Source organism: Antedon bifida, chromosome 6 (assembly GCF_963402885.1).
Source record: "Antedon bifida chromosome 6, ecAntBifi1.1, whole genome shotgun sequence".
Taxonomy (NCBI): Eukaryota; Metazoa; Echinodermata; class Crinoidea; order Comatulida; family Antedonidae; genus Antedon; species Antedon bifida.
In genome coordinates, this window is record NC_136231.1 from 6245136 (window position 1) to 6355457 (window position 110322).

Genomic DNA, 110322 nt, shown 5'->3' on the forward strand with positions numbered 1-110322 from the left:
TTCCGCTCCCGTAAGGCAAACTAATGGCGTTAAAGACATAATTCCTCGAGTGACAAACAAATATTGCCGTACGGACACACAAACACATTGCCATATGAACAAATTGCCGTATGGTTAAATTGGCGTAAGGACAAACATTGGCGTAAGGACAAAAATTGGCGTAAGGAAAAAAATTGCCGAAAGGACAAAATTGCCGAAAGGACAAAAATTGGCGTACAGTCTAACTAAATATAAACGTTGAGGGCAGCATAGTAATTTAAAACCACGTGACTGAAACCAATCTGTGTGTCCGGTCCTGATGGGGAATAAAAACATAATCATGGAAGGCCAACAATATAGGCCAGCCGACAATAAGCCTTCCCACTTTTATTTTTTCCAGCCACAACAATAACTATGAAACACCGTTTGTGTATTTTTTACATTTTCAGTGTTACTTATGGTTTTTATGGTATTAGAAATTAAATATTTGTGAGAAAACGGCGGATTGCTCCTGGGAGTCACTTGGTGGGATTATACTAGGGTACCCTTAGTCGTCCAGTATAAGTTAGAGTAGGACCGCTGTAGTGTTCCCGTTTACTCAGCCTTCATCTTTTAAATCTGAGTGTAACTCAATTATGATTTTTAATATTATAGTGAAATTTGATACTGTATTTGTGAGAAAACGGCGGAATGCTCATGGGAGTTACTTGATGGGATTATACTAGGGTACCTCCTTGGTCGTCCAGTATAAGTTAAAGTAGGACCGCTGGTCCCGTTTACTCAGCATTTATCTTTTAAAAATCTGAGTGTAACTCAATTACGATTTTTAATATTATAGTGAAATTGGATACTGTATTTGTGAGAAAACGGCAGATTGCTCCTGGGAGTTACTTGGTGGGATTATACTAGGGTACCTCCTTAGTCGTCCAGTATAAATTAGAGTATGACCACTGGTCCCGTTTACTCAGCATTTATCTTTTAAAAATCTGAGTGTAACTCAATTACGATTTTTTATATATAGTGAAATTTTATACTGTAGGCTATTTGTGAGAAAACGGCGGATTGCTCCTGGGAGTCACTTGGTGGGATTATACTAGGGTACCTCCTTAGTCGTCCAGTGAAAGTTAGAGTATGACCACTGGTCCCGTTTACTCAGCCTTCACCTTTTAAATCCGCCGTTTTCTTACAAATACAGTATAAAATTCAAAAGATAAATGCTGAGTAAACTTCACTATAATATTAAAAATCGTAATTTTACACTCAGATTTAAAAGATAAATGCTGAGTAAACGGGACCAGCGGTCCTACTTTAACTTATACTGGACGACTAAGGAGGTACCCTAGTATAATCCCACCAAGTAACTCCCAGGAGCAATCCGCCGTTTTCTCACAAATACAGTATCAAATTTCACTATAATATTAAAAATCGTAATTGAGTTACACTCAGATTTAAAAGATGAGGGCTGAGTAAACGGGACCAGCGGTCATAGGCCTACTCCAACTTTTACTGGACGACTAAAGAGGTACCCTAGTATAATCCCACCAAGTGACTCCCAGGAGCAATACACCGTTTTCTCACAAATATTTCATTTCTAATACCATACATTACAATTTGTTTTATGTATCCAAAAATCCGGGCGATTTCCGCTAAACGGCACGAAATCACCGAAAAACAGCAATTTTTTAAAGGTTTTTTCAATGTAACTTTGTTATTAATTGACCGATTTTTATGGCTGTTTCGACATTGTAATGCCTAATTAAGTACCTACGATGTCATGTTATTTTTAATTTAAAAAAACTTAAAACGTCGTCGGCATTGATTTTTAAAGTTAGACGATTTGAAAATTGCCCTGTGTTAAAGAATAGGCTTGTTTTGCCAATTTGTTGAGATCTTTACAAAAACGTTCATAACGTTTGACCTAGTTATCCAATGATATTGGCTGTTCCACCATGCAAAAGCTAATCAATCAAGCTTTCTAATGACCTAAAGTAAAATGTGATTGGTTCAGACACTTCGTCGGCACAGCCCCTTTTTTGAAGCAGTGTTTTGGTTTGTCAGTGACCGGCTAGTGTTAAAGGATAGGCGAAAATTTTCGAAGTCGTCCAAGCTTTCCTGAGCAGTCAGAACGTAACGTTAAAACTAAAATTACAGTTGCTGAAAAACTACTTATCCAAAACGCTTTATTTTTTCACGAAAGTTAAGAGTTATTATTCCTTATTTGTAATATGTAAATGTATTTAAGATAAGGCAACAGGATTTTTTATATAAGTAGTTTTAAAACACTTGGTTTATTTGAAAACCACCAGCGTGGTTTTGCCGAATTGGCGGACTCGTCCATTTTACTAATAGGAAAAGGATTGTAGCACAAAACGTTGAATTTGACCTATATGGTTTCCATTTCTGTTTTCTAATGTCAAATTAATATTATATTATTAGTATCTCTATGTAATATATAATATATTCATATTGTACTAGTTAGCATCTACATACCGTTATACTGCACTTTAAATTTGTTTTGGTGATTTTTCAATGAATTGTATACACAGGGAGTTGGTATACCATACCATTGGTTCTACTAAAATTATTATTACTTTTATTTGTTTGTGCAATATTTGAAGATTGCTACAAAAATAGAAATAATTTAAATAATAATATATTTAACAGATTAAGTGTACGCACTATGCCTATGGAACAGATTACCTATCGGGCGTAGTTCAGTATGATATTCTATTATTACCTTCTGTATCAGCCTCCGCCCTTTTGGGCTTTTTTTCTACACAATACTTATTGTTAATGTACCATAGTTATTTTAAATGGAGTAGTCTCCTGATAAATAGTTCTTAGCACTCTAACATTGTTCTTTTGTACCTATTGTATTTTTTTGTTTTCTTTTATTAAAAACTTTTGTTAACTGTCTGAAAGTTACCTCCTAGTAAAGTGGAACGACCCAACATGGTTAATTAAACACCACTGTGTTAGGGAGCAGATTGAGATCAACTGATAAGAGCCCGACGCACTAAAATTAAATAGGCCCAAAAAACAAAACAAATTGTAATGAAAACCATAAGTAACACTGAAAATGTAAAAAATACACAAACGGTGTTTCATAGTTATTGTTGGCTGGAAAAAATAAAAGTGGGCTGGCTTATTGTCGGCTGGCCTATATTGTTGGCTAGCTTAACACAAGCCTTCCATGATTATGTTTTTATTCCCCATCAGGACTGGACACACAACAGAGTGGTTTCAGTCACGTGGTTTTAAATTACTATGCTGCCCTCAACGTTTATATTTAGTTAGACCGTACGCCAATTTTTGTCCTTACGCCAATTTTTGTCCTTTCGGCAATTTTGTCCTTTCGGCAATTTTTGTCCTTACGCCAATTTCTGTCCTTACGCCAATGTTTGTCCTTACGCCAATTTACCATACGGCAATTTGTTCATATGGCAATGTGTTTGTGTGTCCGTACGGCAATATTTGTTTGTCACTCGAGGAATTGTGTCTTTAACGCCATTAGTTTGCCTTACGGGAGCGGAATTGTTCGTACGGCAACGTTTGTCTATTTTGGCCCTAATGGCCGCCCATACTAAGTCAACTCGGCCTCAAGTCAACTCGGCCTCACGTCAACTCGGCCACAATAAAGTATGGAACGCAAAAAGTGCTTAATATTCTTATGATTAAATTACTATCCACGCTTTAAAAAAAATGAAGAAATAAGAAAAATACTCATATAAAAAATGATCTCATTGCCGATATGAATAGAAGTACCCGCGTGTTACAAAAACACGTGCAAGTACCACATTTTAGTAAATCGAAGACGTAGGTCTACGTTCCCCCATTTGGCCATAGAAAAAATGATCGTACATATCGTTTTTGTCCATGATTTGCGTTTAAAAAAAATGGGAATTCCCCGGTCAGCGGAAACACGTAACAGTTGTAGATATCGAAATAGCTGCCAAAGGCGCAGGGAGGCGCAGCTACGAATTGGTTTCAGATATTGTCGCCTAAACAAATGCATACACTGAAGAAATCTACGCGTGATTCAACAATGGAGTCAACATTATTTTATACCTCAAATGATTCAACCAAACAATCTTATTACACCTAATGAATGTCCTCGCATATCGGACAGGTTTATTGAATTTTGACGCACGAACGAACATACGCGCCCACGTACGTGCATCATCATTATTGGGCCTACAATTTGTTCCTATTTATTATCCAATTATGAATGCTTATCAATCAATTGTTTGTTATGCGCAATTTGAACAATTTTCGCAATTTGAAATTTTATTAAACGTAAATAAAGGAAAGTTGGTGAAATCATTCTTATTTTTTTTTGCTAAACGTATTGTCTAAATATTAATATTCATTAAAAGTCAGAATTATTCATAGGTAATAAAATGTGAAGAAATATTATTTTATTAATCCCTTCCTTTACACTTTTTGCGTTCCATACTTTAACGGGGCCGAGTTGACCGATTATTTTTTAGCCGAGTTGACGTGAGGCCGAGTTGACTTGAGGCCGAGTTGACTTGAGGCCGAGTTGACTTGGGGCCGACTTGACTTGGGGCCGACTTGACTTGGGGCCGACTTGACTTCGGCCGAGACGGTCTAGGGCCGACTTGGATCGAAATCCAATAATAGACCACGAAGCCTTAATGAATAGACATTGTTTCAACATCCTGCCTCACTTTTGTCTGGTTATTGACTATTGTTGACCTGGGCTGAGCCTGGGCTGAGCCTGGGCTTAGGTGGTGCATAATCAATTTGGCCAAAAATATGAGGAAATTTGAAAATGCGGTGGAAAAATCAAAATGCGGTAGAAAACGTCGAGATAGCGGTAGCCCGGTAGATGGATGGGTACTAAAAGAGTAGCGGTAGACTTGGGACCCCTGCCTTCTTCTGCTCGTCTAATTTCGGCATACCACCTTCCGCCATCATACTTTTTTATCTTAGACCTACACTACACACCCGTAACAACGTAGGTAGTACAGTCCGTACAGTAGTAGGCCTGATAGAGAGCCTGGGATCTTCTGGAAAATCCCCAATATCTCGTATATCGAGGATCTCCGAAAACAGAGCCATATATATATATAAAATCTTGTGTATCGCCCTCTATAATTAAGTTTATTAAAAATTTATTTCAAAATACAGTACTATACTATTATTACTAACTATACGATTAGTGGGCCTATAACTCAGTAGGTAGGTTGTTACGTAATTAAATAATACGTAGGCGAACATAATACAAACCACAAAACAAGTAGTAGGCCTACTGTATTAGCAATTACCAAATAATTAATTCCCATTCACCATTGCCATTTATAATATATGTCACAATATTTTAGATCTTTCAACATAGGACAACGCCAGCAATGTAGTCCTTGCAAATATTATCAAAACAAATATAAAAAAATGATATCATCCTAACTGATGATTTTGACAGCGAACACAATACACAATATCGATAGACATCCTCGAGCTCCAAAGCGACAAACAAAACACCGAAGAGAAGGTAGATGGAAAAGAAATATACCTGTATGTAAAAATAACCTAAATATATGTTTTAGTCGTGTGCAACGCGACTCTACAGCTCACTATGTCGGTCGGTTGGTCGGTCGGTAAACACTAACTTGAGCACGCGACTGCAGCCATGTATATGGCCTTGTTATTTTATATTAAATGCTTAAGCAAATGTAGGATTTATAACTTGTTGGGAAAGACTGTAAAGGAAAGAAGAGGGTGGTATTGGTTTATTCCTATCAGACAAAGACGATGATTTAAAAAGATAATGGGTAAAAGTAAGAGTAGGATGTAAGGTACCATTATATTTGTGTTGCATTTTCCGGTCCAGGGAGTAAACAATGATTTGATTGACGATCTATACATGCAATTAAAAAATAATTATAATTGAAGAGAAGGAAATAAATCCTCTTATTCTACATCTAGATGATTTTAACGCACAGATTTGTGACTCCATAGACCTATATAACGAAGACCCCGTAATAAATTCAAATTGAGAAAGGCCAGTACAATATTACTAAAAATGCTAATTTAACTAACCTTAATAACACTATTTTTGTGAAGGTAAAATAACATGGCAAAGAAATAATCAACAAAGCACGATAGACTACATGTTATGCTCAAAATCCTGAACAAATTATAAATAAACTAATTATTGATGAGCATAGACAATTTAGTTAGTTAGAGTTAAATTTCACTCTTCCCTGGTTATATTAAATTGATTTCATCAAATGTTGGAACAAGGTACTGTAATTGGATTTAACAATATCCACTACAACATCAGGGAACATTATCCTAGTATGCATAGTAACATATACACAAGAAGCTTTTATATTGTACTACATGAAGTGTGTTAAAAAATAATATTTCAATACGATTGTATTTTTGACATGAAAGAAAGAAAACACCAGTTTTTAGTCGCGTGTAATGCGACTCTACAGCTCGGTCAGTCGGTAAACACTAACTTGAGCACGCGACTGCAGCCATGTATATGGCCTTGTTCAAATGAATACACATAATAACCAACCATCTCAAACTGAAGGCTCACAATGTGTGTTGGAGTGTAGTTAAACAAATAACAAAACAAGAAGGTTATAGCTGGTTTTGTAACTAATTTATTTTACAGTTATTAAAGTTTTTTCCAACTTTAGTAGTAAACATAACGGTAAATTACTGGAACTAAAGTATTTAACAATTGAACCAAAAGGACGCAAGTTCACAAAGAAAACACATTTTAAATAACAGATCAACCCAAGCGTTTTTAAATGCATCTATACATGAAATATTATACAAGTAACAAGTATCAATAAACTTGAATTAAACGAACTACAAAATGATTTACTGTCACTACACAAATGTGTGGATCTCTACTTTTGTAAAGTTATGTATATTCTGTTGGAAAAACCTAGTATTTTCATGCCATTAATTCAGACGGGTAAGTTGGTGTTTTACTATTGATCACATAACACATTTTTTTTTTTTGTACTTTAGAGCTTGTGCAACATAGTGGTAAATGATGTATTGTAATTGTAGATTGTGATTAAATTTTTTTCTGGTAAAGCTTCCCTAGTTTTCGCTTTCTTAATTTAAAGTAAGCATTATAATAATATTAAATAAATCAATGTTAACTTTTTGGTTAAACCAGTTGACAAGTACTTACTTGCTACGTTTCAGCTACTTTCAGTAGCCTTGATCACGCAAATGACGTTGACATGATGTTCTGTCATTCGTCATAGTAGCTGAAACGTAGCAAGTAAGTACTTGTCAACTGGTTTAACCAAAAAGTTAACATTGATTTATTTAATATATATTTGAAACCAGATGAAATTTTTTGAGAATTATAATAATAGTAACTTATCTAAAATATAATTATAGTACTTTATCTAATTTTGATACTGATATTTTATTGTATATATGTTTTATTAATTGATCTTCAGCTTGTGTTCATTATTTTTTAATCATATTTGTTATAATTATAATCAATATCATCCTAAACAATAGTTCAGTGTAGTCCGCTAGCTATTGTTTACACTCACATTCCCCATCATGAATGTGGGAAAAGGGTATTGATTAACAAGGTGTGCTTTAATTTAATGGAGTGGATTGAAAGATACCAGGTGACTTGCTACTTGCAGTGAGTTTTTGGTTGTTTTTGAAACTAAATAACACTGCTGAACTATTAGCAAAAGGCAACTCAGGTGGAGGATGTAAACCATCATCATATCCTACGTATCCATCATATCCATATTCATCACATTCATATCCATATTCATCACATTCATATTCAAGTCCATATCCCTGTGTATGTCTATATAGATTTTGTTGTTGTCTATATAGATGTGGTTGTTGTGCATATCTGTCTGGATACATTGGACCTTGGTTTTTTCCAATCATTTTGTTAGCCTCATCCAAGATTTTACTGGCATCAAATAAGGCTGCACTAGGCTGAGGAGCTTTGACTAATGTGTCTATGAACAATGATGTATTCTGCAGTTGCTCTATTTTCTCTTCTTTAACTTTTTTTTCTTTCTGTTGCTCATCTAAGCAATTTTTAGATTTTTTGTCCAGGTAATTCAGCAATGCCCGTTCAGCCTTATCAATATTTTGACGGATAATTTGAGTATACCTTTTCACTTCGTCTGAACATAGCTTGAATGATTTCTTTTGTTTCTCAGTATTTCCAATATGTTTTTTTAATTCAGCCTTCATTTCCTTCTCTTTAGTGTTACAATAATTCAGGGTTTCATTAGCTTCATCTTTAAATCTTTCAAATGCTGTATCAAGCTCTTGTAAATTATGTCCTTTATGAGTGACAACAGTGCATTTCATACAGACTGGTTGGTTGCTGGTGCCACAGTAAAACTCAACAGCAACACTTGTGTGTTTTGGACACATAACAGGCTTTGCTGCAGTACGTTCCTTTGCATCCATGGACATATACTGGTTCAATGACATCACAGTATGATCACGACAAGGAAGAATTTTGCAATGATTTTCACCACACTGCTTACAAAGATATGCTGAACACTCCATACAGTGTGCAGTGGCTGCTTTATTACACATAACACAACTTTACACTTACATTTTCTTTTGCTTCTTTAGTGTACTCAAGTAGTTGGTTGATGAAATAACTTGATGGTAGGCCACCCACACCATTAATTGGAACCCGAAACTGTTGACGGCACATTGGGCACGACAGATAACCACGACATCTCTCTACCCAATTTTGAATACACTTCAAGCAAAATGAGTGCTGACAGCCTAGTGTTTTAGGAGTTTGAAATACCTCATGGCATACGGAACACAGAAGAACTTTTTCGTTGATATCGTTGATTACTTTAGCAGCCATTGTTGTCTTTCTGTGTCTTCTATAGAAGAAAGGAACAACAAAAAATTAGTTATCTCAATTTTAATAAATTAGGAAGCAGCTTATTGGAACAAATACATGTACGGTTTGGTCTAATGTTTAGACCATCTTCTCTTTGTTGGCCTTTTGTCGTCAATAGAATTTTTCCCCCTTAAATCACAATCTGTAATTTTGATAAATGATTTATTATTTTTTTTATCATGTACATGTGTTGAATGTTATTATCATTAGTACAATGTAAATTGTTTATAAAACTTTTTTTTTAAAATAATTATATTCATAAATTTCTTATTTATCACTTAAGATAAAAAACTTTATTTTATAACTCGACTACGGAAATGTTACTGAATAGATTTTATTGTGAATCTTTTTAGTGAGCTTGTTTTAAGTATATTTTATAGTCCCTAATATTATCAATATTCTTAAAATATCATTTTTGTATTATTATCTTTTGAAAATCTATAATTAAATTGATCATGATTAACATATTCACAATTAATGTGAAGAGTACATGCATTGGTTTCTGGATTAAAAATCGAAAGACTAAAATCAAAATATGTTTATAGATTCTGTAAGTAAATGCAGTGTTATCATTGATTGTCTGATTTTTAGTTGTATTTTGTGCACCCTACCATTTCGTAGTGACTTCCTTCCTTGGATTTTGTGCACGCGGTATTCTAGTCAGGCAGCATTTGTCACTATATTAACTTTACTTCATATATTTAGCCAAGTTTGATTTTTCACTTTTAAGTGATCAAGGACATCACAACGAACAACTTCCAACTTGTTGTCCAAATTCTAAACGCGTTTTTCATTCGCTGGGGGCGCTTTTTCAAAATGGCCACCTATGCTATCAAGTACTTATATCTCGGCAACCACTAATCGTAGAGACTTGGTTTTAGTCTTAAAATGTCCGTAAGGTACATAATTCTATTCACTATAATGGAACATTTTGCCCTAAAATGACCGGAAATACTATTTCTGACCATTTGACCTTTGACCTGATCTTATCATATCTCGGTAACTAATGGTCACACAGACTTGAAATTTGTTTCAAATTGTTCGCAGTATGCCTTTTTATATTTACTGTAATTAAATGTTTTGTTTTAAAGCAAACAGAAATGCCATATCTGACCTCTTGCCCTAATGCATGTAATATCCACAACTGAGAGACTATAGATTTGTCTAGTATTGTTTATAACTTGTACCGGTACTTGTGGTTTTTTTGATGATATCCCTTGTTCCAAAATCAATATTTCAAATCACCAATGGAACTGTTATAATAAATAAATACATACCATAAATATTGATGACAGTCAGATTACCCTCTCCAGTCAATAAAGTTCATCGATATCGTCTACTAGCTCTACATTCGAGTCCTTTGTATTCTCACATCCATCACCACACTCACATGCATCAGTACAGAGCAAGTTGTTTTTCTTACAACTGCAGCGATTTGTTGAGCATGAACCATTGCAGGTACATCGACGAATTTCTAGAAGAGCTTCTGGTGCTGGTGGATTGTTGCAAAATACCGGCTTCAAGTGACCATCTTCTAGTTGCCAGGAGTAGTCAGTTGCTGGTGGAATAGATGGAGTTGGCTTGCATGATGAATTCAATACAATAGACATGTAGTATGCTCTTTCCACGTTAGGTCTAAGAGTTCCCATGGTTGGAGGTATTTGTTGTCCTTCCTTGCCTTTCTGTGAAAATAACATCCATCTCAAGTCTGTGACATAATCTGCCTTGATCTTAGAAGTACTGTATAATATGCAAACATATCTTTCCATTTGCCTGAAAATCCAATTTGGTATTTCAGAGGTCAGTCCATATACAGCAAATGCATCTAGTATTTCATCGTCACATTTCATAAGTGCTTTGAAATGGGCGGACACTCCTTTTCCAGCAAATGTACCTGTGTTATCTGTACCTTTAAATGCGTACCATCCAATCAGTGCTGCTGATATTTGTTTTCCAAGTCGGTAATAGCATTCCCATATAGGTATTTTTCCCCTCTTTTCCTACAAAATGTGGTCATTGGAGGAAGTAGAGGATAGCTTCCTGTTAAAAGGATAAAGACATCAGTATCTGCAGAAAATGTCAACATTGGCACTTGGATATTTGTTCATACAATTAAAGGCATTCAATAAGACTAGTTGGTCCCCTTCTTCCAATGTGTGTTGTCTGTGTGTCATCTCTGGCATCATGATAATTTCTGAGAGATTGCAGTTTGCCATCATGGACGTGTGATGTACTACTAGGACCTTCTTCGTGTTGACCCAAGTGCCAATGTTGACATATTGCACTTATGAAATGTGACGATGAAATACTAGACGCATTTGCTGTATATGGACTGACCTCTGAAATACCAAATTGGATTTTCAAGCAAATGGAAAGATAAGTTTGCATATTATACAGTACTTCTAAGATCAAGGCAGATTATGTCACAGACTTGAGATGGATGTTATTTGCACAGAAAGGCAAGGAAGGACAACAATTACCTCCAACCATGGGAACTTTTAGACCTAACGTGGAAAGAGCATACTACATGTCTATTGTATTGAATTCATCATGCAAGCCAACTCTATCTATTCCACCAGCAACTGACTACTCCTGGCAACTAGAATATGGTCACTTGAAGCCGGTATTTTGCAACAATCCACCAGCACCAGAAGCTCTTCTAGAAATTCGTTGATGTACCTGCAATGGTTCATGCTCAACAAATCGCTGTAGTTGTAAGAAAAACAACTTGCTCTGTACTGATGCATGTGAGTGTGGTGATGGATGTGAGAATACAAAGGACTCGAATGTAGAGCTAGTAGACGATATCGATGAACTTTATTGACTGGAGAGGGTAATCTGACTGTCATCAATATTTATGGTATGTATTTATTTATTATAACAGTTCCATTGGTGATTTGAAATATAGATTTTGGAACAAGGGATATCATCAACAAAACCACAAGTACCGGTACAAGTTATAAACAATACTAGACAAATCTATAGTCTCTCAGTTGTGGATATTACATGCATTAGGACAAGAGGTCAGATATGGCATTTCTGTTTGCTTTAAAACAAAACATTTAATTACAGTAAATATAAAAAGGCATACTGCGAACAATTTGAAACAGATTTCAAGTCTGTGTGACCATTAGTTACCGAGATATGATGATAGAAGGTCAAAGGTCAAATGGTCAGAAATGGCATTTCCAGTCATTTTTGGTCAAAATGTTTCATTAGAGTAAATAGAAATATGTACCTTACGAACATTTTAAGATTAAAACCAAGTCTCTACGATTAGTGGTTGCCGAGATATAAGTACTTGATAGCATAAGCGGCCATTTTTAAAAAGCGCCCCCAGCGAATGAAAAACGCGTTTAGAATTTGGACAACAAGTTGGAAGTTGTTCGTTGTGATGTCCTTGATCACTTAAAAGTGAAAAATCAAACTTGGCTAAATATATGAAGTAAAATACAAATGCTGCCTGACTATTCTCTCTGTCACTGTCTTAGCTTTAGAAACACCCATCAGTAGAGGGCGACATAAAAAAAAATGATACAAATTTGTTTTCTGTATATAGATTTTCACGCTGCTGCTTTAGCCAGCTACGTCCCAAGAGGACTACTCATTCAGAAGCTATAAGCAAGCAGCAGTTATAGTACTAGAGGCCGACGTTTTTGATAATTTGTAAACTAGGATGGGTCATGCTAAAATTACAAACCCCAAAGCACGTCTGGGAGAAGAGAGTCTATGAAAAAATTTGCTGATAAATACACTATTATGATGCATAGACAGTAATCTGTAAAATCTTGTTCAATAAATAATGACTTTGTTCTTGCTGTCAACCTAGGCCAGTATTATAATAATTCACTATCAAATAATCAAAACATTATTTCTGGTATTTACAATGAGTCCCATTTGACTGTAAATCTAGACCGATATTATAATACTGTAATTCGCTGTCAGATAATCATTGAATTATTATCAAAACAGTCCATATAATAGTAAAGTTTTTGTTTGTAATAGGATACAATTTGTTCACACTTGAAGAATCTAGGCTTGATGAAGTGACCTCTAGACTTGACCTTAGCAATAAAATAAACTAAAGTGACAGAAATTGATAATAATAAGAATAATATTATTTAGACATCATTTTTAAATTATTTAATAAGCACATCATCTTTTACTGATTCAGTATTTTTTATTTTTCAATTGCACAATTATGACATGTCAAAGTATGAATTCTTGTTGTATTTTACTTCAAATACAAAAGTTATTCACTTCTGTAACAAAAAAATAATATTTATTCACGTATAAAAAGAGAAAAGAAACGTTTAATTATAACCCAAAAAACCATTGTCTGACACAATTTAAGTATTTTTTGCTTTAAATTACATTTTTTTCAGGTAAATAACTGTTTGGTTAACATGAATAACTATTATGTGACAATTGTCGTATTCGAGTGTACCGTTGAGTTGTTTTTCCGTTGAGTACTTCTTTAACGGAGTATTTTGAGCGTTGAGATTGTTCTTAACGAAAAAGCTTTCGTTGTCAACGTTTTCTATTCGAATGACTTTCTGTTGAGCACAAATTTACAATTCGAATACAAAAAGTACTCAACGAATCTTTACGTTGACAACGAAAGTTCCCAATCGAATACGACAAATAAAATGACACATTCAAAAACAAATTTGAAATAAAAAATATTTTTCAGGGGGAACATGTATCTAATTAAAACTGCTACGTCAACAAGCGAACAGCGTTTTTTGTAAGAAATATTTTTTGTTTATTTTGTTTTCGGTTTTTTTCGGTTGTTTATGGTTGTTCCAGCCTACTCGTTACTATCAGTCCTCCTACACCAAGAATAGAGGTAGGCTAGGTAGGCCTATAGCTAGACATCAGAAGTTGGAGAGCGGGAGATGGCCTAACTTACTACTAGGCTAGGACTAGGCCTAGGTAGAGAAGGCCTAAAAACCAAAGGTTTTAGTAGTGGGCTTAAATAGCACATTAGGTAGGCTATCGTGTAATTAAACAATACGTAGGAGAACATAATACGGATCAGGTGCCGTTTTCGGCCACCTCGACTTGTATGGACTATACCATTATAAAAAGATGGGAAAATAGGGGTGTCCCATTTATTAATTGAGTTGGTTAATGTGTTAAAATACTGCTGCTTTTGTTCTTTTGTTTAGTGCATTATGTTTCACCAACAAAGGGAAACAACTACGCCCTGCATGCTGTAGAATTAATTTCAGTTTTCAAGTTAATAGGCCTACAGTATATTATGGCTCTTTATTTCTATATAATTTTTAGGCATCCTTCCTTAATATATTAGGTGGATTCCCTAAGGTGGATATTGAATATTTTTTACGGATTTATAGATACAGAAAGTATATAAAGAAAGTTTTTATTCCAGTTACAAATAAAAAATATAATTTACCTAACGATAACACAGTAGTACATTTAATAAAATGACAGTAGTACATTTAATAAGATCTATCACATACTGATTATTAGGTAATCAGTAAAACAAATAAACATTATAATTTTGTCAATGAATCTGTACCATTTTGTTCCCAGAAAACACAGTGTTTGACATTGCGTGTTTTTAGGTTTGGTTTTTCTAAAACGTTTTAAACACGTTTTTAAACGTTTCTGTGTAGAAATACATGTTCTAATTGAACAACGTTTGCATCAAAACGTTATAATAGCGAATGCAAAACGGAGCTGATAATGTCGCCATGAAGAGGATGATTGGTGTCTTCCAATATAATCGGCAAGCCGTTCGCTGTAGAACGAGTCAAGCATTTGCATAGACAAATCAATTACTTACGATATTTTAATATCGATTGTACTGTAGTATTTAGGATGTTTTGATTCCGATTGTACTGTAGTATTTAGTTGTATTGTAGTTTAACATGTTTTAATTCCGATTGTATTGTAGTACTTAAGATTTTCTAATTTCGAATCCGATTGTAAATTCTAAAATTTAAAGTGTTTAAATCCAGATAGGAATAACATAGGCCTAGTATTTAATATGCATTAATTTTGATTATACTGTAGTGTTTAGTTTAGTTTTTATATATAATAAGTAAGTATACCTACTTATATAGTTTTTATTTATTTATTCAAAGGAATCACCTTTATATCGGTGTCACACATTTATCAGTTAATGGTGCATCCAATTTACAAATAACATAAGCCACAAAGTTCTAAATACTAATACATAACATCAAAACAAAATGTAAACTAATTAATTAATTAGATCTGTATGAAAATACATAATACGTAAATTGTACAATATATAACTACAAAAATAAAAACAGAACAACAAAAATACAGGATAGGCCTAATAAATAAATAAAACTTACAGATATCAGGAAAGAAATAGGTGCTGCATAGGCAGGATCATGTATAAAAATAATAATCAGGTACCTGATGATGACCTATGGTCGAAAGTACTAGTATAATAAATATTTTATTTTGAGGCAGAAACAAGAAATTTGTCTGTTAAACTTACAGATACATCCTCATAGAGATGTCTGTAGCTTGTTTACTATATTAATAAATTAGTTGAGAGAGGTAATGCTGATAAAATTGTAGATCTAGTAACCCATGCTTTCATTAAATATTTTTTACAATAAAAATCAAAGATTTTTCCTAATGTTTCATTTTCAGTGAATAAATAATTGTCTAGCATAAAATGGTGTTTTAATTCCTGAGATCCAACAAAAATTATCCCAGTACATACTTAATTATTGTCTAACAGGGTTTAATGAAGGACATTTAAATAAAAAATGATTTACTGTTTCTTTTTCGTTAGTACTACACATCTTACATAATCCTGTGTTATGATTTGACGACCCTCAAGATCTAGAGAGTTTGATCTTGCTTTAAATTTTAAATTGATACTCTTAAAATTAGTTTTATCTAACAAATATTGTTCAAGGTTTGGAGTTCCTTTATACATAGTATATTCCGTTAACGTTGTTTTGCATTGGGCCTTTGAAAACCACTCGTTATGATCAACTTGTTTATTATTTTTCCTAAATGGCTTTATCCAGTTAGTAGATGGTTCTTCATTAAATTTGTCTATAACATTTGTTTTATTTAAAATATCTTTAGTTAATATAGTAATATTGTTACAAATCTTGGCATTCCCTAACACAGTACCTAATAATAACATGCCTTATAAAAAGTACATGCATTGCTAGTTTTTGATGTTTTGTATGGTTCCTTGTAGTTTGTACTGTAGGTTACATAACAGAACAGTTGTATTGTCTTCCCATTCAATAGACACCCTTCTCTACATAAAACATAATACACCACACCCCTATCATAATAATGGTATAGTCCATATAAGTCAAGGTGGCCGAAAACGGCACCTGATCCCATAATACAAACCACAAAACAAGTAGTATTAGTAATTACCAAAAAAATAACCAAGAAAAGTTTTGTTTTTAAAACTCACTTTTACAAAAGGTCTGATGACGGACGGGCACATCACAAAAAAGTGTAAGCTGGAAGATCCCCCCACACATTCTTGTGTTGTGTACCGCCCTCTATAATTAAGTTGATTAAAAACTTTTTTTTATCCATAATGCGAACATATTTGTGCGACGGTTTTTCATAATAATACCAATTCAGAAAAATGCCACGATTTTTATCATTAGATTATTTATCTGAGGTAGTTAGGCCTAACTATTGTATATTATTTGGTATGCCCACCAACCTGGCCTAGGCCTAGGCCCTAGTAGGCCTAGCATGCCATTCACTAGGGGTAGGCTAGGCCTAGCTAGGCCTATAGGCCTAGCTAGAGTAGTAGTAGTAGGGGCCTAAAGTAGCTAGGCCTAGCTAGGTAGGCTAAGCCCAGCCTAGGCTAATCAGCACTGCTGGCCTTTAGCCCTAGCCTTCTACTAAACTTTTAGGCCGAGGCTAGGCCTACTAGTAGTAGGCTAGTAGTAGTACTGCTATGCGCAATTTAACATATACTACTAGTCTACTGTACTACTAGCCTGGCCCTAGTAGAGGTCCTAATACTACTACTAGGCCCCAGACAGGGCGTTTATTCAAATAAATGTCACTGTCACTGAGTAACACACTTACACTATTTAATATATAACACATTCTCTCTCACATTTCTGAAACAATTGTGGTACTTTTATAGGTTCAGAATCTCAAGCATTCCGTACTCAGTCGGTGTTTGATGACATTTCAAACAAGACTGGGATGTAATGATGCATACTCTCACGATGGGACACTGGATGACTATGCTTATAGAACACCTTGGCGAAAGGGTAATTATGTGTTTGTTTTTTATACATACTCCAATTATTATAGTACACCTTGTCAAAAGTATTATTTTGTTTTTATAGGAAATTGATTTTAGAGGTACATTATTACGCTAATTTTAGCGCTAAAAAACACTTTTTTCGCGTGATTTATGTTTTTTCTGCTTTTTCTAGTAATTTTACCAACTTTCAAACAATTTCGACTTAAGATCACGTCATACGAGCGTGTCGAATTGGACAATTTGCACGCGTTTTTGATGAAAAAGTTAAAAAATTCGTCAAAATTATGCCTTTTTTTAAACAGTCATAGTTTCTAAACTACATGGTGAAGTTTATTGTTATTACATATCATGAAGTAGATGATTTGTTAATATCGGAATAAGGCATCAATATGGCTAACCGGACATTGTGACGTCATCGTATGGCCACTCGAATATAAAATATAGGATTTTTGTCTCTTTCGTCATAGCTCATCACATTTAATAGAGCGCATCTCCACTTATCCGTATTCCATTTTGTTTATATTGTCTAGGTCAATCAATTATCTTTCGCATGATTAACCATTTTAAATATTGTTATGACGTCATCATGTGCAAAAGCGTCAATAACTTTGGTGACTTAGTTTCACCTATTCTGCACTGTATGTAGTACGTATACAGTATATAGTGTATACTGTATAGACGTCACACAAAATAGAGAGCACACTAACATTTTTTCAATGGTATAATCGTTTTTCTGAGCGTAATATTCTAACGTAAAACGTGCACATGGCGTTTGCGCTGCGGATAACCTAACTCGTCCGTAGTGACGAGTTCAAATCTAGTTTAATTAGATATCACATTTTTTTAAGCAAACACAAATTGAAAATATCTCAAGGTAAACAATACAGAGATCATTATCACAATAAAAGAAACACTTTATTCCAGCAATTATTTTATATCGGACATTATATACTATATTTTTAATTTAGCATATGTATATTATGTGGTAAATTATAACAGACAATATATGTTGCATTTTAACTTCATAGCTACTTTGCTAGACAATGATGGTACTGAATTAGCTAAACAAATCAAGTCACTGGACAAGAAAAATACTGCTACTCTTGAAACTATCACATTGAGGTTTGTAACAGCAGTTTTTAGGGTTTAAAATGGGCGATGTTGATAGAGGTATCAAAGCCATTATATTATAATGGTGTTGTCATGGAACTGAATGAAATCATGGATGAAGTATTTTCTTAATAGATGGAATGGAATTAAGCAGAGTCAATCAATGCGTATTAATATATTAATATTCTGGTAATTTTATTTCATACGAGTCACTCGCCAATTACAGGATTGATAAACTATTTTATAATTTATCGTGCTTATAAACTAATTCTCATTTGAGGGTTAGGGAATGGAGTTGAAAGAGTTGTGAGTTACCACCCTGGCACAGATCAGGATTGAACCCTGGACCATGGGATTGGAAGGCAAGCATGATAACCACCAAGCTACAACTTCACTAATAAAATCCACTAATAAACTGTATCATAACTTGATTTAATATTAATAATCTTAAACTAATTCTGTTACACACTTCTTATCTTGTCTCTTCGGATATTTATTAGAGAATGTGATGATATTGATGATCCCAACCCTGAGATCGTTCCTAGTTCTAACCCAGACTCGCCACCAATCTCCAATGATGATGTGTTACATATAAAAGAAAGAATCAAGGAAGGAACAGAAAAACATCAAAAAATCAAAACAAATATAGGTAGGAATTGGTATATATGCATAATATGCTGTTTAAACTATATTGCTGATACAACATTTTTAAATGTTCCCACTTTTATGTTCCCATTTGATTTTTTTTACTTTACTTTTTTAATGCTAAATATTTGCATATACTGTATATACAGTATTTAATATATATCTTTATCATCTTTTTTTTTGTCTTTTTATTTTCACTTTTTTCGTTTTTGTATCGTTCCCCGTTTTTTAAATGTTGAGGGCTACATGCATGTCAGCCTCGGCTGTTTTGACAATCCTTATACAAAGTTTAATAAAAAAAAAACCTCTCATATGACTATCTTGCCAATTAAAGATTGAAAACTAAACCTATGCATATAAAAACTAGTAAGGTTAGGCCTTTCCCAGAAGATGGTTATAGAATAATAATAACATTCTCAACCATACTTGATTCCATTTGAAAACACCGCAAACCAACTTTATAATTAAAGCCATGCTGTTAGCAGATAACCCTAGTTGCAATTTACGTAATTAGTATTATTTCAAAATAAGATCTGGCTACACTATCAAACTAGTTTAACAAAAAAAAGTGTGATGTGCCCAAATATGGTAGTGATATGCCCAAATTTGTTAGTGATATGACATCATCATGTCCATATATGGGCACATTACATTGTTTTGCAACATAAAGTTTGATAGTGTGGACAGAGCTTTACAAGCATTTTTGTTGACTTGATATTTAGACCAGCAGTTGTCTTTGGAAACTCCAGTGGTGTTATTATTGAAAAAGTCACTACCTAAAACTGAACATCTCTTACGACATTTAACATCTACCATTGTTCAGGATCCATTCACACAAGAGGATGGTAAAGCCATTACAGAGCAAAGCATATTAAGGCAAGTTTTTCATGGCAAAATTCTAGATTTGCTAAACATTTAAGACTCAAAGTCTTGAAAACAAAAACAGCAGAAGACTGAAGCACCTGAATGAGTAGTATTATGTGTGAGAGTTAAGTTAAGTTTAGAGAGAAGCTTTAACATGTTTTTCTCGTTGTACGATGATTTCTGAGTTGGCCTTTAGTGTAAGTAGACTATTCACTGTTGATTGTCTTCTTTTGTATTTTTATTGAATAGAAATGACAGACTGTACAGCCAGAAAAACACAGAGATTATTCAGCCTAGTAATTTATACTATGAACAATTTGAATTAAAAGAACTAGAAAAACAGGTAAGAATGATAAAAACATATTTGTGGAAATACACAACTTGCTTTCCACTCAAAAGTGTTGGCAGCCAATGGGCATGCATATTCATATTTCCATCTACTTTTTGGGACACAACAACATTTTCAACCAATCAGATCTCAGAAAATGTTTTATTTATTTATACCGATAATATACTTTAATTTTTGTGTTTATATAATTGTCAGGACCAGTGTTTGGAGGAAGTTGAAGTGAGCAGTGTAGTTGATACAAACATGCTGTACAATGTCAATGACAACCTGTCTACAGAGAATGTCCTGGGCTCAATAAATGATGGTAAGAACTTTCTACCTTCAATTAGGGACAAATTCATAAAGAAATCATTCTTTAAAGTACACTTTAATCTATCATTTTTCGGTAACTACATTTATTGTCATATGGCGATATAAATATAAATGCATTGTTATCCTTAACAGTAGGCCTATAAATGTTGTTTATTTTAGTCTACTACTTACAGAATAGAATAGCATTTCTGAACACTATTGGAAACAGTCTTAATTTGGAGTTAGTATGCTACAAAAATTAGCCTATGTACCCTATGATACTTTTTTGAATAATAACAATGTGCTTAGATATTGAAAAACTTGGAGGCTTGAAACTGGCCCAGAATGAACCATATGACTCAAATCAACCAATCACAGTTAAGAAGTCACCAGAGGAGGCATTTATCGAGATCAACAAGAGTGCCAATGAGATATGTCAGCATCAGGATGATGGCATTCTAGAGTCTCCGTCAAAGACTGACATCAGCTTGCTGCCAATTTTTCTTCAGAACCTCATGGAATCATTGTCGAAAGAGTTGATACCAACATTTGAATTTCCGTAAGAAACAGATGATTCCTTATTAACTATATATTTTTAATATTTTAATATTTAAATGCTATTTTAATTTTGATAATTACTACTGTTTTATTTGTTATACAAGCATTATTTGAATTTTTAAAATTTTTAAAAATTTTTAAAAATTTTTTAAATTTTTTTACTACAGGCCTATATCTATATTCTGATGTTTTCAGTTTAACTTGTTTCTTACATTTTGAATTTATATATATAGTTTTTATGATCATTTTTATTTAATTGAAATTTTGTTTTAATTTGTTGATTGTATGTACTTTCTTTCTAAATGTTTTTTATATTTGTATATTGCATTTTATGTTTCTGAGTAAAACGCTTTTGTTAAACTTCAATCTTTCTTTGATTGCAATAAAGTTCTATTCGTAATTATATAAGTACTTACTTTGTTTATACCATAATAATACCTAATACCACTTATAATAATATTTTATTATTCTACATTTCTAAGAGTATTGATATCAGCAGAAGAAAAAGAAAAACTGATGCAAGCATTGATCACGAATGAGAGGTTCTTTAAGGATATTTCAACACTAATATTAAAAGGTACATTTTATTCAAAAATTTTCTACAAAATTTTCATCTAGATCTTTTTATACAAAGAAATTTGATTTCTATTTTTGAACGTAGAAATTTAAAAAAAAAAAATTAATTTGTTATTGTTTATGAAAAAATGTAAAGCTTTAATACTATTGAAAATGAAAGTCAATGCTTTCAAGAATAATATTTAAAAATAGAATAAATTAAATTTTATAAAATTGTATTTCAAGTTCCTGTCAGCCCAACCAAAGTGCTTCTTGATAACCTCATTCAAGAAGCTCAGATGCTGTTGAATGCCAAACCAGAGCACTGTAGTGGAGAGCTAGAATTAAATCTGACATGGGATCCTGTAGCTGCATCAAAGCCTGATGTATATAGAGCTACAGAGCCACTGGACATGGTAGCGAGCACAGAGGCTAAAGTTGTACCAACTGCGGTTGAGGAATTCTTTCCATTGGAATATAATGAAGGTACAGTAATATGTATAATATATATTTTACAGACATCAGTTGTGCTACAAATATTGTTAAAAGTGTGAATACACCATGGTTATTTTTTATGTTCAAAACTGTGAAATAAGTGTTGTGAAATAAATGTGTTATTACAACTAAAGCTCTGTCTACACTATCAAACAAAAAGTGTGATGTAGTGCCCACATATGATAGTGATATGCCCAAATATGGTAGGGCATAAAATATGACGTCATCGTGTCCATATATAGGCACATCACATTTTCTTGACATGGTATATATTTACATTTGTGATAATCTTAAAATATAATACATATCAATATAATACTATAATGTCAAAATAAAAAGTTACTATGGGAGAACAGGATTATCAACATTTAAATTTATACAGCAGCACACATTTATAGCATGCTATCAGTATTGCTTTACATCAATTATAAAATTATGATTTTAATATGTATACCTGAAACAAAAATATAACATGTATAGATTTGAAGAAAAACATTTATAAAACATTTTTACTTACTAAGCTTTGACAATGGCAGAAGACAGAATGGACCTGACCCTGTCAGAGTTTTCTTGTGTTCCTTCAGTAGTTGTGGACCTGACTCTGTCAGAAGTTAATCTTGGTGTTCCTTCAGAATCAGAAGAGAAGACCGCTGATCAGCTTGAAGGCACGGTTAATGGACAAAGTAGTATTCAAACTAAAACAATGGATCAAAATAAGCAAGAAAACCAACAACATCATATGAATAATGAGCAATGTGAAGAAATCAGTGTGGAGAAAGATTGTATGGAAATTGAAGAAAACATCTTGAAATCACAAACACAAGAAAAAAAGTCCTCTTATGCAGAAAAGGATAAGGGGAATGATAATAGAATAGATATTGGAATACAACAACATAAATCACAAATAGATATCAGTGATAAAAAGAAACAAAAGGACTTGAAAAAAGCAACTTCTGATAAAGCAGAAAAATATGGAGGAATCTTTAAGGTGAAGAAAAATATGAATCAAACACAAGACGGAATAAAAAGACGAAAACTAAAACATGATGAATCAAGTAGAATATCATTGCCTCTTACTGGGAACCCGGTTGATGATTTCTTCATGTTAAGAATTTCTTCATGTAAAAGAAATACAAAAATGGGTGAAGATACTACAAAAATGACAGGAAGTGTAGAGAATGCACAGACATTTGTTAAAAGAAATCAAAAAATGGGTGAAGATACTACAAAGATGACAGGAAGTGTAGAGAATGCACAGACATTTGGTAAAAGAAATCAAAAAATGGGTGAAGATACTACAAAAATGACAGGAAGTGTAGAGAATGCGGAGAAATTTGGTAAAAGAAGTATAAAAATGGTTGAAAATGTTGCGGAAATAAAAACTGCGATGGTTGAAAATACATCTGATGATATGAAAACAAGAAATACAAACACAATTGGTCAGAAACTTACTGGTGAGTATATTATAACATACTGTATCTGTGAATTATAATGAATTGCAATTACTATATATACAAATACAATTAAAATTGTTTAACTGCTGCGAAATAGCTTTTTTCCACAGTGCTAAGTTAATTGGTCAGATGTTTACCCTCTTGGGTGGGAGAGAATTACTTTGTTTTCAACAAGTTGTCTAAATGTACTGAGTGTACAGTACAATTACATCAGAGTAGGGAAAATATATCTGACGAATTATAAAAAAATAATAATAAACAGCGAACACAAATGTTTACAAAACCAAATAATTAAACTATTTTTTTCTTAGAAACATTGACAGTTAATGAAAAATCACGAGCATATAATAAGAATATGGAAGAAGAAATAAGGCCTACAAAAGAAAAACAAAGGAAAAGGACAAAATCCAAAATCATAGAAATCAACCTCTCAGGCAAGGATGCAGTTATTAAATACTATTTTTATTTATTTAAAGAGCAAAAAATGATTCTTATACAATCGATTAGAAAATGTAGAAAATAGATACTGTAAACAAATTTCTTGTTTATTTAGAGTCCTACCAAAAAATACTAAATATTTTGGAAGATTGTGCAAAGCCTGCCTTACGATTCTTATTGTCAGTTGGACGTCTTCAACAGACAGCTACATTCTACTCCCTAAAGCCATGTGCTACACGATTTATGATGAAACAACAACACCTTCAGCAAATGAACAATAATAATGGTAAGGACTGGTGACAATACTTTTCTTTGTGTACACTCTTTCAGATCTGTAGGACCAGAACACTGATACCAGGCCCTACAGTATAAATTGCACATACTGGAGATATATAAATAGGCCCTATAAATGTCATTATATGTTAAACCTTGAAAGAAACCCATCTCAAAAACAATGCCACTCTTCTTTGGTTTGCAATAGTCATTTGGAAAAGAAGGCCATATAGCAAAGAAGTACACAAGATTCGGTATTAGTGTAGCCCTGGCTAGGTCAGTCCTGCTGCATAGCACGATTAGAGTTTCATCCTAATTTTTTTTAAACAATCCTTTAAAAGACTTCATTTATCATTGTATAGAGTACAAGTTTACCATTATTCTTCATGCTATGGTGTCTTCTGCTGACCTCTTGTGCAGATGTGACCTCACTACAGTATACATTCGTATCAGAGCTTTTCAGCAAAAGTACAGGAACATTCTTAATGGTAAGAAAGTTTAGTTAAAACATGTAGTTCTTGTTTTCGTAATTATAAAGATACATTACATATTTCAAGAGATTGTGGGAGATTGTAATTGCATCAGTGCAACTTGTACATGCTTTGGAAAACTGAAGAATTTTATGTGTTGTTATGTGTTATGATTTTACAGATGAACTGCAAAATGTGATAGACAAAATGTTTGATAAGTTACAGATACTTGATAAGGAGCAAGTTCAGTCACCAAAAATTATAGAGCTTATTGAGCAGCTTCAGAGCTGGTACACTCGTAAGATAACGAAGGAAGGAAGTGATCACCAGCCTAAGGTTTCATATCAACTCATTTCTATCCTTATTATGAATGTAAAGAAATAAGATAAAATGGATATAAAAGATAAGGATAATTTAATTGTGGTGTGGTGTTATTATTATCATCATCATCAGTACTATAATCTACAATGATGTCAATTGCCTTTACTCCTTCTCAACATCATGTATCATTGGTAGATACCATTAACTCCAAAAAAAATAAATCCTCCACAAAATATTTTTCATTTTTTTCCATGTCTAATATATTAAATTATATATTCAATTCTCAGATTCTAATTATTGTATCATTTGATGTTCCTAGTTTAGTGAACTCAATCTGCAAATCTATTGGTCAATTACCTTGTAAGTATTCAATTCAACTTGTCTGACAAGTGTATAACACAAAAGTCTTTGAGAGAAGATGTATTTTTATCCAGATTAATGCTAGTTTAGACTAAATAGGCTTGTATAGATGTTGTACACTGCTAACTAGTTTAATATACCACTGCTTGACAAAGGCCTCTGATATCAAATCAGACAACTTTCTCTATCTTTGGCATTCCATGTCCATACTAGTGAGTCTCTGCTAAACTTACTATTTCGTACTAAATTGAAAGTAATGCATATAATAAGAAACTCTAAACTGTCTATATCAATAATATAGAAAACAAATTATATGTGAATGATATGTATTAATAAAAATGAGAAAACATGCAAGTGAAAACATTTCCCAACCAAGACTTTTTTTCCTAAAATTTTCATTTGTATCATGTTTAATAAATACAATTTTTATTTTTCCCTTATATAGATTTTATATGCAAAGACTTTGCTGGTAGTGGCTATAGAGATATATCATCCCAACTGGACCACTGTAACTGCCTGGTCCTTAAGGAAAGCCAGATTGGTGAGGACTTTCCCTGGGCTCATTTCTCCCTGGTGGTAGGGTATGCACACCGGATAGAATCACCATGGGAAGAAATGTGTAATAGGCAGAATATAAGGTATTTTGCACTCAAGACTGTCTGGCCACCGCACAATGACAAGAATCATCTGGGTAAGAGTGTATAGGTATATACAAATAATGAATGTTTAGTGGAATGGAAAAAATGAATTTCTGAATTGAAAGATGGACTGGTCTATTCAACATGGCCTTCTTAATGTTTTTTTTCTAATCTAAAGCCCTGTCTATACTATCAAACTAATTTAACAGAAAAAGGTGTGATATGCCCAAATAAGGTAGTGATATGACCATGGGCACATCACATAAAGTTTGATAGTTAGACAGAGCTTTAGGCTCTTTAAACAAATATGGTGCTTGGAATTTGGCCACTGAGTGCACTCTACATATTAGTTTTTGATTGGGCATTATTCATAACCCTACCACTTTGCACACAATTCATGTATTTACTCCAGTAAATTTCTTTTTTATTTCGTAGAATTACCATACTGTTTTAAAAGCAGACTTTATATTATTTTAGAGGAATGGAACAAATTATTAAATCATTTTGTTTTCTTAAATACTGTAGAAACATCCAAAGCAGGTGAGACTGAACCGATTGTGAATGCTGTTATAGGCTCATCAGCAGTCACTTCCAATCATCATCTTTTGCAACTGTTAGAAGCAAGGTTAGTCTAAGTTTGTAGGCAGAAATTCCACTTTAAAATTATATACATTAACATGTTGTGTTATACTTGAGCTCTACCATAACTTGGGGAAAGTCTAATCAAATGCAATATAAAAAGATTGAAAGAAATTGATTAGATTAGAACATGGAGCTTATTCCTCCATGGTTAGAACTAGGTTTAATAATAATGTGAAATATTTTAATAGATTTAGTAAATATAACAATTTTTTTTTGTGTGTTAATATTTATATTAATATATTTATTGGAGTGGTAGTGGCGTAATGCAGAAGCCCAGGGCCCCTGGTTTAGGGACCCTAAGTGACTTTGCTTTGTTCAACATATTTTAATGACTATTTTTCCCTCTGGTCTGGGCCCTGCTCTGGGCCCTGGGTTTAGCCAGTAAACTCATAGCTGCTACACCACTGTGGGGTGGGTCAAACCTATATAACAGTATTTCTATATTACACACAATGTTGCTATGTATGTTTGTTAAAATAAATTAAAATGCATTGACATAAATATGCTTCTCAATTGAATTACTGTACTACTATTACTTACTGAATTACTGTATTATTAAAGATTTAATTTCCAAGTGCTTGAAAGAGATTACCTTACCGACCAGTCTCCCTCAACTTGCCAGTCGTTTCCAGACATTGTGATCGATGAGAGGACCTGCATAATTCTACTGCCTTCAAAGCAACTGACAGAGGAAAACACTGTTGATTTTGTTATTAACAGGATAGTTGGGTTAAGTCTTCAATGCTGTTACTGCGCTGTCTTCATATGTAATGACGATGCATCTGCAAGGTAACATATTTTGATGTGTTCATTCATTCATTCATTCATTCATTCATACACATTTATTCAGTTGTTTGACAATATAACTGGGGCCCGCACTAGAAGCAATAGCTTGTCTCATGAGGGGCCCTACAATACAAATATGCATAATACATAAAAAGAAATACTGTATAAATCAGTAAACAATAAAATAAGTCAAAAAAAGAAAGAGATAAAATATTGAGCATAACAAAAGTAAGTTGTTTAAATGGCTAATAGGTAATGTTTTACAGATTTTATACATAAGATTTAGATGACAAAACAGTTGCCGTATTCACCATTCACACTTAGGCTAAGGGAAATACCCTTAAAATTAAAAAAAGCGCCTATCTAATACAATTTAAGGGAAATACTTAAATACTTACTGAGATAAGTAAAATACTCAATATTTAAGGGAAATATCTCACTAATTGTGATTGGTGAATAAGACCACAGAGTCTCAAGGATGTTACATGTACGTCAGACGCAATAATACAAAAATATATAAATAAAGGTAAATAAAAAGATTGAAGCCACTTATCCCTTTTCCCACAGATAGAAACTACGCATTTAAGTTCAAACTTAATGGATATGTGCACTATGTACATTATTGATTTATTTATCAATTTTAATGTTTTTCCTCACAGCTACACATATTCAGGGCAGATGATAAATAACCTAGCAAGATTACATGCAGTAGCTGCACAATATTCTCCTTCCACCAATGATTTTGAAATAAAGGTATAATAATAGAAATAATAATAAAAATGTGTGAATAATTATGATAAAAATAATAACATAAAAATGAGCACAATATAAACAGATTACACTAAACTTATGTGACAAAAAATGTAATGTGCCCATATATGGACATGATGATGTCATATCACTGCTATATTTGGGAACTAGTTTGATAGTGTAGACAAAGCTTTACTTTCTTCATTAACAGATACTGTATTGTTACAGTCAGGAGCAAACAGCACAGCTTGTGAGATCTGTAGCGGATGCTTCGTTGGAAAGAAATCCTGAATGCAAAACTAGATATAAATTGTCTGAAACAATAAGCAAGGTACAGTAGTTAAAATATTCTAATACTCTTTTCACATCTACAAAATTGTTGCATGCTATTTGATTACTATGATTGGTCAGTTTAATACCAAGGCAATACACGCATGCGCAGTAAGAACTGGGAACATTTCGGAACAAAAACAGGCCTCTCATCCTGAAATTTTCCACAAAATTGTATTCACACTACGCAAACCTGGTGACAACTTATTACAAGTTCTTACATTTTGCAGATGTGAAAAGAATATTAGTCTTTAAATTCAGTAGCGCCCTTTAGCTTTCCTTTGGTGGGTTTTGGATCAACAGTTATACCATTCAATATCCCTTGTTATTAATTCATTTTAATATAAGATAAATAATATATAATAATATCTATATTTTTGTATTTTCATTGTATCAATGTGTTTTGCTGTTGTTCCTTTGAAAACAAGCCTCTGGGCTTAAAGGGTTATCCTCTGCTTTCCATGTTTTTTTTCTAAAGTCTTTGTTGTATTATATGATATGTATTTATTTTCATTCATATTTTATGCTGTTTTATAAATTGTACTGTTCTTGGAAAGCAATATATATTACTTACTTACTACACATTGCTTAACAAAAACCAGTTTACACACACCATACAATACAAAATACAGATGTTGTGTGTTGTTAAACTCCAGAGATAGCTAGGTGAAAGAGCTTCAAGATTCTAACAGACACAAGATCCTTTTGCAAGAGAAAAAAGAAATATAAACTTACGTTTTCTTGCAGCAAGAGAAGTTTCTTCTGTCCTTGCCATGTTTCAACTCCATCAGTGCTCAGCAGGTTCTTTCCACTCACGGACTTAGAAGTATCTTCCAAATGTCCTTACCAAAAATGATGGAAACATTTGCATGGTTACCAAATAAAGTATTGGAGGTACTACTGTATAATAATAATTCCAAAGTTAAAGATGTATTGTCCCTCAAAAACATGAAAAATGAAGATTAATAAAATCAGACGTTGAATAGGCTATTTTGTAGTTTTAACAAAGTTAATCACTTCCATAGAAAAAAAACGGAAAAAATGTTTTTAGTTATGAAGTGATAAACGGTTAAATTCAACCAAAAACCCATTGGCTGGCAACCAATTTGACTATTTTTGCTTTAAATTACAGTTTTTTTCAACTTTATAATATAAAAAATATTTTTTCAGGGGGACAATATATCTTTAAATAAAATATATATAATATAAGTAAAAGCAAATCTGTTATTGAAGATCTTCCAAAAGCTTCAATTGATTCAATTGTTATATCCTTTTTTAGGGGTTGTATTCAATCATGCATCGTAACGAAGATATAAAACCAAAACTTGATCTACCTTTTACTGAGAACATTCCATTAGATTGTAGAGAGGAAGGGAAAGCTAAAAGCATGGCATCATATCACCTTCACCCAAAGCCGAGTGAAATTAAAGTGGAACCATTTGAATTTCCCAGTTTAGATTTTAAAAAGAATGAATTCCATGACTTCGGTACCAAGGATTCAATTGAACATTCTGTCTCTAGAAACTTATTCCCCGACAAATACAAAGAAATTGATCAACAATATGAACACGCTATGAAAGGTTGCCCAAAATTTCAAGATTCTAACAGATTCTGTAGTGATAATCGCATTATGAATCAACCGGCAACATTTGAACATTTACCATGGGATAGCCATGGTATACAATCCAATATGTCAGGTGTTTCAAATAGTATGTCACACCATGAACACTTAGCAGGTGATATTTTTGGTAATGCAGTACCTAATGCATTTCAATCGCAACAGATGAATCATTGTCATACTTCACCAATGCAACAATTCTCAACAGATCTATGGAATAATACTAGAATGAAAATTCCAGGAAATTTGGAAACACAAAATAAATATTCCACGTCTGATGATTACAAGTCTAGCAATACTTTTGGCAATCGTCTGTCAGAACAAAGTATTATGTCTGGTGATTACAAGCCTAGGAATACATTTGACAATTCCCAATCAGAACCAAGTGTTAAGTCTGGTGCATACAAGACTAACAATACTCTTAACAATCATCTGTTAGAAGAAAGTATTATGTCTGTTGCATACAAGCCTAGGAATACATTTGACAATTCCCAATCAGAACCAAGTGTTAAGTCTGGTGCATACAAGACTAACAATACTCTTAACAATCATCTGTTAGAAGAAAGTATTATGTCTGTTGCATACAAGCCTAGGAATACATTTGACAATTCCCAATCAGAACCAAGTGTTAAGTCTGGTGCATACAAGACTAACAATACTCTTAACAATCATCTGTTAGAAGAAAGTATTATGTCTGGTGCATACAAGCCTAGGAATACATTTGGTAATTCCCAATCAGAACCAAGTGTTAAGTCTGGAGCATATAAGACTAACAATACTTTTGGCAATCACCTGTTAGAAGAAAGTATTATGTCTGGTGCATACAAGCCTAGGAATATTTTTAACAATCCCCAATCAGAACAAAGAGCATTTCGTAGAGACGGTTTTGGTTATGTAGGAATAAATGAAATGCCTTTTGATAGAGTAACAGCAAATACCCAGCAGGAACAGAAAGACTGTCGATTCCCCAATAGATTTATTAGCAGTGTTCAAGAGGATGACTTATTTAATTGTGCTATGTCTAGACGTGCTGAGAATACTACCGTGCCTCCAAATAGAAAGGCATATCCTCTACCTTGGGAAACACTTGATGCATGGAAGGATCCATAATCAATTGGCTAGAGAGCAGTTTAGAGACCTTAATTTGCCTTCAGGTCAGGACACATGCAATGTCTGGAAAATAAAAATGACAACAGATAAACATAAAATATATTGTACATCCCTGTAAAGAATTAGTTATACCGTTAATGATTTTTAAATGTATAAACAGAATATAAAAATGTATTTGCAATTGAATTATATGCAAATTTAATCTTCCATTTTGTATTAGCATATTGGTCATATGCTGGCACATTCATTATATAGTGTACAGTACTGAACATCTCGAGTATCCTTGGTTGGTTTATTTCATATCACACAATTTTGTTTTTTTTATCCATTTTAATGGTCAAGGCACTAATGTATTTTTGTAATACAATAGGTAGTTGAATAAAGGGCAACAGTTTACTTTAGAAAGAACAGTTTAGAGGTAGGCCTAGATGTAAAAATGTTTTATATTTATTGACAACCTGACTGGCTCTGCCTCATTGAATGGAACAGTCAATTATTCTAACCCATTAAACATTGCATATTTCAGATCCTATCTTTCAGTCGAATCAACAATTTGATAATATGTAGACCTGTGCTGTAAAACATGTTACATTAAACGAGTTGTATTATCTCAATCTAAAATAGCATTTATTGGAGTCTTTCAATTTCATTATGAACACAAAAATACAATTGTCATTAACATCAATCTACATTCAACAAATATGGAAGTAAGCGTCATTAAAACTGTCAAAAGTTGTAAATATTGCAATATCTATGCATTAATGATAATTGGAGATATGTAATATTTGTTTATCATCAATATCAATTTGCAATAGTTTATCCTGAAACCAAGTTTTAACTGGTATATTTGTAATGTTCATAAGATACAAACATGTTACAATTTGTTTGTCAAGGAATGGCAACTCAATTTTGACACATACAATACATATCCCCATTATTAAAATAATTTTGCAATATTTATAAAAAAATATCTGAACATGAAATATTGGGAAACATTTAACTATCATTATACAATCACTTTACTTTATAAAAATTCAATTTGTGCGTTTCAATATAACATTTAATCAACAATAAAAATATTTCTACAAATCTTCAATGATAAATTTTCAAACATTACAACCTTCACTTTATAGTTACACTCAAATCAAACAACAAAGATGTTTTTATTTAGACAATATGGTTTATTGCAGATAGCTTGATATCTCTAGAATGCATTGTTGCACAACGCATGGTGGGAAGGAATGAACCAATCAAATAGCGAACGATTCGCCATTTCCTTCCCATCATGCAAGCTTTTTATCGCTATCCGAGATAAACCTAATAATTGCTACAAATACAGATACTGGCAACGTTGACAATTCTAACAATGAAATATTCCTTTTCTCAATACTGGAAGGAATGATACTTTTAAAGACACTAAAGTATGATTTGATCAATTAACATTAAAATGCTTGTTATATAAGCCTATTAAGTACAGCACACGCATTGATTTGCTTTGCATTGTTTTATACATTCTTTTACTCCCAATTTGCATGCTACACAACAATGAATCCAAACAATATTATTCTAACATGAATTCCTCAATGAGTTGTAAATATGTTAACACAATACATTAATATCTTGAATGTTTTATGTACAAAACTTTGTCCCCACACAACTAAATTACAATCTGTTTGACAGTTGTGTTAATTCATCAAGTATTTTTATCCTATAGATAATACGATCCTAAAATTTAATCAAGTTTGTGTTGTTAGGGTAGTAAAGTTAAGAGTCTACTAATTTTGCATGCAAAATGCTATGTACAATTTTAAATTTAATAACTACAGCTAAAAATGTAAAACAATCTAATATTACAAGGTTAGTTTATGGTACAATAAAGTGCAAATCTCCATTAAAATTGTACATCTTGCACGTGTGTTAGTAAATGCCAATATTGAAAATAATTATACAATATAAAAATTAAATACTTGCAAGATATAAAAAAAGAAGCTAAAACGCATGCATAATTGAGGTGATACCGTTGCTAGTGAGTTACTACCTGTATTACACATTCAAATAAAATTTAAGTAAAAATAATTTTGAGGTCAATTTTTGTCGGACTTGCATTTCAGCGAGTTTAAATATACCTATTGTATTGAGGTATTTGATTAAATATTGACTATTTTTTAGGTTTTTAAAATTCATTTCCTTGAATATGAATATGTTCAAATAAAACATTCATTTAATACTATCAATAATGATCAAGTCATGACACAAACTGATTTGGAAAATTATTAAATCTACGAGATATCACATCAGCACTGTATCACATAAACAATCAACTATGTTATAGTACACTTTAACGGCCATTTTCATACCCTGGGAATAGCTCCCTTAAAATGGTAGCAAGAACTTTGCTCTGCGCCATACTGTAACCTTTTCCCAGGTCATGTCGACAGGAAGGGCAGTTGTACACCTGTGCACGGAACGAGCGCTGCAAACATGCCTGAAATGAAAAAGTATTTTAAATGGTAAAAAAATGAAAGATAAAATAAACAATTATTTTAAATTATTTTAGTTACGCACTGTCTACACTATCAAACTTTATGTGACAAAAAAATGTGATGTGTCCATATATGGATATGATGATGTCATAACACTACTATATTTGGGCATATCACTACCATAAATGGGCACATCACATTTTTTTTGTCAAACTAGTTTAATAGTGTAGACAGAGCTTAAAGATAAAAAAAAAGCTATGAAATAGATTTCCTTCTAAATTTACAATACGTGTATTGTAATTGCTTGTAATTACTGTGGAGTACCCTTTGCAAAAAAGCCGTATACGAACGTATACGATTTACATACGTTTCGTATATGTTTCGTATAGGAAGTCCATTTCGTATACGAAACGTATACGCCAATTCGGAAGTTCCTGCCCGCATAATAAACATATACGAACCGTATACGATCATTTATAAACAATTTCCTAATTATACGATCCGTATACAATCCGTATACGATACGACGCGTGTACGTATACAAACTGCATCATATTACCAAGCGAAAAGGGACTGTCCCTCTTTTTACAAGACGACGATAGCATACGTTACGATGGCAGGAGCATCTTGACTGCAGTAATTCGTGTACAATTTGTTTGTTTTTTTTTCAGTCGGTATATGTACATTAAATTCCCTATGATGATTTAGTTCATATTTTTCGCTAATGAAAAAAATTGGTGCTGTATTTTACAAGACGTTATTTTTCTATCAAGCATAAAAACCCACCCAGGCTGTTCCGTCTTGTTTATCCCCTCTGCTATTTCTTTACCTTTGGTACGTTCCATTAATAAGTGAATCATACAAAATGTGCTGTTATTAATTTGAAAGTGCTTTAATTAATTATAATGTACTTGGAAATAAATAAATAAATTTTAAATTGGGCCCGCAGTATATTAAATTTAAAACGAGTAAGTAAATTACGATGTAACAAAAATGTAGAATACATGTGGCTCCCTATTATATATATGGAATGATCCAAATAAATTCGCCCAAAACGTGCCTGTGTTGTGTGTGCTGCATGCATACATGCATCACATGGATGGATCAGATTTCATTCATTTTCAATCATGTGTTGTTGTCCAACAGGATTTTTTTGCTACGGGTTTTAACTCGCCATAAAAAAAAAAATGGGATGTAGGCCTAGTTACAGTGGGCCAAAGTAGATAGTAAATTCGATGACTTCTAGCTAGCTAGGCTATAGGCATATTGTAATTGTATAGATCGAACATGCAGTAACTAGCTACTGCAGCAGCTCTAGTAAACTAAGAGTAACTAGGCCTGGGAAAAATACGCCAAGGAAAAGAGTCTGTGGTACACTCATTGTGAAAATAAGCTAGCTAGCTTTCCCCTATATATTAGATTTGGTTATATTGTATTATTTTAATAACCTACTCTAGCTAGTAGTAAATCAACAACGGTGAAATGGAAATACGATGCATTATGGATATCATCGTTGCAAAGTTAGGGGGTGCCAACAAAACATTCAACAGCCAAAAATACGAAAAAAGAAGCTCCGACGTTTTAAAGCATTTTACTATTTTAGGCATCAGAACTAATTGCTGTAAATTTCCTAGAGTTGTCACTGATGAATACAATTTAACATAACCTACTTTGGTACGTTCCATTAATAAGTGAATCATACAAAATGTGCTGTTATTAATTTGAAAGTGCTTTAATTAATAATAATGTACTTGGAAATATATAAATAACTTTTAAATTGGGCCCGCAGTATATTAAATATACTGTAACTTAAAAAATCCAAATGATAAATTGTACGCGAACGTAGTAAAACCAGATAAATGTTAAATACTTATTTTACATCTCCCTGGTAAACGCTGATAGGCCAAGCGGTATTTAATTATATTTTTATTTATTTAATTCGTAAATTAACAAAAAATCGTTAATATAAATATGTGAACCTTTGTAACTTTTTGTTGTATATGCGCGGGCGCGAGATACTTAATAAGATAGGCTTTATTCATATCATATGTTGGAGTGGTAAACAACTATGAGCCTAGTTGCGAGGATACCGCTTCGTAACTACGTATTGACGTATAGACGTTTTACTATTGTATGTAATAAATTGTGTACAATATTAGTAGCTAATAGTTTTGTTGTGCCCCTCTGTACACACGGCTGCTGGATATTTGTTTATCATTTTAATGAATGTAGTACGTGTCTAACTCCAAATAAAGATATAACTAGAACACGTTTTTGATCTTTTTCAAGAATCTGATAAACATGACTCATCTTTTTACATAATATACAGCATCAGCATGTACAATCTAATTTAATTATCACACAATTGAAAAGAAAGGACAAGGATTTCAAATAAACTGTTACAAATAAACAATTATGAATGAAATAGTTGGGGTATTGTTGGGTCCATGGGAAATCAACAATGTTTAGTAGACTTATTTAATTTGTTATTTACAGTTGAGGGTGGTTATTTTTTAAAGACATGTTTTATGATTTCTTAATCACCAAGCAGAAATACCGCTGAGATAAATGAAAGCAATTCAATCTGTTCGCTTAACCGGGAAAAAATTGAAAGAAATTCGATATACTGTATTTACTATAACCACTAATTTTGTTTTTTAATTTTTTTCTACGGAAGTGATCAACTTCATATTCAAAATCCGATTGTATTCATCGTTAAATAATAATTATTATATAATGTTAATGTACATATCAACACATCCCACTTCTGTTTTGGATCATGGTTTTCCTCTTCCGCATTATTTGCCAAAGTATTGTTACTCCATCTCCACTATACTACAACACATGTCGCGGAATAATATCGCTTAACATAAACGATGTAATTTGACCACCCAAAGCTCGCACGTGGTGTGACGAATTGAGAAGATCGAACGACGCGACGTACCCACATTCAATTCACCAGGGAAAAAAAGTAGTGAGCCCTCTATCGGCAGTGAATCGTTTTTGCACACGAGACAGCGTGAATAATTACCCGGAAGCAACTTTGTTTTTAAAAATAAATATTAAGTTTTTGCAAACTGGCCAATTGGAACTTTTGGTTTTATTTACTAATGAATAATTCATGAAAACCTTTGACACAGCATCTACGAACCACGTGATATTGTTTTTTTAGCGACAAAGCCATTATATCTGTGTCAAACAAGGGTGAATGACACCGATGTTTTTTAAACAATTTTAGGGTATTCGAATGTTAAAATTTCGTCTAATTTGTTGAAGCTGTAATAAAACAACCTAACTTTTTGAGAAGGTGGGTTTTATATTTTCTGGATATTTAATTTTTCAATAGTAGTTAATAAAAAAATCTCGTTGGTGTTATTTTTTATTTTTTTTTAATGGCTGCTTAAACATGTGCCTTTTTGGTTATTTTACTGCTGAAAATGGAACACATGGTTGTAGCTAAAATCATTTTTTTACACCATAAGATTAAAAATGTTGCTTTTTAAAATAATAAGAACATTATATAATATATAGGAAAGCTGTTTTTAATCATAAAACTTTACAAAGCCTCTTTTATTTTATTTAAAAATCAATATAGTCTAGGCCTAGTTTACAGTTAGGAGAGCTAGGCTTTAGCCTGTTATTATAGTGGAGTAGTGCGTGTATTGTTGGCGCGTGTTCATTGTCGGGCGCGCGTATTTATAGGCCTAGGCCTAAGGAAATAAAAATAAATGATTACAAATATAACTAAATAATGATTATTATTAATTTAATGTTGTTTTTTTTTACAGATCACAGAGGGATGTTCTTAAGCTGTCTGCATACTTCAATACAATAGAAATAGCATTAATCAACAACAATTTCTCATTAATTTACCGGCATGTGAAACAACACATACAGTAATTATGGATATCTACAGATTTTTATTGCCAAAGGACATTTAATTTTTAAAAACTTGATATTTTCCTAATTTACTTATTTAAAGGTTCAAGCGGAGGTTGGTTGTTGTGCGGTAATTGTTATAAAGTTTAAATGTGATTTCTAAATCGGCAATAATAATCATTATAAATATAAATAGAAAAAGGCCTAGTACAAAAGATGTTAATTTATGTACAAAACTTGTTGTCTAATGTGTGATAATATTAAAAGTTTTATGTTAAATGGTGTGTATTTCATTTATTGCTCCATTATTATAATAAAAAGAAGGGAATCGTGAAATTTCATTAATTATTTAGCCCCAAGAATGTATTGATTTTATAGTATTTTACCAATTAAAACAGTCCAGGCCTAGCTTGCAGACAGTCCCCCCACCCACTTCTTAATAATTTTAAGAAAATTCAAAGTTCAACACTTTATTTCAAAATTTATAAGCCCTTTGTCCTCATATTTTAAGATTATGAATCAGCCACTTAACAAGAATAACAATCGAGGGGCCAATGATGAAGCGCATCTTCCCTCATTCTCTTCGCCTAAGAAAACGATTATTCCAGCCCTGTCGCGTCTCCCTAGGCCTACGCGCACCGTGCTTTCGCTTAAAACAGACCTATATTCAACTCCTTATAGAATTTGTTTGAAAAATAACACCAAGCTTATTTTTGGAAATCTTAGAAAATACATATAAGACTATATTATACCGTTTTCAGAATTTCATTTAAAAGTTCCAAATTAATGTTAACTATTTTAACAAACTAGTTAGTTTTCACTTTCTTGTTTTCGTCGCATGACTCGCTTTGTTTACGCTTACACTTGGCTTAGACGTTTATCTTAGAATTCGAATAAATGAATCCATAATCAACAAAAATTGGTACTGTTGTGGTTTTTGTTTAATATAAATGTTCCTAATACACAGAAATCAATTAAATAGCAATATAATTTAATATAAACGAGTTAAAAAGGAAATTTAGACAGCCTATAAAATACGGAAGTCAGAACTTGCGTCGCTCGAAATGTTCGGTAACTTTCTATTTATAGCCTATCAAAAAAGGCTCTGGCTAACTTTTAAATTAAAACGGCTCTCGGAACACTTAATTTCCCATTATCACTATTTGACGTGGATGTGTACCCGATGATATGCATGATTGGCCACCAGAGAGCCGAGTCGACCACGAGTTGCAACTGAAGGCAACCGAGCGACGATCGGTCGTCGTCGGCGGCTGAACTTACTGACCTCTGTCATATTTTATAAAGGAAAACTGCAAACAACATCGTGAAAATGGCCCCTTGTCTTGTCCTTTCTAGGCCTACCTAGTAGTAGTATACCTGTTTAGCGTATTTTATTGACTTGCGAAAAACGTTGTTTGAATTTTATCGGTAGCCTAGGCCTAGGCTATCTAATAAATAGAAATAAATATGGTCTTATGTCCTAGCTCCTACTACTACTACTATACTAATAATACTACTAGACTAGTAGTGGCTGGTGCTAGCTAGGCCAGAGAGCCAGCCTACGTACGTATTTGTTGTAATGACAATTTAAATGTTTTATTTAGCTCTATTCTACTCATTACTACTATTATAATTTATAAAATGGCCTAGTTTGTTCGTATATGATTCGTATACGTCCCGTATACGATATTCTTATCATGAATAAACAACGTATACGTTACGTATGCTAAACGTATACGACGCCAACTCTTTGTGGAGCAACAGAGTGGAAATAATGTAAACAGTGAAATCGTATACGATCCGTATACGTCGTATACGTTTTCAGCGTATACGGATCGTATACGGCTTTTTTGCAAAGGGTAGCTTTGCATAAGGGTATCGAGTAATGGTCAGATGTTTTGCCCTACTCTGACGTAATTTTGATTCGCAGATGCTCAGACTGACGTGTCATGGAATCAACTTCCATAAGGAATCATAACAATTAGCTGTCCTCATTGCATCTGAAGTCTTGTTTATTGTTAAGCTCTGTCAATCAAACTTTATGCGACAAAAATGTGATGTGCCCATATATGGACATGATGTTGTCATACCACTACCATATTTGGCTATATCACTATCATATTTGAGCACATCACACTTTTTTTTTGCCAATCAAGTTTGTGTAGTGTAGACAGAGCTTTAAAACAGAAAGGGCATTGTTGTGGATCTATGCAACCAATTGTCAACAGATTATGAAGCTATGCCAACAGCTACCGACAAGCGCACACACATGTATTGTTTCAGTTTTCCTTCCCTATAATGGATACACCCACCACCCATTTAATGCTCTTACCTTACAGACATTGTGTTTGCAAGGCGTTGTGATAGGTTGATAAACCAACTCCTGACAACAAATACACATGAAAACCTCTTCAACAGTTGACAGGAAACTCTGAAATGCAAAAAAAAAAAGGTTTAAAATAAGTAGAAATTACAATTTAAAAAATTAGGACTCTCCCAAAACTGGACAATCTTGGGCTGGCCCACCATGTCTGGTTGGCAGGATGCATGTCACTAGTCTCCAAGCCAATCTTGGGCTGGCCCACCATGTCTGGTTGGCAGGATGCATGTCACTAGTCTCCATGCCAATCTTGGGCTGGCCCACCATGTCTGGTTGGCAGGATGCATGTCACTAGTCTCCATGCCAATCTTGGGCTGGCCCACCATGTCTGGTTGGCAGGATGCATGTCACTAGTCTCCAAGCCATTATACAAACCTTTCCTTTTTTCATCTCTTCCATGACATCATTCCAGGCCTTTGTATTCTCTTCATCTTCCTTTATTTTTTTCTTCATCTCTGCAGGAATTTCTGCCTTCTCTATTTTCTTCTTTTTGGCCGGTGTACCAGATGTGGACTCTAAATACAAGATAAATTGGTTAATACAATTTATTTACTGCAATCAACATCAGACACAGATTTGCTGCCAGTTAGGAGTCTCAAACTACCGATGCATGCAGTACCAAACTACCTTTGGTATTAAATCTAAATTCTATACCAGTTTTTTTTCTTTTGCCTTTCGACGTTCCCTCTGCTTTCTCCTCATCATCACCATCTTTTGATTTTCCCTTTTTCTTCAACTCTTTTTCTTTCTCCTTCGCAGCCATTGCCTCTAAGTATCCATCAGGGTACTGAAAAATATATCACAACTTAAGTCAAGTAAACTACATGTTTTTCTAAACAATTTCTTTTGCTGAAATTCATATTCATAAATGTATTTCTCAAATATGATGCCACTATTGGCACAGCACTAGTGTTCAGACATAAAAACAAAATGTTATATTTAAATATTAATTTTTTCCCCTTTCAAACATGATCTTGTGAAACAAAAACACATCATCGAAAAAGTATACCTGTACGGTAAGACCGTGTTCTTTAATCAGTTTCTTTCCCATCTTCGTCCACGGAGCTGGAGATTCATCATCACGACGAAGCATAAATCGCCAAACCCTGAAACCACTCTTACCCTTCTCTGGCCAATATTGCACAATCTAAAAATAGATTTAGTTTGTAATATTGGAACCTTTTTTAACCCCCTCATTCTTTTTAAACATTACCTCTTAAAATCCTGAAATGCTCAGACTGACGTGTCTTTGAATCAGTTTCAAGTAAGAATCATAGCATTAGCTGTCCTCATTGCATTCAGGTTGATTTTCTAACTCAATTTAGTAATAGTAGTCTTATGACAATTAAAAATCATTCCAGGCAAGAAATCCACATTATTTTGTAACAGGTGGGCTAGTAAAAACTAGAATCATTGAAATTTCAATAGGGTGTTGAGTTGGTGCGTTAAGAATACGGACTCCATCAAGATTAGAACCCAGAATTCTGGTAAACTATTCAACCATACCTTGTATATTCCATCATATCTGCAACCATCCTCTGGTGCATATTTTGAATGTTTTCTTCCCTTACAGCTACGCACAACGCGTACTGATTTACCTGCTTTCCAATCCTTAGCCTCACCCCCATTCTTTTTGTCCAATGGGCAGTTGCAGTTTCTTGCAAGTGCTCTAACAAGAAACAAAAGAAAATGTTCTTTTAGCTCTTTTTTAGACTTAATTTATTCTCTAATTATTTCACCTTAATAAATTACTTACTGATTCATCTTTGTCAATTCTTGATCACATGATTGTTCAGCGGTTCGTTTGTTTCCAGAGAGGTCACGACCTCCACTTCCTGTGTATGTAAACTCTTCACCATTATCCTGTAAATATTATAAACAGAGTGCAATTAATACAATAAATAACCAATTAACATGGTAATATATGGCGGCATTTCCTTTCTATATCATGCCATCAGGTCACTAATCTATTTTTACTATTATTAATAGGAATAAATTCTTTTATATAACGTCTAAATAAATTCCTGTCATTTGATCGGACGATTGTGGGTCACATGGCGTGCAATAGTACGCACTACTAAACGATAATTTAAGAGTACCTCTTTTGTGTACGGAAAAAAAATATCTGTTCGTTCTGAATGAAGAAGTGTTATAATCTTTCATCATTCACCTCATGCCATTATTTGTACCATTACACTCATAAACATTCATTATTTGTATAATAGCCTACCTCATCATCTTCATAGCCACCTGCCAGAACAATTGAATAAGCACCTTCTATTTCACGGCCATGAATTCCTGCCACGTGAGGGCGGTGTATACCTACTTCGCTGACTTGAACCCTGAACTTCCACTGTGTTCCGACGTGTATTCCAGGTATTTCTCCAAAGTGATTGGGTGGAACAATGGTACAAATTTTTGACCGACCAACACATGCCATACCCTATAAAAAAAACACACATATTTAAGCAAAACTTAAGAACCTCTTTGAATGGAACATCACTTTTAAGTAGATACTATCCTCTGAAACGAATGAGGTGTCTAAATGCCAATTTACACAGATGAGCGGTAACCACAATATAGAATCTGTTATTTTTTTATGAGCCTTCAAGACATGGAACGGAAGTGCGGTTGAGCAGAAACCTGCCCAGGATAGATAAAGATTCTACATGGGACAAACACAGTTTTCCACTCACCGCTCGTCTGTGTAAATTGGCCTTTATGGCGCTGCACTGTTCAAACACACACCATATAACATGCATTGGAAGTAAATCAAATATAAAATGTGTTCATTCTACCTTTCCCCAATCACGTTTACAAGATGATTTCGACGACGCCATTTTGGCCTTCTTCTTGCTCTCCTTCAGTTTTTGACCAGCTTGCACCACTTCACTTGCATCATTTTTACATAGAGGACAATACCTTTAAAAACAATATTATTGCTCGGGTCCAATACAATCAACTTTGCAAGGTAAATTTGACCTTTCAGTCTAAACTAAATATCTAGCACATATTTCTAACGTCTGTCTACACTATCAAACTAGTTTGACAAAAAAGTGTGACCAAACCAAATATGGTTATGATATGCCCTCATCATCATGTCCATATATGGGCACATCACATTTTTTGTCACATAAAGTTTGATAGTGTAGACAAGGCTTAATAGATGGCGGTATAACAAGCAGTTGTCAACACAATAAAACTGTGAGGATAATTTCCAAACTAATCATCTGTTTGTGTAATTACAAAACATTTTGATAATAACCATAGACTTACCACTCGTCAACATCTGGGATTGACGCAAGGGGCGGGTCCAGGCAGTACAGATGGTAGGCCATATCGCACTCGTCGCACATCAGCTGTTTATCAGGGTCTTCTTTACCGCCACATTTATGACAGGCGCATTGCTTGCATTTCTTGTCTGGGTTATCCTTACAAACATTACAATCTGGCTGGTTAGTTCCTGCAAAAAATAAATAATAATATATAATATTATCTGTCAGCTGGGTGCAGTAGTGTTAAGGTTCTATAGGAAGGAGTTATGCTTATCCGAATAAAATAGGTCTATTTTTTGTGCTGTTGGGTACAAATACTTTTTACATTTATTATTTATAAAGTACTTACTTCTAACCGAGGATGGGTCTTCAAGATCAATGCTAGTTTCTCCGTATTTCTCAATTTTGTAAATTTCATCTGTGAACTTTATTTTGCAATCTTTTAGTGAATCACCAGCTGGGCCCAAAATAACATTGCCTATCAACTCATTTGACGTTCGACGAGATTTCTGAAGAAAATAAACAAACTATTTTGAGGTGGGCCTCGTATGAACGGAATATAGTAACAAACTATTATATAACAACTAAATAAATTCCTGTTATTTGATTGGATGAGTTTGGGTCACATGGTAAAAAGTGCCTGTTGCTGACAGCACGTTCTTTTAATGACAGCATAACAACAATGTTTTGCGCATGCTCCAGCGGCTTTGCGCATGCTCTATCTGTGTGTAATTTGGAGAATAACTATTAAAGACAAAACCCAGACAATGCATGTACAGTATTTAAATATTATTTTCAAAGGATCCAGTTCTATAAATGACAAATTTGTATCAATATGGATAAAAAATATCTATCAATCAAATTTACCATGCTTGTGATTTCTAAATCATACCAAAAGCCTCGGTCAGAAGGATCATCAGAATTGTAGTTTGCCATCACCAAATCGCCAACTTTCATCTCGTTCCATTTCAAAACTGTACGTGCTCGCGGCCTCATGTATTTGCTGTTTAGATTCGCAACTTCATTATCATCATACCTAACAAAATTTAAAGCAGAAAAATATTATTTTTTCGAATATGAAACAGATTCTATCTTAATTTGTTAAATAAGTCAATATTATTATTTTTAAGTCACAGAAAATACCAAGAAAATAGACTTTTGGTCCATCACCTCTTGTACAAGTAGATTCCGTAATAGTTTTTACCCATCTGCCATTAGAGCATTGAATGTTACAGAATGATCTGTCATGGCTTCTGTTTTTTTGTATTGTCTCAGAGAAACACAATTTTCTATGTATTTTATGCAAATGATATAATAAATGGAATTGAAAATTGGCAATATGTTTTAAATAATCACATATGAATAAACAAATTTTTACTTGGTTAACTAACACTCATCAAGTGTAAGTTTAAAATATTTATCTAAGCTATATATAAATCAAAAGGCAAATTACTAAAAAAATTGACAATGCTGTGGGTATCAGTGGCTGGATCTCAATGGAGATACAAAAAAAAAGCTAAATCAAAATGATAAAGTAAAACAGCCAGGAAAATTAGCAGAGCTTTCTGGCAAGACTAACCCTTCATCAGTGCAAGTAAGCTATACATAATACATACCCCTCAAATTTTACATGATATACTAAAGATCCCTCTTCTGGTAACTCTATTTCATCCACTTTTGGTTCAGTTTCCATGTCTTCACATTTTTCTTCTTTCTTTTCCTTTTGTTCAGTAATTTTCTCAACCGTCTCATTCTGATTTTGGTCTACAATTTGTTCATTTGATTCTTCAGTTGTTTTAGGAGACTTAATTGTAATGCTTGTGATGCTTGCCTCAAACCAAGCACCCATACTTATATCCATGGCATCTACAATATCTCCAACCTGAAATAAACAGTTAGAGATTGCAAGTAAAGTGCTACAAACAGATTGTTGTTTGGACATACAAATGTTGTCATTTTTCATAACAATAGTAAAAGACGTATACTTAGCCTAGGCTCTCTTATGCTTCCATGGTATGACCTTTGTGATATCCTTACAAAAAATGAAACTTTTAATGATATCTGACAAACAATGGCCAAACAATCATAGCAAAAAGCAGATAAGTTTCTCTTGTTTTTTCCTTTTGATATTACTTTTTGGGACCTTCCCACTTTCAAAACTCAAAGAAATATATTATCATTTTTTAAGACAATTCTTTCTTTTCATAAAATATTTGTAAATTGAAAGAAATGTTCTTTTTTATTGTTATTTTGTTTTGAAAGAAATAAATGTTACCTTGAACTTTAGGCCTACTTATCATAACAAACCAGTAGAGCCGCTTTAGGGGACCCAAATATGTCTGTCCCCTTAATGTATGGACAAAAGTGATATAATATATTTTGTCTCATTTGTTTCATGAGAAAGTGTCTTTTTAACTGGATAGAGGCGTCCCAAAGGACTGTATAAGAATTGATATTGATAAAGAGAATTTGATTTTTACAATAAAGAATAGTTACCAAGTATGTACATAACTATTAAACAATGTAACAATGAATTATATAATTTAAATAATTTGACTATTGTACAACTACTACATTATTCCATTATAACAATACAATTATATAGTGTATAAAAGTAGAAACATTGTTATAATGGTTAAATGTACTCAACCGTTTAACAATTCATTTTTCATATTGCTTTGTTCCTTTATCTACAGTTATACAAAAGTTCAATGTTTTCCAGGACAATTACTAAGAAAGAAACACCAACTGGGATACATTTATATTTTATTTCAATAACCACAAAATATTTCAAATTGTTTAATCACTTACCTTGTAATGACCTCTAAGTTTATTGACCTCGCTACTGCTGGAGGGGCCATCTTCTGTTGCTATGGCTGCGTCGCCACTGTAGCTTCCGCTACCTGACTGTTCGGAGTCGCTAACCTCGGAGCAGAAACCACTCTCTGGTTTACCCTCCTCAGATTTTTCTTCATCGAGTTGAGGAGGCGGCTTTTGCACCATAATCTGTACGATTTCATTGAGACCAACTTTATAGTCGAACAGTGAGTGACCATCAACAAGCTGAAAAATAAAAATGAAGAAAGAAATGTTTATATTTTATTATTATAATCCAAAAGCACAATATATTACAACAAAACATCACACCACATGTATGTAAACATGAGGGATAGTTTACTTTAAGAGTAGTTGACCTCATGACCTTGCAGCTGCAAAATAGGGAATTTTTGTGATCATAAGGATAAAAACACAAAAACATAATGTTTAACAAATTTTTTTTGTTTAAATGCTATACAGTACATTAATTAGAAAGAATGCAACTATTATGCCGCACTACTAAAGTTTTCCTTAAACTTATATTCAAGGCCTGTATAGCAATTAAAACTCAACACAAAGGTTTGTTTCTGGTTAAGACATTACAAATCATGTGGGCATATAAATAGGTCAGAAGGCCACAATGGTAAAGTTACTACATACAGAGATCAGATTCACACATAACATTTCGCATGAAATTCAGTACATTTGGCAATTATCCCAAAAAATACGTTTTTTGCAGTGATCAGGTAAAGATGACATTCTCGATAGACTTTAAATATTATGAATATCATTGGGAAAAAAGAGAATATAAAGGTTGATATTTGATACAAATTCAATGCTTGTTTTTCAAATGGCTATTATAACATTAGGCAATAATGTAAATTGAAAATAGAAGAGTATTTTGGCAAAGAGGATTGATAAAAACCCAGCTGGTTTAGACTAGTGGTTAAACATTGGGTCAAGGTTCAAGGGTAATACTAATAGATGATTGGGAACACAGCCCAATTGTTAAGGGCCCACCTGCCCCCTCAAATCGGTCAACAATTTTTTAGAGATTATTCAGATGATTACACTAGGTTAATAATAATTTAGGAATAAGATTCAGTTTGTAATTTAGTTAATGGCCAGATCGTTTTATTCCATACTACATGCCAACATTTCTGTATTGATGGCCGTCTTTTTGCCTACCAACATGCTCTCAGCTTTCAACTTTTTTTCTAGGATTAGAAAAATAACTGAATTTTTATGTATATGTTTTTTGCAATATAACAAAAATTCTCAAACACAAATTTACGATATTTATCCCACTGTACGGACCATCTGCAGCCATTATTATTATTATTAACCGAGAAAGGGTTTCCCCTCAAACAGCCACTAAACTAGACTGCTTTGTCACACTTGTCACTCCCCTCACCTCCTGGTTGTCTATAATAAATGGAGGGCGGTGTTTAGATAAAAAATTACCACCTCCAAATTTTTGTAGGCATGTATGTTGTTTGCTGATTTTGTTTTAAGAGTGGAAGAGATTATTTAGTGGGTTAGGCCGGTGGAAATACATTACATGGTTCTCGTCAGCACTTACCAAAAAATTGGTGCGGGATTTTTGTCAACGTTCATCTTTCATCACAGTATTTTAATTAAGTGAAATAAACCTTGAATGCAATAATGCCATAGGCAGAGAGGTAGCTAGTCGCGACGATCGATCGCGAAATGTACGAAAGCAGCAGACCAAAAAAAAAACGCGATAGACCTCGTTCAATTCTGATGCAAGGTATGGATATCGCGTGTGAATACTTGGTTTCAGAATGAGACTCAAAATACGGATTGTTGGCGGTCCACGACGATTAATATACACACTTATGTTCGTGCGATCACATACACAATGGTTTGAGCGTTCACGATCGACGGGAGGTGAGTCGGATTTTCATGAAAATATAACAAAATTTGTACTTTTCCCTAATACACAAAGATGAAAGATGAACTTTTTGGGTGCGGGGCCTAAAATCGCGAGCGGGCGCTGACGAGAACCATGTAATGTATTTCCAGCAGCCTTAGGCCCCCAACTTTCTGTGGTCACGACAGTTGCAATTACATAATCTTAATCCATCTATCAAACTCTTGATTCAGTGATTTGATTGGTCTGTCCCAAATCCTAGTCTAGTACTTTACCATTCGATATATTAAAAAAATCTATGACAGCAATTATTTTTTTGCAGACCCAGGTTCCATGGATATGAAGCGACAGATGAAATTGGTCAAGTTTTATTTTGGACGTGATAATTGTCTTACTAAAAGCAGAGCACTAAATAAGAAAGAAATCCTCCGCAGTCTTGGTTATGGGGAACGAGCATAGCAAGAAAACCAGAAAATATTGGTTCCACTGAAAAAAAAGACCTCATCTGTCTGAAAAACAAAATACTGTAAGACGGTATATTACACAAAATTAACATGTCAAACATCATAAATGATTATCATTAATAAACATTACAGAATAATATATGGTCCTAAAGAAATTGAACATAATAAAATTTGAAAAACAAACCTGTTTGCCTCTAAAAAACAGGCGTTGATGTTCGGGCGGTGCATTGAATTCCTCAACGAGTTTTTCACGAAGTTCTTCAATTTTCGTAAGCTTCGAGAGGCCATCCACTCGAATAGACTTTTTACCATCAACAAAACCTCTCACTTGGATCCACATCCTGATTTATTTCGTTAAAACTCTCTTTCGTAAAATGGATGTGTACTTGATCCTCAAGTTGTTAATCAGACATGAACTATTCTTCAAGAATGTTTCAACGTTCTATATTGCCACTTTTTTTCCAGATAATCACAACACAACGCTAGCTATAAAAACGTAACAACAACTGAGACCTCGCACAGATTACACATGTAGCAAGTGGCGCGAAAGGTCTTAAATGACCTTATTATAATTATGGTATCCAGACGTTGTTTAGAGACATTTACATTAATAAGTCATATTTTTTTTTTCCGTATTGTTTATTATAATAATCAATCATAATTTCAATTATATTTTAGATATTCCTTTTACATATACTAACGTAGTCAATATTAGTATCATAATTTTCAAATAGATAATCATCAATGATTATTTTATTCATTATTTCTATGCTCCTACTCCACAATTTGCCTAGGCCCTAGAGCCTGGGGAATATTTTTGATAAAATCCAATAGATTTAAACGATTTTTGTACTCTAGTTCTTTTATTATTCTTTTATTTGACATGCGTCTGTAAATTTAAAGAAAATATCATCAATGAAAATATCAAATATGAAAAATAGCAAAGTTTGTTTAGTGATTCCGTACATACCCACATAACGGCTGTTTATAGAGTCTATTAAAACGACCCCTGGATGTTGTCGATGTTGCGGAGGGTTGTTTACAAAGCTGTGCAGGATAAACTGTTGGTTTCACATTTCGGTACTGCTAATTTCGTTGGTTTATTTCAACAATAATATGTTGCACCTAATACTCAAATAGTTAAATTACTTATATAAATATTAATCAACAAATTTTTGTTTTATTATGGCTAAATAAATAAAGCCCATGTTAGTTCTAAGTTAGGACCTAGCAGCTAGCTAGACTAGGCCTTGCATTCTATGCCATTTTATTTTTAATAGAAAGTAAGCCTACATTCCTTCCTTTTTAGCCTTCTGTAGATAGCTAGTGTAGTAGACTAGGGAGGCTAGCCTATGCAGGTTCTGGCACCTGAACCCTTTATTGAAATACATGGCTAGCTAGCAGTATATAGTAGCAGTGGAATTAACATGGTCTATATGGTCTCATAATGTACTTCCTGATAATAATGTAATGTCAATGATGACGTACTAACATAATGTACAGTACTAGCTAATCTACAGATGCACGGGTTGACCATGCCTAAATAAAACTTTTAATTACTATTTATTTATTTAAATTTTATTTTAACTATATTTATTGAGGGTGATCCATCCAGCATTTGATCATGCCAACAGCGTCATCCCTCTACTTGAAGTAAGTAAAGCTGTAAAATATATTAATAACTTATATTTTATACTTTTTGTCCAAGCTCAAGCAATGTCAACTGGGAAAAGAAAAAAACCTAATACGGCAGATTCAACAGGCAACCAAACAGACACTCGTAAAAAATCTAAAAAAGGCGGGAAGGTTTCACAGGATGATGTCGACCATGATAGTGCACATTGGACAGACCTAGGCCAGCCATCTGATAAAGGTTTGACACCGGTTTTAATGTACAATGGACCAGGTATTTCTGGATCGAGTAAAATTGCGGGATTTGATCTTGATTACACGTTAATACATCCAAAAAGTGGTCGCAAATGGCCTACAGGTAATTTGACTACAAAAGGGTATATTGTTATTTTAATTGTTATTTCCTAATTTAACATATAATTCAGTACATTAAAGTCTCTATACAACATTGTCAAAATAAAAAACACAGCTATTTCCCCATACATTATTAAAAATAATTGTACTGTGTACCTTACCTCTGCGTAGATCGATTGAAAAACTACAGTCTAACTCCTTTGGGACACCCCTATTCAGGGGATACTTTTTTATGAGCAAGGGAAGATATGGGCCACCCTCTATTCAGTTAATAGGGCTTCTACTGTATATTGACATTTTCTGACAAATTTTTCCTACTTTTTAGGTCCAAAAGACTGGCAATTTATGAATGATGAAATTATACCAAAGTTACAAAATATTCATCATGATGGTTACAAAGTTGTGATCTTTACTAATCAACGTGGGATTGAAAAACAACACACCAATATTAAGCATTTTAAGACAAAATGTGAAGATATCATTTCAGCCATTGACATTCCTATTCAGGTAATGTAGTTCCTTATGCTTATGTTTCATTAACTTGTTAACATTTTTTCAGATTTCTAATTTATAAAAACATCAGAGTAAGAATTCTCGAAGATGGTGGTTAACGGAGAGACCTGGAAAAAATATCAAATTTGTGTATACAGCAAGTAAAAAATAGCAAAGTTAGCTACAAAATCTAGCTGGAAAACCCTTAAAATGACCAAGGAAACATAACTAACTGTTTGTAGGGTTAACTACAGAATCAATTATTGGTACATTTTATCAATGGTACATTTTAATTCTGTATCATTGTGTACTGGGACCTTTAAGAAGACAGTATAAAGTATGAATAAATAAGTATATATATTTATTTCAGGTTTTTGTATCAACCAGCGAAAGCCACTATAGAAAACCAAGCACAGTGCTCTGGGAAACCATGACCGAAAATAATGAAAACATCTTAGTAGATTTAAATGAATCCTTCTACATCGGTGACGCAGCAGGAAGACCCAAGGCGTGGTCTCCTGGTAAACCTAAAGACTTTTCCGCAAGTGATCGAATGTTTGCTGCAAATGTAGGGATCAAATTTCAAACTCCTGAAGAATATTTTCTAGATGAGAGTCCGACTGAATTTGAGTGGCGGTCAATTGATCCAAAAAAGCATCTTGATGTTAAGAAAATAGATGCTGTTGAACCAAAGGTAAATATAATATTATATTATATATTTATTATATGTTTATTGTTACTTCAATCATTTCATCATCTGGTCATTATTAATAATAATTATCACATTTCTATAGTGCCCTTTTCGTGAATAATCATGCTCAAAGGCGATTTACATAGCACATTATTACCCCGGTCATTTTTTGGATCAAACCTGTACCATACTCCCATAATGCAGCTAGTGATCAACGCAAAGTTGTGTCTTGATCTAACCGGTGCCCATTTTATACACCTGGGTGGTGAGAGGCAAATGTAAATAGAGTGTCTTGCCTAAGGATACAAGCAATATGGCAAGAGTTGGATTCGAACCACAATCTCACGATCACAACACACTGCACCACACGCCCTCATATTAGATCACTATAGAACTGAGTGAACAGCTTGAGCAACAGATTTAGGATGTTGGGAAAGAGGGTCTTTCCCCCTCTCCAAAAACTTTTCCTAAAAGCCCCTTTTTTAGCTTAAAAGTTGTGGGGCGGGGAAAAGAGAAGATCAATTGGTGTGGAGAGTATAGTGAGATATTCCGAAAAATTTCCACCTGGCCAACTCACATGCTAGGAAATCGGCATTGCAATTAAATAGCATTCTACACAAATTATGAAAAATTGGGCAGTTGCAAAAGTGTTGATAAGATGTTGGTTATTAATGTGTGTATGTGGTTATAAATAATTAATTGTTAGGTGTATAGTAATTATAAACTTCTTATTTTTGAAGGATAAAGACTTAATCATTATGGTAGGACCACCAGCTTGTGGGAAAAGTGCCTTTTATAGAAACTACCTTGAGAAACATGGCTATGTACGAGTAAACCAAGACACGCTGAAGACCCAAGCCAAATGCCTCGCCCTTGCCTCTGATTCAATTAAAGAGGGCAAAAGTGTTGTTATTGACAATACCAATCCATCATCAGTGACCAGGGAGGCTTACATTCAAGTTGCTAAGAAAAATGGTTAGTTTATTTCATGTGACGATGGTTTGATAATAATATATCAACTAACTAATATGTTAAAAGCGGCGTTTGAATGCAAGGCCCCTATAACTAGCTAGGAAGGGTAGGCCTATGCTGTATCACCAGAGACAAGCGATTCAGAAGGTCCCCACGCCGCGAGACAGGGGAGGGAGGAGAGAGATATTTTAGATTCGTGTGTAACTAATAAAACAGCTATGTTGACTGTATATGATTTTACGCTCTAGCAAAGACAGGATATTTGTTGTCCTCCCCTAACCGTCATGCTTCGTAAAGTCCCTAATGTCTGTGATCTGTGCTTGTATTTCTAGACATCATGTTATCACCATATCGTTTAAAAAAAAATGATTTACCTTTTGGTCAATCAGAAACCCCATTGCCTCTGGAAGTCAATGGGTTTATGGTTAAATGTAACTGTTTATTTCATCTTTTTTATAATATAAACGAAATAATTATTTTCAAATTTTGATTTTTTTCATGTTTTGTGGGACAGTCCATCTTTAAATTATAGTCATACCTTTCACTCTACATCGCAATACAACTTTCATTTCAGGTTATGGAGTAAGATGCGTTGTCATGGATGTGCCCGTGGAACTAGCCAAGCATCTAAACTACGTCAGACAAAACTATACTAAAAGTGCAGTGCGTCGAATTCCTAACGTGGCGTATAACATGTATAAGAAAAAATTTGACGAACCAAAGAAATCAGAGGGTATAGACGAGATTTTTCGCTTAACTTTTTTGCCTCATTTTCAAGATGAGTATCATAAAAAGTTATTTCTGCAATGGACAGATTATTAAATTGGGTTTTTTTGTTTTTTTGGCATTTATTATTAGGCAACAGTACTTCCAACTTTTCTGAGGTCGCACTCAAAGTGTGTTTTTAAAGGATATAAAAAAAATGATTATGATTTTATGAAAGTCTTAATTATAAGTATTCAGGTTTTGGGATTTATACTTAATTATGTATTATTTATGTATGGTATGATAGTAGTAGTTTTTCTTTTGTATACTTAGCTACTGTCTCAATCATTCTGGAACTAGATGGTGGTGGGTGGGGGGAGGTGGAGGGACAGGTACCTGGTGTGGGTATTTCTTTTACTGTGTATATATCATTGTGAAGGGTAACTGATATGGATTTAAAATTATCTGAAATAAAGGTAGAACAGAAAGTTTTTAAAATATATACATTTTCTGGCTGGATTCTAACATGTGAAGTCAGTGAAATAGTAGAAATGTTTTTGCAATTAACTATTGTGATGAATTTTAAATAATGCTATATTATATAGTTTAATTTAATATACTAGTATATATTGAGGGTTTTTATTAAATGTTTCATTAATGTGTAATTGTATAGAACAATTGTCTTTCAGCTTTTAATAAATATTAGATATTTTTAAATATTTATTTCATTGCAATTATTTGACTTTTAGTTTTTAAGCAACAAAACTACTACACTACTACAAATTTGATGTAATTGAAAAAGGGATAAGAATTCAAAATTATCAAACTTTATGTGACAAAAAAAATATGATGTGCCTATATATGGTGGTTCATATCAGTACTATATTCAGGCATATCACTACCATATTTGGGCACACCACACTTTTTTGTCAAATAGTTTGATAGCGTAGACAGAGATAACATGAAATGTTCCCTATGGCTGCCACAAATCAGCTAATCGTATAAAGCCAGTTTAAAGCTGTGCCATCTATTCATTGTATTAATGGAAAGGTGGCATAATGGCAAGGGATATCATGCTAGCATGCCAGAAGCATTGGTTCGGGACTTGTCAAACTTGCTTGTATCCCGAGGCATGATACACCATAGTTTAAGTTTATTCTCATTGCCCGATCCTTCTGATGAGAAGTAAAGCTGTTGGTCCTGTATATATACATTGTACATGTCCACAATAAAGAGCTTACCATATTAAAAAAGAGTAGGGCAATGTCTACTGATGGCCATCAAGGTCATCCTGTACTGGGCCCTCTGGAAGGGTGTATCCTCCTGTTCTGAAGTAGAAAAGTTGTGTCTCTTGAAAGCAAAATTTAACCCCTATTTCTGTTTTCTTAGTTTCAAAACAAGTGAACACAAAACCTGATTTCTGTCCATACACTTTGGCATTGCAGATATGGTATCTGTTCAAATGTTCTCAACTTTAGTTCCACCTTCTTAGTGCCCCTCCCTAATATGTGCCCCTCCCCACGTCAAAATCAGTACACCCTTATTTTGTAACTACATAATCTTCAAACAAAAATATACAGCAAGACAAATTTGAAATGTCCTTTTAATTATTTACATTCAACATATATTTACATACGAATGTACTGTACTTAAATATTTGATTTAGATACATATAGTAATATTTAATATAGTACATTTAACAATATTGAGAAGCGGAACAATTTAAACATCATAATATGGTATTAATATTTTCTTTAAAAAATGACATAATTCTATTAATAAAAGCAACTAGTAAAATTATCATCAATGAAAGAAATTACTTCATTTTCGTTTTGAAATAAGCATTTTATTTTAATTTTAGAATTAAAACCCAACTTCATGATTTAACATTGTAAATAAAATTTATTCTAAAGTGACAGTACAATGTACAAATACCACTAATACAACCAAGGTACAGTAAAAACAAATACATCTTTTTAAAATGGAATTTTGAAGGAACAACAGGCCTGTTAAGTCAAACTCTTTCTGAACTAGACATTCTTAGGCTGGCGGCTCAAAATGTGTATTTGTTGATATTATAGAATTTAATTAAAGGATACAGTACTGTATTTATGATGATTATTCTTAATCTTAAAGGGACAGTACAATGTACTTAATGTGTACTGTATGTAATTAATAAACAATCAACGTATAAACAAATAATACAAACTTTTTAAAATTGAATTTTAAGGAACAATATTCTTGAGCTGGTTGAATATGTCTGTTGTTTTTAAATTTGTAGATATAAAAGAATTTCAGGATATTATGATTGTTTTTAGAAAGTCTGGTTTCAAGAGAGTTGATTGTAAATTGTCATCATATTACATTATCAATAATCTTCAAGAATAGTCTTGTTATTCGTATTTTAAGCTCTGTCTACACTATCAAACTTTATGACAAAAAAAAAGTGTGATATGGACAATGGACATGATGATGTCATATCACTACCATATTTGGGTATATCACTACTAGTTTGATGGTGTAGACGGAGCTTAAGACATAGTGTATGGAATAATCAATTTGAATACCCAAGGTATCAACAACTTGAATAATGAATAGCCTATGGTATCTGGCAATATAAATAGAATACCGTGTATGTGAATCGTACTAATTTTATAACGGAAAGTACCTTGTCAATGGCTCTAAAGCCCAGTTTCAATAGAATTGCTACCATGCTACATAAAAATCAGTCCAAAGCAAACTTCTCACACAATGGAGCAATAGGCCTATACATAGTGATGCTATGGAAACCAGTTTTAACTTGATTATTTAACTACTGCAAATTTTCTTGACATCAGGAAAAAAGTTAATTTGTCAGATATTTTGCACTACTATCTTTACATATTAATGTTTGTACTGGATACTTAGTAAAATTGAGAACGCTAGCGAAAAGTCCAACCAGAGAATTACTTTTTTTTGCTGAATGTGCTGAATGTCCAGTATAATTTCAGGGAACCATCTGACCAATCCATCAGGCATTGTCTTTTAAGGCGAGCGAGTGCGATCACTCACCTAACACACTCTTAAAATGCCCTTGAGGAGTGCGATTTACAACACGCTTAAATTTGGTAAACTTCTACACACCAACGTACAAACAGCACACCTACAGCACCCCTGAATGTATTGAGGAGTGCAATTTGTAGCACACCTATAATTTTCAAAAGACAAGGCCTGAATCCATGATTCTTATATAGTACTATTGAGGTATACAACTGTAAACCATAAAGGTATGCCTTAATTCAGTAATGCTGAAATTCTATAAAAACCCTGAAAATGCCTTCAAAAATAAAAAAAAAGTTACCCAAAATTATCCAATAAGTATCTCAAACAAATTGAATATTAGTTGATTAATGGACAACCTAATACATAAATAACATTTTACATAACAACCATCTTCATACAAAATAATTTTTTTAAAGATTCTTTTCAAAACACACACTGTTGTTAAAAAACAAAGTATTTTTCTTTCTTTTAAAAAACAGGATTACAAATTTAAATAAACATCATTATCCAGATGTAAGCCTATGAAAATTAAAACTTATTTTGAAATATTAAAACATAAGAGAATATTGTTCGTGTTCACCTCTTTTTTTGTACACATCTGTGATATGAAATAGTTAACAATTATGCTAATTGATATGAAATAGTTAACAATTATGCTAATTTAATTCTTAATTCTCAACATTTTGCATGTATTTGCATGTAATTACAACCTTTTAAACCCTTGAAACAACCTTTTATGTTTACACAGACAACAAAAAATGATACATAATATGAACATTACTTCAATTTAAAAACTTAAAATGAAATTTAAAAATGTTTTTATTTACAAAATTTTAATAAGCACCGTTAATATTATTATGTAATTCATTCAAATAACAATGTTGTTTTGTTTTTATTTATCATTGCAGCATATGCTTCAGTACATGATAACAAGAGTACACCATTCCCTTACAAAGTTGAAGTTAATTATGAGTTACATCTTAAAGTTTTCGCAATGTTCCATACACGCCTAAAATTCAATATTGTACAGACTAATGTACAATCACTGAGATGGACATAGCTAATATGTAACTCATCGACAGTGGCATTGAGAAAGGGGTGCCCAAGTATCGACAATTTTGTTCAATAGTTTGGTGCAATAATTCCAACTCATGTGTTGACCATATTCTGACGTGAAAGCCAGATCATAAATGTACACCTTAGCCGCAATCATGAATGCAGTCATTTGAAAACCCTGGATACACAACAATATACAATTTTAAGCGATAATATTGAGGTTCAGCCTCTACATATAGGGGTGGGTGTTGTAATCAAATATTTCCTAATAATCTGTTATACTGAGTGTACATTTAGCCACCATGATATATTCTGTTATCAAGTAATTTTTAAAAAAATATTTGGCATAAGCTAAACGTATAACAATACAGGTTCGAAAGAAATAATTTACTTTTCTTACTATTAGGCAAATTTAAATAATTTAGAAAGTATAATGAATATTAGAATATAATAATGGTACTTTATCTTAGCTATAGCAACCCGTTTACCAAGTGCCAGTTGCAAGATTTTGAAATAGCGAAGGTCCAGTGGCTGTATATCATTTAAACTAACGAACCCCAACCCCTATCTAAGTATATACCACTTAAGGGATATTCTTAAAAATGTTTTTGCTTAAGTGAAATACTTATTTCTGGTAATATCCCACATTTTTGTAGATTGGTGAATGCAGACTCTGGGCCTAATAAAAAGTGCTGAGCTCCTAATGTATTTTATAGATATAGATTCTCCTTTACCACCAGTTGGTTTAAAATTGCAATAAAAAAGATTGGTCATTCTAGCATACTTAGTACTGGCAGCCATATCAAGTGAATACAATCTACAGTACTCATATATTTCAATATCTCAGATTAGTTGACTTCAGATCAGTTAAAAAAAGTGTGCAAAAAGATCATAATAGTTACACGGATAAAAAATATTGCAAATATAAAAATCATATTTACAGGACCATAAAAAGATGACATGATTTTAAAAAATAATGTCAATGTAATTAAAGACTTTTGTGACCAGAATATTGTTATTTTCGGAGTTTTGTTCTCATATTGGAATCCCTTTACCTAAATAATAGCTATATTTTGTAATCATTTGGCAAAAGTAAGCGGTCTCTAATCGGAGGTTACCATTGACATTAAAACCAATTTAAATTTACCAGATATAATATATTGTTTGGTAAAAAAAATATATATTTCTAAATTTCTTTCCATCTTGCAATCCTCTCTCAAATTAAAACACCAAAAAATATATTAGTAATTTCAATGTTTTCAATAAGAGCACCAAAGTATACTGGCTATAATTGTTGAGCTAATTGATATAATCAATCAGACAAAGAGGACGCCAAGGCGCCCATTTATGGTGATATCATTTCAAAAATTATTATAATATAATATAATATTTGATAGTAAAGTGAACGAAAGTTATCACAATTACTTAAAAAAAATTTCTTTCCTTGTCTTTGCTTATCTGACATTGACAATCAATAGTTCTTAAATGCACCTCCAAACTTAAGCTCGGTTCCCAACGCAACACAACGACTTATGCAAGCAAGTTGACCAATCATAAGCGGCAGTTCAGATGATCAACTTACTGGCAGGGCGATTTATGTCTTTGAGTTGGGTCCACATGGGAACCAAGCTTTAAAAGGAAAAAAATGTAAAATACTTTTAAAATAAAAACTGTTGCTTGAAAAATTGCACCATAAATACAATAATAAATTACAGGATAGAATACTACTGTAATTTCTTAATTAGTAGTAGTACCAATCACATAAGAAATTCAATTAGAGATGACTCACTAAAATGTATATTTACATTAAAATAAATATGAAAAATATATATAGTTTTCAAAATGAAAAAAGATGGAAATGTTTTATCAAAGGACAATGCAATATAGTATAAAATTGCATTGATGATATGGATGATGAAAATTTATATTCATTTTTTTTCTAAATATTTTGCATTGATTTTGGCCACTTTCATTATTAAGCTCTGTCTAGAATATCAAAACCAGGGAGCATCTCCCTGATCAAACTAGTTTGACAAAAAATGTGTTATGTGCCTTATGGTAGTGATATGTTTAAATATGGTAGTGATATGTTTAAATATGGTAGTGATATGTTTAAATATGGTAGTGATATGTATAAATATGGTAGTGATATGTTTAAATATGGTAGTGATATGTTTAAATATGGTAGTGATATGTTTAAATATGGTAGTGATATGTTTAAATATGGTAGTGATATGTTTAAATATGGTAGTGATATGTTTAAATATGGTAGTGATATGTATAAATATGGTAGTGATATGTTTAAATATGGTAGTGATATGTTTAAATATGGTAGTGATATGTTTAAATATGGTAGTGATATGTTTAAATATGGTAGTGATATGTTTAAATATGGTAGTGATATGATGTCATCATGTCCATATATAGGCACATCACAATCACATAATCACATAAAGTTTGATAGTGTAGAAAGAGCCAATAGATTGATTTAAAAAACAAAGGAACCTAGAGGTATATATGTTCCTACTAATCTGGACACTATTGGACTGGCCCAGGAAGGTTAGTTTCTGTATTGTTTAATTTCATTGTGTATACAGTGTAAATGCGAAAGAATTTGGCACCGTTTAAACTGTAAGAAAATATTGGTTTTGGGAAGAATTATGGATTTTTTTAATTACAGAGAGTTGACTGTATCACTAAACAATATTTTGCAATTCCTAAAAATACAACATTTTATGCACAATATTGGATAAACGTTGGTCAAAATGTCACATTATTTTTTATATTTCATATTTAGATTTCAATTTTAGATTGCCTTGTTTCACAGGCATGCAAATAAAAAATCTAAAAGAAAGCTAAAAAATGCATTTTGTGAACCTCTCTACTTCCTTGAAACACATGTTTCAATGGTTAGTGTCACCTCGTGGATCACTAACAAATTATTTGTTTCTTAGCTTACATTTTCCTTTCATTTTTCGTATCTTAATACTCAACTTAGAAAGTCTAAACATTTAAATTCAATTTTATACAGAAGATTGTTTTTGTTTTAAAATAATTTGCTAAAATAATATTTATACCATAAATAAGCTTAAACAAACAGTAATGAATAAATAAATTTCAAGCATACCTTGTAGCAAAAATTAAAATTGATAAAACTATTTGTTTACTTAAAGGAAATATGCATATGCAACAACATTTTCTATTGTGTCACATTACCACATGAATTAGCTACCAAAAAATGAGCTAAATACGTTTGCTTTTGTTACATATCCAGGCCTGTCAAAGTTCTAACAAACCCCTTTTTCCAAAAGTGCCCTTTTTAAGCTAGAGACTAGCAGTAAAATTAATGATAAATATAATAATAATAGTTAATTCTTATATAGCGCATATAAGCAAGCTCTCAATGCGCTGAACATTATTACCCCAATTATTTTTTGGATCAAACACGTATGGAAACATACTCCTATAATAATGCAGCTAGTAATCAGTGCAAAGTTGTGTCTTGATCTAACCGGTAGGCATTTTATACACCTGAGTGGAGAGAGGCAAATGTAACTAAAGTGTTTTGCCTAAAGGATACAAGCAATATGATGAGAGTTGGATTCGAACCACGATCTCACGATCAGTAGTTCAACGTCCAATACACTGAGCCACACGCCTTCACATGCTTACTAACTTACAGTAACTTCTGATGATTTTTGTCCCTTTTGTGGAAAAAAGGGGCCTGTAAAAAATTGGTATACTGACCCAATTGTAGATTTCATGGGTGGGAAGGTACTCTGGTTTGAACTCGAAGATGTGTAAAACCTGTATAACCGTGACACCATATTTAAACGTTACTTATGACAATTTCTGCCGCTTTTTGTGGAAAAAAAGTGCCCTGTAAAAATCCTTCCTACAGACTTGATATACTGACCCAATCGCTTGTGTGGGAAGGTACACTTGCTTGAACTTGAAGATGTATAAAACCTGTATAACCGTGGCACAATGTTTAAACTTAACATTACTGGTTAAAACCAAGGACGTGGAATAACATCCTTGACCAACAAACGATTATAACGTTATTTCTGCCATTCTTGAGGTTCCTTCTTCGTCCTCGTCATCTGCTTGCATTTCTGCTAATAACGGCCTATTGAAAAAATAAAATGGTTTAATAATAGCACCATAACAAATACAAAAATAAGGAAACAAAAGTCAAAACAAGTTTACTAATCTCTGTCTACACTATCAAACTATTTTGACAAAAAAAGTATGATGCACCCAAATTAATATGGTAGTGATATACCCAAATATGGTAGTGATATGACATCATCATGTCCATATATGGGCACATTATATTTTTTGTCACATAAAGTTTGATAGTGTAGACAGAGCTTAAAGATGTATTGTCCCTTTGTCAAATTCCAAAAAAATAAAAAATAAAAGATTTCGAAAAAAAGTGGGTCATTTTGAAGTATCATAATAGTTATTAACTTTCACCAAAAATTAGTTGAAAAAAAAATCATTTAACTGAAATACAGACGTGTTTTGGTTCAAAAAATAACTTTGACTTCCAGTCAAAGTTTTCAATCAAAACATACCCCATAATGCAACGCGCTTATTTGGCTACTCTGTATGCATACTCATAAAACTTCCTCGCGACCTGTGTGAAAACACCTTCTCAACCGTGAAGAGTTGTAAACAATCCTAATTAGCATCATGCATAATGTATACTCGTGGTTTGAAATCTTTGTTTACTTTCGCTCGCGACGATTTTCCAGACGAAATGTAATTAATTAATATTTAGCTTTTAATTACGTAAAATTGTTGTTTTTGACTCGAATTTTCGACTTAAAGTGAATAACTTTAATATTACTTTGATATGGCCAATTTAAATTTAGAATATTTTGACCTTCATTTTTTTGTGTTTCAAGGGACAATACATCTTTGAAGTGGTTCTTTGATATTTTTTGATCCATGATCTGGAATAAAATCAGATTATCTCCAAATTTGAGGAAAAGAAAGGCAGTTAAAAATGTACTAAAGATGTCAAGCTGACAATCTCATAAACTAAGCGAAAGACGTTTAGCTCATTTTCCCTAGCTGGATCAAGAATCTGGAACAATTTGACGAGTAACATTTAGATGACTATAATTAGTTTAAAAAACAATAACACTTTTTATTTCAACCAATGCTATGACTGATTATGAGCTTACCGTCTTTATTCGAATAAATGCTTCGAATAAATGCCATGCTTTGAATAAACATCTCCCTTAAATAAACGCCCCAAATAGAACATCATTTTGAATAAATGCTGCTCCCCTTGAATAAATGCCCCTCCCCTTGAATAAATGCCCTGGGGCCTTCATTTATTTTCTCGAATAAATGCCCCGCCACATATATATACACAATATTGTATTACAATACATTTCTATTTGTAGTAGAATTCATTGATAGACATGATCTACAATTTACCAAGAATTTGTATTTTATCACTTCTCCCGAATAAACGCCTCCCACGTATAAATCCCCTCCCTAAAAAAGTAAAAACACTCCTTATTCAAATAAATACGGTATTATAGAAATGAGCGCCATATATGTTAATAGTACAATTGCTGTTTCCTTGGAAGAAGAATTAAAAACACTAAAACTGCCTTTCAATTTTCAGCCATAATAATAATTACATAGCATAGCATTCTTACCTATCTGCTCGACGTGCCCGACGTATGTGCATATATCTATATTGTTTATATCCTATCAAAATTAGCAGAAATACTAGTACTAAAAAGGCAGTGGCCATGAATATGGCTGCAGCTACTTCGTTTAAACCATTCTTAGCTGGTTCATCATTTTTAACATCATCAATTCTGTTCCTTGTAGTTAAATTTTGAGAGTTGTCCACCATACCAGAGCACACATCGGTAGTGATATCTAAAACAAGTAAAATATATTTTTTTAAAGATTGAAATAATTTTTAAAATTGTTTATTAAATTAAAAGGGAAAGCACCTCATAACAGCAATCCTATAGGACCCAAGATGTAATGGAAATACATAATCTGAACCCATATTTAGGAAACACCACCTCTATTAAGGGGACATTCTCATATGAAATGAAATAGGGGAAATATGTTTTTTATGGTCCTATTCAGGAGACGCCTATATAGGGAAAATTTTGTTGGGTAACAAAGGAGTCCCTTAATAGGAGTTTTACTCAGGGCGTCAGACCGAATCAGAATCCGGACGTGATGTGAAAGCAGCCTTAGTAGAAACAGCTGTATTTGTGGCCGAGGAAGGCAAATGTTAAATCAATGCTACAAGTTTTTAAAAATTATCTCATTACCTGGATAAACTGTTAGCATAGACACAAAGGTACGATTTGTTCTGCTACGACACTCAAGATATACTGACAAGGTTAATTCTTTAAAGGGCACCATAAAGTAACCAGAACGATTGACACGCTTTTCTTGCTCTTTTCCATCATAATACTGATAAGTAATGCTACAGTTGACATTTTTTATAAATATCTGCCATTCGATTAAGGTGAAGTGATCTACGTTAACTACTGCACATAATTGCAAATAGATGAAATCTGTGAAAATGAAAAGTAAGAAATGTTAATATTTTATCTTTGCCAAACAAGACAATTTTCATATGGTATATGTTTTATAAAATTATAACAAATAAAGTAAGTTAATTTATGTCAATAGAGAGGTTTCGCAACGCTATGAATACGATAACGATAATGAAAACGGATACGTCACACACACGTATTCGTTTTCCTAAGCCAGTAAAAATCTGATTCGCATGGCAACAATATTGAGGTCGCTGTCCAAAATAAAGACTGCGGTGAATTTGAGCGAAGCGCAGGTACGTGTTGCTTGGCTGTCTAGGCCTAGCGTAACATCAAAGCAAGTGAGGACTGCTATTTATCAAAATTAACCTAGCATTTTAGTAAATTACTTTTAGTAAATTACTTTCAATAAATATATAATAATCATGAATCATTCCCGATTCAAATGCAAAATGTGCAAAAATAGATCAAGAACTATACTCGTTTTGTAGTTACGAATATGGCTGGTGATATTCGTCAACACGAATACGCTTTACGAATATGATATGAAGTGGGGATCAGTTCAAAAGTTTCACAAATGTGTGACATACAGTATCTGTTTTCGTTATCGTTATCGTAAGGTTGCGAAACCTCCCCACAGTCATTACGAATAAAGGTAACAGTTTAAAGTAGTAGTAAAGTAGTTTAGATAAATAATCAAAGCAATTATACCTGATTCAACAATAAAATGTGTATAACCATTAGTGCACACAATCTCATCACTACTTGAAGAGCCTACAAAAATGGAAGAGTGGTTAAGAATTAATTCAAAATGATACTGTTAAACTTTGCAAAGAAGTTCATGGGCTTCTTTTTTAGGACTCTTGGGTGGGCTTTTTTATTTTGTAAATTTCTAGTACAATAACAGGATTTTACAATAAAATTTAATGATAAAAAACAAGAAGATCGACGTTTCGGAACCATCATGGAACCATTTTCATGATGGTTCCGAAACGTCAATCTTCTTGTTTTTTGTCATTAAATTTTATTGTAAAGTTATATAGTAAAGCGTCTATTAATTCGTAATAACAGGATTTTTAGAGATTCCCTGCCAATTTTACATATTTGCCAAAGAAGCAGACAAGAAGAAGATACAAGATGCAATCAAATCAATCAAATTGGAAAACAATAGACATATGAGGCTTGATTATTGAGTTAATTGAGAATTGTAAGGTAATTAATATATTGATGATAAACACGACAATTGATTCAAAACAGTTTATCTTGAAAAGAAGCTCATACTATCTCGAAAAAAAAAGCTCAGATTTCGAGATGAGCTTCATTCTGAGATTACTTTTCCAAACCAAAGAGGAGGCTTCTTTTTGAGATGGTCTTCTTTTCGAAAAGAAACTAAGGGGTTTAGTGCCACTGGCACTGTTGACTGCACCAATAGACGCTTCCGAAAATGTCATTTTAACACTGGACAGCCAAGATTTAAGAAATTATATTGGTCCACAAAAAATATCAACATTTGTATTCGTCTGTATTGAGTATGAGCCCAAAAACATGAGAAATTAAAATTTTAAGAAAATAGGATGCTTAAAAAAATGTTTTTATACACGAACAAATGTCAACCGTGTTTACTATACTGTACCATGCATACCTTGTCGAAATTCCAAGATGTTTGACCTCATACTATTATTGCATTTACTTCCATTGACGAACCATGGACAACAATCCAAACTGATATGATACTGGGCATTCGCCATTAAATCATCCTTTCTGAATGTGTTAATTGACTTTGGAAGAGTTTCCAGATCTGTTAAATTAGTATCTAAGTTGCTGATAATAAAATCACATGGATGCTTATCACTGGATTCAAATATCCACTGAACTTCTATACTTGTATTACGAACAGCAACGAGACAAACATCTACTCCATAATCTATTGGCTCTTTAAAAAGAAAATTAATTTTTGTAGTTTAATGATTATAGGAATTATTCAAATATTATTATTAATCAATAGAGTTGTACATTTTTATTTTATTTTATTTCATCATCACCCTACAGTGACCAAACGTCACCATTAACAGGGTTGAAAGTCATAAAATATAATATAATATAAGCAAAAATCAACAGATAACAAGACAACATTTAGATATTACTGACATTAGACAAAACCTTGTGAATCAAAAAAAATATCAACAGATCCATCAACTTTACAGAGTGAGTGGTATAACTTAGGCAAACGATTAACAAAACCATTTTTAGTAATATTAGTATATTCAAGATGTATTGTCCCTTGAATACAAAAAAATGAAGGTCAAAATATTCTAAATTTAAATTGGCCATACCAAAGTAATATTAAAGTTATTCACTTTAAGTTGAAAATTTGAGCCAGAAACAAACATTTTACGTAATTAACAGCTAAATTAATTTGATTACATTTCGTCTGGAAAATCGTCTGGAGCGAAAGTAAACAAAGATTTCAAACCTTGAGTATACATTATGCATGATGCTAATTAGGATTGTTTACAACTTGTCACGGTTGAGAAGGTGTTTTCACACAGATCGCGAGGAAGTTTTATGATTATGCATACAGAGTAGCCAAATAAGCGTGTTGCATTATGAGATATGTTTTGATCGAGTTATTTTTTGAACCAAAAAACGTCTGTATTTCAGTTAAATGATTTTTTTTCCTACTAATTTTTGGTGAAAGTTAATAAATATTATGATACTTCAAAATGACCCACTTTTTTCGAAATCTTTTTTTTTTTTTTTTTTGGAATTTGACAAAGGGACAATATAACTTTAATAAAAAAGTATAATATTCATTTTTCATACAGTAAATACAGAATGAAAAATATAAATCAATTAAATATAAGTTGTAATAAGGAAGACTATATAACAGAGTTGAAAACAATACTGAAAATTAGGTGTATGTAAAATGTGATATTTAAAACAATTTAATGATTAAAAAAAAAATTATCTGAGACCTTGTTTCAGAGCGCCTAATAAATTGTGAACACAATATGTATTTGGTACATAATTATAACTTAAACATTTTTTATTTTATTAAACATTTTTGTTTGTTTAATTTTCATAAATAAGCAATTATATTTTCATCAATATTATAAAGTATTTTATTGCAAATTTAATAATTTAACTAGCCCTATACGTATTATTCATTTGTACTTTTTTTAATTTATATATAAAATATTACTAGGCCTACTCCAGAAGTACACCTTTCTTATTTTTACTGTATAATTAAAATTAATAATAATATGGCCCTAAAACTAGGCTATATATAGTAAAATATTTTTCAAAAATGTATTTTTAGTTGACAACAAAAACAAATCATTTTTGTTTCATGAATGGAGATATAGATTCGTATGTATTGGCACTGCACTGCAATTTGTTACCTACCTAGTCTAATGCTAGGCCTACCCACTTCTAAACGGGATCCTTCTAAACCAACCTAGGCCTAGCCTACAAACAAGCAAGGGTAGAAAGGTATTCACTCAGCAGGGAAAGTATCCACGAGCCGCCTTCGTGTTAGTAGCTAGCTTAATGAATGTATAACGCCTGCCTTTTTGGGCTGCACTTACCTTCGGGTCTGCATGCTAAAATGTAATATTCTATTGCACCTAACATCAGAATAACATGTGATGTATACATATTTGAAGGTCTACATTAAAATCAACTGTCAACAATGATTTATCTTTACAAACTAATTAAAAAGGCATTCCATTGTCTAAAAAAACTTGTTTTTTAATCATTCGGATCGCCATCTGACGGCGGCTGACCTTACATTACATATCATTACCCTTTGACATTTGTGCAACCAACCGTAACAAGAAAGGTCCCTGGAATTTTTTAGCCAGCCGTATTGTTTTTTACTTTCCACTCCACATTTTATTGCTTGATTTTATCTTGACCGCAGGCTAGGCTTTACGGTTTTATATTTTGTTGCCAGAGAGTAGGTTTTTAATTTGTGTAATTATTTTAATAACCTATTACTAAGATTCTTTAATTATCTAGCAGCAGTATTAAAGGTTATCTCTTAGTAATAAAATAGGCTAGGCCTAGGCCTAGGCTAGTGTTATTATAGTTTGGCCTAGCTAGGCCCTACCTACTACTACTATAGTCTACTTCTAGAGCCTAGAGTAGTAGGCTTTAGACTATACTAATAGTAGCTAGGCCTATTCCTACTAGCTAGTACTACTAGCTAGGAAGTAGGCCTAGGCTAGATAGAGGGCCTAGCCTAGCAAGCTACCGTAGGTAGGGAAATCCGGAAAAGCCTAGAGTGGGATAGGGCCATGCTTATTCATTCTAGTTTCTAGGCTAGGCTAAACTTAAAATTAATATTAATATTAGTCTTTAATGTTGGGTGACAATAACATTAGCTAACTTGCTCTCATAAAAAAAAATTAATCATCTGGATATGAATCTTTATTTAAACAATACAAATACAATTTTCTATTTGGCCTTAATTATTATTAATTTAAAATTAAAGTCATCTAGACTAGGCCTCCTCTAGGTAAATTTATATATTAAATTACAGAGTTATACAAGTAATACGTTTTCACCATGGGGTCAATGATGGGAAAAGTTATGGAAGAAAATCTGAAAAAGAGTCAAGCATTTATGCTGGAAACTCAAAAGATGCAGGTAAGGTTCGGACATAATCATGTGCTGTTTTATATTAATTATATAACAGTTAACACACCTATCGTTTTCTTGCTTTTTGATTGATTGATTTTGTATCACATGTCATGCATTATTTTTTCCATCATAATACAATGGTAATTTTTTTGTTGCTATAATTATAGAGAGAATTTTAAAATATGTACCAAAAAAACTTGATTTACTTGGTGCTAAAATAAAAAAATAAACTATAAATGTAAAAATATTAAATACTGTATTTTACATAGATGGAAAGACAATTACAGATGCAAAATTTGATGCGGGAACGACAAATGGCAATGCAAATAGCTGGATCACGAGAAATGTTTAACTGGATGGCGAGTTTTTACAGCATTGCTATGTTAGGAATGGTTGCTGGGTAAAGTTATAGATTGTTGTTATTGTTTAATGTTAAGAAAAAGCTAATTAATAATTAAATAACTTAATGCAGTATAAGTGGAGTGGAGTTGTGGCTTGGTGGTTATGATGCTTGGCTACCAATCCAAGGGTCCTAGGTTCAAGTCCTGTCATGTCAGAATTTTTTCTAAGGACAAATTACAACTCCCTTCCCAAAGACTTGTAATATGACTTTGTTTATGTAGAGCATCTTTTTGTATATGTGTGTCTTGTGAACAGGATTGCCATCTTTAAAAGTGGAGTGGAGTTGTGGCTTGGTGGTTGTGATGCTTGGCTACCAATCCAAGGGTCCTAGGTTCAAGTCCTGTCAAGTCAAATTACAACTCCACTCCACTTACATTATTTGTAATATGACTTTGTTTATGTAGAGCATCTTGTGTATATGTTTGTCTTGTGAACAGGATTGCCACCTCTAAGAAGGAATGAATTCGCTTATGGTTATCCTTGGCAATTTGCCTAAATATATAAACAAAACAAAACACCTTTAAAACAAAATAGTGGGACAGCATTTGGCATACATAGTTTATTACCATATTACATTATATATATATATCAATATTTTTATGTTAAAAAAATTGTATAGCTCCATGTTCAAAACCATCATAAACGATGAAACAATGTAACAAAATAAATTCCTCGGCAGCCAATTGGTTGGATTGGTCACTCATGCTATCCCATATAGATATGTTTTAAATAAAAAAAAAAAAATTACATAGCATAATGAAGTAATACAGACACAAGAAAAAAAAATGTAGAAGGCAGTATAAGAACCATGAGTGGATTGCAATATAAAAACCTAGGCTTAGACTGACTCTAAGACCTAAAGTCTCAGTTAAGCCTACCGATTAAGCCTACTGCAATATCTTATATAGTTCAATACCCCTTTTCTACACTAGTATCATAAAATCAATGCACAACGGTATTTATAGAAGTTAATTTCACCATGATATTACTAGCTAGCCTAAGTAGTTTAACTCGAGCGCTCACATCGTGTGGTTAGCATAAGCCTGCCTGGAGGAGGCTTAGAGTCTAAGACCACGGCGCTGAAAGTCTTAGGCTTAGACTTCTTATTGCAGTGGTCTTAAATCTAAGACCATTATTGCTAAGGGTTTCATCTTGGGGTTAAGTCTAAGACTAGGCTTAAGATTTTTTTGCAATCCGCCCCTGGACTATCCCTTAATTACCCCAGATAAAGGGAGCAACATTCATCAAGAGGGAATGAGATAAAGTACGAAAGAATTTAGTGCGTTAATGATGATGATGAGATTGGTAAGATTTATTTACAAATCTAAAGCCCTGTCTACACTATTATCAAACTTTATGTTATAAAAAAATGTGATGTGCACAAATATGGAAGTGATATGCACACATATGGTAGTGATATGACATCATCATGTCCATATGGGCACATCACATTTTTTTGTCACATAAAGTTTGATAGTGTAGACAGAGCTTAATCATGGTACAACCACATTAGGCATGTTATGGCTGATTCATGATTATTTTTTATTTATTGCTGTTTATGCAGTTTTTTAAAATCAAAGAGGCCAACTGTTCTAGTACCAGCTCTTCCTCTGACATTTGTGGTGGGCTATCAGTATGACTGGGCTTGGGGCAGCAAAGTTCACCGTATACGAGGTAAGAGCTCATCAAACGATATCTAATAGTACAAAATGTATTTTAAAAAAAATTAAAAATCATATCTTCTGTTATTATTAGTCAGTCATGTCTTGACCTGTACCTGCCTTTTCCATACTGTATCTTTATTTATTTATTTTTTTTCTTATTTATTTATTATTATTTATTTTTTAAGGCTCGCCCACCACAAGATGTTTGTCTCCATATTTCTGAACATCTACCTTCATTCTTTGATCTATTATCATTATTATATGCATTGTATTTTTCTTTTCCTTTTTCGTTAGAGTTTGTAAATAAATGTTATGAAATGAAAATGACACTAGGTACTTGACAAAGTAGCTAATTTAGGTTTATCGTTTCGCGAATGGAAACAACTTTTTCACTTAGTTTTAGAAATACATTTTTTAGAACTGTGCATTTTTAGAATGATAGTATTTTCAGTCAATTTCCACCATTCACATTATGGATTTGCCTTCTATTTATCCAGTAATCCTTTGATCTATGTGGCCTTGTTGCTTTTCTGAAATCAAACCAGGATACTGCAATTGTATGTGAAATAAAAACTATGTCTGTTTAGATAATAGTATGTAATATTATCAGTAGCTCAAGAAGATTTGGAAGGAAAGGCTATTCCTGCTCCACCCTAGCTGTCGTAAAGAACATTCTATTTCTAATAACAAAATAAACTCCCAAAACAGCATAACTTCATTTTTCATTAAAATTTTATTTCAGTTCATTCAATTTTACAGACAAAAATTTGCAAAAAATAAGGTACCAGAAAACAAATATTAACTGAATAAACTGAGGATAACCCAAGAAAGTTTAAGAATAAAACTTTCCATTGGGGTTTCCCAAATACAACTTACTAATTTAAATTTTAAAAACATCATTACAACATCATATTACTTTAGAATCGAAGACCAGAGGCACACACTGCTAACATGAAATTGAACTACTTTTTGATATCTATTTTTGACAGACTATTAATATTATATGTTAGCTCCTCCCCATTTAAACAATCTTGAATCCACCCCTGAAGACTGTCTTTAGAAAAATATTATTATTATTATTACACATTTCAACATCTGTGCGAAAATGAGTTTACATGATGTAATTAATTCGTCGCAAATCAATAGCTTCTCTAGTAATCTTATCTATGGAGTTATAAAATTAATTTTATACCTCCATGTCTTATCCAACCTCTGTGGTGTTTTTTTTTAAGATGATGCTGAAAAGCTACTTGTTGAAGAACGTGGGATTATTGCAATGCCTGGAGGAGTACCAACATTTACTGAGATTGATGCGGCAAGAAATACAGCCAAAAAATAGTGTCTTACAAATAATAATAATAGTTTTTTATAAATGAGAATTCATTCCTTTTGGATCATGATAGTTTTTGTCTTTAATATTTAGAACCAAAATTCTTTCTCTAAATTATTCTTAAAGTATGGATTTGGATGAATTTATTTTGATTTATATACTAGATTTGCCCGGTGTATGATTTTATAACTTGCAGTACCATTGAATACAAATACAATATCATGTTTATAGAAAGTGTATTAAATGTTATTAACTACAACTTTTACTTGTATTTCTGTGTAAAGATGACCCTAATGTAAAACAATAGAACCTATAGTGAAGACACCTCCAATGGGTGTCCCCTGAATATTGGTTCTCCTTAAAACATTTCGTTTCACGGTAAATTATTCAATTCATCGTAATGTGGCCCTTCATTGGGGGTGTATCCTTGATATAGGTGTCCCAAAGTAGGAGGTTCTACTGTAATTGCCATCCACATACAATATGTTCATCTTATCTCATCATCTCATCAAATTGAATTATATAAAGTCCACACCAAACAAAGTGACTTTTTATAAAACGAATATTATGTTTGTTTCAATCTACCTCATTTAAAATTAATGTAGATAATAAAGTAAATTGATTTATGATAACCAAACCAAATATCTATACAGTATTTCGATACGTAAAGAGTACATTTTTATCTGTACTTTTATTGGTGGAATTATACGTGTATTACTACTGTAGGATATTTGGATTGTATGGAGAGATCATTAACGAAAACGTCAAACTGTAGTGAATATAACCGAAGTGTGTGTTAATAAAAATACATAATTTAAAAGCAATTTGAATATGCATGATTATGTGATTTTCTAGAAAGGACAATTTCATATAAGCGTGAGTCAGTTATTGGTCGACTTTTTTCTCTTTTTCGTGCTTTTGGTTGATGTAGTTTTCTTTGTTTATACAGTAGTAGGCCTACAGTAGAAACGTCATATTTGACGTCATTATGAATTACAATTGCCAAGAAAAAGGAAATACATTTTGCTTATGAACATGCTAAATTACATTAAACCTCAGCACCCGCATTGCGGTTTTAATCAATAACACTAGAATATGGACTAGTACCTGGGACACCTTGAAGCAAGGTATACTAATAACATAATACTGAGCTCTGGAGTGTTTACCTGTGGCTGCGACACGATCAGTTCCACGCCTCTTAATTAACAGATGTACATAGTACAGTAAATTTTTGTATTTGTCGCAGCCAGACATGACATCAAACGAATGCTACGCGTTCCTATATTGGCAAGGCGAGCGGTGTTCTGTTAGATTGCCTTGGTGGAAGTGTATTCGATAGTGTCACATAAATTTGTATAAAAACACATTTCGATAAATCGATGCTAGCCTAAACAAAGCCCAAAATCGTGGAAAATGAAGAAAAAGGTTTTAGGCACTATTATTATTTTATCACAGAAATGACGAACTAAAAGGACAATATGAAAAGCAAAGAAACGATGTTCGTAACAGTCCGAAATGACCTTACTACGCTCGTACAATGAATACTGTTAGGCCTACAAATTGGACGGTGTCAATGACTTAAAATGCGCTCGTACAATAATAATACATTAGACGGATTGTATTCATATATTAATTTATTATTTCTTATACAACATGGACATTAGTTGCATTAATTATTTACAGATATTCCTGTAAAACTGAAGACACAGACAATTACATTGTTCTGATAATTTATTAAACATTTCCTATCTGACGTTTGTGTTATAATAATTACGTCATACCCAAAATTGAGTGTGACGCAGCACGGGAACAAACGCACCATTTGCATAACTTACATCAACATGTCTGTTTTTATAAGATGGGTCAAAACTGTCCCAAACAAATGAACTATCTGTTTCTGTATGTATGGTAATATTCATATTCGAGTCAGACGATACAATATGTTTAGTAACTCCGGCACTGGCGCCAAAATCTATATCCGTAGTTTGCGTATTGTTGCAACTTGGCGTTGATGAACTGATCGATTTCACTGGTGTGTTCATTGGAACTAAAAGGCAAGATGGCGATGTTGTTTGCTGAAAGAAATACAATAGAATATTGTTATCCTCTTAATAAAATGGTGGTAATGAGAGAATAATAAACAGCCGAAATTCAAGAAAGAAAAATAAGCCTACTAGGGTGTTTTTGTAATGTATGCTACTCCAATTAAATAATTAAATCATGTCATTTCCAATTTAAATTTCAAAATAATAGTTTCTTCCTTTAAGATTGAAGCAATAATGAAAACAAAAATGAACTTTGAAATAATTCGTTCGTTCGTTTTATTTCACATTGCATCTACAGAATAATTCAAAGTATTAAATAAAAGATGCACAGCCTGGAAAAGACCAAACAAGCGAGCTTTAAGTCTGGTTTCATCAGAACAAAATAACTACTAATAATTGTATCAAATACAAATAAACAATACTTAAATCTTTAATCTTAACTTAAGATCAGACAAGTAGTAGTAATACTATAAAAATATGTTTACAAAAAAGTTACACAATTACGCTAGAGGACAAACGTAAAGGGTATAATATAGGCCTACTATCATATTTTTGCAGGAAGTGAAAAAAAAGTTCAATTAATGGGATTTGTACTGTGATAAAAGGAATTGTTTATAATTGGACTTTAGAATTTAGTAAGGATTGACTTAAATTATTCCATATTAGATATAATAAAAAAGGAAGAAGGCAGGATCCCATAAAGATACAAGACCAAGTCTGCCTGAGACACAGGAACGAAGGAACACAATCGGTCAAATGACAGACAGGAAAGGACAAATCAACAGAAAACAACCAGGACAGTATTAGATTAGTAATGACAATATAGTCAAACTACTGACATGAAATGCAAGTAAACAAATTATGTAAAAGTATATCTATGTTAATTGATAAACAGCTGATAAAAAGCAATGTTAAGGAGTAGAAAATACGTATGTTGTCTAGATTGATAAAGAAATAAAAGTGGGACGAACTCCCGTAAAAAAAACTATTGGCATGGTTATGACAATGGTAATGGTTATCGTACAAATGTGTTGATTGTGGCAATAACGATGTTAAAATATTAATATCGGGATGGCACAAAAGTCAGGGTATGACCATGATGTAATTTTAAGATGATTCAGCGGGAACCATACATCCGGCACACACTTACTTTAACGTTATTGCATTAATGTATGTACGTGTGTGATATTTAATTTGATATTGTTCAATGATACGGATATGACGTGGAATGATTAGAAGAATGTTAAGTTAACAATGATCGGAGTGAAGAAGATATAAAAATCAAAATAATGGTATATAAAAATGACCTTACCTCTATTGTAGTAAGCGTGGTAGCAAACGGCGGTGTACAACGTTGGTCAAGTGAGCTCGGAATATCGTCAAAATACTGGACGCCACTGACCGGGGATAATGAGTCCGTCAACTGATCCCCGGCTAAATTAAATACAGGTAGCTTAGGCGGATGCTTAACTCTTCTACCTGTACTACATCTCGGTGGTGGAAAGGATTTGGCCCGAGTTCGTGGATTTGCTTTTTCCGGTTCTACATGCCTACACTGTTTTTCTCGCTTATATCCCCAATAATTATTCACAACTTCAACTTTGGCTGTGTCTACCCTTCCAATTTTTGAAAAACGTGAGTCCATTGTAGAATGTTCTGTTGGATCCGAAAGGTCCTTCCTTTTCAAAGGAGACTGTTTAGAATCTAAACATTCAGTATTTGACTGTCCTGCTGGCTCAATAACACGTAACTCAAGCAAGCCGGCTGACTGGTTCGATTCGTGCGATGAATCAGACGTTCGGTATATTCCATCCACATGCAAACTTTTTGAGGCATTCCGCTTAGCAAAATACGTATGTCTCCGCCTAAATATCTTGTAATATATTACTGCCATATTTATGGGTACTAATAGGAGTAATATAATAGCTAAAACAATCAACGGAATAATAAGAGCATTCTGTGGCGTTGTAGGTACTTCTTCTCCTGTCTCGTTGTTGTACATAATTCACCGCCTAACTGACCTTACTCAAGCCCTGCATTCCAGAATTGCCTTATTAGCATATCATAACACCTGTTCCTGTTTTGTAAGTTCTCTTGTACTTTGTGTGAATAAAAATATGTTGGTAAGAACACGGTATTATATCAGATAATCTTATATCAGGATTGAGTGCCATAATAACGTACAAGGTCAATGTTGGTCCAATAATATGTGATGATAAATGATGTTAGAATTTATAGCCTTTTTTCCGAGTGGTGACGCGATTGCAAACTGCAATGTGTTTCTACGTTCTGTGACCGCAAGGAAGTAGAGGTCTAACAACAAGTTAATCAAAGTAAGTTCTATATTATTGATAATAAAAAGCTATAACACCACAGTTCGATTTGCGACGACATAGGACCTGTTACGTCACAACACGAACATTATAGTTTATACGTGTTTCATCATTCGATTCGACGACAATAACACTTTGTTGCGTAGAATCTAGATTGTCGCCGATTAACATGCAGAAGGCGAACATAAACAAAGCAAGTAATAATAACACATAATACGATGCAATATTTACAATAAAAATAAAGCTATAATGTTACGTACGCGCGCTCAGTAAAAATTGTATTTTGTAATTGTGACGTATATTGTCGGTGAAGTAACATTGTAAACACGTAGTAATGTATCAACAGGCGTGGTAAAGTATCGCCATATAAATGTATTATTTAAGTCCGTTTAAACAAGTGATGTGTCTCTGTCTTCTTAATAGTAGAGGTTGGCCGTAGTATACTGCCCCTTAAGTGTCCCCTTAATAGAAGGGTTCTACTGGTATAAAAGTTTGCTTCTTACTACAAAGTTATTTAACTGAGAATGCACCACTCTCTCTAAAATGTTGGAAGCTACTGATAAAATGTTTACTGTTGAAATGTTTGGCAGTGATCTTTGGATCGCTACACAAACTATTATCAATTTCGATGGTAACAGTTGACTCATTCATTGGTTTTTGCTTATATCACAATTCTTTAATGATCTTCCCGAATTTGTTTGGGTTATGATGATTTTCGTTAATTTTATCTATAAAATGTGTCTTATCACTCTCTGTACTAAATTTCTTAATTTACAATATGCAGCATGATGTGATTTATCTTTTGTTTCCTTAAAGGCCAGGTGCGGGCAAAACATTCCTATTGATCATACATTTCAATAATTATCGATCTATAGTTTCCCCTATGTTTCATAATTTCTTGGGATTTTATTTGTCTTACACGAGCTTGTTGAAAAAAAGCAATTTCTTATCAGTGGGGGGATAGTTCAAATTACACAGTAAAATCTCTATTCTTTTGTACACAAATTTTGTAAATAGAGATTTTAAAAAGCTATGAAAAATAAACGGTGTGGTAAAAAATGTTATCAGATGACTAAATATAGGTAATATAACTTGAATTTTACATTTCTGGTATTTTTATTCAACTTCAGATTTTTATTTTCATGCTATAGCAAAAATTATCCACCGTATATCCACCATCTTTTTTTAAATTATAGGGAGTCACCAGACATGTTATTACATTAGGTTAAACTACCTAACTACTGAAAAAAAGTCTTCCTGGTTTTTATGGCAGAATTTTGCCAAATTTTGGGAATATTAAGGGAAATTCAGTTTTTTCTTCTTAATTTCTGTTACAAATATTTGATTATGTACAATTAACCAGATATTATATTTAAGATTCATTCCTGTACCTTTATTTCTTCTAGTATTTCAGGAGTCATCCAGGGTGGTGAGGTGTCTGATTCTGACCTCTTTTATCGAAGCAAATTCATCTAATGCTTTCATTAAGTTTCTTGTTACTTACTTCACTCCAATCTTTATTTAGAAGTTTGACAAACTTGTTCTTATCGTACGTCTTCATAGATCGTATTTTGTCTATTTCGCTGAGCATAACGGGTGGCAAATGTAGGATAGTGGTCACTGAAGAAACCAATATGCAAAACTCCAAACTTGTTAATTTATCAGTAGAATTAGTTGATATTGTCCAAGCACGACTCAGATATTTCGGCAACTCGCGTTGGTTCATGTATCAGTTGACTAAATCCATTATATTGCAATTACCTCTAAAATGTGTTGTATGCGCTACTTTTCTTGTATATACTACACATTATTTGTATCTCCAAAAAATCCGAAGTTGGTGGCAGTCGATGTTGTTACAGTCCAAGTCAGTTCTTCGCAATATGACGTCAAGTATAGGCACACCCTCCTCCATTTCTGTTACGGTCTCGTCTAATAGACGTCAAAGTCGGGGATATGCACCATGTATCTCACTGTCAGTGACTGAGCTGTCAAGATGGGTTAAAACTGTTATTTTAGTCCCGTTCACAATAATTTTCAGGAATGTTCGGAAGCAGCGATCGGGCATACCCTTTTCCTTAAGAACATCTAAGCCATTGTCATTATTTTGGCTAAAAGGTGGGTTGAGATCATCGAAATTGTTTTGATCATAAGGTATCCGAAACATTACTGAAGAATGAATCGTTCAGTGGAGGCAAAGCACAGAGATGACACATCCAGTCAGAAGACCTATTTTACATACATACATATTTTTGCGTATCCGGATATTCACCCCCTGGACATTTACCCCCGGAAAACTACCCCCCGGACAACCACCACCTGGACAACTACCCCCTTAGGACAACTACCTCTTTAGGACAACTACCCCCACCCCGACAATTACCCCTAGGAACAATTACCCCCTGACAATTACCCCCCGGACAATTTCCACCCCCCCCGAGTAATTACCCCGCGGACAACTAATATACGAAAAGGGAGACCCAAATATAGGTCTCCCTTTTCGTATTGGGTCTCGTGTCAGGTCTCTGGTCTCGGGTCTCTAGTTTCGAAACACCCGTTAAAAACAGATGATTTCATTTTTACAGAAACCGGTCCTATATATTTGTCTACTTTTGGATTGGAGGGGGGGGGGGTGGAGTAGTTGTCCTGGGAGTAGTTGTCCTAAGGAAGGGGGTAGTTGTCCGGGGGGTAGTTGTCCGGGGGGAGGGGGGGGGGGGGGTAGTTGACCGGGGGTAGTTACCCGGGGGTGTAGTTATCCTAAGGGGGTAGTTGCCCTAAGGGGGTAGTTGTTCGGAAGCAGCGATCGGGCATACCCTTTTCCTTAAGAACATCTAAGCCATTGTCATTATTTTGGCTAAAAGGTGGGTTGAGATCATCGAAATTGTTTTGATCATAAGGTATCCGAAACATTACTGAAGAATGAATCGTTCAGTGGAGGCAAAGCACAGAGATGACACATCCAGTCAGAAGACCTATTTTACATACATACATATTTTTGCGTATCCGGATATTCACCCCCTGGACATTTACCCCCGGAAAACTACCCCCCGGACAACCACCACCTGGACAACTACCCCCTTAGGACAACTACCTCTTTAGGACAACTACCCCCGGACAAATACCCCCAGGACAACTACCCGCTTAGGACAACAACCCCCTTAGGACAACTACCCCCTGGACAACTACCCCCACCCCGACAATTACCCCTAGGAACAATTACCCCCTGACAATTACCCCCCGGACAATTTCCACCCCCCCGAGTAATTACCCCGCGGACAACTAATATACGAAAAGGGAGACCCAAATATAGGTCTCCCTTTTCGTATTGGGTCTCGTGTCAGGTCTCTGGTCTCGGGTCTCTAGTTTCGAAACACCCGTTAAAAACAGATGATTTCATTTTTACAGAAACCGGTCCTATATATTTGTCTACTTTTGGATTGGAGGGGGGGGGGGGGGGGGGGAGTAGTTGTCCTGGGAGTAGTTGTCCTAAGGAAGGGGGTAGTTGTCCGGGGGGTAGTTGTCCGGGGGGGTAGTTGTCCGGGGGGGTAGTTGACCGGGGGTAGTTACCCGGGGGTGTAGTTATCCTAAGGGGGTAGTTGCCCTAAGGGGGTAGTTGTTCGGGGGGTTGTTATCCTAAGGGGGTAGTTGTCCTAATGGGGTAGTAGTTGTCCGGGAGTAGTTGTCCGGGGGGTAGTTGTCCTAAGGGGTAGTTGTCCGGGTGGTAAACATCCGGGGGGGGGGGGTAACTGTCTAGGGGTAGGTGTCCTAGATTCATATTTTTGATACATTCTCAGACAAGTCGTACACTAAAGTTGTTGTCCATGGTGAAAATTAAAGGCCTAATAATAATCTCACAGTTACAGTCGATATTATCAGAGAAGAAGTAAGCCTTCTCTTCCTTGATATATCGAAGACTAGCCAGATCTTATTTTCGCTTGCGAAACATGTGTCTAGCAAGTATGACGTCATGACATCAGGCATGCCTCATGAATATTCATGAAATACGCACACTCTCTATAGTTTCTGCCTTAACCTTATAGAAAAAAAATGCTACCCGGCCTAATGTAAATTGACAGCCAAAACGAAAACATTGTTTATTGAACACAGCTCTCACAGACTACTGTCTGCATACATCTCACTCTCTTCTTGAGCATGCCCAGATTCCAGGCCCAGATTTCAGGCCCAGATAGTCAAATTCCTATTTTTTCTTAGTACTATAGCTTCCGCGTGGTACAGTTTCCAATGCTTCCGTTCTCGTGAAAAAGAGTAAACCTAATTATAGAGGGCGGTACATAATTTGGTGGAAGCAAAGATAGCTTTTGAGCACGTGATGGTAGGGCTTCAGCTAGCAGTACGTACGTTGTCACGCATCGGTGGTGAGCTGGGAGTCGATTGAGCCCGAAACGAACCGATGGAGGAATTCACGTACGGAAAATCGCGCACCGTCTCGCTACGTTTTTTAAAAAGTTTTAAATAAATTATAGAGGGCGGTACACAAGATCGCTCTATTAATAATTATATTATAATATCGATAGACGGGGATTTTCCAGATTCTCTCTGTTTGTGTGCTGCTGCCAAAAAGATAGTTCAATATACTAGGCCTACCTACCTAGTAGTACACTATCTTTGGTAAGATGTCGTATGCATTAGCAATAAAGCAGAAATTACACGAGCAAAAACAGGACATTGATTCAATTAAAACGCCACTACCCCTACGTAAAGGTGATCCGTGGTAAATAATAATGTTAATTATAATTATTTTATAATATCAATGAGCGCTAGCCATGCCTAGCTATGCCTAACTAGGCCTAGCCTAGTTAATGGGTGTCTGATAATTTCGGCCGCCAGTCATTTCGGCCGCCGGTTATGAAACGGCCACATTCATGGCATGTCGTCACCAAGGACAAAATATATATTGTTCATTTCAGCCGCCAGAATTGTAAATATTGTTGAATGTATGACACGCACAAAAAATGTTTATATTTTTACTAATATTAGGCCTAAGTCGAATCGGCGGTGTTCCCCGCGAGCAGATCCCTGAAATGAAATATAAACTCATACGGTTTTTATCTTTAAATATTATGCGCTACAGAATTCGATAAAATGGTAAAAGACGAAGGAAAAATTTGTTATCATATATTTTATTATAATATTAATATATTAGTTAGTAAATAAAAAAACGTCACCATTTACAATGTCGTGATATAAGAAAAAGGGGGAATCCCCGGACTCATCGCTCATCAGAGCATGACACATGCAGCAGCATGATGATGTTCGATAAAATAAAATGATTAAAGTACACAGAGGAAAATTAGGTCTTTTATTTTAATATTAATTATTGGTAATAAAAAACGTCACCTTACAACGTCATGTTAATTTAAAGAGGGGAATGCCCGGCCTCGATCACAGCGCATGACACATGCAGCAGCTCGAAAGGTCACGCTGTCCTACCACCACCACTAAATTCTGCTAGAAAAAAAAAATCTCCCGCGATTTCTGGCTATTGGCACGAAATGAACATGACATATTTTGTCCTTTGTGGCGTTTCGTGAATTTGGGCGTTCCATAACAGGCGGCCGAAATGCACTGTGACCGCTAGTGCTAGGTAGTAGGATAAGTAAGACTAGGAAGGATGCCTGGGCTTGGCTAGTCTTAAAATGGCAAATTTTTAATTGCACTTTGATTAGCTAGCTAGGTTTACCGACTTACCCCAACCTAACATTTTCCTCTAGCCTAGGTGGTCTAGAGTAAAGGCTAGCTGTAAGTAGAGCCTAGACAGACAGCATTAGCTGTATCATACAGTGTATGTAGCTAAAGATAGACACTATCACTACTAATGGTTTTTATATAACACCTAAATAAATTCCTGTCATTTGATTGGACGATTGTGGGTCACATGGCGTGCAATAGTATGCACTGTTAAACGATCGTTTAATAGTACTTTTTTTCGTGTACGAAAAAAAAATTCTGTTCGCGTTTGGAAAATATTTGTTATTCTATTGTTTTTGAAATACAACAGCGCCACCTATTTTGTACTTTCGTTGTCGCCAATGTTATTGTTATGACTGGTTTACATTTTTTGAGATATATATATAACTTAGGCCTAGATCCAAAAGGCATTTAAATTAACTTTTTAGGATTTTGATTAATTAATGGTAACATCTCTACAAGATGTAGAATCGTTGGAAAAAACATAATTAGCCTGGATGAATTCCAGTTGCCTGTCGAAGTTTCATATTGCTGTCTTTCAGAGCCTAGGCCTAGTACAAGGCCTATAGGGGTCCTCCTAAATACTAAAATACCTAAAAATTGGTAGGTCATACATTACTAGTCGACGCAATACGGACATTTGTGACGCAATGTACATGTACATCAACTCGAAGCTTGTCGATTATTTAACATTTTTGGTGTCTATATCGCGCTAAAATTGAGGTTTTATTGTTGCAAATGCTATTAGAAGTCTATATATATCATATTTCGTTAAATTAACACTTTAAATTGGCAGGTCTTGGTAGTTCTTAGTAGGTCTTGGTATTTAGGAGGACCCAGGCCTAGGGCGGTTAGTATTAGGCTAGGCCTAGGCGTTTCAGCCTTGCTAGGCCTAGGATTGTTTGATCGTTTGTTAACATAATTAACACTAACAGTAGGTGCATATAAATAATAATATCTAATAATTATTAAAAACCAAATGTTTCTGTTTTAATCGATGTGAATAAAATGTAGACCTTGGCTAGGCCGTAACTTTTATTTGATTCAAATGACAAGAATTTATTTAGATGTGATATAAAACAAAAAATAATGAATGTTTTATATTCGTGTAATGGTACAAATAATGGCATTTGGTGAATGATGAAAGGTTAAATATCAACTCGGCTGTGGCCTCGTTGATATATAACCTTTCATCATTCACCTCGTGCCATTATTTGTACCATTACACTACTAAAAGGGAGACCCTACAAACGAAAAGGGAGACGTCAATCAAAATTTAAGTTCAACTCAAGATAAAATAGATTAAAAATAGACCAACCTAAAATAAATTTATAGCATTTTGAATTTATCAAAGAAACATCACAGTAAATTACATGTCAAATTGAACAGTGAATGTCACACATCAAAAGAGAAATTAAAGAAAGGTAAAAAATAGTATAAACAGCTTGTTAATGCCCTTGTTTTGCATGTGCCAAGACTACTGTAAAGCTACAGTAAGATCCCTATATTCATTTACTTTTTAGTGGTTCCTGTCTAGCATTGGAAGAAAAAGTGATTGATGATATTAATGAGAAGGTTCTTCTGTGTTCCATATGCCATGAGGTATTTCAAACTCCAAAGACCCTAGGCTGTCAGCATTCATTTTGCTTGAAGTGTATTCAAAATTGGGTAGAGAGAAGTGGTGGTAAACTGTCATGCCCAATGTGCCGTCATCAGTTCAAATTACCAAGTAATGGTGTGGGTGGCCTACCATCAAGTTATTTCATCAACCAACTACTTGAGTATACTAAAGAAACAAAAGGAAATGTAGCAAGTGTGAAAAGTTGTGGTATATGTAATATTGTAGCAGCCACTGTACACTGTATGGAGTGTTCTAAATATTATTGCAAGCAGTGTACTGAAAATCACTACAAAATTCCGGCTTGTCTAGATCACACTGTGATGTCATTGAACCAGTATATGTCCATGGATGCAAAGGAACGCAGTTCAGCAAAGCCTGTTATGTGTCCAAAACACACAAGTGTTGCTGTTGAGTTTTACTGTGGCACCTGTTCTGTACCCGTCTGCATGAAATGCACTGTTGTCACTCACAAAGGACATAATTTACAAGAGCTTGATACAGCATTTCAAAGATTTAAAGATGAAGCTAATAAAACCCTGAATGATTGTAACACTAAAGAGAAGGAAATGAAGGCTGAATTGAAAAAACATATTGGAAATACTGAGAAACAAAAGAAATCATTAAAGGTATGTGCAGACGAAGTGAAAAGGTATGCTCAGATTCTCCGTCAAAATATTGATAATGCTGAACGGGCATTGCTGAATGATTTAGACAAAAAATCTAAAAAATATTTAGATGAGCGACAGAAAGAACAAAAAGTTAAAGAAGAGAAAATAGAGCAACTGCAGAATACATCATTGTTGGTTGACACATTAGTCAAAGCACCTCAACCTAGTGCAGCCTTATTTGATGGCAGTAAAATTATGAATGAGGCTAGGAAAATGATTGGAAAAAAACAAGGTCCACCGGTTCCAGTTAGATCTGCTCAACAACAAACTGTTCATGGTGGATATGGGCATGGATATGGATATCATGGATGGGATGGATATGATGGATGGGATGGATATGAATGTCATGGATGGGGTGGATATGGACGTCCACGTATTCCTTCACGTGACATTGTTAATAATTCTTCTCCTGCTCCTGTTGCTAATAGTTCAGACGTGTTATTTAGTTTCAAAAACAACCAAAATCTCACTGCAAATAGCAAGTCAATTGGTACTATTCAATCCACTCCATTAAATTAAAGCACACCTTGTTAATCAATACCCTTTCCCCACACTCATTATGGGGAATGTGAGTGGCAATAGCCAGGGCACTACACTCTGGGCTATTGTTTAGGATGATATAATAATGATTAATAATAAATAGGATTAAAAATAATGAACACAATCAAGAAATGCACTTAAAAAAGCTGAAGATCCATTAAGACATGTATATAAATTTAACAATAAAATATATTTTCAATTAGTATCGAAATTAGATAAAGTACTATAATTATATTTTAGATTAAACCATAAATTACTATTATTATTATTGTAATGCTTTAGAACTAAATTAAGAAAACGAAAAAATTTGGAGGATTTACCAGAAAAAAATCCTCCAAAAGAATTTAATCACAATCTACAATTACATTACATCCTTTACAACTATGTTGCACAAGCGCTAAAGTAGGAAAAAATATTACGTGATGAGGAGGATTTAATAGTAAAACATCAACTTACCAGTCTGAATTAATGGCGTGAAAACACTAGGATTTTCCAACATAATAATACATAACTTTACAAAAATAGAGATCCACATCCACATTTTTGTAGTCAGTAAATCCTTTTGTAGCTATTTTAATTCAAGTTAATTTTATTATTTCATGTCGTTAGATGCATTTAAAAAACGCTTTGGTTAAACTAAACTATAACTATGTCGTGTATATCCACACATGAAATAAGTGTTTTGTGCATCCATATTATTGTTTTTGTGGTATTCAAATCATTTATGTATTTTTTAAAACATTAAACATGTAGTCCAATGTCCAAATAAGTTTTTTTTTATAATATCATAGTATTAGTTTAACAACAAAAAATGTCATTAAATACATGTAAAACTTAAATATAATATTGGTTTCATATTAATGGTAATGTTTTGCCTTATTTGGTAATGAGGTTTAAGTCACTAATTAATCAATTTGCATATGACAGTTTTCTTACGGGTGATGGTTGAAAAAACATGTTTATCATTACATTTTTCGTTACTTTTTTAATGTGTTTTCTTTGTGAACTTGGGTTAGGGTTAGTTAACTATGTATAATATCCAAATATTTGTACCAAAAGCAGTAATGAAATTGTAATTACTCAGCTGTAGTTAATTAGTTATACAAAAAAAACTATGTATACAATATTTGAAGAAATTCCCAGTTGAAGCTAAATAAATTTGTTACAAAACCAGCTATAACCTCCTTGTTTTGTTATTTGTTTAACTACACTCCAACACACATTGTGAGCCTTCAGTTTGAGATGGTTATTATGTGTATTCATTTGAAAAACGGGGGTTTTTATGCCTGAAATACAATCTTATTGAAAGATTATTATTGAACACAATTCATGTAGCATTCGTGTGTATACGTTACATATGTATACCAGTTCCCTGATGTTGTAGTGGATATTATTAAATCAAACGACCTTGTTCCAACATTTGATGAACTGTATTTAATATAACACATTAAGAAGAAAAACAAAACAATTTAAAAGAAATGTTGAGAGTATCAGTTGAAGAGAGCAGTATTTACAGAAAAGATATTTTTTTGTATATATTTTTTTGTTTAACCCACCTTTTACCGAATATTTGATTAAAAAAAATGATTTACCTGAAAAAACTGTAATTTAAAGCAAAAAATAGTCAAATTGTTAAATTATAGTCTGGGAGCCCGTAACTTATTATTTTACCCCATTCTACTCTTGACCCCTTACTGTTGTTAATACTACCAACAACATTCCAAAAAAGGGTTGTCTGTGCTGGCACAGATGAATGAGAAAAGATCGCAATCAAATCACTGATGTTCATTCTGATAGGAGAAAATCAACGCAATAGTGCTGCAATTTGAAAAAAAAATGTTGAGTGTGATTCGATAGAAACGTCATAGCTATATCACATTTTTGTAGGGTGTAAGGGAGGAGTGGGTGGGGGTTCTGTGAGTAAAACAGGTACCTACATGAGATTGGAGCTTATTGATATGGAAAAGGGCATGTCGTTGTCCTCTTCAGAGCCATATATAGAGAGAGTTACGACTTTGCGTTCACGGATTTTAGAAAGTCACGTGGTGTGAACGCCGGCCATGTTTGTGTCCAACTATGCCTATGTAGCGTATGGAGTCGAGTCATTTGCTTAAAAAATGTATAACATTCACAAGGCTTTAAATATCGAATTTAATATCAAAACAATCAATTTGTTTAAAGGTTTTTGTTAAGATAATAACGAAATCATAAAGTTACTGCGAACATGATTTTTAAACAACAAAATGTAAAAACAATGCAGTACTATAGAGAATCGCTGTACAAACTAAACGCGCACGCGTAGAGCGTGCATGGAGCGCACAACCAGAGCCGTTCCGAAATTGCTATTTTTGTTGTTTTTAATCATGTTCGCAGTAACTTTATAATTTTTTTATTATTTTAACAAAAACCTTTAATCAAATTGATTGTTTTGATATTAAATTCGATAATTAAAGCCTTTTGAACGTTATACATTTTCAAAACAAAAGACTCAACTCCATACGCTACATACATAGGAATAGTTGGACACAAACATGGCTTCTAATCCATTCGAAGTCGTAACTCTCTCTATATATGGCTCTGGTCCTCTTCAGATCGTGAAATCACTCTGACAACAATATTAAAACAGTTCCAGTCGATTAATTATTATACGTACTGTCCAAAGTGCAGTAATAATTATAAATACGAACGTCTAGAATAATTCCAAAGCACGTAATATAAATATTAATAATCAGTAGTCACTAACTTAAGGTGGACGAGTGCTGAATATTGGAATATATAATACCTTAGCGTGTATATTGTAATTATTATCAAAATGTATTTATTTGTTATCGTTGTTGCAGTTGTAATATCATTGCCTAGCAGTAAAGGTACATATATATATATAATTTATTCTATTGTGTAGATATTAGGTGTTATTTTGTTTGTTATAATTAAGATATTAAATATCTGAATATATTTATATACACAAACAAATTTAAACAAACCGTATTACGTGTCTAAGTTTATTTCAATATTTTGTTATTGTTTTAAATGGCGCTGTTCAGCAGGATTAAATACTGATCCATGGCTGTATTTTTATTTTGTGTTACTTTTATGAAATAATAAATGTTATTGAATTTAATTAAAATACAATGTTACATTGCTGTAGATTTTATTGAAATAGATACATTATTCTGACAGTACAGTATTTGCATCAGACGAATTTTTTTTTAAAATCGAAAATAAAGGAACATTTTTGTGTGACGATATAGAGGGCGCACAAAACAAATCGATGTTGTCGGTCACACCGGAATATACAACAGTGATTTACGAAGATGAAGACAGATCTACAGGTAGCTCTCATTGTATTACTAATACTATTAGTACACTGTACTGATAATCAATGTTTGTAATTGTTCTCTAAACTCAGGGCAATGTAACACACAATACCTGACTGAAAGAAATGGCGATATAGTATCAGAAGGCTATCCAAACGGCTATCCATCAAATCTGGATTGTAAATACGTCATATCAATACCAGACGTCACCAATATTCAAATTAGCTTTGTAGACTTCTTTATTGAGCCATACTTTGACAAGTTGTTGATTGGAACTGGTACACTTATCGGCGAAAACCAAATCCAAGACTACTCGGGGCATGCGCCAGAATTCGCAGAAAGAGCGCCACCGGACAAATTGACAATTTACAGCAGTGAAGTATGGCTAAGATTTGTAACATCAGAAACAAATTTGGAGACTTATCGAGGTTTTGATTTGAGCTACAGTTCAGAAGGTAAAATTGCTATTATTCAAGATTCTTTATTGGTTATACATAATTATAGTTTAGAACTCCTATTTGAGACACCTAGGACCAACTCCTATCAGGGACACCCATATTAAATCTTGGTTCCCGTTCGTAAACGCAACGAGGCAATTTTATCGTATGACCAATCACGACGCGATGGATTATCGGAACTGTCGATTGTGATTGGTCAACTCACTTGCTCTGCCGCTTCTTTGCGTCCAATTGGGAACCAAGCTTAAGGGGACAAACACATTTTAAAATGGCAGCACAGATCTCTAAAACAGATAAAAGATGTACTTAAACGAATAATAAAAGTTAATATTGCGCAAATAAAGAATGTGTACTACGGTATCTTTCAGATGAAATTGATCCTTGATACATTCTTCAATCATGACCAATTCTCAATACACTGGGCCACTTTTAAAACCCCTTTTATTTTATTTGAGTTTCTATCACCACATTAACATTTTCAACTACTTTGCTTAATTTAATAATTGTAATTAAGCCTATAATAAATTACACTATGCATTTATGTTATTTTACTTTGTATATATTTATGCAATGTAACAAGCTACTTCAGTTGATAGCTTAATTAAAGTAAATACTGTAAATATATATAACCCTTTACTGCATATCAAACAATGCATATTATAAAATAAGCTAATAAGGAAGCGTCAATTAGAAGACTAGATCTCTTAATGTATGCTACAATAATGCTCTGCGCCGTATAATGTCTCTAGAAGTAGTAGTGCCAGTGCAATGTGTATTCCTTTCATGCGAAAATTTACCTATGGTTTCACGCAACGTATGTTGAATAGTGGTAACATCCTTGTTGCTTGTGATTGTAGATGGAGAAGCATTCTATATACTTAAGTTTAGAGTTTACGATTTTTATTAATATGGATGATATTTCCGAAATAAAAAGAAATTGATAGAATTATAGCGTTTATCAGAGACATAAACTAATGTTCGAATGAAGCAATGAAAATGGTAACAGATATAACTCACATGATCTTGTCAATTCAATACGAGATGTATTTATTGTCAACGTAACGAATTTATCCTACAGATAAAAGGAATACACATACAGTATGTATAGTAAAAACAATTAAATACACGTCACCATCTCAGAATTTAATTTGATTCCCGATGATTCAAATCAATATTGGATCTTAACCCTTGACACGAGGCGTGTGTCTCATTGCGTGAAATTTTATATTTTGGAACAACATTAACGTTGCGGATTTGTGATAACCGTTTGTTTGAATATGGATAATAAGAGAAATAGTTATGTATGGTCTTAATAACACAGGTTGTCGAGTGCGATCAAAGTCCGCTACCTTAGATTTATTGTCAGGTTATTAGTAAAATATCGTTTAATTAACTTGTATTGAATTGTCCATTGAATACATGTTGTTAGCTATGATGGATCGAATAATGTTATCAAAGTCTAATGTTGATTTTAATTGTTGGCTTTATATAGTATTATCTCTAAGCACTGTGTTGGTTAATTCGCAAGGTAGGTTGTTGTTTGTTTTAAGTTTTTCAAAATCAAGAAAAAAGTGATCTGTTTCTTTTGGTCAGATATTTGAAGAAAAAGAACACATTAAATGCAAAGTGATTGAGCGTTGGTTCTCAACCAATGGATAGCAGACATCCATCGACTTTCCTAATTCTTGTGTATTTCGTACTGCCGCGGAAATCTGTTAATTAACGGAGACTTATTTTATTCACAAACTTGCGGCCAAAATAATTAACTTCATTTAAGATACCGAAATCATTATACCCCAAATACTGAAATCCTAAAAGAGATTAATACTGTAGGAAAAGGATGAGAAAGTAAAAAGAGCGAAAATCAGTATTTTATATTTATTAAGAAGTTAATAATTAGATCTATTTAATATCATATTATATTAATCTATTATAATCACCACAATCATCTATATAATATATATAATATATATAACATATCTAACCTATCTTTTAAATACCTTTTATATTTTTATAAGTAATTATGTTATTTTCTATGGACCAGTGATTCCGAAATAACAGATTGAATTGGATTTGACATGTACCTCATTTCTCATAGGATATTGAAAGAAAGGAACATGTGTTTTATTTTTTTTACTGTATATACTTTGAAAATACCCAAATCTGAGTTGGCAGACTAATAAATGTATTCTTAACTTCTTACAGTTTGTAGCGATGGGTTTCAAGAAGGACCGGGTGAGCGATGCTATTTTTTCAGCACCGAAATAGATTCATGGAATGGTGCTCGGAGAAGTTGCCAGAATGTGACCGACGGTGACCTGGCAATCATCAATGACGTAGAAGAACTCATGTTTCTTGTAAATCAGACAATGAAAATGACTGATACGTTTTGGTGGATAGGTACGGTTAATTGCTATAACAATAATAATAGTTCATTCTTATATAGCGCATATAAGCAAGCTATCAATGAGCTGCACATTATTACCCCGGTCATTTTTTGGATCAAACACGTATGGAAATATACTCCCATAATAATGCAGCAGCTAGTAATCAAGTTGATCTAACCGGTACCCATTTTGTACACCTGGGTGGAGAGAGGCAAATGTAACTAAAGTGTCTTGCCTAAGGATACAAGCAATGCGGCGAGAGTTGGATTCGAACCTCGATCTCACGATCGACCAGTAATCGTAAACGTCCACACTGCCACATGCCCTCACATAATAATACACGTGTTTCTTTCTCTTTTTAATCTTCAAAATGTATTGCCAATATATTCTTACGAAATATGTTATGTATCAGTAAACAGAAGATTAATATATCAGTTTTGTATTTTTTAACAAGGTTTAAAGGTTAGGATGGAACAATATTAATATGCCTACAAACTATTTGATGTATCATTAATAATATATACAATAATTGTTAGACTGAATTTTTAATCAAGAGTGTAATTGCTTTTCCATAAACTGTTTTGTAAACATACAAGTGTAGAACAAAACATATCAGGCTACTCAAAAATGGAGTAGCCTGGTAATGTTTGCTACCAGAGATACTGGATTAATTGTTTCACTCATAAACTACTCCGATCCAACCAATTTCGGTCTGTAAGACCTTGTTTATATAGGCCTAGGTAGCGAATAGCTACGTCAAAATAAGTTCAACTAAAATGAATATCTCTACACGTTCTTTCTCTATCGGAGTTAAATACAGCGCTTGCTTTAACTTGTTCTGCGCGCTGTGTCGTATATAACGTTACATCGGATATGCCACCTAACCTATCGAAGTTATAGCTTTGTACATTGGAGTTATATCGGAGTTAACGACATGGAGGTATACGAGAGTTATCCGATCGCATGAGCAATTACGTCTGTGTCTCTGATATGATAATTAGGACCAGCTTAAATCCGTTCAATAATGTACGATTAACTATAACGTGTGAACACAGTTATACATTAACAAAACAAAACAAATCTGCTACCACTATAACACTTTGGGAGGTATTGAGTTTATCGTTTATTGGTCTCTTTCACAGGTCTTTATGACGTCTCTGTAGAGGGTATGTGGAAGTGGGTCGACTGTTCTGCATCTACCGCCTATCAAAAGTCACTCTGGGAACCAGGACGCCCTTTAGAAGACACGTTTGATTGTGGAGCGATGACGCAAAATGGCACCCTCATTGACTACAAGTGTGACGAGACGAATTTACGTTATGTTTGTGAAATAGTATCAAAAGGTATAATAATTCGTCAAAAATACCAAGTCTTTGTCTCGGTACACTATCAATTCTAAATCTTGCAGAATTCTTAAGACCGAAATTCAAGTTCAAGGATTTCAGAGATTTCTCAATTTAAAAAATACAATAAAACAAGATAAAAATTAAAAAGAAATAAAAAACAAGGCCAACAGCCATTAAGTCGCGTGCTACAATGCATAGTGATACCGGACCGACAGACAGACCGACCGACCGACCGACATAGTGAACTATAGAGTCGCGTCCACGCGACTAAAAATAAGAAAAGTAATGTGTGATACACTGTGTATCACCTAACAAGGAATTATTACATTATCATATATTATATACTACACTATATTTAATCAATGTCCGAAGTTCATTATTATATTTCTACTATTGGACTAACTTATATTAAAACATTATAAACAGGGCATTCGTGATCCTCATATGAACAAAGCGCGAATCGCTGATATATTAGTAGGACTCTTTTTTTTATCATATATTATATACTACACTATATTTAATCAATGTCCGAAGTTCATTATTATATTTCTACTATTGGACTAACTTATATTAAAACATTATAAACAGGGCATTCGTGATCCTCATATGAACAAAGCGCGAATCGCTGATATATTAGTAGGACTCTTTTTTTATACCGTATTTAAGAAGAGTTCAAGCATCATACCTATATTCTATTATACTTATTCATAGTTTGACCTTTTTTACTTTAAGAATTTACTCGAAATAACACTAATGTTGAGAACGTTAATGGGACTGTTCTATCGCCTACTGCTGTTGAGATAACATGGGATGTTTCACTCTACGCCTGTGACGTAATTGGATACCGGATTCACTATAAAGATGGAAACACGGACAATGATGGTAAGATATTAAACAAAAAAAAAATTACAGTTTCATTATCGTGAATGAAAAGAAGGAACTTCATATATATATATTAACACACTAATAGTGGCGGATCTAGAATGTTGAAATATGGGGAAGGGGAGAGCATAGATAGTGTAAAGTGATGAACTAATGCCCCATCTTTTACATTGCCTTTTCCAATTTCCACTTGGATCCGTCGACGCTAAAGTTGTTCACCGCGCCGAGGCCTAGTAAACACTGCCTAGCGCAGTTTGTTGGCATTTTAATATGCTGATACGGTAATATTAATGACAGTTCAACATTTAATAGATAATCAAATTTCATACTTTCCCGTAAAGTATTTCTACATCGGTTATGACAATAAGGTACTTTGTGATTAAGGTTATAGTATTTGTTTTGTTTTTAGTTTGTGTTTATTAGGCCTATTTGTAATGCACACATTACATTTTTTATATTTGTATTATCCTCTATAAATAATATGTTATTGGAGTAGTATTATATGTATTTGATTATAATATAATACCTAAACCTAGGTAATAATCTTATTTACTTTAGTCCCTGACCAATCATCTTTGTATATTTTACATTATGGTTATGGTGAAATAAGTAAATGAAATAGATAAATAACACATTCATGGAACAGCAAACACTAATTCCTTAGTATAGGCCTAATCTAAAAATCTAATCTAATCTAAAAAAAAATGAAGAAATCCTACCGACATCACTTGAGAAACAGAACGGCAACACAACAAACAATTCTAAGACGATTTTAAAGATACTCATATTTATACCAAACACCTCCTTGACTGACTCGTAAAAAAGGAAACTGAGCGTACGTCGTTCAGTTTGAATTCTAAGAAATGTAATTGCTTTCTGCTTAAAGACAATTGCTGATAATAACTTTACCAGACGATTCATAAATTATTACAAGGTATTGATGTGTTTGATTGCGGTGATGATTTTGTTTTCTACTTTTAATATGCAGATGAAGGTGGAAAGCAAAACAAATCTGATAAAAGCATAAATAATCTCTTTCACACTTTTATAAGTAATGATGTTTTTGTTTTTTTTAAAAATACTGAATGAATATGATATTATATTTATTGAACAGATCATTGTTGTTTTATTATCACATACTCTATTACAAATCAAATACACATTTCACACAGAAGAGAACATTTAATTTACGTTGTAATGTGTGTGCACCAAATGGAAGATGCGCAATACCTGTTTCATTGAGAGTAAATTGAGTATGCAAAGAGTCTATTTTTATGCTGTACTCAACACACAATACACTCTAATGAAAATGTTTTCTATTGTTATAATGTATTGTAGATTTACTGACTGTATATGGAGGTGATGTCAGCTTTACCACCATTACACAATTAAAACCAGGAACGTTATATAACTTTACCGTTGCTGCTCTCCACATTGATCAAGAGTTGGCGGAAGTTGGGCCAATACAACTACAAACCCAACCAGGTAAATAATAATAAAAATAATAATAGAAAGATTTATATAGCGCGAATAAACGATGTCTCTATACGCTCGACAATAAAGAGAAAAAATGGAAACAAAAAGGAAGAGAACAAAAAGACAAAAACACCAACCTAGCACCAAAACCGGAGTATGGGGATACGCCATCACCGCTAACTGGGGATCAGTGTGTAAGTACCCCAGTTGGCATCGGTTAAGTCTTGATATTTTCATGGATCCGGTGCCTCCTAGCCTAAGTCAGAAAACAACAAGGTGAACAAAAGCAAAAATAAAAAAAAGGATTACAATCAAACCCATCCATCCGAGGGTATTTTTTTTAATAATGTGTTTTTTCATACCTTGAACATTTTACATAGTTACGGAACTCACTCATGTATCTTTTTAGAGTGCCGTCCTTCAATGTTAACCTCTGACACGGGAAATATTACGTCACCGAGGTATCCAGGTATGTACTACGCAGATGCAGATTGTGTTTGGCTCATCTCGGTTGGTCAAGAGAGAAGAGTTGTTTTAGAATTTCTGTTTGCCGATATTTCTGCTGGAGACTACATATATTTTGGAGATGGGTTGGACATCAACGAAGGAGAATTTCTGGTATATACCTTTTATGTATTTGAATTTATTTATTGAATGAGATTTACAATAGTACCAGTTTCGCTTGATTGTAAGTAAATATGAAATTTGAACAAATATAGCTAATACTAGTAAAACAAATGTAAAGATTACACAGTGATACATCTTAAGTCTTTTACTTCCCCTGAATATAATTCAGAAGTTAAAAAGAAATAAACTAATCAATTCACAAACTATCTGAAAAAAAAACAAACACATTAAAGCAAACGATTATTGGCTTACGGGGTTCACGACTTAAAGTTCAGTGAACTTACTGTGACCTCCATCCACCCACATTTAATATATGTATACTCATGTTTGTTTAAATTATCTATATAAGTGAGTGGAAAAATAAACGAAACGAAACGAAACGAAACAATCCAGGGAAGAGTTAATTTACAATTTCACTCTTAACAAACCAACCAATCAAAACTCAACCAACAAACCAAACTACTAAAAATCGAAAAATAAAGAAACACACAACAAACAAACTAACCAAACAAACAAACCAACCAATATTAAACATTTGGCTACGAACCGACTGACTACCGTACTGACAATACAATATCTAAATAAGAAATCAAAAGTTGTTAATTATGCATTTTCTAGGTCTTAAATTCAACATCACTTGAATTGGATTCTGGTAAAATTCGTAGTGACTTTAACCAGATGTGGATTCGATTTACATCAGACGTCATTGACAACGGAGCTGGATTTGTACTCAATTTTTCTACAGGTAACTATGGAACATCAGTTAATAATAAATAAATTGATAAATTATTAATTTTACATGTATATTTTATAATATGATATTCTTTCATGCATTTGAATGATTTTTATATTTCAATTAAAGCAGCAAATGAACTCCGGATTTTTTTCTTTACTTTATACTTTCAGAAGTCGACTGTCCCCAGAATTACACAGAAGGACCAAACAACACGTGTTATTTCTTTGGAACATTCTACGGAGGATACGTGTGGGATTATGCTAGGATAGCGTGCAAATCTGTTAAAAATGGGGATTTAGTTATAATCAATGACGAAAATGAATTGGCATTTCTCCTCGAGAAAACTCAGCTACGATCTCCAAATTCAAGTTGGTGGATAGGTAAGAAAATATACCAATAACCTATATCAATCTATAATAGTTTATCCGGAGAGCACCTTTGGGCGTTGTTAAATTATGTTTCAGCAACAACCATGTAATAGCCTCTTTATTCTATTAAAATATTCACCAGTAAAATGACTATGGAAAAGACATTGGAGGTTTCTCCGGGCATACATGGGCAAAGTATGAAACTCTTAAGTTGCCTAATTATTCAGGAATCATCGGCATTGCTTAGTAGATCCCAGTGGAAAAAGACAATATACTTTTTACTAGATCTGCTTCAGAAAAGCATTTCAAGAAACTGATGATTTCATTCCAAGTAAAACTAACCCCTCCTCCCTGGATAGTTTTATTGGTTTAAGGGCTGCTCTTTTAACAGAGAGGGGAGAGAGCGCGCTAACTTTTACTCCCATTTCATATTTTCTAGGCCTCCAAACAAAGTATGATCGCGACGAACCACGTACTTCTTCATAGCGTAAACACGTAAACATTCCATCGCGTGGTGAATTTCCGCATTTGCCATTGTCGCGCTATGACGTGACGTAGTTCGAGTGAGACTTAAACCTGTCTGACGTGGTTGAACCTACCAGTAGTATTTCTATCAGACTCGATGATATATAGAGACCAGTGGTAGGTTCTGACCACTATTATAATATAGTAATCCATATCTATGTTTTATCTTGTGTTATCATATTGTAATAAAAAAGAGTTTAATACAACAATCTCTCAAAACTAGGTTATTACGATGTATCAGTGGAAGGAATGTGGCAGTGGGTGGATTGCAGTAATTCGACGTCTTTTCAACGCGATCTCTGGGCTCCAGATGAGCCAAACAATCCACTAGACGACTGCGGCGCTTTGACTTTTGACGGAGCTGTCTTTGACTATCAATGTGATATTAGACTCAATTTCATTTGTGAGGTAACAGATCGAGGTAAGAACCGAGTGTTAATACATATCCACCATCATTTATCCTTCAAATATTATCAACTAATGCTTTTATATTATTTCTGCTACGATTACGAGAATAAATACGGTAGTCCTCTCCTGGATAGGAAGAGGATGAGCCAAGCGTAAATGACTAGTGAGTGTCCCAGAACCCCTAGTTTGCTAGATAATTATTTATATTTAGATAGAGTTGGAAAATCTCATAATTTACTATTGAATTGAGTAAAATTTAATCTATTAGTTAATCATTGGTAGTGTCTTGAAACCTGACGAACTATTCAGGTGGCTACTGCATGTTAGTAATGAATTGGTATCGTTAATGGGTATATGTTTTACATTTTTAGTATCTTCCAAATGTGCAACATGTATATGTAATAAATTATTTATCAATATTGACAAGTGTATGCTTTTTTAAAAAGAATTTTCGCAAGATGACATCAATGTTCAGAATGTGTCCGTGTCAGTTGTTTCATCAAGTCGGTTAGAAGTCACGTGGGTTCCATCAGAATACAACTGTGACGTATTGGGATACCGTGTATATTATCACCAAGTAAACAACGTTACAGGTAGGCCTACGAGAATAACAATAAAAACAATCGTTGTATGTACGTAACATTCATTGTATGTCTACTATATTTGGTTAGAGGCTTCTTTGTGGAGCATTAGTATACAACATTGTATTTTGATTACGTAACTTTAAAAATCTTTGCATGCCTTTTTAGGCCTTTATTACGTAACTATTTTACTTTTTGCATGCCTTATATATGCCTTTATTCATTTCAAACCTCTGCATGTCTTTTATAGGCATTTATTATTAATATTATTGCATACAATTGTTTTAATTCGCCATTTTACTCTTTTATTTTATTCAGAATTGTCACTGAATGATTTTTAGAGTTTTTATAGTTTGTCCGTTTCAATTAAATGCATGCATTACTTTTTATTCACTTTTTTATTTATCGCACATATAGATGTATTATCTAGTGGGTTTCAATTTGTATTTACACTACCAAGTACTTTAAACAACCAGGATTCAATTACCATGTATGCACATAATCCATCTAATCGGACTGGCACTTTTAATATTACCTGTCCTGGAATTTCGTACGACGAAACAGTCGTGTTTGAGGATGTTAACGCTACAGTTTCTATTCCGCAAAGCGTGTTATCCACCGGCTCAGAATTCCAAAACGGAACAGTTGTTATCAACTCTGATATTCCAATATATGTACACATTGTGATTTACCAAGCGACTTCGGCTGATGCATTTACAGTACTTCCAACCCAGGCTCTAGGTACTGAATATCTAGTAGCTTCTTACAATCCTGGGGAATGGGCCTTACCAGATGACGGCGTTTTGCAATCGGAATTGACGGTGACCGCGATGCACGATAACACCAGCGTAACATTTGAGCTCACTGAATCGGTAAATTTTCAAAATAAATCCCAATATGGACCCAAAAAACCTTTTGAAATCTTCCTTCAAAAATGGGAGTCGATTCAACTTCAAAGTAAGGGCGATCTAACAGCTTCGCGTGTTGTAGCTGATAAACCAGTCGCTGTCTTGTCTGGAACAAGTTGTGCATTTGTGCCCAATGCAACTCTTGCATGTGACTATCTGGTTGAGCAAATGCCTCCTTCAGACTCACTTGGAAAGACATTCATCGTTTCACCATTCCTTAATCGTTCCTCTTCTGGATTTGTTTTAAGAATAATTCCAGACAGTGATGATACACTTGTGAACGTTTCTGGAAGTGTCCATTCTATTTCAAAAGGAAAGTTTAAAGAGATTGATATCACTTCAGGCGAGTTTCTGTACATACAATCGAACAAACCGATTCTTGTTGCACAATACATGAAAAGTTATCAGTCTGACTATAAAGGAGATCCGTCAATGATACTCGTTCAGCCTATAGAGCAATATGGTAATTTTTCTCAAATAACCATACCGACCAAAGATGGCCGTTTAACCATCGTATCAAAATGTAGCTCAATAAAAGACATATTCATTGATGATGAAGTTATTGATTCTAAATGGATTTTGACCGAGGTTTCTCAGAGCGACGGTTACTGCGTAGCAATGAAAACATTTCCAACCGGTTACCATATCGTAAGTTCTAGAATGGAAGATACAGTCTTTTATGTTCAAATGTATGGGTTCAACAAAGGCGTATCTTACGCAATGTCAGCAGGATTTACAGTGAACCAACTAACCTGCAATGAAGACGTGTTCCTTGAAAACGGTTGTCCTGGTCTCGACGAAGAACCCCCAGAAGGTTTGTTCCTATTAAGGCCCATTTACACTAGGACGATAACGATCGACGATAAATATATAAGCATATAAGCATATAAGAAATTAGAAAGGTTTTCGTTCTAGAACTATAATAGGATAATCATGTTGTTTTTGATAAAATGACGTCATGATAAATAAAAACATTAAAATCGTTGTATTGTCATGATATTTTTGCTCTTACTAATCATGACGTCATTTGATTGAACGTGTAAAAATATCATTTTCATCAAAGGAAGCGCAGATGGTTATTCTATAGTTCTAGAATGAAAAGTTTTTATATTTTTTTTGTTTTATGTATGAAAAATGCATGTTTGTCTATCGTCGATCGTTATCGTCCTAGTGTAAATGGGCCTTTATTCGTTGCTTCAGGACATGTCTTTATTCATGTACTTTACATCTGCCATACCATGTATGTATCGTTCATTTCATGTGAATGTAACATTATTTTTGTCAATGGACGCACGTTATTGTTATAGGCATCTTGTCATATGTCTATAAAATCAATATATCTAATTATTATTCTTATTATTAACCATAGTATTTTTGAAATGCCATTTTCGACGGTGACTAAAACGATGATATTAAAAAATGCTAATGAATTATCATCAATAATTGAAATAATTATACTTGTCTATAGATACTCATGCAGTTAATATATACGGCGGTGACGCAACTGACGTCATTCTTAGCGATCTCCAAGCGGATACTGGCTATGTTGTCAGCGTAGCAGCAATGACTATTCAACAGGAGATGAGTCGGGTTGGAAACATTCTAGTTAAAACCCCAAAAGGTAAATACTTTGTTCATTCTGATATTAAAGTACTAAACACAATACATTCAGCGCACAAACTGAGTACCGTAGATAATTGGAAAAGTGCACAGAGCAATAGAGGGCGTGCTTTTTAATATTTCATAATAAAGATACAGATAACTCGAGTTTTTAATTAGATCTTTTGACGTCACCGATATATCAACTTGAATGAAAATCAATAGGCATAAACTGTTGGTATAAAGCTATTATAAAAATAAATAAATTCAGGACGATAACTTCATAAAACACACGTAAATACAAATGTTGAAAGTAAAATAAGCAAGCATATCAACAACATTATCAACAACATCAACAAGGTCCCTGCCATTAACTATGTCGTTCACTAACGTGGCTATCATTCCTGTTTTCTAAAGCTCCTGATTGTCCATCATGGTTCACTATTGGACCAAACGATCAATGTTATTACTTCAGTTTAAACGAGAATTTATGGGATAGCTCACGTGGGACCTGCCAGAGTGTCACAGACGGAGATTACGTCATCATCAACGACCAGGATGAGCTTGATTACTTGATATCTGAAATAACCAATTTAAATGAAAACTTCACATTTTGGATTGGTAAGAAATTGAGAATTTATATAATTTTATTACGAGAATTTGAGTTTACATATTGTGCAATAGTTGTATAGTGATCGAGATAAAATTATTGATTTGTTGCTGTTTTTATACCAGGAGACGTGACCTATTCGAATGAGTAAATCTGTACCGATACAAACTGATAGAAATAATAGCGCACTCGTACATACTATTACTATAAGAACTGTATATTTCAATACTCTCTTAGGTCTGTATGATGTGTCAGTGGAAGGGCAATGGGGCTGGATTGACTGCAGTTCACTGGATAAATTTCAGCAGAGTTTATGGGGACCAGGCGAGCCTGACAGAGCATACGATTGTGCTGTGTTAACACCAGACGGCACATTTGCCGCTCAACAATGTGACGTGCGCACGAAACATGGCTACATCTGCGAAGTTAATCCAAAAGGTTTGTTAATATAATTATGCAGCAGCTGCCGTGTTCACATGCACTGAAGTTTAGCGTAAACAGAACGGACTCAAGAATCATATCAGAGTTAGTTACATCAGACGTTAGCGCTCATGATCACTTAACTCTTTTATTCCTTAATTATGCTGATAAACTTTGTAACTCCGATAGCTTTCGTAGTTATTTAACATTATACCACACACCACACTCGTTTGAACTGTGTCAAGTTAAACCGATTACTGTATTTAACTCCGATAGTAAAATACTAATAGTATGTAAACATATCTTTTGATATCTTTTGATAAAGTAACTTGTCAACATTTTGTAGTTTATTTTAATTTATTTTTCAATCGTTACTACGTTAAGAAGAAACAAGGTATTACAATTATTACATCTTCATGATTTTACTTTTACACAACAATAGAGTACACAATGGAAGATACAAACGTCCAAAGCATTGATGCTGTCACACTAAATGAGTCAAGCATTCATGTCACGTGGCAAGTATCTAATTTCACATGTGACGTCTTAGGATATCGAGTGTATTTTACCAATATTATAGATAACCTAGGTAAGAGAATCGTATCATTTGAATTTACTAAGAATTTGTATTTATTTTAGAGCTTTAGTTTATTTTTCGATCAGTCAAATATTATTATTTTTCTTTTTTTCTAGAATCTGAGTGGGTATTAGTATTTCCCGGTAATGCTAGTGAGACCACGTTGACAAATCTATTGCCGTTTACTAATTATTCTTTGACGGTAGCGGCGCTTCATATTGATGCAGAACTTTCAAAAGTTGGACCTGCATTTGCTGTCACATCTCAAGGTAGGTAACATTGTACAAACTCTAGAAAAAGTGCGAATCTAAAATGGCTACAACATGCGAAAAACATAATATGGAATGAATCTGTCTCAAGATAGGGGCGGACATGATTTGTTTGCCTTTTCTGTACATTAATTGAAATGAATAATTATTTTGCGCACCCATTGAACCAGCTACTGTAAGGATATTTGCAAACGTACGTAAACTAACATATTTTCATGTTGGTTTACGTTCTAATTACTACAAGATTTAGGACATCTACTTTAATTTTACTCTTATTTTAGGCGCGGAATGCAACGTCATGCACAGACCACCATCAACAACAGTGACGTCACCAGGCTACCCACAGCCCTACCCTGAACAAGAGTGCTCACAGTATATAAGTGTGCCAGGTGAAGATGGGATCATACTTACCTTTGAAGATTTCGAAACCAATGAAGCTAGCAGTTTATTAATCGGATCCGGATTAAATGTTGACGTCAGCACTGTAATTTATGAATTTAGTGGCTCAATGACGTCAAACGATACAACTGCTCCTAATAAGACTATTACTATTCTTGAAGATAACTTATGGGTTTTTTTCATCGGGAGAGACAATAAAAACAACAACACAGGGTTCAGTCTGAACTATGCGATTTACTATTGTAAGTAAAGCATGCCTAAAGTCTGATATTAGCTAGCTGTGGCATTAGAATAGCCTGCTACTATTTTTGACATACATTCGACATGTCATTCTTTACCAAAACTCATGTCCGCTCACCATTCATTATACTGCTGCTAATTTCTCCAAAGAATATTGAATAAGTTATAAGGAGATTTTTCGATTATTTAAAAATAAAGCGTTGTACAAAATATATTGAAACAACACTAAACCAACGTAACAACATTATCTCACTCTTTTCAGCGTGTCCTGACAATTACATTGCAAGCCCCAAGGGTCATTGTTACATGTTTAGCTCTGACAGGGAATGGTGGTATTCTGGACGTGTGTACGATTGTCAATCCACTCCTAATGGAGAGCTCGCTATCATAAATGATGTCGAAGAGCTTCAATGGATAGTTACCACGGCTGCAGTATCTTACCCAGGCGTAGAATTTTGGTGGATAGGTAGGCCTAACTATTAGTGTTTTCGATTTGCCACGACCAATGACCACTATGTGTCGAGATTAACATGACCTAACTCCGATTCTAGGCAAGGTCATCGCAAGTCTATACTTATTATCTTAAGAACAAACATTTACTTCATATTCCTTTTGTAAGACTTAGTAAAAGCCAACTTTTTATTACAGTACATGGACCAAAATTATGGAATAACTTAAATGAAAATCTAGTGAAAATGCAAAAATATTCAGACATCGAATTAAGTTTATTTATCTGGAATTATCATTCATAAATGTATTAATATCTTGCCACCTTTACCTTTTTATATCAAATCTTATTTTGTTATTTAGTTTTTTATGTTTCGTTGGTCTTTCTGAGACAGGCATTGGCTTCTAAGTTTGATCCAAATTAATGACATTTTTATTGTTTATTGCTAAAGTTTTCATTAATTGAAAAAAATCACATTATATTTTATTTCAGGAATATTTTGCCGATGTGACATCCAGATCTTAAAAACATTGATTCTAATTAGTATGCTAATTATGAATAATACTTATGATGAAATAATAATAATTAATTATCTAATTAAACTATCCAGGTTATTACGATGCTTCTGTCGAAAATCACTGGCAGTGGGTCGACTGTACAGATTCGACGTCAACTCAACTGGATTTCTGGGGAGATGGAAGACCAGGAACTTACGACTGTGGAGCTTTACAAACAAACTCATCGACGATCGTAGATTTGCAGTGCGATACATATCAACATTTTGTGTGTGAAATTGTTGAAAAAGGTAGTCTAATCAAAATAATAAATAGAATATACATATTATATTATATGTAAGTATGTGTCATAGTTTTTCGTGTGAGGAGACTGGGCTCAATCTATTGGAAGGTAGGGCCTATATTATTTTAAGTAAACTCTAGTAGGCCTGCTGTAGACATCACTAACAAACAATGTATAATTTAATATGTACACATCACCGCTTCTAGGCTTGTCCTAAGTATCTAGTTATTGTCTTTTTTTGTTTAGTATTCAATAAGTCGGCATTTCGATTTTTGTCTAAACTATGAAACGCCATATGTGCCAAAAATGTACATTTTAACCAATATTAAGTCGAATCACCATTTGAAATCTAGACTAATGTACCTAAATTGATATTAGAACCACAATTTCTATTTTATTTATTCTTATTCTATTTCAGATTTTACTCGTTCGGACACAAACGTAAAAAACGTATCAGCAGAGGTGTTGTCTTCGTCATCAATTCGAGTCTTGTGGACACGTTCATTGTATACATGTGATATTCTAGGCTATACCATTCACTATAATCATGAATACCAAAGTACAACAAGTAGGCATATCACAAACACTAAGGCCAATTTACACAGACGAGCGGTAACGGTAATAAAATATAGAATCTATGTTATTCCTTATGACCATTTACACAAAAGGACGAGCGATTTCCGCCGAGTATACATGAACAAGCTACCGTTATCGCTCGTCTGTGTAAATTGACCTTTACCGTACTATTTCTGGCGTTATTAGATTACATAAATAGGCCTAGACAATATTGTTTTAAGCTCTGTCTACACTATCAAACTATCAGTTTGACAACAAATTGTGATGTGCCCAAATATGGTAGTGATATGCCCAAATATGGTAGTGGTATGACATCATCATGTCCATATATGAGCACATCACATTTTTTTGTCCCATAAAGTTTGATAGTGTAGACAAGGCTTTAGGCCTAAAGCGTTTAGAAAGAAACCTAAAGGCGATAATCGAAAACCATTGATTAGTTTCTGATTTCATAGTTATATTTATCTTTTACAGCAATAATATCATAAACTATAATTGCAATGATGAATACAACAATGACTGCGTGTTATTTACAATATTATATTACGGCTAATAACCAGTATACAGTATAGGAAATTTCAGGTACTTTCCCATCCACTGGTTATCTTCTGCATACAGCATTCAACACTATGGTAACATTCTGGCAACCTTTGAGCAATCGCTATATCAATATTATAAGTACACTAATCACAATGTAATCCAATGCTATCTAAGAAAGGAATTTATGGTCTGTGTAACAAATAGTACATTTGATAAGTTTCATACAACTATTTGAATATCAAAGTATCTATTTTGGAAATTCGCGTAATGTTTGTGCTTAGTGTCATGTTCATCCAGTATTATATTATTCGACAAATTTAAAGAACCATTTTGGATTTCTTTCTGAAATTTTGAAGAATGTTCTATACAATAAAATGAATTCCACCAAGTCAAACAATTTTATTATTATTTTTTATTTCACTATGATAAAGTTGATAAAACACAGTAAACGTCTCGAAAGATGTAGGCCTACTAGGTTCTTTAAAGTGCACATGAGCTAGATGTGTACACTGGACCTACGGTTTATAGTCCTTATACGAGATGACTCGTTCTTCCACCAGAACCATGGAGCTAGTGAGCCTTGAACACTTGCTGATGTTATGCCTACGCACGGTTCCACTGTCTTAACCGCTCGGCCACTCACAATATTTTGTGAATATAATTCTTTTAAATTGTTATTTCCTTTCAGTTTCTGAATTAAAAATTGTAAATGGAGGGGATGTAGAGAATGCAACATTAGATTCTCTGTTGGATAATACGATGTATACAATAAGTGTTGCAGCAATGCATGTAGATGAAGAACTAAGTCAAGTTGGATTCGTCAATGTAACTACTTTACCAGGTAAACTCAGAAGTTAAGGTAACGTAAAATGTTATACCATCCTGAAATTCAAATACAACGTGTAGGCCTACAAAATAACAACGTTACCAAGTAAATCGTATCTTATCTAGTGAACGAGTAGTGCAAGCTTACAACGTATACTCATACTTTAAAATAAGTTGTAAGCAATTTTTTTCTAAAATATTTTTGTTGCTTTGTAGTAGATGTTATCTTTTCTTTGGGATCCTGCTTTTTCTTCTAATACAGGATACTCAATAATGGTTTTTAAAATGTCATTATTGAAATTATAAAATGTTCTTGAAATATAAAGAAAATGGAATAATACCAGTATAAATTACGTAATTGTTATTCTGTTAAACTGTTGATTGGTTTTATAAGATAATGATATGGTTCTTCAGCACTAAAGCTGAATTTTTTTCTTAAAATGTTCTTTATCAGGAACTACACGCGAACCCACGACAACTCCAACGACTCTACCTATTGAGACAACTAAACATTATCCAATAGAAAACATTGAAAATGGAGGTGTAGATGTTAAACTGAGTGTTGAATATAGTAAGGTTTGTAATATTGATTTAATTAATTCATGTGATTTTGGAAACTCATTCCAGTCAATAGAGCTTTATGAATATTGTTGTCTGGAACAAGAATCCGCGAAAACCTTGTCGAGAAACCGCGCGAAAAAGCATGTCCAATAGTCCTGGCATGTGACGTACACAATGTAAAATGGAAAGCTTCCTTAAAAACGATTGCTACATACCTTCTCCTTCTATGTAGCTGTCATGTCACGACGCAGTCCTAGTTGGCTTGATTTCCATGCATGCACATAATGAAAAATGAAAAGCCTTCCTTTGAAATATTTAAACCGTTTTTCCTAATTTGCAGTTTGATGCCACCGAGCAAGAAGAGTTCAGGTCGTCAATTGCTGATAACGCGAACAAGTATTGTGATGAGTTCGAAGTTTGTTTGGGTCCTTCTAAAATTGTTTCGTAAGTAATAGCATCCCCATTACTCAATTAGTTATAAGTGTATACTGTTGAGACTATTGACGTCATATTTAACTGTAGATGCACACAAAGAAGACGCTATTTTAGCATTGTCTTGTGTTACTCTGGGGGCATATCCTAATGATCCAGTTGGAGTACTGGAGAAATTCAACTTCCCTGCAGAAGTATAGAATGTTACCTTAGTAAACATCTATATTTACATTTACATTTTAAAATTAATTTTAGTGAGAAAAACGTCATGATGTTTGAGGTAACTGACGGATCAGCAAGTACACTGATATCTTTCTATAAAACTCAGGCCGACAGTGCTGAACAGACATCAGTATCTTTCTATATAACTCAGGCCGACAGCTCTGAACTACTGATGCTTTCTGATGATCTACAAGGCATGTTGTCCGTTTATGGTACAGCCATTGAAGATGATCTAGGCTACGGTGTAGAAGTTATTATTCCCGCTACTACACAGAAGCAGACTACGAAACACGAGCAGACAGCCATCCCAACAGATAAGCCAGGATTAGAACCATGGGCGATAACACTTATATGTTTCGGTGCTGTCTGCGTTATGGTTGTTGTTGGTTTATTTATCTATGTCAGACAAAAAAGGTAAATATTAAACCATTGTTGGCGGTTAACTCCCTAATGTTAAATTCGTTATGAATGTCTAAAAATGAACATTGAATAGTGTTAGGGTTGTGCTTTTAGAGGTGGGAGGGATGCAATAGGATGTTGTGAGTGTGGTACCTATGATTATAATTTGTTTTAGAGGACTACTTTATGATGCTTTTTTTTATGCTTTCATTTTGTGGATTCGTTTCGTTGATTTATTTGACCAGCATAATATAAATTCAATATACCATAAACAAACATACAATACAACATATGAAATATGCTGTAACTCAAGTGAGTCGACTATCTCCTCCACCCCTCATATAAAATAGAAATAAAGTCATTACTGGTACTCCTAGGGACATTCTAGCACAAGAACTTTTTAACATTTCAGGAAATCGGATGAATTGAATGGTGATCTTGAAGTGGAGCTAACCAATTCTCAAACAACAGACACGGCTGGTGCGACAAACAAGACATATGAAGACAACTAAGGCGCCAGCCAGACAATCGTTTTTCTCTGGTTCCACTTATTTAAAAAACGTCCGATCACGCTTGAAAGTGGCATGACCACGATGGTAGATGATGGTGTATTGTTGAAAGAACTAAATTTACATACACGCAAATATTTGTGTTTAAAATGCACGACTAATAAAATATGTAGTATGATATAATATTAATGCGTTTGACCATTATGTTTTATAAACCAATTAGAGGAAAAATGGCAAAATCAGCACTGTGGTCATGTTACAAGAGTTGTCAAAACAATATAGATTATCTGATAAAACTCCTAGAAAGTAGGAAGCCTTTTGCCATTTTCCCCCTGACTGAAACAGCAATACTGTTAACATTTTTGGAAGAGAAGTGTGCATTTATTAAAGGCCCAGTGTCAATAAAGATCTCCAGCAACAGTACCAGTAACAAATGTATAGGTTAGGACTAATTTTCAGTCAAAATATATCATATTACACTAACAAAGCAACAATACCTACCTAGGGTTACAGGTCCCAGGTTTTTAGTTTTTAGTTGTTTTAATTAGTGTTCCATGACCTTCTCATCAAAATTAATGTCTCTCATTGTTGTGCTATGTCAACATAATGTCAATGACGGCGAAATGTCCCCAATAATGGGGATAGCTATGGAAACAAGTAACAAGTAAGTAATATCTACTCTCTAGTGTATGTAATTTATACGAGATATCAACTTTTCTTTAATTGAATTGTTAACAATTCTATAATTTTGTGGTAATGGTACTTAGGCTTATGCTGTTATTAATGATACTTAGGCCTATGCTGTTATTAATGATACTTAGGCATATGCTGTTATTATTGGTACTTAGGCCTATGCTGTTATTAATGATACTTAGGCATATGCTGTTATTGATACTTAGGCCTATGCTGTTATTAATGATACTTAGGCCTATGCTGTTATTAATGGTACTTAGGCCTATGCTGTTATTCATGATACTTAGGCCTATGCTGTTATTAATGATACTTCGGCATATGCTGTTATTGATACTTAGGCCTATGCTGTTATTAATTATACTTAGGCCTATGCTGTTATTGATACTTAGGCCTATGCTGTTATTAATGATACTTAGGCCTATGCTGTTATTAATGATACTTAGGCCTATGCTGTTATTAATGATACTTAGGCATATGCTGTTATTGATACTTAGGCCTATGCTGTTATTGATACTTAGGTCTATGCTGTTATTGATACTTAGGCCTATGCTGTTATTGATACTTAGGCATATGCTGTTATTGATACTTAGGCCTATGTTGTTATTGATACTTAGGCATATGCTGTTATTGATACTTAGGCCTATGCTGTTATTGATACTTAGGCCTATGCTGTTATTGATACTTAGGCCTATGCTGTTATTGATACTTAGGCCTATGCTGTTATTATTGGTACTTAGGCCTATGCTGTTATTAATGATACTTAGGCATATGCTGTTATTGATGGTACTTAGGCCTAGTGTGTTGTTATTAATGACAATACACCTATTATTATAGTTATAGTAATATTGTTATTGCTATTGTTATTGCTATTGTTATTGTTATTGCTATTATTGATGTTATTATTGTTATCGTTGTCGTCGTCGTTGTTGTTGTTATTATTTTTATTGTTATTACAATTATTGTTATTTGTATTTCATCATCACCCTACAGTGACCATACATCACCATTAACAGGGCTGAAAGACATAACATATAATATTTACATATGTTTATTGTATTATGTTTTCAAAGCAAAATAAACAGTGGTGTGGCAGTCACGTAAGTTAGCATCAATGATGTGATACGTCACAGAGGACGGCGTACAATGACGATTAATTATCTATCCTAATAAGATAAGTTGTAGCCTTAAGCGCAAAGTCCATGGTATAGATATCACCACTCCCAATCCTATACATAGTATAGGCCCATTAGCGTAATACATTTCAATCGTATTTTAAACCAAAAGCGGTGGTATACAAGAAGTAGAACAACATTTAGATAATTATTAA

At 33.5% G+C, this 110322-nt stretch overlaps 11 protein-coding genes and 1 long non-coding RNA gene across 12 annotated transcripts; 7 read left to right on the forward strand and 5 right to left on the reverse strand.

Annotated features, from left to right (window-relative positions):
- Positions 1-6674: 6674 nt before the first annotated feature.
- Positions 6675-8565, reverse strand: LOC144845012 (E3 ubiquitin-protein ligase TRIM33-like). Its single transcript, XM_078702127.1, has one exon. The coding sequence runs from the start codon at positions 8563-8565 to the stop codon at positions 7588-7590; it is 978 nt and encodes a 325-aa protein (XP_078558253.1). The 3' UTR covers positions 6675-7587.
- A 7924-nt stretch (positions 8566-16489) lies between these two features.
- Positions 16490-20348, forward strand: LOC144845014 (uncharacterized). The gene is made up of 6 exons (XM_078702128.1): positions 16490-16556; positions 17037-17166; positions 18191-18284; positions 18773-18921; positions 19640-19762; positions 20326-20348. Exons 1-6 carry the CDS (start codon positions 16521-16523, stop codon positions 20346-20348), a joined length of 555 nt encoding a protein of 184 aa, XP_078558254.1. The 5' UTR covers positions 16490-16520.
- Positions 20337-22127, forward strand: LOC144845906 (uncharacterized). The gene is made up of 4 exons (XM_078703415.1): positions 20337-20434; positions 20731-20980; positions 21462-21556; positions 21781-22127. Exons 1-4 carry the CDS (start codon positions 20374-20376, stop codon positions 22086-22088), a joined length of 714 nt encoding a protein of 237 aa, XP_078559541.1. The 5' UTR covers positions 20337-20373; the 3' UTR covers positions 22089-22127.
- Positions 22128-22558: 431 nt separating this feature from the next.
- Positions 22559-31845, forward strand: LOC144845015 (uncharacterized). Its single transcript, XM_078702129.1, has 13 exons — positions 22559-23483; positions 23795-23917; positions 24037-24207; positions 24557-24682; positions 24846-25000; positions 25273-25345; positions 25791-26036; positions 26509-26608; positions 27187-27414; positions 28071-28164; positions 28373-28492; positions 29239-29385; positions 29771-31845. The coding sequence occupies exons 1-13, from the start codon at positions 22559-22561 to the stop codon at positions 31217-31219; spliced, it is 3957 nt and encodes a 1318-aa protein (XP_078558255.1). The 3' UTR covers positions 31220-31845.
- On the reverse strand, positions 31820-48932 carry LOC144845147 (E3 ubiquitin-protein ligase UHRF1-like). The gene is made up of 15 exons (XM_078702301.1): positions 48596-48932; positions 46048-46299; positions 44853-45118; positions 44104-44272; positions 43586-43745; positions 43238-43424; positions 42760-42883; positions 42192-42404; positions 41718-41824; positions 41468-41630; positions 40971-41108; positions 40616-40748; positions 40337-40476; positions 39914-40012; positions 31820-33704 (listed from the first exon to the last, which is right to left on the reverse strand). Exons 1-15 carry the CDS (start codon positions 48749-48751, stop codon positions 33558-33560), a joined length of 2454 nt encoding a protein of 817 aa, XP_078558427.1. The 5' UTR covers positions 48752-48932; the 3' UTR covers positions 31820-33557.
- A 502-nt stretch (positions 48933-49434) lies between these two features.
- On the forward strand, positions 49435-53889 carry LOC144845150 (uncharacterized protein F21D5.5-like). The gene is made up of 6 exons (XM_078702304.1): positions 49435-49491; positions 50120-50401; positions 50723-50904; positions 51260-51583; positions 52321-52555; positions 53127-53889. Exons 2-6 carry the CDS (start codon positions 50128-50130, stop codon positions 53372-53374), a joined length of 1263 nt encoding a protein of 420 aa, XP_078558430.1. The 5' UTR covers positions 49435-49491; positions 50120-50127; the 3' UTR covers positions 53375-53889.
- Positions 53890-61074: 7185 nt separating this feature from the next.
- LOC144845152 (uncharacterized) lies at positions 61075-63884 on the reverse strand. The gene is made up of 3 exons (XM_078702305.1): positions 63676-63884; positions 63037-63265; positions 61075-61484 (listed from the first exon to the last, which is right to left on the reverse strand). The coding sequence occupies exons 1-3, from the start codon at positions 63767-63769 to the stop codon at positions 61409-61411; spliced, it is 399 nt and encodes a 132-aa protein (XP_078558431.1). The 5' UTR covers positions 63770-63884; the 3' UTR covers positions 61075-61408.
- LOC144845153 (uncharacterized) lies at positions 63885-65585 on the reverse strand. Its single transcript, XR_013612500.1, has 3 exons — positions 65549-65585; positions 64618-64680; positions 63885-63924 (listed from the first exon to the last, which is right to left on the reverse strand). It is a non-coding gene; the product is annotated as an uncharacterized LOC144845153 (long non-coding RNA).
- Positions 65586-67735: 2150 nt separating this feature from the next.
- Positions 67736-72205, forward strand: LOC144844629 (plasminogen receptor (KT)-like). Its single transcript, XM_078701628.1, has 5 exons — positions 67736-67864; positions 68450-68556; positions 68820-68950; positions 70517-70626; positions 71849-72205. The coding sequence occupies exons 2-5, from the start codon at positions 68476-68478 to the stop codon at positions 71953-71955; spliced, it is 429 nt and encodes a 142-aa protein (XP_078557754.1). The 5' UTR covers positions 67736-67864; positions 68450-68475; the 3' UTR covers positions 71956-72205.
- A 1363-nt stretch (positions 72206-73568) lies between these two features.
- Positions 73569-76192, reverse strand: LOC144844779 (uncharacterized). Its single transcript, XM_078701840.1, has 2 exons — positions 75304-76192; positions 73569-74021 (listed from the first exon to the last, which is right to left on the reverse strand). The coding sequence occupies exons 1-2, from the start codon at positions 75991-75993 to the stop codon at positions 73722-73724; spliced, it is 990 nt and encodes a 329-aa protein (XP_078557966.1). The 5' UTR covers positions 75994-76192; the 3' UTR covers positions 73569-73721.
- Positions 76193-80940: 4748 nt separating this feature from the next.
- LOC144845149 (E3 ubiquitin-protein ligase TRIM33-like) lies at positions 80941-86014 on the forward strand. Its single transcript, XM_078702303.1, has 2 exons — positions 80941-81053; positions 83554-86014. The coding sequence occupies exons 1-2, from the start codon at positions 80956-80958 to the stop codon at positions 84836-84838; spliced, it is 1383 nt and encodes a 460-aa protein (XP_078558429.1). The 5' UTR covers positions 80941-80955; the 3' UTR covers positions 84839-86014.
- A 9182-nt stretch (positions 86015-95196) lies between these two features.
- LOC144845016 (uncharacterized) lies at positions 95197-108427 on the forward strand. Its single transcript, XM_078702130.1, has 20 exons — positions 95197-95343; positions 95971-96097; positions 96259-96468; positions 97205-97402; positions 97836-97982; positions 98388-99692; positions 100347-100499; positions 100895-101098; positions 101325-101525; positions 101950-102096; positions 102201-102353; positions 102635-102994; positions 103255-103458; positions 104051-104245; positions 104657-104806; positions 106043-106195; positions 106634-106755; positions 107081-107184; positions 107428-107808; positions 108206-108427. Exons 1-20 carry the CDS (start codon positions 95197-95199, stop codon positions 108303-108305), a joined length of 4761 nt encoding a protein of 1586 aa, XP_078558256.1. The 3' UTR covers positions 108306-108427.
- The last annotated feature ends 1895 nt before the right edge of the window (positions 108428-110322 follow it).

What these genes read in the sequence shown, in the direction of transcription:
- LOC144845012 (XM_078702127.1), bottom strand. Translation starts at nt 8,565, where the DNA reads ATGTGTAATAAAGCAGCCACTGCACACTGTATGGAGTGTTCAGCATAT.
- LOC144845014 (XM_078702128.1), top strand. Translation starts at nt 16,521, where the DNA reads ATGCCACGATTTTTATCATTAGATTATTTATCTGAG. An exon ending in TAGAACACCTTGGCGAAAGG is followed by an intron (nt 17,167 to 18,190) that starts GTAATTATGTGT and finishes TTAACTTCATAG; the next exon opens with CTACTTTGCTAGACAATGAT. An exon ending in TCCATTCACACAAGAGGATG is followed by an intron (nt 19,763 to 20,325) that starts GTAAAGCCATTA and finishes TATAATTGTCAG; the next exon opens with GACCAGTGTTTGGAGGAAGT.
- LOC144845906 (XM_078703415.1), top strand. Translation starts at nt 20,374, where the DNA reads ATGCTGTACAATGTCAATGACAACCTGTCTACAGAGAATGTCCTGGGC. An exon ending in ATACCAACATTTGAATTTCC is followed by an intron (nt 20,981 to 21,461) that starts GTAAGAAACAGA and finishes TACATTTCTAAG; the next exon opens with AGTATTGATATCAGCAGAAG. An exon ending in TTCAACACTAATATTAAAAG is followed by an intron (nt 21,557 to 21,780) that starts GTACATTTTATT and finishes TTGTATTTCAAG; the next exon opens with TTCCTGTCAGCCCAACCAAA.
- LOC144845015 (XM_078702129.1), top strand. Translation starts at nt 22,559, where the DNA reads ATGGCAGAAGACAGAATGGACCTGACCCTGTCAGAGTTTTCTTGTGTT. An exon ending in CATAGAAATCAACCTCTCAG is followed by an intron (nt 23,918 to 24,036) that starts GCAAGGATGCAG and finishes TTGTTTATTTAG; the next exon opens with AGTCCTACCAAAAAATACTA. An exon ending in GCAAATGAACAATAATAATG is followed by an intron (nt 24,208 to 24,556) that starts GTAAGGACTGGT and finishes ATCATTGTATAG; the next exon opens with AGTACAAGTTTACCATTATT.
- LOC144845147 (XM_078702301.1), bottom strand. Translation starts at nt 48,751, where the DNA reads ATGTGGATCCAAGTGAGAGGTTTTGTTGATGGTAAAAAGTCTATTCGA. An exon ending in AGACCCATCCTCGGTTAGAA is followed by an intron (nt 43,425 to 43,585) that starts GTAAGTACTTTA and finishes TATTTTTTGCAG; the next exon opens with GAACTAACCAGCCAGATTGT. An exon ending in GTGGCTATGAAGATGATGAG is followed by an intron (nt 41,825 to 42,191) that starts GTAGGCTATTAT and finishes TAATATTTACAG; the next exon opens with GATAATGGTGAAGAGTTTAC.
- LOC144845150 (XM_078702304.1), top strand. Translation starts at nt 50,128, where the DNA reads ATGTCAACTGGGAAAAGAAAAAAACCTAATACGGCAGATTCAACAGGC. An exon ending in TAGATGCTGTTGAACCAAAG is followed by an intron (nt 51,584 to 52,320) that starts GTAAATATAATA and finishes TTATTTTTGAAG; the next exon opens with GATAAAGACTTAATCATTAT. An exon ending in TCAAGTTGCTAAGAAAAATG is followed by an intron (nt 52,556 to 53,126) that starts GTTAGTTTATTT and finishes CTTTCATTTCAG; the next exon opens with GTTATGGAGTAAGATGCGTT.
- LOC144845152 (XM_078702305.1), bottom strand. Translation starts at nt 63,769, where the DNA reads ATGGTGCCCTTTAAAGAATTAACCTTGTCAGTATATCTTGAGTGTCGT. An exon ending in TATGCTAACAGTTTATCCAG is followed by an intron (nt 63,266 to 63,675) that starts GTAATGAGATAA and finishes TACTTGTTTTAG; the next exon opens with ATATCACTACCGATGTGTGC. An exon ending in CGGGCACGTCGAGCAGATAG is followed by an intron (nt 61,485 to 63,036) that starts GTAAGAATGCTA and finishes TTTTTTCAATAG; the next exon opens with GCCGTTATTAGCAGAAATGC.
- LOC144844629 (XM_078701628.1), top strand. Translation starts at nt 68,476, where the DNA reads ATGGGGTCAATGATGGGAAAAGTTATGGAAGAAAATCTGAAAAAGAGT. An exon ending in TGGAAACTCAAAAGATGCAG is followed by an intron (nt 68,557 to 68,819) that starts GTAAGGTTCGGA and finishes TATTTTACATAG; the next exon opens with ATGGAAAGACAATTACAGAT. An exon ending in CAAAGTTCACCGTATACGAG is followed by an intron (nt 70,627 to 71,848) that starts GTAAGAGCTCAT and finishes TTTTTTTTTAAG; the next exon opens with ATGATGCTGAAAAGCTACTT.
- LOC144844779 (XM_078701840.1), bottom strand. Translation starts at nt 75,993, where the DNA reads ATGTACAACAACGAGACAGGAGAAGAAGTACCTACAACGCCACAGAAT. An exon ending in CCACGCTTACTACAATAGAG is followed by an intron (nt 74,022 to 75,303) that starts GTAAGGTCATTT and finishes TATTTCTTTCAG; the next exon opens with CAAACAACATCGCCATCTTG.
- LOC144845149 (XM_078702303.1), top strand. Translation starts at nt 80,956, where the DNA reads ATGTCGTATGCATTAGCAATAAAGCAGAAATTACACGAGCAAAAACAG. An exon ending in CTACGTAAAGGTGATCCGTG is followed by an intron (nt 81,054 to 83,553) that starts GTAAATAATAAT and finishes TTTACTTTTTAG; the next exon opens with TGGTTCCTGTCTAGCATTGG.
- LOC144845016 (XM_078702130.1), top strand. Translation starts at nt 95,197, where the DNA reads ATGTACTACGCAGATGCAGATTGTGTTTGGCTCATCTCGGTTGGTCAA. An exon ending in AAATTCAAGTTGGTGGATAG is followed by an intron (nt 96,469 to 97,204) that starts GTAAGAAAATAT and finishes TCTCAAAACTAG; the next exon opens with GTTATTACGATGTATCAGTG. An exon ending in CCAAGTAAACAACGTTACAG is followed by an intron (nt 97,983 to 98,387) that starts GTAGGCCTACGA and finishes TCGCACATATAG; the next exon opens with ATGTATTATCTAGTGGGTTT.